The sequence below is a fragment of the Patagioenas fasciata genome, chromosome 11, assembly GCF_037038585.1.
Source record: "Patagioenas fasciata isolate bPatFas1 chromosome 11, bPatFas1.hap1, whole genome shotgun sequence".
Classification (NCBI taxonomy): Eukaryota; Metazoa; Chordata; class Aves; order Columbiformes; family Columbidae; genus Patagioenas; species Patagioenas fasciata.
In genome coordinates this window covers 24,625,017-24,746,470 of record NC_092530.1, presented here as the reverse complement: position 1 = coordinate 24,746,470, position 121,454 = coordinate 24,625,017, and the positions used below count along the sequence as shown (strand labels likewise).

The 121,454-nt window shown below is 46.8% G+C and overlaps 1 protein-coding gene across 4 annotated transcripts; it reads left to right on the top strand.

The window, feature by feature from the left end:
- The first annotated feature begins 34,811 nt into the window (after positions 1 to 34,811).
- LOC136106219 (gamma-aminobutyric acid receptor subunit beta-4) lies at positions 34,812 to 118,064 on the top strand. 4 transcript variants are annotated; one of them, XM_071813586.1, is made up of 10 exons: positions 34,812 to 35,100; positions 35,209 to 35,821; positions 39,789 to 39,877; positions 62,539 to 62,606; positions 84,575 to 84,795; positions 97,406 to 97,488; positions 101,742 to 101,879; positions 103,463 to 103,615; positions 106,291 to 106,547; positions 107,039 to 118,064. In XM_071813586.1, the coding sequence occupies exons 2-10, from the start codon at positions 35,742 to 35,744 to the stop codon at positions 107,414 to 107,416; spliced, it is 1,467 nt and encodes a 488-aa protein (XP_071669687.1). In that variant the 5' UTR covers positions 34,812 to 35,100; positions 35,209 to 35,741; the 3' UTR covers positions 107,417 to 118,064. The 4 variants fall into 4 exon arrangements, with proteins under 4 accessions (XP_071669687.1, XP_065702511.1, XP_065702510.1 ...); XM_065846439.2 differs by having other exon boundaries at positions 34,812 to 35,821; positions 106,291 to 106,535; XM_065846438.2 differs by having other exon boundaries at positions 34,812 to 35,821.
- The last annotated feature ends 3,390 nt before the right edge of the window (positions 118,065 to 121,454 follow it).

Below are 121,454 nucleotides of genomic sequence, written 5' to 3'. Positions count from 1 at the left end.
GGAAAGCTGACAGTAAGGCACACTCAAAATATATTGTCCCTGCAGAGCTTGCCTTGTTAAATAAGCACTGCAAGACTCAGCCGCAGCTGTGACTCCAAGGTACATAACCAGTCCTCCATCACTGAGGACGCGGGAGGAGATAAAGGATCATAACTGCAGGCATTACTGACCACCCCAAAATTCCTCTAAAATACTCTTGGTTTTGAATACTTAAAATAACATGCAAACATACATCAGGGCAAGTGCCCTCAAGGCATGAGTAATTAAATCCAGTTTAACTGTCAGTTCTCTGCATTTTGATATCAGAAAATGACCCAGTTCTTGCTTCCAGGACAAAGTTAGGGGCAATCACTGTTCTACCTTACCCCTATAGACCACAGCCATCCCAACTTCAGTGAGATAGGAACATTCACCATGACTTATGTATGGACAGTAGAAAGAGAACATAGGCTTTATTTCAAAGCAAAATTTCAGCTCCCTACGGTCTGTGCATGGTTCTTACTAACCAAGGTATCCAGAATTATGTCTGTTAGCAGCAGTTCAAATGCCAGTAGAGTTCTGCTTTCCTCTGATAGATAGGGGCCATGGGCAAGATCTGATGAGCCTCACAAGATCTGAAAACCAACATCTTGCACAAAAACTGAGCTTAGTCCAACACAGTGTCCCCACAATCAAATCTGACATTTCTTAGACTGCAACATCTGACTTGCTTTCAGGAACTTCGTGGCAACCATAAAGCCATACGTAATCAAGGTAAGTCTCTCCAGCACTCAACACCACATCCAGCCCTAGCCAGCGGAGATTAAATACTCACAGGACAATTTTAAAACATCAGCAACCAGGTCATCAGGTTATTATTTTCTGATCTCTGAAAGATATCTTGCCTGCATTGCAGGGGTCTTACTTTTGAGATCTCATGTGGACAGCTAAGATTTTAACTGTCCTTAGACTGCTCATACATGAATGACAGCAACCAGTACATAGCAGAGGGCTGTTCCCATTTGAAAATGTCTGGTTTTTCATTGAATTCCTCCTGCTATAATCTAAAGCATCACTCAAGAAAAGATGTGTGTGCATGCTTGCAGAGAAGTGTTTTTACTGGTCTCCACAATTGGGGTAGATCACAGGATCATAGAAGAATTTACACTGGAAGAGATTTCAGGACATCATCTAGTCCAACTTCCTACTCAAAGCACAATCAGCTAAGGAAGAGCCCCATGAGCAACACAAGTTGGCTGTACTGATTCACACTGAGTTTCTGCTTACATTTATATTTGCTCCAAGGCACATCTTCCATTCCCAGTTTGCATGCTTGTGGACACAAGAGTTTGGGCGAGGGAACATGGAAGAGCTCAGAGGGAGTCCCAAGGCTAAAAACCCCAAGGCTCTAGTCCACCATCTTCCCACTGGAAGGTGACACTCCATTGGAGAATATAATCAAGATGACCATGCCCAGAGGTGGGACCAGACTCAAGAACTCTGGTTGCCTGGAGGCTGAGAGGAGAAGCCCTAATACTTGTTCTTCCTCCTTTCCAAACTGACTCAGCTGCTGGCATGAAGTCCCTTGGATATGAGAACAGGCATGAAACAGAATCAGTGAGACAAGCATATCCGGAGATAGAAATGACTCAGGTTTTTAAATGGCTCATATTGAAGAACATTTCAAGACTTACAGATTTAAGTAGTGCTAACAATAGGCACAGGCAGTAGAAACCATGTTTCTCTTGAGGCCTGTTCATCCATGAGCAACAGTCAGACAGGCTTCCCCAGGAGCAACGTATCTCTCTCTACTCTGAAATGCCTTCTCCAAAGACTGCCACCTCTGCTCAGAGGTTGTCTCTGACACTGCCAGCAGCCTGAAATAGTTTTGGGCATGAGACCCTCTGTTGGAAAAGTTTTTCCAATAATGTAAAAATCAAATGAAATCCCCACCCTTGCAGCCACACCACACACCATGTTCTCCTCACAAAGGTGGAGAAGTGGCCCTAAGTGGGGTCAGACAGGAAAGAAAGCACAAGATAAAGAATTACAATGCTGTTGCCACATGAATAGTGAGTTGCTAAGGGCAGAGCAAAAGATACAACATGTAAAAAGCACTTTAAATGGGATCGGTGGACATGCACATTACATCCTTTCCTCCCATCCAGATGTGCTGATCCACACCATATCAACTCATGCAAATGCTTGGCAGAGCAGGCACCTATGCAAGCAAGCCCTTCTTTTAGCTGTCAAACAGCGGTAATCAAAATCTTCAGTCAGATTCCTCCTGGATTATAAATGCTGCACCAGAGACTCCAAAGCTTTGCGTGGTGTTTGCCCCTTAGGGTTTGGCTACAACAGTAAGGGCTGACTGGCTCAGCTCACCCCACGAGCTCACACTGCAGGGACACGAATGGAGGCCCTGTTAATGATGGAGGCAGTGGAAGTCCTTTTCCAGCCAGTGCCAAAAGCCAGCTGACCCCTAAGGGAGGGGAGCTCTATTATCATTCAGACAGTGCATGATGGCAGAGTTAAAGACATGAGGACTATTCAGCAGTAGCACAGGATGACTTCAAACAGGAGATGCTGTCAGGGGCAGGGAGAGGCTATGGCCAGGGAAGAACGCATTAGCTAGCTCAAGAAGTCCAGCTTTAGACAGCCTTTTCGGGATGGGTGTAGTGTCATCATTAGCTGGCATTACCTAGCTGGAATTGTCTTGATCTCTGCTCTGTTCAGAAGGAAAGGTAACCCTCCACTAAGAACACCAGTCTCTGTGGATACATTCATCAATTTAGGAGGCATAAAAACACCTTGTGAAACCTATAAGCAATTATCTTTTAACACATCACTCCATCTTAAGGCTTTTTATTTCCTTCTTAAAATACATAACACCCCTTCCCCCCGGCCCTGCTCTGCTATACCTGCTGGAACACCTACCCAAACCCTGGCACACTCCAGGAGCTGACTGCTCTGAGGCAACACCTTCCTCATGGTGATCAAGGTTAAAATATGGCTCTCACCATATTACTGAAGAGTAATCTCTCAAAATGGAAGTACAGCAGCCTGGGAATATCTTGCTAACAATTAGTTAATCCTTTCCTTCCCACCACCATGCTCAACTAGCCAGAATAAAAGTATGCTTAGCTTTAGGTCCATGCTACAGTGTCCTTGAACTGAATAGGATTAGACACTTAACCCCTGCATTACAAAGCAGATGAGTGCATACTGAAGGTGCAGGCTGGAGCAAGAGCTTTGGGATGTGCAGCACAGCGCCAGCACACTCACTTTTCTGGAGACAAGTCCATACTATGCCCATTAACCCCACCTGGCACCCATACTCATCATCCAAAGGAGCCGGCTGCAGTTATGTTGCAATGGCTGGAATGGAGGACCAAGGGAAGAGGTGACCTTCCCCAGTGCTGAAAGGCAGAAGGGCATCATGCCAAGAGAGAGATGCCCTGGGAACACACAGCTCCCCAGGACACTGAGTGGTGCAGACCTGCTCCAAGGCTGAAGGCTCATCAGCACAGGGAGAGCACTGCAATTAGAAGGGTCCTGACTGCTTGCATGCAGGCACGTGCCTTGGCATGGAGCAAGTCCTGTTTTCCACACACATAAGCTAACCCTGAGCACAGCAGAGTCCTTTGCACCAGTTCTGTGTAAGGCAGCCTCTGCAAGCTGGCATCCACATCTGCTTTGAGGCTTTTTCATGCTGCCAGGGGAAGCAGCCAGCCTACGGTCACTAAACAGACAGGTGGTTGATGCAGGCAGGAGACCAGTACAAAAGATACTCTGGCTGCATAGGGGCTCAACCCCCTCCCTGAAAGCTGCTGGTCCCACTCATCGCCAAGGAGCACCATGCTGATCCCTCTCCTCCTAAAGAGCTGGGAGAAAGGGGCTCTTGTCTCCCATCACACCATCCTCTCTCAAAACACCCAGGGCCATCTCAACAGCCCTACAGACCCAACTCCTGCTTCACTCTCCTGGTGCTTCCCTGTTCTTACTCCCCATCCTCACTAAGCCAGCTGCCCCTTCTCCCCACCCACCTCCTCCTCGCAACCATAGCAGCATCAGAGCCAGCTGCTGCCTGGTGTTTTATTAGCCCATCTCCATGACAACTCGCCTACAGCTTAACTCAGAGAGACCCCTATCTTGCCTTGGCCATAAATCAGCCACTTGCCTGCATCGTCGGTCAGAGATGAGGGTCACCACTCATCCTGTGTGCTGTTGGGAGCCTTGCTGCTGCTGTCCCAGCCTCCCTGCTGAGGGTGTCCCATGCTGTCTGCCCTCTGTGGCACCACATTTGCATCCTTCAAGCAACATCTAATAGCTGGTGGTTTTCCCAGTTTGCAGGCAAACTGAAGCCACCCATACAAACCAGCAACAGGCTGGTGCTCTTCCTCCTTTGGGCAGGGAGCAGAGTCCAGGGCCAGCCCCCAGCAAAGAGGCAAAGCACTGGATTGAGGCAGAACAGCATCATATCCTTCCCTCATGATTTGTTTGTTTGCTTTTCTGACCCAGGGTCCTTATGGGTTTGCCTCTGCATCCACAAAGCTGTGAATTCATTTTTTGTTTCAAAAGGAAGTAGAGTGTGGCATGAAGCCAAAACCTGGAACTTGAAACAGGGCCAAATATGAGGAGGTTCACACCAAAAATTGCAGGACTTGACAATATTAGCTGAAGTATTTGGAAAATGCCCTATGTTCTAGTATATGGAATATGTTACTCTGGGTTTTCCCTCCCCTCCAAATACCTTCCTCAGCTTTGTCAACTCAAAGGAAACCCAGGTCTCATCATAGCTTGATAAACAGAGTTCAGTTTACAGCTGCACACCAAACAACAGTGAACCTTCTGGTGCAAAGGTGTTGCTGAGCTTCAGGTGTAATGGCCATTAGGAGAATAAATCCCAAGGGAAGTATGAACTCTGGTGTGCTCAGGAACCTGCCACATCTGGAGACTGACTGTACTTTCATTGAAACAGCAATTTTAGGATCCTCTCCATCAAACAGGGTAGTCATGCAATATAGTTGTAGCAGGAGAGCAGAAGTTTCCTGAAGACTTCAGCTGAACATGCGACTTTAACAAGAGCTCTAAATGTCACCACATTGCCTACGCTATGGTCCCTGAAAGGATTAATATCTTGTCACATTTGGTAAACTTTACAAGGACAGCAGGAGGCTGAGGGACAGGCAACTGCCTAACACTGAGTGGGTCTCATCAGCTCTAATTAGCTGAAACAAAACAGCAGAGACCCAGGTAATAAGAGCTCTTAATGATATTAAGGTGAGTGGTGGCTGCGGGAGGCAGGACAATCCAACCCCTGGCTCCTGGAGGCACCTGTGTGGGAAGCTGAAGGGGAGCCAGGAGCTCAGTAGCTAATGAAAGGAGAAACTGCTCAGAAATAGTTCGTGTGTTAGCCTTTCCCTGGCATGTGGTGAAGCACAAGAAGAGGCACAGTTTAAAGCTCAAGGGTTGTCTCCTGGTCACTCATGCAGCTTCTCATGTATATACCATCTGCACAGCTGGCGTCAGGGATGAAAGCATGGTAGAGGACTGGCTTATCCATCAGTTCAGGTTCTGTCCTTACCTAACTTCATTAGGACTGATGGTGACCCCCCCCACTCTCAGAAACACCTTGACACACATGCATTGGAAACCACTACACCAGTTGCCTGCCAGAACGGGGCCAACGCTGATGTGGACAGGCATCAGGCTACAGGTCCCAGGGCAGGCAACTGGGACTCCTTTCTGGCATAGCGCTTTGGAGAATCCAGGTGTAGTTGTGACTACAAACACTGCCAACAGTCAGTGCTCTCCCAGAGCCTGAATCAGGAGTGGTTTTAGTTTAAACAGATCAGAACAAAGCAGCAAGAAGACTTCAGTGACAGGAAGGCACATGGCAGAGCAAAGCAGTTATGCATGAGACACAGAGACAGGCAGATGTTCTTCTGCTATTGTCACCTGTCTGGCAACAGGACACAGAGCCTCTGGAAGTGCGATCAGTCTCAGCTAAATAGGAACACACTGGTCCAGGGAGTCAAAGGGTACTCAAAATGAGAAGGAGCTGGTGTAACTGCGCCTGAACTAGGAATACTTATAACAGGCCAAGCTGCATGACCCAGAACAGCCCTGAGGCTGGCTGGACTGTGATGAGCATCACTGCTTCCACTCAGCCCCGTATCCCAAAGCACACCAACTTTTGATACTGGGAAATTTGAAACAGCAACTTTTGCTAGGTCTTCTCCTTCCAACACCACCTGAAAACAGTCAGAACAAGACAGTCCTACAATATGGCTCAGTCATATGGCCACGAATGATTTAGGGTTGTTATTTCCTTCATATGACTTCCTAGTCTCAGGTCCTGGGCTATTCAGGTGACTCCAGAGCAGCAGCCATTCTGAGCCAGGGTCCTGGCCCTGAGTCACCCAGTGCTGACACACTCCACCTGCAGGGCTGGACCATTAGGGGGCACCTGCAGCATTTGAACATTCAACTTTGCAGTGTTTACCAGAGCACACTTTGCTTTGTTCCAACTGACAAGAGGGCAGAGGAGAATAATTAGCAGGATCCATTCTGCTTCTCACAGTCCAGCCAGCCTCACCATCAGGGAGGAGAGCTCCTCCCATCTGGAAGCCACTGCACACACTACCCTCTTGATTTGTAATTAGCGGAACAGGAATGCTCAGTCAGCTGGGAAATCTGCCTGAGTAAATGACATCCTCAAGTGCTTTCTAATCCGAGGAAGGCAGACTCTCACTTCACTGCTAATGGGCTGCAGTGGGGAGCACCAAAATTTCCACAGTGGACCCACATTCATCCAGGAACACTTCTTTAGCTAATTCTCTCCAGGATCCATGTCAGAAGCCCCAGCTGGTCACCTGGGACAACCGGCTAGGTCCTGCCAAGAGTTTGTGGCAGTAATTAAACTGCCTCAGTCTCACAGCACTTGCTCCATCCACAAGGAGTCTTGAGCATCTACTGTTTAAGGAATGGTCCAGGCAGAAAGGACTTTTGGGTCGAGGGACACAGGAGCTACAGAAAGCCCAGAGGCAGGTTCAAGGACAGCTGCAGTGCTGCTTCCATGCACAGGGCTTTAGAAAAGAAAGAACAGAGGTTACAAGTTGAAGTCCAAAGCTACACAGCACCTGACAAATCACACACTGGAATATTAACTAAAATGACCCTCAGCCGCATCTCTTTTAAATTCAGATGCACAGGGGAATCCATCAGGGTAATTTATGGTGTGTAGCTGCTGATGTGCCAATCAAAGGAAGCCCAGAGTAACAAGTGTGTTAAAAGAACCTCATTGATCATTATCTCCACAAACACAGGCTTAATTCCTTCAATCTCAGTTAATCAGGCTACTTTGTTACATTTCTTATACAAAAGGGTAAGCGATCAGTGGGAAACATTAGATGTGCAGCCCCCAGATAGCTTCCCTTGTCTGGAAGGAGGTGTGGAGGTGGCATTTGGTACTTATTGCACACATTCCAGAGCAAATCTGAAATGTTCCCAACAGGGCGTTTTCTTTTCCCCTAAGTGAAAATTCTTCCACATACAAGCCTCCCAAGATTTTGATGAAAACCCGACAATTTGCAGATGTGGAGGTGATAATCAGGAAGGCAGAAAGGAAAAAGACCCTCGCTAAACTCCAGGAGCCCACAATCAGCTTTCACAGAGCTCACACACACTGTGGATTGCAGATGTGGAGCCTTCCAAGGCACCAGGAGTTGTGGCACCAAAAGTACCAGCGCAGCAGCTTCTCTTTCCACCTTCTGTTTAACAGCACTCACAGAGGTCTCTTTTCTGACATCTGATATATTTTTGTTCTTTATTTGTAAAAAATGCCATTCTGACCAGATTGGTAAGGATCTTTTAACACTGATTGATGTGCTATTGCATTACTGTAAGCTGTAACATCAGGGCAAACTTAATTGTTGAGAGAACAGGAGGTAATGCACAAATCAGGGTTAGATCTGGTCTTTTTATATTTAATAATTAGCAATCTGGAAAAGGGAACAAGCAACACAGTAAGTTTGACGGGGATCTGAAACAGAGGAACTACCAATAACAATATTGAACCAACCAAACCAAAAACCCCAACCAACGACACCACCACACATATAAAAAGGAGGGGGAAAAAGAAAAATCAGGTGAGAAGTGGAACAGATCAGCAAAGGAAAAGACACTGAAGAGAGGCTGAGTGGGCAGGAGTAGGTTCAATCCTACCTCACCCCAATAGCCCCAGAAGACCCTTGCTCACCTCTACCTTTTTGCAGGAAGCCAAAGCAGCCCAGACAAGTCCTCCCAAGTGTTTTACTTCAGAACTGTTAGGAGGGAACGATGGAAGCTTTGTCCCCAGATACAATGGGAAACTTCTGCCCACTTCAGCAAAGGACCACTCTAGGAACCTTTAAAGATTCACCCCAATTCAATGTTCTTTCTGCAGAGCATGGCAATAAAGCAGAGTGTTGCAGCCTCTAACAGACCAAAAAAAAAAATATGTGAAACTTCATCCCTTCCTAAGGATAAAAATGTCTGGCTTTGGGGTATTTTTTGTGTGTGCGTGGGTTTCTTTGAGTTCAAAAGCTACAAAAAGCTTTTAGCGAAGCGGTCTTCAGATGCCAAGGAAGCCAGGGAGCGGTGTGTGGCAGAAAAGCTGCTGTTGAGCAGCAGGACAACTGAATTAAGCCACGGTGTCTTCAGGCCAGAGATTTATGTACATATATCCACACCCTCCCATAGAGCCCAAGTGACTACCCCCAGAGAGGTACAGACACTCTCCTCTATCAACCTCCAAAACAAAAGGGCAAAATCCCTTTCCCTGCCCTGACAGTGACAGCATTTGCACTTTTGTGCTCTGGCTGTCTTAAAGTTGCCACATATTATAAATGGTTTTAATACAGATTGCTTTGTTGAAGATTGACTCTACATCCAAAGTTGATGTTTCAGCTGGCCTGCCCTGGAATTGCTAACAGAATGACATCACCACTAATTAATCAGCCTCTCTCCCAGGCATTTCTCAAATGCACAGCAATTGATCACCTATTCCAGCAGGAATTGCCACCCTCCTTTTCTCTTACATTCCTCTCCCATTTCTTGCTCACACATGTGCTCTGTAGCTGTGTTGCTCAGCCAGCGCAAGCATCTATCCATGAGGAAAATGGTCACACGTTATTGCTTGAAGTCCATATTTGCCTTGCTCATCATCATCCCTGATACAATGTCAGTCGAAATCAGTATTAACAGAAGCAGAAATGCAAAGGACAAAGAAACTAGTATTTCCCACACTGCTGCAGAGATCTGGACTCCACTCAGCCCCCAAGCAACCTTTCTGAATGCCCTTCAAAAAACAAGGGCATAAGCAAACACACTACATGCACAGTAGGAATTTGAGATTAAAAGGGACAAGAGAGATTTCAGTGGCTGACAGCTCTTGGTGTCAAGTCAGGGGTGTTGGTATTGGCTGGGGAGGTAGGACCAACAGAAACAAGGCCACATTGGTCAAACGCTGGGCCGAAGACACAGGACCCTGGACCATAAATAGCACTCCAAACTGTGCAGATTGGACCAAAGTCCATGAACACCGCTACGGTCACAAGTGTCTGCTTCTGACAGCCTGTGAAGCCTCTCCAAAAGCAATACTTACAAGGTCATAGGGTCAAACACTCGAATCAGCAGTGCCAGAACTCAGAACAGCCCTAATGCCCTTACATACAGATATAAGAGCAGCAAATTATGACACTGTTTAATTACATAATCCTATTATTTCACTACAGGACCTCCAGCTCTTTCAGCCAGCCAGATACATTCATCCCAGATTCAATTAGCACAACAAAGTAGCAGCAGTTCCTGTTTACAGGGAACTCCTATTTGTTGCAGATAATGAGGGACAAATAGCAGATAGCCACAAAGCTGCAGAAAGAAAGGATGCTCAGCTCATGAGGGCACATTGTGGGAGCAGGTGCTGCCTCTGGCTCTTATAGGGCATTAACAGAACCATTCAAACCCAAGTTTCCATAGGAGTCCCTCAGTTTGTTTCCCAGAGGTAAATGAGATCTCCTGTGTCTGCCTTACAGCTGTGCCAGGAACCCACAACTCTTACCCAGGAGCACTGCACAGAGCACCCTGGAGTTCAGTATTCTAAAATCATGGCCCTAGAGATCTTCATCTCGACAAGCAAAAGTGTTCGCTGCTTTTCTTGCTTTAAGCTTCACATGTCAATTCTCACAAATGTAAAGAGAGAGTAAAAATAACCTGTCTTCCAGTAGTGGTGTTGTGAAATTAAATTCATTAGCATGTGTGAAGCAGTCTGGTACAATAGTGATGAGTACTACCATGCAGCAAAGCAGCAGATCCTACAATAGGCAAAAGAAAAAACCTAAGAGTCACATTGAATGAAAGCACTGGGTATCCTGTGCACTCAATGAGGCAGAGGTGTTTCAGAGAAGATCCACGGGGGTCAGGTAATTGGGCTGTATTGATGCATATTCACAGCATGGGGTGGGATAAGGAAAAAGAGGTAGATTCAATTTTCTTCTTTCAGCTCCTGAACACTTCCATAACATCAGCACACATAGTACAGACAAGCTTGGTAAAGAGCAAAAGGTTAAAAATGGATGTAGGAAAAACAAAACACGCAGACACCACACACACAAAAACAAACCCGAGAACCAAACAAAACCCCCACACATTAAGAGAAAAGGTTGGGTCAAAAAGACTAATGAAATCAAAGCGGAGAATATCAGGTTTACAAAAAAGCTTGGTTGCTTACAAAGAAGCATGACTCCTTGAAAAGGCTGATCCAAGAACCATATCTGTAAAAGAAAAATATATATACAGCATAGACATCAGGGGAAAGAGAAGGCAGGCAAATAGAAAGGCTTACATCTCGGTGGGAAGGCACACATCTGGAAGCAGGACTTTCAGAGCGACTCCAGGCGTCGTAAAAGCCATGCAAAGCACGCTCAGCAAGCACTGCTATGTCCTCCTACAATTGCAACACCCATGAGGTCTCACCACAGTCTCCGGGGAGTAATTTTCAGCTGTCTGATGCTTTTGCCTGGCTTGCATTTTGCTGCTGTTGCTTGAGCCTCACAGATCAGCAGCCAGCTGTCCTTGGCCTCCAGCTCATAGCAAACATCTGGAACAGCTGCAGATGGAAGCTGCTGTTGGCCAAGAAAGGATTCATCATGTGGATTTACTTCACTGCCTTCCATGTAAAGTTTTTAATTAGAAGTGTAAGACAGTCACACTTGTGGTCACCTGTGCAGGGTGCTGGTTGGGCTCCGCTCTGGACACAGCATTTCTGTGCCTGGAGCCCCCGAGCCACAGCAACAGGTTAGGCTGGTCCACTTGTAGCTCTCAGTTTCTTCTGTGAATTTAGTCTTTCCTGTCTGAGCCTCGCACAGGCAGAATCAGATTGTTTCCATCCCCATCATTTTCCAGGTGGTTTGGTCTGGTGCAAGCTGAAGGTCTTTGACTTTATGTCCCAGCTTCAGAGGATCACACCCATGAGTCCACCTTCTTTTCCAGTATTTTTGTCTCCTGTAGAAAGTTCATCCCTTGGAAAACAAAATCAGCCTTGCGGTCAGCCACAAAAAAATGTCAGCACAAACTACAGCTGTCTCCAGCAAAAGCTCTTTGCCTTGGTCTGACCTGCTGTCCATTAGCATGAAGGAGCACAAGCTTGCACTCAGGATGCTTGTTAACACATTTAGAAATGGGATTATTGAGACCTCCTTCCTGCCTGGCATGAAGGAAGGTACAACTGACCTATTCTACCCCCTCACACTGAGTTTCTACATCAAAGCTCAGATGAGTTTTTCTTTTCAGATAGTTTTCATTTTGTATTTACTCCATCTCCAAAACACCTCCACATGGCATAGCACTGAAGTAGGAGGTCAGATCTCCTGGTGCGTTTGGGGCATGCAGACAAGGGCAGCATGCGAGGGGGCTCCAAATCCCTTTGGCAGAAGGGAATTAGGAGCATGAGACAATGCAGGGGCACAATGAGGCAGAGAAACCACTCCCAAGTCTTCACTGCACATCTGCATCAACACTGCAAGGCTGTGATGCTGGCAGCTTTTTAACTTTAAAATAGTTTATGTTGGATTTTCTGCTTCCCCTCCCATTCCCCCACCCCCCTTTATTTTGAAAAAAACAAATTTGATTTTAAAAAAGTAAACCAAAACTTTTGGAAACTTTTCCATCAAGGTTTTACATTTCCACTTCAAGCTCCCTACTAGCCAGAACAGCACTAAGAACGATGAATTTTTCAGAGGAAACAGAACAATGTCTTTCAGTTCTTTTCTCCTTTATATCTTATCTTCACCTGAGAGACAAAGATGTCAGAATATTTGAGCAAGTAGCTACTACCTTAGTCCCTTTCTTCACTCCCATTTTACCAAGTAGAAAAGTGATGAGAGGTTTCCATCACTTTGAGGAAGGTGGAAAGGCCTGAGAAGTCTTCCCATTTGAAAATAAAAAATGAAATCAAACCAAAAAAGCTTTGTCAGGTGAAAATGGATGAGAAAGTTCAAAGAAAGAGAAGGTTATTTCTCACCAAGAAACCACCCATTTGAGCCTAAGTCTTGTGCTGAGATTCCTCTAAAAATAACCAGAAGCATTTAGTACTTGCTGCTAAAGGTACTATTTTTAACCTGGACTGCTAATATCAACTAGTTTGCAAAACAAAGCCCTATGATGAGACAGTAAAGAGAACCGGTAAAGTTGTCTTCAACACAGACAAACCTCAGAGCCTCCAGAGCTGTGCACTGATTGCTGCACTGCAAGGAACAGACCCAGCCCTGGTCCTGGCCATGAGGACAGGCCCAAGAAACACCATCACAATCTGCAAGAGGTGTTTTACTGTGGGATTAAACATCCGTGAAAGTTACTTAGATATTAGGAGGTTACAGTCTGCATGAGAACAGCGGCACATTTTCTTAAAACATTGAAGGAAGAAAAGCCACGTCTGGGGTGGCACTGGGGTGTGCAGATCAGGACATCATTCCAAAAGAGACCGTTGTCCTTTGGCAGTGACTATCACCAGAATACGCTGTTTCAGGAGACCTAGAAAGAGGCATCCATAAAAACGAGGTTACTGAGGGATTCCCTCGGCTATTGACACATCTAGATACTTGGCAAGAAGCTCGGTCTGGAAACTGCAGAGATACAGATGCTGTGCAAGCTCCCTCTGGGGCTTTTAGGAAGTGTCTGACTCAAATGGAAATCAATGCAAGGCTGGAGTCAACTACTCTGCAGGAAAAAAGCTCCATCCAGAGCCAATCCCAGACCAGCCCCTGTGCCACAAGGCAGCATCCCAGGGCCCTGCCTACCTTGTGGTGAGGGAGTAGCACACTATGGGGAGCCCAGGGGATTGCAGCACATTTCTAAGGGCTTCCCTTCACCACAGCACTGAGTTCTGTCCCCCCCCCACTCACCTCCCTTTTACACTACTTTATTTTCTCAAGTTCTACTGACAGCCCTTGCTGGTCACAGATCCATCCCTATGCCAGAAGCAGGACTGTGCCCTGTCCCAGGCAACAGGTCCTAGACAAGGCTGGAAGGGGCAATTACTTGTAGAGCAAGGAAAGCTCCCTAAATGGCAGCTGTATCAGGAGTTGTGACAATAATAGATATGCTTGAGGGGCCAGCCAGGTCACAGTCCTGCTGAGGAATGACACTGCTATGAGGCCAATTCCTAACATGGGACAGAACCAGCCAAGATCCTCATGCTTTGTGTGCCTACATACCAGCAGAAGGCATATTGCAAACAGCACAGCCCTGCTCAGCAGGCACAGAGATCAGGGCAAGAGGTATTGCTGGCAGAAATAGCACCTGCCTGCAGGCTTGCTTAAGGAAGGAGCCTGGAGCAGGGCTGGATCAATCCAGTGCAGGAGCTCAACAAACAGGCAGGGTAAACCGCAACAGATATCGCCCTTTTTCGAGGCTCTGATCAGTCCTCGCCAACCTCGCTGAATAAAGTACGACCGCACCGGCCCCGGGCTGGCAGCGGGGAGGCAGCGGGGCCGGGCGCGCGGTTCGCCGCTCCGCCGCCCCGCCCGGGCCCGTTCAGGGGCTCCGCCGCCGGTTCCACGGTTTCTGCTGCCCTCTGCCAGCCACGGGAGAGAAGCGCCGCCGATGCAGCAGGACAGGGCCGGGAGAGGGGCTCTCGGGACACGTGCACGCGGTCTGCGGTCGGTCCACACAAACGGGTGTAAACGTTTCCCCGTTAAGCAAGAACAGACTCACAGCAGCGCCCGACAGGGAGGGCTCCGTCCTCCCCACCCATCCTGCAAGTGCTGGAGCTTGCAGAGAACCACATCTCAGTCAGGCCACGGAACACTCATACAGCTTTCAGACCAAAGCACCTATTAGACAGGAACCTCTGCACTCCACTGGTGACAGCAGATTGCCAGATGAGCATTGCAGAGCAGAAGCAGCAGTGATCTGAGTGTACAAAGATACAGCTTGTTTTATGTATGCATATTTATTCCTGCAGAGAAGTGATCAAACAGCAGGCAGGGAGCTCCCTGGGAGTTTCTGCACAACAGCAGTACCTGGTTCCTAAGGAAGGAGAATGATTCAAGAGCAGCTCTCTGGACTCCAGCAAAATCCAAGCTCTCTGGTTAGACGGACACTGTCCTGCCTTGTTAGAGGCGCTTTGCCCGCAGCACAGCACTCCTAGCATCCCTTAACACATGGTCTTTGCTAAGCTCACTTGCTCAGAAAAGCTATAAAGCAGTAATAGTGTCACCTGCAGACATATGCCACAGCCATTCAGGTCAATCAGTGCATTTCTGGTAAGTGGACATGTACACAGGAGACCTCTGCTTTTCCAGATGAACTTCCATTTTAAACTGAAGCTTATTCAAGCATTTACATCCCAATGGTGCATGAAAGTGTCCCTCTGCAGGTAAATTGAGACTGTAAGGTGGCATTTTTGTTTATCTGGACTTTTTTTAAAACACACTGAGCTACAGACAGTTCCATCTTCAACTTGGTGCTTCTCAGTAGAGCTCGAGTTCGAGCCACAAGCTCTGCTGCCCCAGACAGACCCCAGCAAGGTAAGGAGCAAAGCCAGGCATTAAACCCCTATTGAGCAACTGCAGATCTACAGAAGTTCCCTGCCTACACAGTTGTCCCATTTGGACATCTAAGAAATCATTGGCTTTGCTTTTGAGGGAAAAGGAAAGTCGGTCTCCCCACACCTGTGTTTAACACCCCACAGACAGCTGGTAGCATCTCTAACCCTGGTTCTGCTGGAAGAAGGAGCTTCAGCACAAACAAGCAGACATGCCACATCCTGCAGACTTACCACAGCATCCCTGCAGACTCACAAAACTCCTTCAAACTCTCACAACCAAGCAGGCAGCAGGGTCCATTGGAAAACAGGTCAGTTCACTGCCCTCAGGGTAGTGCCCTCCACTGACCCACTGTGATCCTAAGCCTGTGTAAGCTCTGCTGACATCCCATAAAACCATAGGGTTCGCTTTGTTTTTTCCCCCATTAGAACTCCTTGGCTACTCACAGTTTGTGGGCAAGCAGGTTGAAACACATTTGTTTGATCTCCAAGAGGAAGATCAGCTTTTAAGAATTGTTCAAAGTGTGACGTAACAGGGTATCTGTTTCTTCAACAGATCTGCTCCCCTGCATCTTTTTGAAGTATGACCTGATTATTCTTGCAATTGTATTTTTAATGCTCATCAGGTATCCTTAGAGAAATGGATAGTCACTTTTTTTAGATCATGCATATGCAATCAGACAAACAAAATATAGCTCACCTGCCCTGTTCTCCTCTACAGTGAAAAGCACATCCTTAGCAATTGCTTCAGTAAAAGCAGTAGATATTCAGAGGGGACAGAGTACAGGTTCCTGATCTGCCTTGGGCACAGGCACCAGCAATGTCATCTCTCTTCATTGTAGGGACAAATGCTACCCTCACACCGCAATAAACCCAACTTGTTTCCCTGCCACCCGTGCAGTAGCCCTACTCATATTACAAGTTCATGCGTACAGTGACTCCCTCTAGTATTGTTCTCACATATCTGTACAAGTTTACCTAGATTTTTAAATTGGCAATTTCAGCTCCATAGCTACTTTTATTCCTGTTTCATACAGTCTATTAGCCATTGCCTGGATAAGACAGAGGCATGGAGGATCACTTTTGGCACTTCAAACCTCACCACAATCATGCTATTAAAATGAGAGAGGCACTAATTCAGCAGATGATGCAGCATCAGTTCAGCACTTTGTGGCTGGTAAGATTCCACCCTTATTTTCTGGGTCATATCCCCCTCAGGCAACTCAACCTTAGCGCTGGGGGAAATTAAGAAAAGCTGGAAGATCTGCCAAGGAGTCAATGGCTACCAAAGCTCAACAAACCCAGCCAACAGTGTGAAACCACAGCTCCACCTTCTGAGCACATCCCAAGCCCCTCCAGTGTCTGAGGCTTTGCATGCATTACAGACCTAGGGCACACAATAAGATCCAGAGGCAGCCCCGACATCAGGAAATGCCATCTCATCCAGGTGCCTGATCATCTCAGCCCCCAGCCGTGCTGTGATCAAGGCTTCATCTCTCAGCCTTGCTGTTGAGCGGCTGCTATCATAGATTAACACATCCTCAATTCCTGCCTCAGTATTCCCACATTCTCTTCACTGCTATTAAACGTCACAGCCAGGCAGGACTGGGATCAGGGTCAGCAAGCCCAGAGTGCAGAGAAGCTCCAGACACCAGTTATATCAGTAAGACCAACAGAAACCCCCCTCCACACCCGAGGTAGAAAGTGTGAGATGCTGCAGAGTGCTGCCATAAGCAGAAACCATGGACACAGGCAGTCTCTGCACCTCATAAATCATCACGAGGGGGCAGAGAACCAACCACCATTTCATCAGTTAATTACAACTGTTAATCATATTTTCATTAACCTGAAGTGAAACTGCCAGCATTCCCCCTGTTTTTCACCCCATGCCCCAAGTCCCATTTCTCAGATAGCAATTCTCTATCAGTCAGGACACATGCTGTCCTTTCAACATGCATCTGGCCAGCTGCCTATGTACAGTGATTTCCAGACCCTGCTGTCCTGCCTCTTTCCGGCATCTGCGTACACACCCCTCCCTAGGCCTCAGCAGCACACACATCTTTCCTATACAGACGACATGTTCAACCCCCCCAAGTAACTTCCTAACCCTGCTTAGGATGGGGAAAGCCTGCAAGGTCTATACTCTTGACTGTCAGACTTGTTAACATATTGATCATGTTGCTATAATAGCATGCCTCAGTTTCCCCTATTTTTTTAGAATAGACTGGTGCTACGAGTCTGCTTCTGTAAAGAATTCTGTGCTCTTCATGTATACTTGTAAGCAGAGCTGTTCACACCAGACATCCTATGGGACAGACAGGAAGAACAGGGAAGCCTTCCCCCTCTGCAGGGCAGGACATAGCTACAAAGGCTGTTCTGTGCTCTGCCAGGGATGGAAAGCTGAGTTAATAGCTCAGCAGGAATCTTGCCACAGTCTCCTCTCCCAGGGATCGAGGAGTGGGTTGCAAAGCCCCTGTCCCACATTACTTGGTGGCCCTCACGCAGCCACAGCAGCTGCCAGCAGAGGCTCTGCACACTCCAGCTCTGCTCCTCCTCCCCTGCCAGCTCTCATGATTCTCCATGAGCAGGGTTGTTGATAAACGTTAATTGAAGACTTTAGGTGCTACCTCTTCCCCCAGCACACAGAGATAATAAGCAGCATGATATTTGGGGTCCCCTATGCCATTGTAGCAGTGTGATTGAGCTCTGCCCAAGGGAGCAACTCCACCTCTGGGGTGAGAAGGGGATTCAGGATCCCTGTGCCTTAACTTCTGTCCCTTCCCTGCTCCAGCATTCAGGCCCAGGCATGGAAAGTCCCCTCTTCCAAGCTGAGGCACCACAACCCTCATGTCTTCCTGCTCTTGGGAAAGCGGCCCCTGAACAGAGCCCAAACACTCCCTTGAAGAGCAGTGTGATCCCCAACCCTGCTGAGTACATCAGTGGAGCAGCACTTACCAGAGGATAGGGGAGAGGGAAGACATGAGAGCAACCACAGAGCTTAGAGCTTCCTGCTCAGCTTGCTCTGGCTCAGCCTTGGTCCATCAAGGTCACTCCCAGCCTGAACTAGGCGACTTGAGAGAAAGTGGTGACCACACTGACCAAAGCCAAGCCCTGCAAGGGGCAGGACAGCACTCCCTCAACCTCCACAGCTGTCCCAAACCCAGGTGAACTGTGTTGCACCTCTTCCTCCATTTGCTTAGTCACTTCACACACTCTTAATATCCCAGAGTGAGCTCAACTCTTTGCTTACTCCACTGCCTGCAGGGCTGAAAGGAGGTCAGAAAGCCAGCCAGGGAAGGGAGGAGAGCTTGATTATAAGCCAGGACCAGAGGCTCCAAGCTCTCCAGTTGCTTTTGCCTCCCTCTCCTCTCCCCCCTGCCCCGCCACCCTCCAGGAGCCTCAGATGTGCTAAGCAGCCTGCAAAGGTGTTAATGGGGAATGCATCACCTTTCTCACCATCATGATGGAACATGCATGGCACACAGTGCAAAAATGAGATATAAGGAGTGCACTTACTCCCAGTGTGAAAACTGCTGGGTTAAATATAACAGAGGCTTGCGGGCTCCAGGAAGCAGAGTGATCTCTTCATTTGATGGCAGAGCGCTTACTTTGCCAAAAAGGCCTCAGTCCCCATGTAGCAGGGAATTTCTCCTATGTTAAATATGTATATACATTACCAGGTACCACAGAGGTGCATTAATTGCCCTCAGTGTATACATTTCCATGGAAAGTGTCACAACACAATGTCTCATTAGCCAAGCCCAGCTTTTTGTTGTTGTTCAATTAAGTTTATTTGGTCCAAGTAACACTGTTTTCTGAAGATGCAGAGCTTAATGAAGGAGATGTGTTGCAAAGAGGGGCCAAGAAACCTTTGACACCTTCCTGGCAGCCTCAAGCTGAGACACAGCAAACAGAACATAGGATTGCTACTAGTCAGGACCTGCTTGGCAGCCTTGAGAATTAGCATCTGCCTTCCAGTCAAAGCTTCAGCCACATATTTCCTCTACCCTTTGTGCTTACCTGACCCATTAGGCCCCAGATGGAGTCTTGGGGTGAGGATAAGCTGCATTTGCAATATAACATCACACTGACAGCACAAACTACTCAGCATTCACACTAGGTCTTCTGCAGGATCATTTGTAATCCCTTGAACTTGAGTCTAACATAGGACATCTTTATCAGCTACCAGTGAGGAGAGCTTAAATGTCCAATAAACACTCCCATGAGTTACAGACCCACTCTTCCAGCTCTGCGGCTCCCACACCTTGCACCCATGTTAGGAGGCTGCGGGTGCTCACCATCATTAAAAACAAAGCTTCAAATGCAAAGCCCTCTAAATTCAGCAGTAAGCTGTTAGTTTAACCAAAGGACAAAGGGGGGAAGAAGCTGAGAAACAAGACCTGCATCTACTAGAAGTGACCTTCAGAATTTGAAGTTAGCCAAGAAAAAAGCCACACACTGAACATTTTTAATGGCAAAGGTAATTAAGTATTGCACTCTCTGCAACTACATTCCTTGCCAATCTGGTTGCACACGAGCTTCTGTTTACAAGAAGTCTACAAATCAAAACACAACCCTTCTAACAAGCTGGCCTTGCCAAACACCTACTCTGCCTTCAGCTAAAGTTACTGGGCTCATCAACTGAGTGTTAACCAGCTGAAAGTTCAGGACACCATAGATAGAACAAATTACCACTTCCGGCCTCAACCTCCAAGAGCTCAAGCCTTCTTGAACCCTTATCAAAAGTGGAGGTACTATAAGCCATTTCTTATATCAGACTAGCTATCTGCCAACAACATAGGAACACACCACTCACCTTAAGAAAGTCAGCATTAATATTTACTAACTGAATGCAACCTGCATAACAGCTCCTATACGTACCAGGTTTATGAGCAGCCCAATAAAAGCATGTCAGCAAGCCTATTTTTAAAAAAAAAGTGCCAAGGGATCCTGTAGTAAGTGAAGATCTTCTAGAAAAGTGAGGAGATTTCATTGCATTAAGTGCATGGTATAAAACTGGGTTAGACAGGACTGCTTTCCCCAGGGTGCTGGCTTTGCTAGTCACCTGGGGGGGAACTATCTTTTAGAGGAAAAAACCCAAACAACTGTCAGTATTACCCAATGCATTTAAGACCCTGGCCCTTTATCAACCCAGCTTTGCTCCTCAGCTGGGAGTACAGCACCCTCAGCCCCCTCTGTACATTAGCCTAGCTGGGTGAGGGTGAACCACAACAAAAGGCATAAGGCTACCACCCTCCCAGCTCCCCTGCTGCAACCCACACCTTCATAGCAGCTACAGTTTTAGCATCACCTTCCTCTGCAGAATGTCAAGCTAATCCAGGTCATTCTCCACAGAAACCCTGAAGAGTAGCTGCTAATACAACCCAGCTCATTTTCAAGGAAAGACCACATACAGGGTTTGCCAGCTTTCTTATATCCATGATCATTTTACATCACTTCATTTTATTACCTAGCACTGTGACACAGAGCAGCGCAGGCTGCCGCTGGAACACCATGCCCAAATTTGCAGCAGCATCTAAGAGACTGTAGACTTATTGCTGGGAGAACTGAAAAGCAAGGGAGGCTTATTAGCCTTGTTTCTTCAGGCTGAAAGAAGTGCTTTGAAGACACAGGCAACAAAGGGGGAAATTTTGACTCACCTGAAGCATTTTGCTAAAAATAGCTACTCTACCTCCATCACAAGCTTGTGTTAGGCTGCTATAGTATTTTAAAAGAAAGGTTATACATACAGCTTCCTTCTCTTACCTCATTAAATTTCTGATGAGCAGCTGCAGTGCATGCACACATTACAGCATGCACAGCACCCTGGCAACCATTCTGCCTTTAAGGCTCACCAAGTATTAAGTCCAGCTCAATAGGCAAAACCTAACACATTTGCTATGGGCCAGTAATTGCTAAGGTCCCCTCAACACTTTGCAGAGGACTCACAAACCTCAGCAACTCAATGCAGAAGGAGGAAGGTTAAAATAAAAGGCAGAAGCAATAAATGGTACCTAATCACAGCAGGAACAGAAAAAAACAGACTCTGCAGTGCCTTAGATCCACCTCTAAGGACATCTGGTTGCACCACTGACATTAGGTCCCTCACACTCTGGCCCACACCTCTGCTACAAGGATGAAACAAGTCCAAACTGTGAGACCTCCCACAGAAACACAGCACCTACCAATCACTAACTGTGCTGATTGTGATCTGCAGGTGATTAATTGCAGATGGTTTTGCTGCAGTCTGTGGGATGGATACAGGGGATCCCTGTGGTATCACAGGTGGGCATGGTTTGCTGCTGGAGGCTGGCACCTCCCTGTGGTTGGAGAGGAGGATGCTGGCAGCAGTGCCAAGGCTCAGATTTTGTTTCTGCTCAGGCTGGGACTGCCCTGGGTGAACACAGCACTTTGCTAAGATAATCAGTGCTTAAAATAATTCCTCAGTAAACATCCCACCTGGAGAGCAAAGTCTTCCTCTCCAATGGTCTGTTTTTGCAACAAGACATTTTTGCAGGAGGACTTTAAAGTCATTTAGTTCGCTACAGATCAGCAGTGAGAGATTATGTTTGGGCTAATGCTCAACTACATCTCCCAGGGCGAAGGCCAGGGAGAAATACTGCAGGAGAGCAGAGAGGGAGGGAGAGGAATTCCCTGAGCAGAAATTATTTTGAGCAGAGAAAGCTGCAGAGCACTGTGGAGTGAGGCAGAAGAAATGCAGGAGAGGGAGGTGACAGTGCTGTGGGAGAGGGAACAGAGGAGCATGGAAACTCAAAAGGCTCCTCCAGGGAGGATGAAGGTGGGGGGAGGTAGGATGCTGCTCACCAGGACTCAGTAGAGGATCTCTGTCAGGAGCTGGCTGGGCTCAGCTGTGCTTCCCCTGCAAGGGATTCCCTCAGCCACCCGCTATTGGTTCTGGCACAGTGACAAGCTGCCAGAATGGATTTCTCTTCCCTGCATATGTGGTAGAGGTACAGGAAAACAGCTGCATCATCCCCCCTCCAGAGAGGTGAGATTCCTTCCTCTGCCATCCCAGGCTGCTCTGCACCAGGGCTGAGCGCTCACACAGATCCACACAACCTGTCTTCAAAGAAACCCACTGGGGTTTGTGCTCAGCCTGTCTGCAAGGTGCAGGGGGAAGGTTGCAGTGCCAGCAGAGCACCGGGAAAGGGATTCAAAAGCTCAGTCCCTGGTGAGACCCAACACATCTCCACCTGCTGCCAGCACCAAGACACCTCCCCAGCCCCACAGCCATGCCAGGGTCCTGTCTGTCCACACGGAAGCAGACACCCTGACATCAACTAGTCTTGCAAAGCTGTCGTGCTCTGCCTGACCAGAAGGTGCAAGCAAGACAGCCCAGGAGATATGGGACCCGGGCTGCATGCTTCTCACTGGCCAACCCTTCTGCCTTTTCCCCACTTGTGAAGAAGGGACACAACAGTCTACCCACCTATTCATGATTGCGCTCAACACACGAGAGCATAAAATATTAGAGCCTAAAACCTTACCTTAATTTCAAGTTGTATTTCAGCGACAAAATGCTCATATCTGACATAGACATCCTGGGTGACTCTTGAACACTCCTCTTGTCCCTTTTGGCAAGGAAAAGATCCCTTATTGCCTTGAGGGCTGCTTAACAGCAGGAACATGCTACAGCATGATCCAAAGCAAGAGGTAACATCCTGATCATGAGCTTAAATAGGGTCATGACCCAATGGGTGGGTGGGTGTGAGTGGACATCCCAGGTGGGGCTGGTTGGGGCAATTGGGGCTTGATGGTGCTCTCAGGGCCCTGATGCAGCTGCAACTTCAGAAGACAAAACTCTATGGGAGTGGGTGTCCTGATGGTTGGGTGGGTTTAGGTGTCACAGGTGAGTTTTCTTCTCATCAGATCTTGCTTTATGCTGTTGTCTGTGGTATGGGAAGCAGCAGCACACAATGCGCTGGTGTAAATTAAAGTCTTGCAGAACCATTGCAGTGATGGATGCTGCTCAGAGGCTGGAGGGAAACCTCAGTGAACCCTTGCAAGAGACCTGAAGTGCAACCTGGACCAATCTGCAGTCCTGAACCAATCTGCAGTCCTGGCCAGGTAGAAGCCAGTGCCAGACTGAAACATCTCCTTGACACACCCAGACAAAAAGCAGCAGGATACTTAATCAGGCATTAACCAAAACTGTGTGAAACTGTGGTGTGTCACATTGTCCCAAGTTATCTGCATGATGGTGATGTGTGCCTGCCTGCTGCAGATACATGGGCAAAGTTCTTTGGGTTGGGAGGCCGCCTCTGGGGTGGCAACAGGGACTGCAGCTGTTGCCATTTGTGTGGGATGTCCTGGTGCCTTCTCCAGCATCCCAGAGATCCTGTGTGGAAGCAGCGGAGGTTTTGGCCATGCAGACAGACCTATTTTTTAACCCCTCTACCTCTTCACTCTATTCCTGAGAGAACACTGCGTGATTTCAAATAGTGGACAGGAATTATCTAATGCTTTAAAAGCCCAGGATCTTTGTGTTTAAAAAAAATAAAGTAATTTAGAGTCACCATCTCCATTCCATAAAGGGAGGTTAAAGCAGTCCAGAGTGGTGGTGAGATTCGTGGGATGTCACGACATAAACAGAGCCTTGGTCTCCTTTTTTGCACCCCAGATCTCTGCCCACTGCTTGGCTTTAGCTCCCCAGGGAGAGAAGTTGGGAAGAAAAAGGGGGGATACCCAGAAGAACAGCAGTTGAACGAACTCTCGCCCCTCTCCCTGACAGCCGGGTACAGATTATGATATTTCTCTCCCACCACAACAACATCGTTATTCAACTTGGCAGCACAAGGTGGAGTGAGTGAGGGAGAGTGCGTGCAGTTGGTATTTTTTAAATCTGTCACACATTTCCCCATTCTGCCGATTGCAAACTCCTGCCTGGCCGTCCCCGCTGCAGCATCCCGCGTTGCCATGTCAACAGAGGCTCTCATCCCTGTGTCGTGAGGGAACGCTCAGCTTTCCTGGGGGCTGCGGGCTGGCGATGGAGGGATGTGCATGTGCCTGGCTGGTGCTGACCCCTAACCAGGGCATTTTTTGGTAATTTTTACCCAGAACTTCCAATGCTGGGTGATGATTTACCCCTTACCAACCCTTTAAAGATGTCATCATCAGTGCTTGACTTAATCAGGACATCTTGGCATGAAAAACAGCCTTCTCCTGACCCCCGTGCTTCCACTGTGAATTAGATACGATAAAGCAAACAGCTTCTCCACTCACCGCAATGCTTTGCCATCTTCCTGCCCTCGCTGCTGCTGCAGGGGAGTGTGCAGGGCTGGAGGGAGCTCATGGATGGGCTAGAGCTGCGGGGCCCCTGCCTGCTTATTTCTGGGCTCTCCTCTCCCTCTCTGCAGGATCAGGGAGCGAAGGCACCATGGAACGAGGCCGCCCAGCCCTGTGCCAGCATGGTTTCTTTTCGAGCCTGTTTAAAGCACCGGCTTCCCAGGGAGATGTCCTGCAGAGCTGGTCAGGAAACAAAGAAGAGAAAGTTTGATGGGATTTGCTTTTTTCCACTGGGGTGAAGAGGCCCAACAGGGCTAGCTGCTGGCTTTGGAAAATCATGCCCAGCCAAATGTGTGCCCACACCATACCTGTTTTTTGGTCTAGCCTGAGGTCACCTCCCATAGCCCCCTTGTTTACAAACAAGGTCCAGAAACTCCAACGAAAGCAAAGAGAAAGGTCAAGTTTCCTGGACCTGGGAGTCTGGGGTCAAACAGCAGCCTGTGGGAGCATTGAGAGGCCAGCGAGACCCTGGTGTCAGCACCCACCACCATCTGCTGGGTCCCGGACAGGACAGCACAGCACGGAGGTTCTGCTCACCTGGGCTGCTGCTCCTCCCTGCAACCCCCTACTGCACATCCCATGAGAAGCCTGAGTGCTTGGGCCATTCCCATTTCCCTTTCATAAAGGAAACTGCCTTTCCATCACGGAGGAGGTTTGTTCCGAGCAGCATTGCAGGAATGCTTTACAACTGCCCTTCCAGTTGCTTTATTCTCCTGCAGTTTCCTTGGAAAAGTTTATTTTCCCTATGGACTTTCTTTACATGGAAATATTCCCCTGAATAGATTTTGTGGGCAAAGAAAACATCAGTTTGGAACCTGAATGGAAAGAATTTGAAACACCTTGGTGAAGAAAAAACGGGCATGCCATGAGGAACCTCGCACTTCTACATCTGTGCCTCAGTTCACAGTACATATGAGACATGACCTAAATTTATGTCAATAGCTTTCCATAAGCTCTTTCGCGAGCTTCAACTTACTTTCCGCTACCTTCTGCAACAGCTGGCACCAGCATAAAGCAAATGTAACATGCTACTAAAGTGTTATGTCTTTGCACTCACTTTAGGCTGGTGCTAGCTGCAGCAGGAGGTGTTGACGGGTGGAAAATCAGATGTTTCAGCTATTGCTTCAATTATAGATAGCTCTTCCTGAGAAAATACTTTTGTGCCCGAGAAAAAGGCAGTGGAGTTAGAGGGAGAGCAGCCCAGCATTAGGAGGGCTGAGAAAGGAGTCATAGCTCCTCTCCACCCTGCACAGGGAATGTGCCATAACCCTGCTCTCTGTCAAATTTTCTGGGTATCACCCTAAAAAATAAAAAAGCTATTTTCCTTAGGAATCCCAGGTTATGGCAAGAACAGATGTGGTTTGAAACACAGCTGACACAGGCAAACTCAGTGTGACCAGTGCACGTTCTGGTCTTGCAGCTGCTTCACCCTGTGAGCACCAGCCCCAGGGAATGCTGCCTCCCCTTGCGCTCTCAGGTGTTGTGCTGAACCTTCATTTTTAAGAATAAAGCAATAGATTAATTTTCTCAGAAAACACAACACAAGATGGGAACGTTCTATGGAGAGAGATTGATTTTTTTTCTTCAATAATCACGATAGAAGATTGTAATAGATTTGGTCTGGTAAGTGTAGCAGTCCTTAGCAGTTTAAATTTAGTATTTCCTCATATTAGAAATCACAAGAAAGGTACAGCTAAAACAAAACTTTATCTGGAACACCTCAGAAGAAACTGTACTTAGGAAAAATATTGTTGCTCATCTTTCCAAATCGGGATAAATCAACAGCTGGACCTGGGATTTCCTACCAGGTCGAAGTCCTGTTACAACACAGTTTTCAATCAGGCTGGAAAAGCATCAAGACGGAAAGGACTGAGCTGAAATGTTTATCTTAATTATTAAGACTCCAGAGCTGAGCACAGGGAAACCACAGTCTATCACAACCCTACTACTCACTCACTGTGTGAGCAGAACAAGATACCTTGTTTTATGTGTCCCAGAGGCAATGCGGATGAACGTCTCCTCCTGAGCACACTATGAGATAGCGTGGTTGCTCTAAAAAAGCAAAAGGGAAAGCCAGAGGATGGCCAAAGGGACGGCTGACATCCTTTTTGCAGTGTGCTTTATGCAAGGCCAGTCTTGTGTGGTTCAGAGGACTGATGTACACACTGACCTCTCAGCCTCCTGCCTGATTCAGTGCTTCAAACGGGCTGAAATGCAAGCAGAGGGAGGTGGGGAAACCTCATGTGTGGGACAAAACGTCACTCAAACAAGTTTCTTTGGGATGTTTGGGACAGGACTCTGCAGCCGGGACGCATGGTGCCATGCTCCAGGTAAGCAGGATTACAAGAATCCCCTGGCGGTGGGATCGGTAGTGAATGAGCGACCTACCAACAGGGATTTCCCGGTGGGAAAGGATCCAGTGTCACTTCAGTGAGCACGGTGGCCTTCCCCAGGGATGTTCCCTGAGGGCTGCGCTACCCTCTGCCTGCCATCCCTCCCACCACAGCTCAGCTCCAGGCAGGGACTCCCCTCTGGTCTGCATGTTAATGTGGGAAAAAGGATCCCCAAAACACATTGTGAATACAAATGGAAGGAAAGAGGTGCAGGGAGACCTGTGGCTTTGAGAGGGATTGTCAAGACCAAAAGCATTTAGTATGGATGGAAACCAATTGCTTTCCTTGTCTGCTTATACCCTTCCTTCCTTCCTTCCTTCCTTCCTTCCTTCCTCCCTTCCTTCCTCCCTTCCTTCCTCCCTTCCTTCCTCCCTTCCTTCCTCCCTCCCTTCCTTCCTCCCTTCCTTCCTCCCTTCCTCCCTCCCTTCCTCCCTCCCTTCCTCCCTTCCTTCCTCCCTTCCTTCCTCCCTTCCTTCCTCCCTTCCTCCCTTCCTTCCTCCCTTCCTCCCTTCCTCCCTCCCTTCCTCCCTCCCTTCCTCCCTCCCTTCCTCCCTTCCTCCCTCCCTTCCTCCCTTCCTCCCTTCCTCCTTCCCTTCCCTCCTCCCTTCCCTCCTCCCTTCCCTCCTTCCTTCCCTCCTTCCTTCCTTCCTTCCTTCCTTCCTTCCTTCCTTCCTTCCTTCCTTCCTTCCTTCCTTCCTTCCTTCCTTCCTTCCTTCCTTCCTTCCTTCCTTCCTTCCTTCCTTCCTTCCTTCCTTCCTTCCTTCCTTCCTTCCTTCCTCTCACTCTTTCTCTCTCTCTTTCTTTTCCAAGCAGCTAAAGGAAATGAAGATCAAGCTCACAGCCGCTGTGCTGACCATGCCTTATTACTGAGCCCGAGTGTGGTCCCCTTAGGACAATTAAACTGGGAGTGGGATCCTTTCCGAGATTTGTCTGAAAGGTGGAGTGATTCACAGTGTACCCTTGTGTGGATGCTCTTTGCTCAGAAGAATTCCCTTAGCCTGAATAGGTGAAATCAGCTTCAAAACTTGTTTGAAATCTCCAAGGACTGTGAGGGAAGCAGGACTATGTGAATCCCTTACAGGTGAAGAAATGCTGCTGGTGCACAGAGGAAAACTGCATTTTCCTGCAGTTCTTTGGGTCAAGCTGGGACACATCTGAAGAGAGACAGCACCTGCCCCTGGGAGGTCACAGCCAAGAGCCCCTGCAGCTCAGTGAGTGCCCAGATGTCTTCCTTGGTCTTCTCTTCCTTGTGTTTCTCTCTGACATCTCTCTTTTCCCTTACCTTCAGTTAGACTTTACTCTCTCTTTTGTTTCTTCTCATGTTGTTCTTTCTGTGCCTTTGCTCAAAGACATGTCCCTCTCTGCTGGATCATGCTCCCTTTCCTCTGCTACGTGCACGCACACACACACACACACAGGCACCATGCCTGGAGAGGCTCCTCTCCAGCACAGCTCTGGAGAAGACTTGCCCTGTGCTCCATCACTTGCAGCCTGTTGCCAGGCAACACAGCATCACATGTATTTCACTCCCAAGGTCCAAAAAAACTGTATATATAGGGGATTTTCCTCCTGTTCCTTCAAAGAGGGACCTCACAAACACCGGGACTGGTAAGTCTGAGAGGGTGGGTGGTCTCTAGCAGTCACTGTTGGCTGCTGGCTTTGCAAGGGTGGTGCCTTGCCTCGAGCAGGAAAGCTGGGACGAAGTGAAGTGATGAAGGCAGAGAGGAGACACCATTAACTACTGCTGGGACCAGCCATGGTTTCCTTGTCCCCACTGTGTGGCTTGCTCGTGCTTGACATCTACCTCCAATGCTGCAGTCACAAGGGATGAGCAGCAAGACTTCTGCCAATCTGTGGGACCAGCATTGTGTTTTCTGTTACACCGGTTCAGACCAAGGCAGTTTCTTACTGGTGTAAAAGGGAAAACAGAGCCCACCGCAGTTGTTTTATCTTCCAAGGTGGAGGGATGCTTAATGTACAACTCCTCACTTCACCTTCCCCTCTGCCTGTTTTGTGCCGGGGAAGTCCCACACTGAGTTTTGTTTGAAGGCAGTGTCTCCCTCCAGACACAGCCCCACAGCCAGACACTTGGGAGCAATAGGAAACACTTGTCTCGTACAGGGATCTGTTTAACAGGTGTCCCACATTCAGCCTGGACAGGACTGGCAGTCTGCAGGCTTTAATTTGGTACTCTGCACACTTGCACAGGAGTTTTGTTTCCACATCTGCAGAGTGAATGCTAAAATGGCTTCAGAAGTTGAGGCATGACCAGAGCTTACTTGTTGTCAGCAGGCTGATGGACTGTCAGTCCTATTTCAGGAGCAAGACACCTGTCTCACTGTCTTACATTCCACTATGTACAAATTGCATTTCATGACAGCCATATAACACTCCTGAGAGCAAATTTTGGCACAATTATCACCCTTTTCAGGTCGTAAAAGTCACTCAGCTCTCAGCCACCTATTTTAGAGCTGTCAGCCGAAGCCCCCTTGCAACTACTGCAGTGGTTTAACACCATGGGAAAGCACACATGAATATTATCTCACATAAAATGCTGAGTTAGCAAGGAGTATACACGATATTCCTTGTCAGAAAGTATGTGCAGGTGCCTCATGGTACACAGGGACAATCTCTTTTATCACATTTGCTGTGGCCCCTCAGTGCAGGTGGTGGATGCTGCGGGGCTTTGGAGGAGACAACTCCAGGTGGCACCTGCCATGGGAACACATTGTTCCTATGGCCAGTGGGGACCAGCAACTGGGTTTCTCAGCTCTTCCTGACTCCTGGCTGATGGTGTTGGGTCCTGGCCCTCCTCAGAGCAGGAGAACTGCAAGGACGGAAGGAGAAAGAGGTGAAACCATCCACACCGCCATGTGGTGGTCAGGAGTGGAATTTTTTACCTAGATCCTTGCAGTCCATTTTATTGCTGTTACTAGCACTTTTTGTTGGATATCCATGCCCCAAACCAGGAGCTTTGACTCACCAGTTTGCTTCTCTGATGACATAAATGGGAAGGAGCATCCTGAGGAGCAAGAGGTGCTACACCTTCTGAAACTCCTCATGGGAGACACTGGCTCCACAACGCCCTCCGTGTCAGAGCAGATCTTTGTTGTTAACAATAATGAGCAGGGAGGCATTTTTGGGCACTTTTTAACTGTCTGCAGGGGCTGAAGGGCCTTTTCCTTACCTTGGGCCCTTCACACTGCCAGTCATAATAGGATCAGAAATGCCTGTCCCAAAGGGCATTGCTGCTGATCCTAACCACCATCACGGCAATGTGAAGAGAAAATAAACTTGGGGCCATTTATGTGCTAAGCTCAAACCTGAGCAGGCCTTTGCCACAGGTCAGGAGTATGTGTTCACGGCCCTGAGGTGAGATGTGCAAAGGCACATACAGCCATACGTGTATTCGTGAGATGACGAAGGTTCTACATCCCTCAACACACATGCAGGAAGATGTTAAAGAGGTTGGAACACAGAGGAGATACACCAGTTCACCTATTCCGTGGTTCCTAAGAATGGAAAATACTTCTACTTACTCTGGAGAACTCTGCATTATCTTGCAAAGTAATGAAGGATCTTCAGCTTGGAAAGATGGGGAACCCCGTATGTATGCTATGCTGTTAAGACACTCAGGAATATATAACAGCTATCATGTGGTGTGTCCAAGCAGAGGTGCTCCCGGGTTAATACATTAGGGGTGATTTGTGAGTTAGAGGACAGGGACCTAATGACGCAACAGTCCCAGCTGTCCATGCAGGTGCTGGTAGCCATCAGTCCCATCAGTACATGGGGGCAGCAACTTGTGGTCTTCTCTTGCCAATGCCTGAAGGTGATTGGGTGGCCTTGGAATTGCTGAGGGAGCATTTGTCCTGAAGGATGGCTGGAGGGAAAACTTTTCCTGCCAGAACCTTGAGCTGGAGCCGCCAAGGCTTTCTGGCTTGGTGAGTTCAATCCTGGATGCAGCTGCAGTAGGAGACAGAGGCTGTGTGCTACGCCAGGTGGGAAAGCTTCCATTGCCTCTGCCCTTCTCTATTTTCACCTCATGAGGTACACTTCATTTACTTTCAGGGTGTTTTCCACCTTCAACACAGGAATGTTAGCTTCAAAGCTGAATATTTTCTCCCTTCCTGCAGGGCTTTTTATTAAACTTTTGGTTTAGTGCCCGGTTTTGCCCTCTCCTCTCTTCCTCCCTTTTCTGCTTTAGGAGAACAACCATCTTCTGCTGGGAGTTGTTGGTTTGACAGAAGAGCCAACAATCCTGCTGGTGGGGAGAGGGGACCAGGAAGAATTTCCACCTTGATGGCAAACCTTTGGGAATAGCAGTACTTACGCAATAATAATGATGGCAAGGCACAGAGCCTCTTGTTCCCTCTGGGTGTCACAGGGCCACATGACACCTCTTCGGGGCAGGAGGTAACAGAGCTAAGTGGTACTAGCGGACCTGTATTTTGGATGCTTCCTAGTGCTAGTTCTAAGTATATTTCCTAATGCTGGGTACTTTCTACTGAAATACCTACCCAGAATTCATTTGCTGAGCGCATCTGCATGCTCGGAGAGGAGGTGTGAAGCATGCCTTGGTCCTAGCAAAGCTCAGCCTCCCTCTCCATGTTTTTGCTAAAAGGTAAAGACAATCTAATTGACTGCCTTGCTGCTTTACTCCTGCAAACCCCTCAGGAGAGCACTGATCCTTCTCTCCCATGCCATGAACCCAAAGAGGTCCGGTAGCACACAGATAAAGACCCAGCAAGTGCTCAACTGTTAGACTGTGGAGAAAAAAAAAAGGGAAAAGAGAAGTAGAAAAAAAAATAAAAGAAATTGCGCTGTCTCTGGTGGCTGTGGATCATATGCCATAACCTGTAGAGGCTTTTGCCACAACGTTGTAAAACTGCAACTTTGAGTCAATAGAGGCCACATTGTAAGAAGGGAGGGCAGGGTGTGGAGCTTGCAACAGAGCAACAAGTAAGAGAGGAGTGAAAATGGATTATTTAATAGAGGAGAGCAGAAAATGGTCGCAAACACAAACCTCCATGGCCTCCTCAGAGTGGTCACGGTCACAGCACAATCTCCAGCTACCTCTTGGAACTCTTCCTGGACTCAGAATATGAACTTCAGAAAAGCCCATTGCTGGGCTCTCACAACAGAGCAGACAGACCCAGCAGGGGAGGGGGACCCAATATTTGGGATTCTGGGAAGGGCTCAAGGATGTCCATCTTCTGGAGGGCAAGAAGCAAACACCTCACTGAGCATCATCACGTGTCAATGTGCATCAGCCTTAATGAGACTCAGCGGAGATGGGTGACTAATTCCAAAGCAGTACTTTATTCATGAACATGGCTTCAGGTAGATTATTCAAGAGCACACAACAGCTTCTTTGAATGCATTCACTTCTAAGCAATTGGCTTTCCAAAGCTTCCTGTTGTGGCTGAGCGGTCAGACAATTCATGTGACACAGTTTCTGCTCCCAACTGGGTGAACTTGGAAGCACAAATGTCGCTGTTTGTGAGCATAATTTTTCCTCTTCATGTATGCCTCTGACATTTGCTTTCCACTTACCTTTTCGCCAGTAACATGCAAGGATAACTGGTAGGAGAGAGCAGTGCTAAGGGGCCAGAAAAGGGAGGAATGGAAGGACCCAGGAGGGGCTAAATAGAGCCTCTGGTGCCCAGAGCCTTGGTAGCAGCAAAAGCTTTTCATCTCCCCAAGACCTCCTCCCTGGTACCCAGCAGCTTAATTCAGAATAAGTGCTCCAGAAACACACTGCTGCCAGGAGACCTGTGCGCTGGCAGCAGAAAATGAGGTAAATACCATCCCTCTACAATGGCTGGCACCCCAGAGGTGCTGGGGCAGCTCACCCCAGGCTCAGGGCTCCAGTGGACACCGGGAGATCTCACAGGACCCTTGCCTATCTGTCCATGCCACGGCTGGCTGTGTCCTGCACTGTAGAGCCAAGCACACTGGGTGAGACACAAGTGACCACGTAGGAGACAAAGCACCCTGTGGAAATGGCGGGACCAGCTGCTTTTCAAGTTGGGGTTGAGCTTGACCAAGCACAGCCCAGATCTGCTGGGCTGGTTCCTCTTTTTCAACAGGCACATGGGGAAACCCTATTGCTTTGGCCTGTCTCCCCACAGCCCTTTAGCAAAGGTGAGTCCCTCAGCCACGGGAATCAGGCAAGCACAAACTTCTAGGGGAGCTGACAAAGCATGTATTGCTCACGTCACCGGGGAATGGTGACACTAGGGCACATCCTGAGGGCACACACCCTCAGCACAACACTCAGCCCAGCGCCGAGAGCCTCGGCAGATGGGTAGTGGTTGCTTTGGGCTATGATGCAGCTAAATGGCACCAGCCATAGCTGGATATCCTGGTTGAGTCCCTGCATCTAACTGCAGGCTGGGAGGCCACGGCGAGTGGTCTGCAGTGAACGCCCATGGGCAGCGTGCTGCATCCTGGCACCCGACTCCGCATGCGCAGACACATTTGCTGGCATGTGACAAGTGCCACTTATCTGCTTTGGCCTAAGAGAAAAAAACAGCAGGAGATCGCTGCTCCAAGCTCAACTCGTGGAGGTTTGGAGGAGCAGGGGTGGTCTGGGCTCTAAACCAAACAGAGATCATTTTCCACCAGCCTTGGCAGCAGGTGAGAAGAATTTTCCCCTCCCATTCCAGCACAACCTCACTGCCCACAGGCCTCACATGCTGGCTGCCCCCACGACTCCCTCGCTGTGACAGGAGCCACAAGGGACATGGTCTGAGCTGTGACACCAGGACAGCGCATCACACAACCCAGTTTTTCCTTGTTTTAATGTCTCTGCATCGCAACAGCGCAGTCTGGCCTGCAACAGGGAATTTCTTCAAAATCATCTCTGTTTTTGAGAGGAGTGCGGAGTGTGTGGTCTGTGGTGTGACTCAGATGAGGAAACTACAAAGAGCCATACCAGGCTTGAGGGAAAGGAGCATCATGAACTTCAGAGCCAAGGATTTGCCCAGCTGGGGCTGGGGCAGGTCTCCCTGAAGGGAAAGGCAGGATGAATCTGTGCTCTTCAAGGGCATTTTGGACCTCATTCTGCCCAGCTGCGGTGACATATCTACTTTGCCATCTTAGCCCGGGAGGGATTTATAGACCAACAATACACAAGTGTCAGCCAGCACCAGGGGAGACTTACCTGCTTGGAGGGTCAGCTCTGAGCTGCCAGGGAGGTGCACAGGAGGTGGCATTCGGGACAGCTCCGGCACAAGGGCTTGGACGTTTTCTCCTTGAGCCATGGCTTCTGCTCTGCATTCAAAGTGCTGCTGAATCTCTTTGTTTTCCTAGGAAAAAATCCTCCATGGAAATACATTACTGCATGCCTGATACAGAGATGTAGAACTCCTCAATTATGTCATGTTTTTAAGAAAAAGATCAGAAGCTGGTACACAGGAGATCATGACTCTGAAGGTTTCAATGGCTATTACCATATCAGCAGGCAAAGCCAGAGCACCAGGAGCTGATCCTCAGCAGCATTTCTGGAAGTCCAGGCTCCCTTTTCCCACAAACTGTATTGTACCCATAACACAGTAACCTCCAGGGAAAGCTGAGCAAGCCTCTTGAGCTGGGCTTCCCTGGGCTGGGGAAGTCTCCAGCCCCACCAGAGACTTCGGGTCTTCCCCAGTGCTCCAGAAGGAGGCCATCAGGCCACTCTGCCCTGTGGCGTGGGGGAATCATTGTAAATCACCTTCTTTTTTATCTCTGTGGCTGAAGGAAGCAGCTCAGGCTTTGCTGATCACACTATTTCAGAAAACTGCAGCACCCAACAGTGCTTGCAGCTGAGCCACTGTTGTCCAGGCACATCCCCCCCGCTTGCCAAAATGCCATCACCTTTCCCCTCCTCTCCCCTGCTCCCACCTCCCTGTGAAAAGAACAACCAAAAAATCTCCTCTGCAAGCCAGCAGGGGTTAATATTGTCAGCCATGACGTCAGGATCCCAATTTGTCTGGAGAGTCCCCCTCCCCATCCACAAACTCCCTCTCTCCTCCCTTCCTCCTGTGACTTTGCAATGAGCAGCAAAACTCCACAGGAGCTGCAGCAACAGCACTAGGGAGACATCCAGTCCTCCCTCGGAGAGCAGCTCTTTCCACAGACAGGGACTTATTTATTTTCTACACATGCATATATGTATTTATTTATTTACTGGATTACATTTGGCTTTGCTTTTTTTAACACTTTCAGAAAAAGCTCCAAACATTTCAAGTGACGAGCCTGAGATTTCCCTAAAATAAAACAACCGCACAGTGGGGTTGGGTTGCTTCCCCTTCCCCCTCGGAAAATAAAGAGGGAAGGGGGAGCAAGCAGGTAAAATCCAGAATAAAATCATATATCTCGATAACTCACGCCTCCCCCCTCTCTCTCTCTCACACACACACACTCTCTCTCTCTTTCTCCTCCTCCTCTTCTCTGAAGGTGGGCAGCAGGAGCCATGCAACATCTGCAGAACCGGATGGCAAAAGAGCAGGAGGAAAAATAATCCAAGTGGAGTGCTCAGGGGGACACTGAGTTCTTTTTTTTTTTTCTTTTTTTTTTCTTTTTTTTCCTTTTTTTTTTTTTTTATTTTATTTTTTTTTTTAATTCTCCTCCTCCCCTGCATACCTGTGAGATTCGATTTCACATTTTGCTGAGCCCATTTGGGGGCATTTGATTTTTCCTTCTCTTGGGATTTTATCCATTGCCAGAGGATGTCTCTTGTTGAGAGGATGCTGAAAGGAAGAAGAAACGAATTCTTTGACTGGCACTGAAGGAGGGGGGGGGATATTTTTCCCCCACATTTTAATTTTTTTTTTCATTATTCTTTTTCTCTAGGAAATCATTAACTGGGGGGGGTTGGTTTCTTTTTTCCCTCCTCCCCCCCCCCCTGTTTTTGGAGGGGGATTTCAGAAGAACCATCCTTCTTTCCCCTCCCCTCCAAAGATCTTTTTTCATCCTTCGTCTTTGTGGAAATGTGGACATTTCAGGCAGACAGATTGAGTGGAATTGTCTCTGCTTTAGCAGCTCTTTGTCTCGCCTGCTGTGCGCAAAGGTAAGAATTGCGATCTTAGCCTGCAGGGGCAGGGGGGCTGATACAGGCTTGGTTTGGTTTTGTTTGGGATTTTCTCCATTGATTTGTATGAGGGAAAGGGGAGGGTTTTTTTTCCCCCCTCCAAATTGCTTTCCGTGCTGCCTGCTGTTATTTCCCAGCCTGTGTCATTTTGGGGGGAGGAGGGATGCTCATACATGAGATGTGGAGCTGACGGAGCCCACCTCACAGCCCACTTGCAGCGCGTTCCCCCCCTCCCCATCCTCCTGCCGTACGCGACCTGGGGGAAAATGGCAAAACGAAGCGTTTTGCTGGGGAACATGGTGTCCATAGGAGCTGAGGGAGGGGATGGCACCGGGCTGCGTGCATAAGCACCCTGGCACAGGGCTGGCTTGGCTGTGCCTGTGTCTGCACACACACACACAGAGCACACACGCAGCCACACTCACATCCAAGGGTTCTGTGCCTGTACCAAAGCCCCGGCTCTGCGGTGCATGGGAGGCAAAGCCTGCGTCTGTGCCTCCACGCAGATTTATGGCGTTCAACATGATCATCTGTGGGTGCTGTCTGTTCGGATACATCGCTGCATGTGCGCATTCATCCATGCCCCTTTGGGTGCACACACGTTTGTCTCACAACACACCTACCGAGCACAGTATGCTTCACCTGCTCTGCGTGTAGTCGTGTCAATGTTTGTGCTAATACCCTGCGTGCTAAAGCTGCAGCTATTCCTGGTATGTGTCTTGAGCACCAGGAGAAAACCAAACAGCAGGAGGTTCAGGCAACCATCCAGCCTGGACAAGGTGTACGGAGCACACCTGTTTGCTCCAACACACGCATTTATCTGCTGCCTTCACACCCAGGAGTAGCGCTGCCTACGCCTCCTCACTCTCCCTTCTCACACATGCGGGCAGGTGGGTTTGTACCTCTGTGCTGACAGCGTGCACGAAGTCTGCTGGGGAGGGGGAGCTGTGGCATTTCCTTGCTCAGGCATGAACACAGAACATGCAGGTCCCTGCACAGCCTTGCAGATCTGTATATACAAAGATTTATGTTCCCATAGTTATAAACACGCACATGCGCAGATTCATGCCCACCTTACCCACACCATTCATGCATGGTTCCGCTGTGTATGGACACATACACAGGCACGTTTAGAGGCAGTGCTCAAGCAAATGTGTAAAGAGCAATGCCCATATCAAAAGCCTGTGCTCAGGGGTGTCATTGCATGTGTGTTTATATTTGCTTATGGACTGATATTCACCTATAATCTGCATGTATATCTGTGCACACCTTGGAGATAAAACGCTCTCCCATGTGCACATGCCTTCAGCTACTCCCACACAACCCAGCCAGCAGCATGGTGCACATATATGTAGAGGTTTGGCTGCAAGTATACATGCATATGCAAAGCACATGCACACCCACACAAAGTCAGGGACACAGTATTCAAAAATTCAGTTCACAGGCTGGATGTACGTGCTCCCTAAGCGGATGCAGACCCACATTTGCCAGGAATAGCACTTACATGCAGCTGCTCACCCACAGCTGGGCATATGCACAACTTGCCTGTTCAGCAGGAAGGACGTGGCTTTTTGGATCAAAAGGAGCACTGAGAGGCAAGAGACCTTGCCCTTAACCATGATGCCAGTTTATGCTCTCACTGAGCCAACTTGTAGCTGATGAGGAGGAAAGAGCCCCTATATCCCCTCCTCACTCTACCCCTCTCTGCAGGGCCCCTGGCACATTGGTTACTGTCTCTGCCTCAGTTTCCTAGCCTATATTAAGGAGGTGACACTGCTTCCTGAGTTGATGTGCTGTGTGAAGCTAAACAGAAGTGTCTAAATCCCTTGAGAAATACCTAGTGTTTATACAATGAATATGGAAATTATGAATATGGAAATCTATGTACCTAGGAATGACTGACTAGTGACTAAAAAACGCACACTATCAATCCACAGTGAGCAGATATACATAAGCATGTTGCAAACCCTGACATACCTGCACGGAAATCCACAGGTGTAAGCAGACCATACAAGCCTAGGCACAGTGTTGGGAAAATGTCCACCTGTGCACAGCTCTCTGGCCTTTTTACAGTAATAAAAGCAATGCAATCAAGAGCTGTACCCCTCTAAGGTGCATGCTCAGGAACACAGCTCAGACACCTGGCCCCCCCAACACAAGTGCTGAAAGGTTTGTCTGTGCACCAAAGCTGGGCCTGGGAAGTGTGCTGTCTCACATTTGTACGTCCCTGTTTGGCTGAGAAATCTCTGCACATAGGCAGGCTGTGCATCCACAGCCTTAACGCATGCCCAGACTCCCCAGTGGTCCCACATGCCTCCACCCACACCTGTACAGATAATCTAGGCCCTTGGGAACCCAGTCTCAGGCACCCACAAATGCCTGTTTCTGTGCTCCTGCATACATCGTGCCCACAGCCCAGTGTCTCATCATAAGGCAATGGAGCAAGTTCTGCACCCACAATCACCTCCACACAGACTTGGGTGGTTTGTGCACGTTTCACAGCTGTACCCTTAAGCTCCAGCGCTTTCATGTGTTTGTGTGTCTGTGTGTACAGGCGTGGAATCTGTACATCCCCTGTACAATCAGGAGAGTATGCATGTCTGTCTGCGTGTGTGTCTGCATACAGACATGTCAGTGCAAACCCCAGTGGCCAACGAGGCATGGGTCTGCCTGGCAGAGGTAGTGCTATGGAGCAGCTTTCCAGCTTGACTTGGATGAATGTGGGAGGCAGTGTTGACAGGGAGGCATGCTGTTGTGGTGGGTGACTGCAAAGAGCAGCAGTTGTCACTGACAGGGTCTCTATTCTCATGCAAAGCAGGGGATGAGGGAGGCACAGAGGCTGGGTATTCGGGTGGAAAACCTAGATACTCCGCAGCACTGAATAGATTCAATATTTTTAGCATTCTCTGCTTTCTGGTTTCGCACCTTCACTTTGGGCTGTTTTTAAAGGGAGCTCCTTTCTTGCTGAAATGGCTGGAGGAGCTGGATCAGTGTTAGGGAGGACGGCTGCCTGTCCTGTGTGCAAGTCAGAGGGCTGGGAGGGAAGGGATTGCTGCTCTGGCATACAGAGGGAAAGATGGGCTCTCCTTCCCCATCTCTGTGCCTTGATTCACGTTGCTAAGAAGTCGCGGTGATGCTGAGTGACAGAAAATAAATGTTCCCATGCCAAAGATCAGCTGTATGTTGAGGCCATAGGACAAAAGGAGCCTTGTTTTTTCCTTTACTTCAATAATATGAAGAAATACCTGGATGCGCTGAGAAGCTGAGATTGCATGGGAGTATGTGACAGTGCAGGGGACTTGCTGGGGGGGTTTGTGCGGTGGGGACCTCGTTGCATTACAGGTCCACATTGGGCGATGTGAGACCAGGGAAAAGTGCCCAGCGTGGTAAAGGAAGGGAAGCGAGTCCTGCAAGAGACTGCAGCCACCCTCTGCATGCCTTGATGGGACAGAAAGGACAATTCCTGCCTGTGTGTGTATGTGTGCACCCACCTACAGGCAGGGCACAGTGAGGTGTCCTGAGCGTGTGCATTGGTGGCAAGGGAGAACATGTGTGGTGAGCAGTGCGCACATTGAGGAGTGTGGGACCACTGGGATGCAAACACACATCATGCGGGATCATGGGCATATGGAGTTTGGGGTACCCACGAGTCAGGGTGAGCGACAGATGAGAAGCCAAAATACCTGCTGAGACTCCAGGGCCAACCTCCCAGGACAACTTAGGACTTCGTGGGTTTTGTGTGCAGGTCAGGTGCCAAGAGCTGTGCCAGGGACAGAAAATATGAGTGAGAAACAAAATGGGGGAGCCCTACCTATGATTAGGGTGTCTGTAGCACACGCAGGTGCTTTGGTGTAGGGATGCTGCGGTGGTGCTGCCTGGCCAGGACCCCCACCTTCATAGCCAATGGCGCACAAGATGACGAGGACTCTCTTCTTTTGTCTTTCAGCCCATCCACTGGGAATATTTCTGTGGTGAAAGAGATTGTGGACAAACTGCTGAAGGGCTATGACGTCCGCCTCAGGCCTGACTTTGGAGGTATGGTGGCGGCCGGTTGCGGGGAGCAGAGCACGGGGGCTGTTGTGTGTCCGTGCTGCTGGCTTGGCCGCCCGCAGCACGCACTGACCTTGTGAAATGCTCCCATCTGACATCTCCTGCCCTCCGCTGTTTGCTACCTCTCATCTCCTTCTTGCCTTCCCCATCACATTTCTTTCTTGCTTTCTGTTTTTTCTCCTTCTCTCACTGTCTCCCCCAGTCATCACCCATTTCTGCAGGTAGTTGGGTTGTCCATGGTGTGGTGTTTCTGGGGATGTTTTGCTGGGACAGAGACACTCTGCTTTTCCTTTGGTCCAAATGTTCCTCCATCACAGACAAAAGGTCATCCCTCCTCCACTTCTGCTCCCAGTGCCAGATATTTTAGCTCTTCACCCTGCAGAGGTTTGGGGTGATTGTTGCAGGGCTGTCGGCTGGGCTGCCCCCTCAGCAACAATACAGGATAAATATTCCCTGGGGCGCTGGTGGTGTGGCTGCTTTTCAGTAGGAGATGCAAGGATCTGCAATTCCTCTGTTGTGTCCCGTCCTGTGAGCAAAAAGGAGAATGGAAAGGGCCTTCTCTTTCTCATCCTGGTGGGTACATAATACAAAGTAATCCTTGGGTACTGTCGTGCTCCAGGGTACAGTTGAAGTCCATTTGTTGGAGAGGAGCAGGCAGTGGAGAACCACAGCTGATTGCACAGGGTGGGGGATTTGGAGGACTTCTGGCTTCAGCCTGCCAAGCTTGGCTGTTTTCAGGCTTTTCTGGGAAATGCTATTTCCTCCTCATGAGGGAGATGTGTGGGATTGGAGGATCTTCAGCTTGCAGGAGGACAGGAACCACATCAAGATGCTCCTCTGCAGATGACTGCTGGGAAGCAAATCCATGCCTGTGCTCTCGAGGGGAAGAGATGCCAGGGCCAACTCCATGGTGATGCAAGGGAGGAGTTTTCCCCAAACTGTTCCTCGAAGTTGGGAGTGGAAGAATATCCCCACTGATTTCACCTGGTTTTGAAGTCACCCCAGTGTATTCCAGTTTCCCATGAACCCATGAACAAATGTGTCTCCCCTGAAACCTCAACTTTCCCCGCATCTCACCCAAACCTGCCCCATCCACCTGCCCTTCAGATCTGCTTCGGAAGTGCTTGCAGTGCTCTACAAGGAAACAGGGTTTCCCCTCCTCTCCCTTCTCTCCTTTGAACATGGGATATGGCTGGATTTGATTTAAAGGCTTTGTCTGGGAAACACAAAATGTCCCTATTAGCTGACCAGCTCAAATCACAGGAATTGGTGCAGTCACATTTTATGAGGGGGAGAACTGCAGAGATGACATAAAAACTGCAAGAAAACCATCTTGTAAGCCATTGAGATGATTATGATACAGTAAAACAGTAGGCAATCTGGCTCCGCGGAGGCACAGAGCAGAAGGGTGGCACGAGTAACTGGGGCTGGAGGTCCAGTATCCCAGGTCCATTTCACAGCCCGTGTGCTCTGATGACAGGTCCCCAGGTCATCCAGCCACCCCCCAGGACATGGGCCTCCCCTTCCTTCAGTCTGGGCAGGGCAGCACGGGGCTCAGCGCAGGCGGTGCTGCTGACCCTGCCAGGTATGTGTGGTGCATGGGCTGGTCTCCGCAGGGACTGCGTCCTTCCTGACTGTGAAATGGATGGTTTTGGGCAACTGTTACATTTTATTTAATTTTATTCTGAATTCCCAAAATACAAACTGCATTTTCCCTCGCTCAAGCAGAGAAATAGAAAGGCTATGGTAACCCCCTTTCCTGCACTCATCTCGCTGTTGCTTTTCACCCTTCCTTGTCCTTCCCTTTGTTCACGAGTGCAAAGTCCAGGCTGGCAGCACCAGTGACCGTGCTTTTGGTGCTTAGTGTGCAGCGATGCCCTAACTCTCAGCATGTCTGACCCCCTCTCCCTGAGGATAACCTTATCTAGACAAAATCACCTCTGCAGCATTTACAGTTGAGGGAAGGGTGGATGGACAGGTGAGTTTGAAAGCTGGAGATCATTAGCATTACAAGCCCAGGGGAATGGGGTGGAAGTTTTCTTGCTCCACTGCTGTCTCTAGAGCTCACCCGTTCTCTGAGATTTTGGGCCAAATCCATTGCTAGGAGAAATCCAGTGGGATCACGTCAAGATGTGTCTAATGCTTTGTGGATTCTAGTTCATCCATAGCCTTTTTGTGATGAGGGTGAAGTTCCCCAATAAACTGTGTGTAGCTGAGAAAGGCACATTTTGGGCGAAGCCCCGGAACCTGTGTTTATACAGACCTGCTATGTCTCAAGGATGTGTGGGACTGGACTGAACCCCATGCTCCACCTGGACCATCCTGCCACCCCTCAGCTGCCTTCTGGCTGGGCAGGATGGGTGTAAGTGACCTCTACTGAGGGAGGTGAACCCTCTTCACCCACTTGTGCTCTCATCCCAGGAAGAACAGTCAGGGTGAGCTATGAATGCCCAAGACAGCATCTTGGAGGGGTGGTAGGAGCCATGTTCTCTGGAGGAAGGGCATGGGGACATCCCAGGACTGGCCCTGCAGTGACTGAGGGTTCTGGCTGGACAGGCAGCTGCCTGCACAAGGAGTGGAGAGGACAGGAGCAAAGCAGCTACCACTCAGTAGCCTGTGAGCCAGGCTGAGCTGCTCCAGTGAGCACCTCTACAAGCCAGAGCCCTTTGCCCTCTGCAGCTCAAGAATGAGGGCACCTGGGGCAGGAAGGTCAGAGCAGCCAGTGATGGGCGCTCCAGAGGTGCCGGCAGGGAAAGGTCCTTCCCAGACAGATTCCCACGTGAGAAATGCAACCCACAAAAGCAATAGACCAGGCTGCCATCCCTTCCTGTCTTCTCTGCTCTTTCCCTGCTTGCTTTCCCCATATCTTCCTCCTGCAGGAGTGTTGTTTCCTTCTTGCCATCCTCCCCCCAGATCAGTGCCTGGTGGCAATCACCCCTGCACTGTCCATTGAGGGCAAGATGCCACCTCTGTGTCCTGGGGTGCCTCCTCCACACACCCATGGTTGCTGCCCAAAGAGCAGGAGGGAGCTGGGAACCTTTGGTTGTAGAGGCACTGGAAGAGCCTGTTTCCATGTACCGTTTGTGCTCCTTGGCCTGGCGAGGCAGATCTCGCACCTCACAACATTGCTAAAAGAACCAGTACTTCCACGGCACAGCAGCCCCAGGCTGCCCTCCTTGTTCCAGCACCCCCATTGTCCCCAGGATGTGGTGCTTCAATGGCTCCAAATGCATCTCTGGGCTCCCCAGTCCTCTTTTTTGAGAGAGAGAAAGAGAACTCCGACTAATGCCAAAAGGAGGACAGGCCTGCTGGGGATTGCAGTTCACTTTTTAATTTTGAGATGCCTCGTTAGCTCTGGGCCGAGCTGAGTGGCTGAGAAGCATCAGCCACTCGCTCTCCTCCCCTCCCCCCCACCCCCTTGGAAACCCATTAGGCCGATGAGCAGGTCGGCTCTCAGGGGTGATGCTGTGGCAATGACTGTGACGTGCTCATCTGAGGAGCTGAGCTGAATGGGGGGACACACAGGAGAGAGGGGGAAAGTTGGAGCCATGTGGAGATGATGGAAAAATCTGGGAGCAACTCCTCCACAAAACCATCCTGGTTCAGTGGAGGAAGACCAAGGGGGTCAAGCACCAGGAGAGGTGAAGTAAAGGGGCTGGCATTGAAGGACCAACAAGTACATCAGTCCTTGGGGCACAGGTGGTAAACCCTTCCAGCTGGGGGAGCCCTGGGCAGTGCCCTCTTACTTCACAGCCACAGTCCTTCAAGCCCTAGAGTAGCACATCATCTTGGAGAGATGCGGGACAGTGGCAGGGTGTGACATGCAGGGATCAATTTTCGTGGGCTGAGCAAGGACATGGCCTGGAACTGAAAGGACAGGGAGCTCTTTGCAAAGCAGCTCTAAGGGGTTTGGCCAGTATTATGTTGAGGATCTGGAAGAGCCTTTGAGGAGGGATTTGGAGATACAGCCAGGGCTCTTGGTCTGCTGCAGAGGGACATCTCTGTCATGGTGGTGCAAGATCAGCAACGATGCAGAGCAAGGTCTTTTGGCAGGGTATGGTGGGGAGCCTGTTGAACTCTGGGGGAACAGGGCACCATATCTCACAGGGAAATCAAATCACAGGTAGGTGTCACCCAGCTGGCCCTGGCCTGCGGGATGGACAATACAGGAGGCAATATTCAGTGGGTATATTGCAAGTACAATAGTCACACCACAGTAAGGCAAATGGGATGCTCATGATTTAGGACTGGATGAGCAGGCGATGCTGCAGATTGGGTGTGGGAAGCATTGCAGGGCCACAGGTCAGGGAGAGAGGGAGCTTTCAGAGCAAAACCCTTGTAAGTACGTTTAGATACTCACTTGCAAAAGCATTAGTTCCAAGGAGAAAGAGGAAAAAAATAAAAGAAGGCAGACTGTATTGCCCCAGGGTAGAGAAGGCAATGAAGGAATGGCAGGAGGATCCCACTTGAGCTCAGTGACTTGGCTGCTCTCTGTTGGTGCAACATTTCCAGCCCAAAACTTTGCAAGACTTTCAAGGAGCGTATGGAAAGAGGACCCGTTATAGTTTCCCAGCATCATTTACAGATCTTGTTAGCCAAAAGCAAGGCGAGAGCATTCTCTGCTCCTTGCCCCTGGCCCACCTAGAATGCAGGGTTCTTACTGTTTCTCTTGGCTGATGTGCACAGTGTCTGAAAATGCCTGGTGAAAAAGGAATGACCAGGAAGCTCTCAGGATTACACTGTTAATCCTGTGTTTCCATGCTTGTGGATCCAGCAGCTTTCCCTGCCCCATTTTTAAGGCAGGCTTCTTGAAGGACAATTAGTGCTTAGGGGATCTTGGATTGAAACGAGCCTGTCCCCTGCTCCTTATCTGCTCTGTGGCGTGGACCAGGCTTCCCAGCTCTCATCCCCCTTGCTCAGTTTCAACCCCCTCCTTTGACATCCAAACCTGTCCTTAGCTGCAATATCTTGGCCTCCCTCCTTTCTCTCCCTCAGCCCCTCTTTGCTCCATCACTCCTGCACCATCTTTGGGACCCAGCCTGCCCCCCTGTCCTGATTGTTCCCCAGCATTTCTTCTTCAAAGGCCACTCCAAATTCAGTGGATCTGAGGGTGAAATCCTCAGCCCTTTTCTGGGTAACAGTATCACTTGAAACCCAGAATTGTAAAAATAAATGATTGCTGATGCATAAAGTGTTGCAGTGAAGCATCATCAGTAGTTCAGGGCTCCGAAACTGGCGGGGCTGGCAGGCTGAGCGGCTGCGTTGGCTGGCATGAATGCGGCAGGAGGCAGAGGGGGGCCTGAGCCCTGGTCCACCAGCCTTGTGTGGCTCAGAAACAGCTGGTCTTAGTGGTCCTGTAGTGGAAGGAATGAGAATTTGTTTTCTTACGTAGTCAAGGCTGGTGGTACTGCGTATTGTTAAGGCTTCCTGAAAATGTCCGTGTTTTCCACTGCGTATAAGGTTCAGCCACAGTGGTTGTGGTTGTGTTTTTTCCATGCAGCTAGCTTGCTTTGACTTGTCAAAGGGCAGGGGGGAATTTTCGGTAAAATGATTAGCATTAGCTGGGGGTATGTACATGCTGGATTTTTTTCCTCTCATTAAATGTTGGGGGGTGCAACTGGCTGTTCCTCCAGCAGGGCTGGCCCAGGTGCATGTGTAGTTGGTGGTTGCCCGGTGCTGCCGGTGACCCAGCTGGCAAAAGCGCTGCAGCCCCATCATCTCCTGTGTGGGTGCAGCATCCCAGAGGGGTGGTGCTGCTGCGGGACAACTGGGATGTGGGGCTGGGAAGGGGGCAGCCCAGCGGTGGGGTGGGCGCTGGTCCTGGGTTCCCTGTACTGGGGGCAGTAGGAGCTCCAAATGTGCCTTTCTGGGGCTTAGTCCTCAGCTCTCGAGATCTCTTCCCCTCCACTTCTGTGCAGAAATGTTTAAATCTCAAAGCAGCCAGATTCAATTTTCCCTATGCTTCTGAGATGCCTTGAGCCAACTCTTTTACACGCTTTTGGGGCAGGGAATTGAGACTCAGCAGGAAGGCATTCCTCTGCCAGGGCCATCTCCTTCACTGTCTGCAGCAGAAATTGCCCAAAGCTGGAGACAGGGTTAACCTGCAATGCTGCACTTCACAGAGCCTTACAGCAGTGGGAAATATCACCCCTCCTTCCCCTTATCCTGGCACGATAGAGGAGCAGCTCTGAATTTGAAAGCAGAGGGGTGAAGATGGATCAGATTGGGGAAAGAAATCAATTGAGGTGGGAGAGGCAGGAGCTGTCTGAAGAGGTCTACAAAGCCCAGTGTCACCCATGGCTGAAGAAAAGGTGGATATGCCACAGGGGCTGCCAGTAGTCCCATTTTCCTTTCTGAGAAAAGGGCGTTAAGAGGAGGATGTTCCTGGTCAGTAAAACTGGCTGCAGCTGTGCAGCCCTCACTTCCTCCCCCATTTACATGACTTCTGGCTCCAGACCATGGGTCGCATCCTCTCTAGGGCTAATCCAGAAGGAAGATGACAACCTCCTGCTGTTGTGTCTTACTTCATTAACTGAAGTGGCAGGAAATGAAAGGATCCAGTCCTTCTTGGGACATATGTGGATGTTAACACATTGCCACATGATAGAATTTCTATTTTTTTTCACTTTGCTCTTTTTATGGGAAATACATACTGTGAAAAGGACTTTGAGGCTGTAAAGTCAGATACTCAGGACTTTAGAAAGAAGAGGACTGGAGTTTCTCCCTGGATTTATATTTAGTTCCCTTTTGAGGGTGCATCAGGAGCCGAGGTCTGACAGTTGCTTCCTCCTGACCACCTCTACAGAGCACACAAGAGACACCATTTCCACACGAAGCTGATCTTTCTTTTCGCCTTCATTGAAGAGTGGGACAGGCTGGGAGCGTGACAGTGGGGACCAGCTGAGGGGGTCACGGCAGGTGATTAGGACAGACTTAGCCAGACTTGAGTGAGATGTATGTCTGATGCAAAGCCTGGGACTGAGCAGGCAAAGACAATCTTGGACTTGTGCTTTCTTGACTTCTCTATATTCAGACCTGCTCACAACATAGAATTAGTTGGTTTTATAACTGTTGTACAGCATGAAAATGTTTACACCTCTGCTTCAAGGAGTCAAAGGCATCCCCTGCTGTGGGGTGCCCAGCCAAAACACCTGCTTTACCAGAATACTTAGCAGTGTTGTAGCCAGCACACTGCACGTGCAAGGCAGAGCTCCTATTGATTTCAGCCACAGCTGTGAGCGCTCAGCCCCAATGCCCCAAGAGAGACATACGCAGAGTTCACAAAAACCTGTGACATATAGGTGACTTGTGTAGGAAGGAGCATGTAGGAACCCCCGAGACACATCCAGTCCTGGTGGACAGGGCTCAGCTACACAAACATCTTCTTTCCTTTCCTGGAGGCCTCCCCCTCACTCACTGCATGGCTATCAGCTGCTTCAGCAAATCAGGCAGGGACCTCACTGTCAGTGTTATCCTCTGATATGTAATCCTGCGTCATCCTCAGAGCAAATCCACCCTCTATCAAAAAGGAAAAGAAATGAACAAGGATCCTGTGGACAATTTAACTAAGAACTGGCTCCGTAACTTCCATTTAGCAGTGGGCTTCCTTCCACCTAACTTTCATCCATTTTGTTTTCTCATTGTTTTGTTTTGTTTTCTTTTGTTTTGTTTTTTGAGTGGAATAATATATTAGAATATTAGACCAGTCCCTTCCTTCAGCGTGACAGAGCCTGCAAACTTCTTGCTGCATGCTGAACATGTTTGTGAATCCATCTGTGGCCTTGTTATCCTCCTTCAGAGTCGGGAAGCTCTGGCATGGAGCAGTGGAGGGAGTTTTGGGTGGTGTGACAAAGACAACGACAAAGATGAGTTCCCCTGAGTCTCAGGCGAGTCAAGTTGGACTTGGGTTTTCCAGCAATCTGTGTGCCTGCCCTAGAGCTGTGCTTGGTAGTACCAAACATTGTTTTCTGGATTTGGTTTCCGCTGGAGGACGTGAAGCCTTGCTGTCATTCATTAAGCCAGGATCCATTCACAGGAACTGGAGGAAATGATCCTCCTGTTTGTGCCAAAGCCCATGTCGGATAATGCATCCAGTTGCCCTCCTGCTTCCTTTTCACCCGTGGCTGGTGCAGCCTTTCCCTGCAGCTCTGCTCAGCCCCCGGCAGACGTTTTCCAGTGCTGCTGGATCTCGTCCACAGCAGGGCACTGTGTCCAGTGCAGGGCAGTGTGCCTGGCTAGCGAGGGGCTCTGAGGTATCTCTCAAAAATAAAGATGTCATAAACATTTTAACAAAGCGTTTATTCCGTAAATTTTTCCTCTTTTCTTAGTCACAGATTTTTTTTATGGCCAAGTGCAATGCATTCAAGTCATTGATCAGTAGAATAATTCCAATGCTTCTTAATTAATTAACTGATTGAAAGTAGATTGTTGTTTATAGCCAGTCTGGAGGATGTTTGCCATCTCACCTGGATGCATCTTTCTCCTTGACTAACATCTACATAACACGATTTCTGAGATTATTCCTGCCAGTAAACTTGCCTTTGAGGGACTGCCACTGAAAGCGAAATGTAAAAACAGTGTAAAACCCATTAGTACAAGTCCTTTTGATTACTCAAAATATATTCTCACAACCCTAGAGCTGTTCATCAGAGCAGCTTTACATATCTGCATTGTTCATTTCCTAAGATTCCCAATATCCCGGTTAGGCAGAAAAATATTTTTGACCCACATAGCACAAAGTATAAAAGCCAAGGAATGTGCTGTCATTTTACTGCTACATGAAAGACAGACTGTGTGTGCATGTCACTTTTCTCACCTATGTCTTGTTCAAAGCAAAAAGAAGTTGGAGGCTACTCAAGTGTCAGGCTGAACTGATATAAGATGGTTCTTCAGCGGTCGTGACAGCATTTGGTGCAGAAGTCTGTAAGATCCATTCTTGCGGATAGCCCTTGGTGGGGTTTGTTAAGTGTCTATTTATATCTTGATATTTCATGTGAAATATCATGCACTTGTTAAAACATGACTAGAAACATGGACAAGACAAATGATGTGCTTAATGATGGCAAAAAGCCCATTAAAGGGATTCACGTCAAGTATGTGAGAAAGAGAAGTGTTGGATGGTGAAGCTCGATAGAAGGAACAGATCAGTCAAATAAACAGGTATTCTGGAGATCCAGTGGTTGATCCTGTTTCCATAAAATGGAAAGAAACAGAAGACTTTTCAGTTGATCCTTTCTCCCAGGCTGTAGGAGTATCGCAGTTTGCATTGAGCAAGGTATGAATTTCAGGCTGTTTTGGGAAACATAGATTATGCAGTTCCTATAGGCTATTCTTCTGGTTTTGGCGTTTATCCTTAGTTCTGTGTCAGAGCTAAAATGTATTTTTCTTCTCTGATCTTTCCCCCCTCCCGTTCCTGTTTCTCCTGCACTTTGCAGTCCTGCAGGAATAGTGCTGTTAAGTAATTGTGCACTTCTAGATGTCTGTGCTTCTGACAGGGGTGAGCCTCAGCCCAGCCTCCCATAGCTTGAATTTCCCTCCCCAGACCTCAGGACCTCTTAGTTCAAGTCTGGGAGGGCTCTGAGTACAGTTATAGTTGGAAAAGAGCCTCTGTAAAAATTACATCTTGTTGTTCCATATTTATTCTCCCTCAGTGGTTTCCATGTCAAATTTGCTCAGTTTACCAGTCAAAACAAGATATTTCTACCTGCCAGCACTGCCAGCTCAGCCTGGGCTCTGGAAATCAAGCTGTGCTCTCTCTGCTCCGGACATCATCACCAGCCAAAAAGGATTCTCAAATCAGGGCTGAGCTGGATGTGATTTTGATTATGCACAGATATAATTTGTTCTCAGGTAGCGTTACAGGCTCTGTGTGACAGATAGCAGCAAGGCTCCTTTGCTGTACAAACATTGACTAACAAATCTTCCCCTCTACCTGTGGTGGGATGGATCACTGCTAGGTCCATATCTAGGGAACACCAAGAGGGGACAAGTTGTTGGGGATCACACAGAAAACCTGTGGTAGTGCATGGAATAGCACTGGGAAGTTCTGCTTCCTGCTATTAATGAGAGTAGACCTGAGAATCTTCTGCTTGGTCACCACTGCTTGATCACCAAAACGTAACCTTTCCTTGGACTGTAGTAGCCTGTGAAATCCCCAAAGGGAACAGGCAGGTGGGCCCACTTCTTGCTGCAGAGAAATGGAAGGGGTATAGTCGTAGGAAAGGGATCAATTTTGTTCACAAATAGTTGCCCTTCTGGTGGATGGAGCAGGAGGGCGTTCATCACTGTCCTTTTCAGAAGAAATGAAATTTTGAAAATTTGATTCTTGACAGAATATTTCAAAAATCATACGTAGCAGATAATATATTTGCTGTGTATAATCATGTCATGTAGTAGAAAAAGCAGGAAGGGTGTCCTGGTTATTGCACGAATTCCAACCTTCACTCTTCTTATGCTTCTGTAATGAATGTCACCAGGGGCTGTCAGGAAGAATGGACACCAGAGCTTTCCCTGTCCCAGTGTGAGACTCTGCTCTCTGAGCCTGCAGGGTCATTTCAGACACTAAAAGCCATAGTCGGCTTTTATCTGCTGTGCAGACTCACCCTACCAAGAGCAATGGCCCAGAAGCAATATGCCCTACTTGGTTCCTATGGCAGTCTATCATCCCCTGCTTGCATTTGGGACCAGGGCTCGTCAGTCAGCTGAGATGTGAGAATACCAAACTGCCCCTTCCTCTTCCCTGGCTTGTAATGGCAGCTGCACAGCAGAACCAGGAGGAGTTTTCTGATCAGGAGATCTTTTCAAACACAGCTCAGCTACCAGGCAGCTTCCTGGTGTTCTTCTTGCTCTTCTCTTACACATTGTCCACAGTGAAAAAATCCATAGCAGGTGACTTCACCAGGTTGGGGGAAACTTGCGTCACTTGGTTCTGGGGCTGCACTGGACAGTTCAACATAAAGAAAGGGGCTCCTCATTCAAAGTGGCAAAGCTTGAGGCTGTCACACCAGGAGAGGAGGCCACCTTGGTTACGGGTGGGATCTTACTGGTGGGACATTGTTACCTGCTCCTCCTCCAGCTGGGGAGAAGGTCTGCAGGAAATCCCAGTCTGCTGGCCTCTGTGGAGGGGTCTCAGATTGGTAGAAAATTTTTGGAAGTGAGGGAGAGGGTAGGCTAGGAGCTGAATTTTCCCTATTATTCTCCTTTAATTGCAAAAATAGAACATCCATCACAAGCTCCCCTACATGTTTTTCTTCCCTATTGCACACGAGCTGCTTGCTAGTATTTGAAGCTAGAGAAAAAAAAATTGATGAGTACTCAAGTTAATAATGCGTGATTATTATGTTGATGAATTGCTGGAGATGAATATATATGTAAAAGCTCTGCAAGATTCGCTCATCCATGCATCCTGAGTGAAAGCAATTATTTTGGTGAACAAATGGCAGTTCTATCTCTTAATAAAAGGTGCCGGGGTAAAAGGTAACCTGTCAAATTTTGTCCTGCTGAATTTCCAGGACACTTTTGCAAATCAGTCATTACTGAAAGGATGGAAACACCAGCACAGGGGTCAATCTTTCGAAAGTGACCAACTTACAAACTTGAATTCTTTTCTTCTTCCTACAAAACTCTTGCAATTCTCTGTCATCACTGAATTTCGTAAGATTTTCTCTGTCTGGAGACTGTAAAGAAAAAGCAGAACAAACTGAACAAGGCACATCCAAGAGACTTAGAAGTGGGGAGATGAAAACATATAATCCCATGTATAACATTTGGAAAGGAGGAGGCTTGTTTGCGTGTGTGCTTTTCTTCTCATGATTTCTAACTCAGACTCCTGATTTTAATGTGAATGTCACGGTATTTTCAGGCTTGACTCACTCCTTTTTTTCAATACTTGCACTGTAAGTTGTCCTGACTGTCACTGAGCATAAGTCTCAGGCTACTTGTGACCTAAAGCTCTGTCTCCGAGCTGAGCCAAAGGGCCTTGTGCCCTTCAGAGGGTAAGGAAAGGACCAGGTGAGCAGTGTAAGGAGGTGGTGCTGGAATGCATCTGAAGTCAACGTTAACAAAAGCCCTAGTAGTGCGCTCTATTGGGAAGGATAAGGTGGGCACTGCCAAAGGGCTGAATGTCCATAGAGGACTTGACAGAAGTAGCAGAAAGGAGTGACTGTCTCTCCCTCAAACACCCCAGCCATCTACTTTGCACAGTCTTGAGAGATGAAGGGCCATGTCCAGCTCTGCAAAAATATCTTCTCATGGAATTTTTGGCATAGCATGGTTGTCCCCTGATGTCCCAGCCATGGTTCCAATATTTGTGCAGTTGAGCATGTCCTGTCCTGGCCATCTTGTTTCTTTTCTTTTTTTCCCTGCATGCTGTGCATGTCCAACTGGATTCAATCCAGGAGTTAGATGCCATGGTATCGTTTAAAGACAAGAGCCCATAAACAGCGATGAGGTGTGACTAACCCATTAAAAATTGGAAACAGGGCAGACAAAAAGAAAACACCTTCTTGTTGTCTCTTTGATGAAAATGACAAGTCCAGATATTTTGTTGTTGTTACAAATACTTCCAAAATAAAGTAATGGATTTGATATGAACAGAGAAGCTTGTGTTAACCCACTTAAATTAATTTGATTCAGCTCATTTTCAGCTAAGGGGATTAGATGGCTCAGGATTTGGTGGTGTGTGAGAGTGTTTTCCTAGACAGGTCACATATTCAAGTACAGGCCAGGCTGCAGTTGTTTGGGGGATGATATTTCCAGTGCACATAAGAGAGAGGTTCCTCTGTGTAGCGGACATTTATTGGTGATGTGCCAGAAGAGTCCAATACTGAAAAGATGGGTCAGGACCTTTGTGCCCTGGGTGGGCAGATGGGAAGTGAGATAGACTGATAGGCAACTTGGGAGAAATTTCCACAGCTGCCATTGGTATGCAGGGAAAATTGCTAAATGGCCTCAGGTGTGTGCCACTCTGGCAGCCTCACCTGATGGGTCCTGTGGAGGGAGGGAAGGAAGGAACAAGTGAGTGAGTGAGCTGGGTGGTTGGATCTTGTTTCAGTCCCCAGCGAATGCTGGGATGGGATGAAGTGAGGTGGGATGTCCCACATATAGCACCACCCCTGTCTTTATGAGCTGTTTGTTTGTGGTGGGGAGGATGGTGCTGTGATTTCTGCAGGTAGTTTGCTGCACTTTTATCTCCTGGGCTGTTGCAAGGAGCGTTATGGTGCTGTGGGGGCCCCAGCTCTAGTGATTCAGTTCTAATCCTGCTTGAAAAAAATCTATGTGCATTTGTGGGCCTTGTAGTACTGGAGTTTGTGCAGGTATCCAGTGTTTTGGATTGTAAATAATATTTTCCAGGATGTGAAAGAGCCCTGGCAGTGTGTCTGCTCTGAAGGTAACCTGGTGAGCTGGAGATGAGGCAGGACAGGGCAGCTGCCTATGCTGAGACTTATGGTGAGTGTGCTCTGGTGGAAGGTTTTAGGTACGTGATTAACTACCCTGCTCTCTTTTGCACATTTACCTATGGGTTTCAAAGTACTTAGTGTCTGTGTGCAATCCTTACTGAAGATCTACCCTCTTGAAAAGCAGGATAACAGTGGATGGGCTAGGAAACAAGGAACAGCAGGATGCCAAAGGCTTTTGAACCTGCCCGAGCTGAGGGAGTGGTGGCTCTTGGACTGTAGAAAAGTGCCCAGGCTGGCTGTGAGGAAATGGAGCAAATGGGAGCTTCAAGGGCCTGTGTAAAGGCAAAAAGGCTGAACAACTTCGGAGTGCCCACAGCTTTCCAGGCAGGTGGGCAGAGCTGTGCCCCATGGCTGCACTGGCAGGACCCTCATGGGAGACACACTTGCCTGCCAGGATCCTGACAGAGGTAGGTGGGAAGTCTTCTCAGGTAGAGAAACACGGGGGTGGCTGATCAGTGTGAGTCTGATGCTTCGTACTGCTGCTGGGGAAAAAAATGCCTGGCTTGTGTTGACCTGCTGTCAATCTACAATACACACTTGCTTGGGAAGCCTTGTTGCCCTCCTGCTACTACTCTTGGTGGAGAGCTAGCTGAAGGGATCTGGGGTGCTCAGTGTCTCTGCTTTTCCCAGGTTATCTCAGTGTAACTGCAGGGAAATGCAATGTTTCATAGTGCCCGGCTCTGCAGAGAGGGATGGATGGTACTTTGAAATTGGTGTTCTTCATGAAATTACTCTTAAGGAGTTGATTGTTTGGGACTCACTGGTGGTGCCAGGTTGATAATGATCAGGTCTGGTAAGGTGATGCAGTTGTGTATGTCTGTAAATGAGAAGAAATATGCAGTTTGACAAAGCTAGGAATGTGTTTTCCCCTCATTTTGCTGTAACTTTACCCAAGTGTGTATCACCTGGGCAAGAGATGTACATACAGAAGGTTTTGGAACACTGTCTTCATCACTGAGGATGAAACAACTTTAAAAACCTGCCTCCTGAACATCGACCTAGGTCTCTTCCAAGAACAGAAGGTATTCTGAGTAGCCAGTGATTTTTCTTAATGCTGAAAAGCCTGAGTGTGTGTACAGGTGCTTTGCTGAGCTGAGTCCACCAGTACTTCAGATGCTGTAAGGGTTGGTGTCCACTTTCTTGTTTCATTTTTAAGCCTGTACATTTGAGACCTTGTTTTTATTCAGCTTGGGTAGCTGTCTACCAACATCTTTTAAAATCAACCTTAATTTAGCTTCCTCTGTAATCCTTTGATGCCTCTGGGACAATCTTTACACTTTTTTTTTGCAGTTAGTTGATTGTTCTCTCTCACTTCTCAATTTCTATGGGATATTTGCAATATCCCACTCTAAAACCTACTAATCCATTAAAAACACCCATGAGATAGATTAGGTAATCCACTGTGCCTCACAGATTGCGCTCCTTAGCTCTCTTCTTTCCCTAGAATAGTCACAGAATGAGTGCTACATCCGTTTTGGGAAAGCATTGTTCCTCCAAAAGAATCCCTCAGCACTGGCTCACAAACAGGCACAGCCTGCGTGAGAAAACACTCTGTGTCTGTTCAGATCTACGGGGACAGCTTCATTTGACAACATGCTTGAAATGTGGCTGTCATCACCAAGGTTAACCTATGTTATATTTGCAAAGAACATCACAGGGTGGAAGGATTTGAGTGGTCAGTTTCGCCTGCTTGACAAGTGCTATGTCTCTCGGATTCTTGCTGAAGAATTTGCTTCGTTGCTTGCTTGCAGGAAAGCCTGTCTCTTACTGAAGCCTTTAATTTGTTCATTCTTTTGATACTCCAGAAGTCTGCTCAAGAGCTATGCTATGGTTATACCTTCCCTTAGGTGCTCCATCAAACATGTGTGCTGTCCTTGATATCGCTATCTTGGTGAGAACTTGCTCTAACCTTTAATTTCTCTTGGGAATTCCCTAGTATTCCCTGTTCTTTAGTGAACAGTGCGGAGTCAGTCATCTAACTGGATGAGGCAAAAAGCCAGGCTGCCAGGAGAACAGAATGGTACAGGCTGGACATCCTCATTAGCCTCCTAGCACAGGGTGATGCTGTCTGGTCGGATGGATGGATGGATGGATGGATGGATGGATGGATGGATGGAAAGCCTAGCAAGGTGAGGCACAATCTTGTTCTGTGCACAGGCTTAGTGGCTTAGAGAGAGCCAAACACTCCCTAAAGAAGTATGACAAAATGCAAGAAACTTGTCAGGCTAAAAAGAAAATGTTTTCTGCCAGACTTACCTGGAGACCAGCTGCAATCTCCATGAGAATTAGTGATGGTAGATACCCCTCCTACCCCTGCAGCACAATGGATCCATGAGGAAATATTAAAAGCAGATATTGACAGCCCCAGATATTCTGGAGACTTGAGCCCTGTCTTTCAGCTCCAAAATGTGATGCTTGTTTCACGTGGAAGAGATTCCTCAGCAACAGCAAGTCTCTCATATTTTCTCTTCATCATCATAATAAGGTGATATCATATTTGCAGACTTGCTGTGAGACCATCTCTCTTCCTGGTAACGTATAATGGTGGTCAGAAACATAAAGTCATGGTATGCTTTGCCCTTTTAAATCCAACAGATTTCATAGAGTGACCTGCTAAGAGGAGGGGAAGAGCTTAGATATCAGCCTCTGAATGTGTTTGATGTTCCTGGCTGTTGTGCTGAGCCTGACAAGCTTAGTACCAGCATCAGCTGTGGGTGGGGGAGAGGTCATGGAAAGAAGAGTAAAAAACAAATGGAAAAATGGCTGGACATTCTTTAATGGGTATTTAAACCTAGATTTAGTTGAAAAAAGTTAAGAAGTTTCTTAAGAGACCCTGCTGAAGTCAGCACTTCTAGGTATGACTAAATCAGAGATGCTGGATATAAGTGGTTTCCAAAACATTTCTGCTTTCATGAAACTTCTCACGCTGCTCAAGCAACGTTAGCACTTACTGAGTTTGTGCCTGCTGCTGTATCTAAGCTAAGAACAGGAAAGGAATAGGAAAATTAGCGTTGATTAACTGCCTCCTGGGCAATTCTCCTGTTAACTACTGTAGCAGAGCCTCCTTATTGAGATCTGTGAGTGCAGCTTACAGATCTCAAGGCTGAAATCTTGAGCTTACCTTATCATCCACTGAAGCCACACCATTTTTATGAACTCCAACCAACGCTTTGAGGAGTCTGGTTCATGCCTTGCACATGGCAACTTGTGAACTCCTCTTACAATCCTCCTCTATGGTGAAAACCCAGGAGAATTTCCATTCTCCTTGTCATGGGGTGTAGGTATAGACTCCTCCACAGTCAATCTGAGCCTCTGAATTATCTTTTGGGAGGGTTTAAAAAACTATAGCCCAGGACTAATTATTCCATCAGCTGAAAATTATTCAAGAGTATCTGTTTTGGGAGGGACAGAGTGGGATTTCTTAAGAGATTGTATGGTTGCATCCACATAGCAGCAGCTCAGCTAGTGACAAGCCTTGTGCAGAATGTGCTGCCATCTGTACCTGGGAGCTCTCGCCTCCTAAGGAACCATGTCTTTCAGTCCTTTTATAACCAACTCACTGCTACACATAGCAGTGACGTGGTTGTGGTTTTAAGCTGTAAACGTAAAGCCAGGGTGCCCTGAGGTTCAGTGCTGTGAACAAAGCAGAGGCAGCGGCTTGGGCAAACCATTTTATACATGAATAGTAAGCAGATACTGAACAGTTCTCCCCTGTTCAGGAAAGTGGGGACAACACTGAAAGAAAATGTCCTGGGAGTGGAATGACAGTCTGTGTGCTGGTCCTGCCTTTGGCAAGCTTGAGAACATTCTAACTGCTGATCCTATTTGGTGTGGGAATCATTGAAAATGCAGGTAAGGCACTGCAGTCCTGTACCTACATATATCAGCCAACTTTCCCTCCTTCACGCCTGTCTGTATCACCCTGCATTTGCAGAAACTCCTCTCTCAGCCAGCACAGGGAAACCTTGTCAGGATCTTGCTGTTTCTGGGCTCTGGTGCCACTGCTGTCCTCTGGCTTCCAGAGAGCTGGGGATGAAGAGCAGGGTTTTCCATGGATGGAGTCTTATGTCTGTGGGTATTTACCATTGCAGGGTAAGGCACAGACCTGTTCTATACGTAGGTTTAGTGGCTGAAGCCTCTACATTGTTCTCTTTGGCTTCATTTACACAGCAGGAGACCTTAAATCAGCTTTCCTGCTACTGCAGGGATCTCAGAGACTGGTGATGCCACAGGCAGGGAGGGTGCAAGCAGGGAATGCTGGGGCTCATGCACAAAGCTGTCTTGAATAATCTTTCGTCTTGTCCAAAAGAGACAGTGCTGTACTCCCTCATCCCGCATGCCTGATGCGCTCGAATGGAAAGAGCTAGACTGCCCCTTTAACATCTTTAAACTCCTACATAAAATGAGCATTCGAGTGCAGTGGGTTTGGAGAGGCTTCTGGGGTTTTATGAGAACCCTGTACATGTCATCTCTGCTTCAGTGTCTGGTTTCTGGATACCATGCTTTAAAATAGAGATGTAAATGAATTGGCAAAAGGCCAGAGGAGAGCAGCACTAATTGTCAGAGCTTTAGAATACATGACCTCTGAGGAGATGTTGAAGAAATCAGGTGCATTTAATCTAGACAGGACTGTATTGGTGGTGGAGGGAGGGGGATGTCGTGGTTTCTCAGTACATAAAAGCTGTTAGGGAAGGATGATGGATTTATTCTCTATCATTGGAGGCTAGGGTTGAAGGAGGGGGTGGAGAATGATGAGGCAATAGTACATTTACACTGAATGGAAGGTTTAGTTTAGACGTTTAGGAAAAGCCCTTAGTGCAGTGAAATGGAGGAAGAGATTGTCCAAAGGAGTTGTGGGATTTCTGATACTGGTAGTTTAAAGAAACTTCTGTCTGCTTCCATGAAAGATAGGAGCTTAGCAACCTCCCAGGATCCCTGTTGGTGCCTTTGGGCTGAAAGGTATGTTTGGGGCTGATGCCAGTCCCATAGTGACTGCAAGCCTTGGCTCTGCCAGCATTGCCAAGTTCACGTGGTCAGCAATGCATGAACCAGACTCCTCGATGCATTGGTTGCAGTTCATAAAAATGGCATGGCTTCAGTGGATGAAGAAATAAGCTCTGTTTGTCTGCACGCTGTTTTTCAGTCTTTTGTCTGTATTGCAGTTGGAGATCTGATGACATGGAAACCCAAGTTTGCTCTAGTGTAACTTTCTTGGGTAGGACTGAAGAGAAGGCAGTTTGGACCTTAGTACGGGGCAGTTGCCCAAGTAAACATCCACTGTCCAGAGACCTATTACACTGAATTTTGTGCTGTTGTCTTTGCTGGTCTCTGCAGGCTGAGATCTGGAAGGATGTTCTGATCCAGGCTGCCATCACCTCTGGCTGCAGTGCAGGCAGATACAGGCTTGGAAACATGACCTTTCCTCCTCAGTCGTGCCATAGGAATTACTTCTGTAGCAACATGACTCAAAGTTCTGGGGCTTTTAAGCATGATAAAATGTGAAAGTAATAACTGGTTGCTGGCAAAATATTGCAGATTAGCACAACTTGTTCTCTACCTTGACTGTTTTTATATGTGACAAGTATCACTTGCAGAAGAAGGACAGGGTTTTTTATAACTCTTTTGTCTGCTTCCCTTCCAACTTCCCAAGTACATTTTTCACAGGCAAACTACTTTTGGGACAAAATGCTGGTGATACCTCCAGTGGTGGTGAGAAATGAGGATGTGTGAGAGTGCTGTTCACTGGTCGAAGTGGCAGAATTTCTCACACTCCCTCCCTTGTGATCTTGCCTAAAAACCTTTCAAGGCAAAAGGTTTTTCTTCAGAGGGAAAAGGTCTAGTTTTTTGTACCCATTGGCAAGGCACGGATAAAAGCATGAATCTTTAATATTAGGTTTATTTCTTTTGCCTTGTTTCAGATCTACAAATGCGGAGTTCTGCCTTTTTGGACAAATTTACAAATGATGCTATCCCGTATTTTAAATACCCTACTTTTGTATCCCTCTTGCCGGAAGCTATTAACATTGGCAGAATTTATGTCCTTTGTTTATTTTGTGTACTACTTACAGCCTCAATTTTTGACAGCAGCTGGTCTAGTTTCTCACTGGGCTGTGGTGAGAGGTAAGGCATGCTTTCTCTGTTGACTGTGTATGTAGAATCATTTTTGTTGGAAGACACTCTCAGGATCTTCAAGTCCAACCATAACCTAACTCCAGCACTAAACCATGTCCCTAAGAGCCTTGTCTAAACACCTTTTAAACCCCTCCAGGGATGGTGACTCCATCACTTCCCTGGGCAGCCTGTTCCAGAGCTTGACAACCTTTTCCATGAAGAATTTTTTCCTAATATCCAATCTAAACCTCCCCTGGTGCAATTTGAGGCCATTTCCTCTTGTCCTATCACTTGCTACTTGGGAGAAGAGACCAACACCCTCCATGCTTCAACCTCCTTTCAGCTAGTTGTAGACAGACATGCTCTTCATTCCTGTCCTGAGGAGGCTGTGAGCCAGTCTTTACAACATGGATGGGGAAGGTGAAGCAGCTTCCCTGTGATCAAGCTAGGAATAGGTCCAGTAAAGGCAAGACTTTGCATATCTTCACCTTTGGAGTGTTTCTATGACGCTCACTTGCTTCTGCCCATGGGTTGATGGTCATACACCCCAGGGGTTGCAAGAAAGCAGTGGAGCCTCACACTTGCCTGGGATAGGTGGGATGTAGAGGTCTTGATGATGCCAAGAGCGGCCAAGAGGAACGTTCCTGACTGTGGATGAGAGCAGGGTGCAGCTGAGCCCAAGCTGATGGGGAGCAGCGTGGCAGACCTCCACCCCAGCATTCATCCTGGAGCTGGGAGTTGGGAGGTCTGGATCTTATCCATGGTTCTGACACTGAGTCACTGCATGACCTCAGGCGCTCAGATACCATGGTGATGAACGCAGCACAAATGTCTAGACAGATAGGTTGGATAGACTCTGTATTTGACAAATAACTGTGTATCACCACTGTCAGTGCTCCTGTGTTATAACCACCCATCCCGCTGGTTTCAGTGGGTTTCCTACACAGCAGTAGGGGGAAGAACCACTTTTCGTGCTGATGAAGGAGAGGATGCATAACCACAGTGGCACAAGTACTGATAGTGACAGACGGGAAGCAAAGCAGACAGTAGGACAACTCTTGGAGGGAACAGCACTGCATGACAGAAAGGCTCAGGAGTCAGGAGCTGGGTTGTCCCCAGCTCTGCTGCAGCCCTTATGCATGACCCTGTCTTTCCTCCTGTAACCAATCAGTCTGTAAGATCCTCAGGGCAGTGGTGACTTCCTCCTTTTGCTATGGCTTCTATCACAAGGCCCTAATATCAGAGGGGAAAAAAAAAGGCAAACTACCAAAGCGAGACTTCCTTAAAAGCTTTGCTGTGCCACTGTTGACCTCTGGTGCAAGGGAGGGTGCAGGCGAATTGGCTCTCCCAGGAATGATTCTTGGTTATTCTCCCACCTGTTTCCCTTCTGAAAGATGAACATAGCAGTACAGCAAAGATCTGGCTGGGAGTGTGCCTGTGTAGGGATTTTCAGAGGCTCTGCAAAGTCTCTTGAGCACCCCTGCCCCTGGTACCCTTGGCAGTGAGCCAGGGGTGCTGGAGAAGAGCGCTGCATCTTTAAGGAGATTTGCATAGCAGGGCCTAATTACAGTTGTTGATTCTAATGTTTTCAGTGTTGTTCATATTCCATTAAAGGATAATGCTGCTTAATTTGCAGTAGAGGGTCTTGGTTAACAGTACACCCAATCACAAGGCAGCCCTAATGACACTACTTCCCTGCGTCTTGTAACACATAATTAAAAAATCACTTCATTTCCAGTTGTGTGGTTCTCCCCTCTCCCCCAATCTCCTAATGACTTTATAAGCCATTTCATGATTATCTGTAAATATTTCAGGCCTTAGATCTGTTAATGAGTCCATGGAAGGGTTAATACCTTGAGTGTCATAACTGCTTGCCTTTCCCATTCTAGTATTGCATTGCAAGGAATTGTTTTCCACCTTGCATGTGTGAGAAAAGAGGCTTTGCTGGTGTTGGGTTTGGGTTTGTGCGCTGGCTGTGGGGATGGCAGGAGCGGGATAGCACTCCGAAACATGATATCAAGCTACAGGAGGTTTTTTGCTGGTTTTGGTAGCGGATATATGTATCTCTGCAAATGGTTTTGTGTGGCTTAAATCCCACTGAAAGGGGTGACCTGTCGCCTGACTGTGGGAGCTGCTAGTTGGAGGGGTTTAGGCAGAACTGGGTATGAGTCTGGATCTAGCTGGGATGACTACGCATTTGGAAGAATTGCCTGAAATGGCTGGTTTCTGCCCTGACTCCACAGGTTTGTGGGAAGTGCTAATACAGCTCTTGCTGCACTTGGGCAAGAGAAGGCGATAGGTCTGGTTGTGACTGTGTGTTTTCACAAGCTCATCTTGCATGCCACAGTGGCACTTACAGAGGCGTGAGGGTAGCTCGGTCACTGGGTAAGGGAATATCTGAGTTTCCCAGCAAACCTGTGCAGAGATATATACCACAGTTTTGTGGTGCAGGCAAGAGAATGCGGAGTGACATGTGCCCTGATGCCCATGGTAAAAAGAGGAATCTGTTCCCTAATCCAAGTGCTGCTTTGCTCTAAAAAGCCACTATGCAAATACTGCTGTCTCACGTCATAGATCTGATTCCTGTACTTGTCTGGTATCATGGGTATTAAAACTCATTTGGGGTTTTTAGGCTGAGCACTGAGAGCTGACAGAGTAATAGAGCAGTGAGCTGGAGTATCTTTCCTGCCCATGTGTTGCATGGGCTTGATTGCTATATTCTTTGTGTGGTCAATCAGTAACACCTTATGCAAGCCCACTGGGAGCCTACTGGTGGTCTCCGAAGGCATTTTTTTGGAAAAAGAAAAAACAGAAACAATTGTATAACTAGGGGGTAATTAACTTCCAGGAATTTAAGAAGCAAGATTAGGCTGCACTACTCCTCGGGGTGAGTCTGTAAGGCTGGGAGTTAGAGAAATCTGCTCTGATCAGTTGAGCATGTGTGACTTGGGAATCTTTGATACTTGGGGAATGTGAGGCTGCTTCAAATTGTATCCATACATTTCTAGGCAATTCTTTAATAGCAGATAGGGGAGGAGGGCTTGAATATGGTCCTGATTCAATTCATTTGTCTTTCAGGTAACCCTGTCACAGTGGGAATGAGCATCCATATCTCCAGCATTGACCAGATTTCTGAAGTCAACATGGTAAGTCTGGAAAGAAAAAAAAAACAAACAAACAAACCCTAATAAACTATTCTTCCATTTTCTTGTTGAGATGTACTTCTAAGACAATAAATCCTTGGAGCCACCCAAGATCTCAGGGTGCACTTCTGAAAAGCCAGGGTAGTCACACCTGTGTTTTCTTTAACTTCTACAATAGATCTCTACAGCTGGGAAGCTGTTGGAGGAAGAGTGACATTTGTCTGGTACGGAAGAAGTATTCTTTACTGCTGCTGTGGACGCAGAATGTTGAGGGCTGATGGGAACTTTTATTTAAAACAGAATTCTTCCTCACTAAAGCATAAAGAATTCAAGCTTAACTTCTCCACATGTAGTGTGGGGAAAAATAAAATCAAACAGTGGGCCACAAGAAATTAGGTTTTTGGTTTTTTTTTTTTCCAAATTTCTTTCTCGGCATACTGGTTTTAGTTTGAGCCTTGCTTCTTCCAGCTGTTCAGTGGCTTGTGCCATTGGGAATGCCTGTCACTTGTCCCCACAGCCTCAACCCTAGGCTGAAACAGTCCTGAACTCACCTAAAACAACACTTGCAAGACGGGACAGGCATGTGGGACCTCAGCGGTAGCCACCTACCCCTGCTGGTGGCACCTCTGATGCGGTTGATCACTTCCTGATGTGGAGTAAGTTCTAGTAGGGTTATTGAGCATCTATACTGACACACTGAAATATCCCTGGTGTCATCCGTGAACATGTGGATGGAGGACCTCTGCTGGTATCTCTGGAGCTAGTGGCATCTTATCCAGAGTAGAGTATCATCCCTTATATTTCTGTGCTGGTTGCACAGCCACCTCTTTGAGCCATTAAGGCTTATGCCTTAGAAAATTAGATCTGAATTGTATTTTTCAGCTGACACAAAGGCAGTGGTGGCTTTACAGTCAGCCTGTGCCTGCCAAGTTGAAAAACAGTCAGTGGTTTTTCATGTTTGCTGGTGGTAATTTGGCATTTCTTTGGAGATCTGTGCTGGAAAGGGATGCATCTAATGGATGTCTGGGTTTGGGTGGCATTGAAAAACTGGAGCTTTTTGTACCACTGAGAAGAAAAAAAATATCTGCTCAGCTAGCAATGGTTTGGGGTGAAATTTGCTAATTATGTTGGTCACATCGAGGATTGTGTGTTCTCTCTCTCAGAGGTCCTTGGCACCCAGCAGAGGGCATGGACTGTACTGATCATTGCCTATCCTTGCCTTCCTTTCTCCTACCCAGAGACTTTTCCTCCAAAATCCTCTGCTTTCCAAGAGCATGAGTGGAGTGGAAGACTGGTGGGGACCTCCTGCCAGCAGCTGTCCCGTTCCTCGCTTCCTGACCCATGCAGGAGAACCCTAGGCCAGTTTAGAGCTCTTGCTGTCCAAGTCAATTAAAACCTCGGTCTCCCTATGCTCCTGTCCTATTTTATCTGCTTCTGGACTCTTCTGCCCAGTTTCTCTGGCCCACTAGCTATTCTGTCATTTCATGAGGGAGATAAAGGAAGGTGAGACGAGACAATCTAACTTGTTTTGTTTTCCAAACTGCTTGAAAATCCTAAATGCATATGTTGATATGACCCAGGGTGAAGGACCAGCCATGAATCTTCAGCTTCTCACATGGAAGAGTTTCTTTTGTGGACTCTCTGTTATCATCCCACCATTACCATAATTATTTGCATGGCATATTACACCTCAGCCTAGTAACAGTGACACTGGACAGTGTGTACAGTCAGAAATTCAGGTAGAGACCTACATTCTCATTGCATTGGGTAGCTGTGCTTGAGGTTAGACTCAACTTAGAAGAGCCAGATGGCTTAACCTAGTTCCATCTATCTTGCCTGTCAGGGCAGAACTCAGTTTTGAGTCACCTCCTCCCCCAGTCTCAACTTGGACCTGAAATTTCCTGTGTGGTGAACCAGCTGTCACCCTTCTTGCTAGAGCCAGCATGAACAATTTGGGGACAGGACCTGGAGCATAAGACCCCAGCTTGCACAAACATAACTGGGATGGTATGAGGGATTTAGTTCTCAGTTTACCTGTAACAACTTCCCGGATCTTTCTCTGTAGACTTGAGAAGAGAGATGGGCACTGCAGAGACTGGTTCAGGATGAAACTCCTACTGGAGGTGGACTATAAAGGCTGATCAAGTGCTTTGTCATATGCCTGTTGTGAGCAGCTGTGGCCAGGCATGCTGTGTCCCTGGCTAGTGGCCATTCTCTTCGCAACACTTTTCAACCCTTGCCATGTGAATGCGATGCTATCCCCTCTCCAGTGAACACTTGCTTCCTTCTGCTGCCGTATGGCTGGGGCAAATGTGTGTGATCAGGGCTGGGGAGAAACAGCAGCAATAATATCGCTGTGGGGTGCGGGGGAGAACGCGTTTCCTGATGGACCTTCATTCACATGCTGCTCTGAATCCTGCAGAATATGGGCAAGACCATGGGTGGACATTGAGTGTTTTGATGGTTGTGGCATGGCTGTAATCAGTCTGGGCACCAAGCACTGTACATGCCATGGTCCGGTTGATATTGCCAAGACATGTCACTTCTGGGCTTTTCGTTACACCTCCTGGCTCTCTGTTTGACTTGACAAACATAATCTCCTGTCCAACCTTCCTACATACATTGGAGCAAGGGTAGGGGAAATGGGTGAGAAAGTGAGAACCTACTCAAGATCAAGATCTCTAAGCACTATGGTAACGCAACTTCAAAAAGGGTTAAAAAAATAATCAGAATCGTCTTAAAGAACAAACATTTAGGGAGCAGAAGAGTTCTCATATGATGTAAGTTTACAGGCTGAAGGTATTTTATGCGCATCATTCTGTGTGACAGATGCCTCAGGGAAAGGGTTGGGTCTTACCCCTGCTCTGGACATGCATACTGACAAGAAAAACAAGGCATTTTTGGCATCATGTGTGATTAGGAAAGGGACTGTGCAATGAATAAATTAAAGGCACACAAGTGAAGCTGGGTTGTCATGGCAACCCAATAGCTTCTATTGTTCCACAAGGAGTGTTATTACTTACTACCCCTTGTAGGATAATTAATTAATCCTCAGACATCCTTTTGGGAACAATGGCCCTGGGGCTGGGCAGGCTGAGGTGAGCCCCCAGCTCTCCCATGCGTTTACCTGGGATTCTTGGCATTTGCTGTGTGTGTGATGGTGGGGGATGAGTGCTGTCGGTGACTAGCCATTGCATGTTTCAGAAGTTGTTTACCACAGGAGTCCAGGTAGATACGGGGCTGTAAAGGATTATGGCTCCACCCATGGTCTCAGGAGTGCTCCTTGCCTTCACTCCCACAGAATCATTTGGGTTATGGGAACTGTATTCCCAGAATGATGATATGGTGACATTTCAATCCTGGAGGATATAGGGCTCTTTGCAAAGGCAACACAGTTATGTCCTAATGTTTGAAGTTCACAGACACTCTGATATACAGGATGCTTTGCAGCTGCCTATACATGTTATGTATTGCCTGGTGCCTTGCTATACAAAGTTGATGCATCTCCATCTCTTTGAGGGCCATGCTCAGATATGGTGCCATGGTACAACTCAGAAGATGGAGTCGCACAAGGATGCAGAACGTTCATAGGTACAGTGCTGGCGTTGTAATTATCTCTCAATGATGAGAGACCAGAACTACAGTCTTTATCTTAAAAAAATGGCACCTTCTTGTTGATTGCAACTGCTGCCTGTGTGTGGTCAGCTGTATTTTAAAGCTCGCTTGCTAGAGTAATGCTTTATTACTGTGCACTCCTCTTAGCCTTGCTAAGCAACGCTGAGCTGCAGCCTCTGTTCTTGTCAGTGATTAGAAGGATTATTTGCTGAGCCAAGATCAGTGACATCAATTGAAATGCCTGGGAAAGGATGCCAGGGGCCAGGCCAAATAGGTACTGGGAAGGGCACGTTTGACTGGCAGACCCTCTGGGAACTGCTGATCCATGAAGATGAAAGGCCTAGCTGGAGTCTTTTCTTATCCTGTACAAATTTGCAAGTTGGGGATTTAAAGACAGACTGAAAGGAGGAATGTTTTCGTAATTATGTTCAGTAGCTCAAATGATCTGCAAAGAATGGAAGGACAGTATCTCCTAGTTCACCTTAAGGGAAAAGGGATGGGTAAGTTATCTGGTTAATGCCGTTTTATTACAGGCGATTGAATTGCAGTAAGCATGGAACAACATGCAGGTATTTATAGCTGCTGGTTGGTGTATAGTGGTACTTGCACAGTGCTATGTTCAGACCTCTTTGAACAGTACTTGAGTTACTGAGGAGGCCAGCAGTCCTTCTGACCCAGGAGAGTGAAGAGCACTGGCAGCATGGAGCAGCACGCAGGTTTCTGTCCGTGTGGTACGTGGCCTGAATGCTGCCCAAAGCCTCTGTCAGCTGGCTGGTCTGGTTCTACCAGCCTGCTCTGGTGGGCCTGGTTCTGATGATAACCAGCACCGATGGCTTCAGAGGGAGCTGGAATACTTCCCCCATTCCTGCATGTCTTTTCAACAGACATCTGAGTACTGACCTGTTCAGGGTATGTTGTACTTACTTCGTGGTGAGACTAGAGAATAATCCTTTCAACTGTAGCCTTCTCTCTCTTTAGTTAGTCTTTGGGGGCACATTTTTCTAGTACCAGACAGTTCAGACTCCTTTCAGGCATTAATGAATTATTTCAATAAGGAAGACAAACAGAAGTTTTGTATCTCTTTGAAATAAGAGATAGTTACCCTTCATGATGCTTTAATTTTCCTGCCCTGTGATCTGTGCAGCCCTAAACCTGCTCCCTCCTGTGTATCTGCACACCGTAGACAGCTCAGAGCATCCAACCCTTAGACTTGTGATTACTTTGTGGCTCCTATAATTTATTCATCCCAAGATGCTCTCCTACATCTGCAATAACATTGTTTCAGTTTGTTATAGCACTAGCTTTAAAGTTTTATAAACCTGGTGACAAGTTGAAAAGTTACAAGAGAATTGTTGTAGAGGGCTAGTGTAAGAAACAAAGCTTCCGAATGGAAATGTTTACAGGAATCTAAGTTTTAAAGGAACAATATCTGTGGGATTGGCAATACCTTTTGCTGGGGAGGAGTCCACAGTGCAGACAGGTTGGAGTCTGGTGCAGGATCCTTGGCAAAGCTGACCTCGATGTTTCACTTTGTTGCCTCCTGCTCCCTACTCCTGTGTCACCTGTTGTCACACTGGCTTGTCAGAGTGACTGCACTTGTGCTGCATCTCTTGGGAGTTATGGAAGGAAGCATCATGTCTGCTATTTCCCAACTTCTGTCTTGTTTAGCAATTAAGTTTTCCCTGTTCAAGAGAGATGTAAAGCATGTCCCAAGACAGTGATAAGCTGCAAGGATTTTAAATTGGCTTTTAACTCAAAACAAAGTGGATCAGGTTGTGTGTAAGGGTGCTCTTGACCAGGACAGTTCATCCTACAACATGTTACGCTGTTATCAGTGGGGCATCATACTTTTCATTATGTCAAATTTTCTTAGGCATGCTTGAAATAGCCTTTGTAGTGGAATCTGTCCTAATCAGGCTTTGCAGTTCTCTTTTCACTGGAATATGAATATGCACTGACTAGTTGAGGCTCTGTTTCAGTGTAAAGCATGCACAGTAATATATGTGCTTGAATCTGCTGCATGTTTGGGGTAGTTGATGAAAGAAGGCAGTGTGGATGGCTGGGCTACATAGGAGAGGTTTGCTTTGATACAAAACAGAGCAGCCTCTTAGGCTGCAGCTTCTCCTAGTCTCAACCTTTGAGCCCTTTCAGGAAATGGGAAGAGAAAGGCAGGAAAATGTATATCCATGGGGGATCACTGATATCAATGCATGATGTCCAATCCATTCTCAAACTGTTCTGACAGTCAAATAGTGTATGCAAACCCCTGCTTTCCATGGGGCTGATGCAACTTTGGCAGGAGCCTTTGAGGATCCTCTGGATGCCTGAAATAACAGAAAGAAACAACTTTGCTACAATATGCTCCGAAAAGGATTTTCCATTGGTACAGATGTCTTCAGCTTTAACAAACCACATTTTCAAGAGTAGGTTTCTACTGTTATACTGTACCTTATACTACCACATATCCTCTTCAAATATCAGCATTTTTCATATTCTTAACTGAAAGTGTTGTGTTTGGTTGCCATCTCTTTTCAATGCAGAAATGACATACAGATATTTCCTAGTCAGTCTGTTCTATATCTCTGGGTACCCAAAGGTTTTAAAAAAACAAAGGTTAAAACGTTTAAATCCTACACTCTGAGGTTTCTGGAGTTCTATGCTATGAGATACAAGTATGACATGACACGTCAGTGCTGTAAATGTTTCACTGTAACCTAGGGTGTCTCCAGCCCTGTGACACTGTGATATCTACATTGAATGTGTGTGTATACATTACTTCTTGGTATTTAAGGCTGCTGAATGTTGAAGGCTACCAAAATATGGTAAAACTAAGAGGTAGATTTGGTGCTGAGCTAAAGGTGGTGCGCTGTAATGGTACTGCAGGGGCTGTAGCCCTGTTGGGTTGCTGTGGGCTCCTGGAATAGTAGTGTCGCAGGTAGCAGAGGATGCTCTGAGGTCTTGGTGCCAGAGAAGGGCTAGTGTGGGACAGTAAGAATGGGACAGCTCTGATTTAGTGTGAGAGATCCCCAGGCTCCATGCTGGCATGAACAGTGAGAGTTTATGCTTTTTTCACATGCTAGGGCCTTCTGTGTGCTGTGATTTAAACTAAGGTATTGCAAACATGAGGCTGAGATGGATTGTTTCTTCAGAGCTGGCAAGTGTCTGTGCCTTCCTCTGCAGATGATTGCTTCGGTACAACTTGGGTCATGCAGCTCTTGTCACTTCATGTCCTGGTGTGCAGACCTGCAATGCATTGGATGGCTGTTTGCTTGGGAGATAAAACAGTGGCGGTTCTGCACAAGAGAAACAGCATTTTCCTGGAAGGGATAGTTACCAGGGGATGCAGAGGGCACTGCTGCACAGTGGTTGTGTGCAGTGTCCCGTGCACATTGCTGTCAGTTACGGATGGTCACCTTGGTGAGTCTCACATCTCTCCTTCTCCAGTAATCGGAAGTAGCTTGTGCACAAACACGCAAGCACTTGGCTAGCTCAAGGAGACCAACAACATCTTGATGCCTTTTCCTTCTGCTAGAGGGATGTTTGGAGAAATAACAGACAATTGTAGCAGGGAGGACAATAACCTCCAAACCACTTTAGACATAGCTTTGAGCAGGTCGCTTTCAGGCAGGAGGTGCAAGTGCCTGCTCTGGGGCTCATCTTGATAGATGGTAAGAGTAGAAAACTACTGAACTCCTAGAAACATCTTGACAACAAAGATGTCAGGGACTCATCTTACCTGCTATTGCTAGATTTGAGCTTACTTTGTCTGTCCTTGAAGTGGTGAAATCCTATGACTGCTGAGGCTCAGGGTAACTTTCAACAGCACTGATACAGTCTAAAAAGTCAAGAATTAGATGTGGATATCTGTTCACACTGTGTTATGTTTTTGCTTGTTTTAAGAGAAATCCCTCTGATTGTGCTGAAATCCCCCTTGGACTAAGATAGTGCATGAAGACAAGCAAAGCATTTGGCCTTGGGCTGCTCTGCAATGTGATGGTGGTGATGGGAAGTAGTTTAAACAAACAGTGGTCCCCTTTCTGCCCGAAAGACAGGGATGGTCCTTTCACAAGAGTGTAGGGTTCTTGCACAAAATAGTTAAGAATAAAGCAAACCTGTGAAAGGCCCTGACATACTCCCATTCACCGCTTCTGAAATCAGCTGCAAAGAGATTGTCCCAGCTTAAAGACTAGAAAATAGGTCAGTGTGACTCATATGTCAATATTTACTGCATTTATGGCAATTTGTAGAAAGGAAAAACCTTGGGCGTCTTCCACAATATTTCACAGATTATCCCATTCCCATGACAAAAATTCTGCCTGTGCCCATGGTCTTGGTGTTGCTTGACTGTAGAGACAGCCCAGTAAATTCACTATATCGGAGTCGTGTTGCTAAGTAACAAACCAAAGATCACCATACAGTCTCTTCAAATGCCATGACCAGCTGAAAGGTAGGATCTGCACAAAGCACCAGGGATTCGGAGACATATGTCTCAAGGACTTAGTGCAGGTGTAGCAGAGAGCAGCCTGGTAAAGCAGCAGTCCAACCAAGTCCCTGCCACTGTCCTGTCTGGAGGTGTCATCATGTGAGAGTGGACAGCTTTATTGCTTCCCCTATAAAGACATCTACTATGCTTGTGCTGAAAGGTTCTGATGTTTTGAACATTAATGATGTTCTTGAATGAAATGTTTTTGTTTGCTCAATTGTATGATTTTTGCCATGTATGTAGATCAGTAGATGGTGAACTGTGGAAACCTTGTTGAAACAAGCTCTCAGTTGAAGAAAGACTGTGAACTGATGGACTAGAAAATGAGTCTCTACCCCTGAGGCTTTCTATTCTACCATGATTTTTGTTCCTAGAGATCTTGTAGCATTAACATGATAGCTTAATGGGAAGGTTTGCAGAAAGCTTTTTTCATAACTGAAAATCCTTGGTTATGGGAAAGCTGTTGGTGGCAATGCTTGTTGCAAATGATTCCCCCCTGTACATCTTTCCATGATGCTGTTATCCCTAAGGAGCAGCTCTGCAAACTCTCCAGTATCACAAGTTCAAGCCTCAGGAGGGCTGAGTCAACCCTGCTCCAGTACTGAGAAACAGAGTTCACATGTTTTGCACGCCAGGCAGTTTCCTAAATGAGAATGTTTCTGTGCTCTCACTGAAGAGGCTGAGTTCATGCTGTGTTTCATAGGTGACTCCATCCCATGTTGGATGAGAGTCCATGGCTACACAGTTTGCAGCATGTTTTTAGCTGAACAGTGCTATGTATTGCAGTGCTCCATCTGTTCCTGTATCAGCCAAGTTATCTTTGGATCGGAACATGTCTGTGGTGTATGGTGGTGGTATGAACCACTTCAGCTTGCACTCCGGCATTTCTGTAGTAGTTAGAATCGCTACTGAAGGAAACTTTGCACAGGATAAAAATGTCCTTTTTTTTTTTTCTTAAGTTTTTATACAGGCTTTTGCACAAGCAGAACTCCCACAGCCTTTATATATATATTTTTTCTTTTTTTTAATATATATATGTATTAAAAAGCTGTCTGTATTTGAGATCAATGTTCCAAACTGCCACCTGTTTCAAGCGCAATGCTGTAACATAGGAGAGAATTACTGCAGAATGCTAAAGTATCTTCCCACAAGTGAAAGCTTCGTCTGGTTTGATGGAAAACCAAATTAGATCTTGAGAATCTGACCTTCTGACATCCTGTCACACATATGTTTAAAATACCTAGCAGTGGAGAGTGTGTGTGCACAAAATATATCTCAGTATAGAACCTGGATCCAAATACAAGTATGTGCATGTCGTGTTGCTATTTGAATATGTAAATAAATGGTGCTATATATAGCTCAATGTTATGTACATGTTAAGTGAAGGTGACAGATACAAAAGCTGAGTAGCTTTGCTGTTTCTGAGCGCTGGTAGAGGCTCCCTATATCACTTGTACCTGCTCCTACTCCTCTCAGCCTTTCTACTATCACATATTTCAGACCTCTGGAGAAGACCATGTGCGGGGACAGGAGTTGTTAATATTCTGAGTCTGCGCTGAGTTGCTAGGCTACAGGCAAAAATGAACATTCAAGGAAAAGGGATGATAAAAGGAAAAGGATCTGCTGAGCTGTTTGTAGATCCAGAAAGATCCTCTAGTCAGACAAAAGGGATCATTTTGGGGAAGGAGTGTGTGCGTGTATGCAGGATGGAATGCAGGTAGTCCCTGCTGCTCTGATGCAGTCTCAGGCCAGCTCCAGCCAGAAAAAATGCAGAGGAGGGAGTAAAAGGGAAGATCCACCAGCCCTTCCGCATTCCTGCTTGCAAGGTGTGCACAACTGCCCTCCTGCTGTCTGTGCCATGGTGCAGTGGGCTACCAGGCTGGAGTATAACCTCTTACACATCCTTTGCCCCTTCTTTGCAGGGTGCACTGAGCTATCATCTGAGGCTCTAGTGAAGAGGGGAGCAAATACAAAACATATTCGCTGCCTACAGGTTGGGCATCATGTTCTTTTTCCACTGCAGCAACCTGCTGCCACAGTAGCTCCTTTAACTTCGCTATAATTGCAGGGGAAGGGAGCCTGTGGCTTTTGTAATATCTCCCTGTCCATCCCCTTTGATACATTCTTAGGTCATGGATACACAAAGTATTGACCTTTCTATCCAGCAAGAGTTTGCAGGTAAGGTTCAAGGAGACTTGAGGTTTTACAGTACAAAAGCTCCTGTTCGAGCCTAGTTTTTCTGAGTTCCAGTCTAGTTCCTGAACATAAATCCTCTTCCTCTTCAGCTGTTTCCCCCATAAATGGGTGTCAGGTATTCAAGTGTACAGGGTGTGAACCATCAGAGCTACCGGGTGTCTTGTGTTGCCCTCTTCTGGAAGGATAGTGTTGCCCTGTGCTTCTGTTCCTATCTGCAAGATTTCTATTCCCTCTCAATATTAGTGGCTATATCAGAACCCTCAGAAAAATTAAACAGTGCCTTTGGGTATTTTTATTATCTGGATACTTTATTTACCCAGCTCACATGGGCTCACTGCCAATAACTTTCAGCCAGCTCTGCAAATAGAGCTCCTTGGCTCCAGGACTGTTGGTCCTGGTACTGCAGAGAGCACTCACTCAGCATGGACAGAGACTGCAGCTTGTTCTCAGCCATTCAGTTGGCCGTGAAGTCGAAGGCTGCTTGCTTGTGGACCTTCACAGCCTGCTAAAACCTCTTTTTTTCTTCATGTATCCTGTAATAAGCTTGGCTTGTTCAGCAGAATCAGCAGTGTTTCATACAGCTGCATTTTTGAATGCTCTTGTCAGTTAACTGCACTGAACCCGTCCATCAGGTTTATGATCTTGCAGCCAAGACTTGGATTTGTTAAAGTGGGAGAATGATAGTATGGGCTGTATTGTGTGCGTTGCTGCTGCTGTCAGCCTGGACTGGTCCCTTTGGCACTAACCTGGCATAAACAAGGGCAGACTAACCCATTAATTGGGGTTAGAGGTAGACTACTGACTGGTCAGTACCCTTGACAGAAGAACAGAACAGATCAGTTGATGCTCCTGTACTTCTTGATTGTCCCAGCATGACTGTACAGTGCTCCGTTCACACCACAGTTGAGACAGCTGATCGCTAGCCCTTTTCTCTACCAGTAAATCACTCTTACTGAGATTGTTCCCTTAGGACCATGGACAACATCCAGATGTAGAAGCAGCCACCTCAGGTGTAGAACCAGGTCCCCGTGTGCAGGAGTCTTAGGGTTTTCAAGTGCAATATTTTGCATCCAGTTTGTTTGGGCTTGTTGAAAAGTAAGCCTTGTTATTCAAACCACAGGGCTGCCATCCTCTACCCTCAGGAGACCACCCTTGACCTAACTGAATCCTATGGCCAGAAATACATTCTACTCTTCTGCATTTCACCATCTTATCAGTGTACTCCCAATTATCCTTCCTACACAATCAAACTTTACTTTCTACAGGAAATAAACACCATTCTAACCTTTTGGTCAAGTCAACCTGTGACAGCCTAGTTGGGGTGATTGTTCTGCCCAGAACATATTAGTTGTCTTATATCATTTAAAGGATTTGTTTTCCTCTGGCTGCCTCCTGGGAAATTACATCTTTGTGGAAGTTTTCAGAACTTTGAATATCAAACCTTCCTTCTCGAAGTTAACACAGTGTCTTTAGAGCATTGTGTGTCTTGATAATGTTGCAGAGAGTGTCATGATTTCATTGCTCAGAGCTGTACATATAGCATTTTATTCTGCCGTGTAAAATAATAACATTGCTTCATTCATAACATGATTCCCCTCCTCTTCAGCCCCAAACTGCGTTAGTGGTCTAGACTGCCATAGGGAATTACAAGCTTTACTTCCCCTAGAGGGGAAAAAGTAATTTTTGTTCATTAAACACTTAGGATCCCAACATCTCTAGGCAAGTGCTAAACTGCAGCATGGAGGCAAGTTAGCAGTGTCTTCTTTTTAAAGATAAGTGGAAATGAGGCACAGGTGAAAGTGCCCAAAATCTCCTACAGAATTAGCATTGAATGAGCTGAAATTGATCCTCAGAGGTGTTTTCTAGAGTACCTAATTCCAATGGGCCTCTTTACTGCTTTAAGTCTGCATCCCTCCAGCTTTTTTTCCCCATGATCTCTACTAGACAGTGTCTACGTGGAGGGCTTCAGAACCTCTTCAGATTGGGGAAGAGTCTGACTGGACTGGTGTCCAGTAAAACTCTTGGCAAGGTGAAGAGGATGTTTCATTTAAACATAGAAAAGGTACAGAGGAGTGAAGAGTCCTGGGAATGTTTTGGAGAAATTATATCTTTCTGTTAGTAGGTTGCTCCTGCTAGACAGCCTATTGAGTTTTAACCACTTTAAGTGAGCATCTCTGAGCAAGCAAGAGGAGAGGTTAAGAGAATCAACAAAAGGGGCTAAGTTAAGATTTTGCCTTAAGTTAATATGGTAAGAGAGAGAAGGGATTTGGGAAGTTTTGATGAAGCCACCTGATGCACTAGCAGCATATAGGTGTAGGCAATAAGGCTTTAAAGATCTTCAGCAAGGGGAAGTACCCATGTTACCTGTGCTGTTTGGGATCCACGTCATTCCTGTGGTAGACTTCACTTGGCAAAACTTATCTTGTCACGGAGGCGAGGATCAGCTTGCCGCCTTCCCTACACTATCTCAAGCCAGTCACCCCTCTAACTAATCATTTTCTTCAAAGAAATTAGTCAGCTGAGCTCTGTCCCTGTTGAAGTGAGTATATTACCTTTTTTTTTAAGCTGTCCTGGTACTACCATGAGGCTTTACCAGTTCCCAGCCCATTTGTCAGTGAGAAAATAGTGCAAGCACCATCCTGAAGACTTTCTACCTGAAAACTGGTCAAATCGATACATCACCTTTTTTTGAACTGAAGGTGTGGCCTTGCTTCTCTGGCCTTGGCTGGCTATCTGGACAAAGCATGCCCTTCTGTGCTGGTTTGGGATGGGAAGGTATAGGAACCAAAAATGAGTTCAACCGTTTTTCATTAAGTGGTTCCTCTCTGGGAAAAACAATTTCACAAGTTATGATGATGTTTGGAGTGAAAGCTAGCTGATGATTCAGAAATGGGAAGGTTAAACAGTCTTACTTTTGGGGGTAGAATGGGCTCCAGGTTTGACCCAGCCGCTAGTTCATGGGGAACGGAGTGAGGACCAGACCAGCAGAAATAGTATGCAGTAGCTCACAGATTTTATGGTTTAAGAATAGAAACTGCCTGGCATTGTTTTCTAAGAGCTTGCCCGAGGAAGATGTCATGCTGCAGGTGGTGATTTTGGGATTGCTGCCTGTAACACTGAATAATTTTGCGGTTTTGCTTGTGCTGATAGAGCAGGTGCTACTTATCCCTGTGTCCATCAGTTTTGACTTTCTCCTCTTGACCTCTGCTTCCAGCATGACTGAGGCTGTTAGGCAGATGACATATGGTGCTGCCTCCCGCTTAGATAGGATGTTGATACACAGGGTCAAATGCCTGAAAGCTTTGTCCTGAGCAGATCAATGCCCTTTTGGCTTAGAACCCAGCTAGGTATGTCCTCTATCTTACACCTGCAGGACCAGCACCAATTTAGGTGCTGCAGAGATAGGTCATGGCTGGAGAGAAATAGGGCAAAAAAGTGACACTTTGCTTGCACACCCCTCATTGTTGAGGATATAGCTGGTATCTGTCCCAGTTTCTGGACATGCATTCAGCAATTAGACACATGCAAATTACTGCAAAAGTAGATCAGATTAGTGAGGGGAACATCTCCATGCAAAGTATTTCTCAGGTCCTAAAGAAAACAAGTTCAAGTGCGCAAAAGCCTGCAGCACGGAATGGCACAGAGCACATCCTAGAACCCAAACATTCCTGTCCCCTTGAATTACCGACAGAGACTGCAGGTGGAAGGTGCTTCTCCTGATCCCCAAGTTAACATCTGGTTATTCAAAAAATAAGGGAGGTGAAAAGAGATTGTGGCTTTCTCACCTGTTAAGGTGAAACCTAGGGAGAAGGGCAGTATCTAAAATAGTTGTCACTTTATATATAGCGGTTGTCATGCAGAACTTCAGACTTGTAAACTGGGCACTGGCTTGCATGAAAAGAGAGATTAAAAGCAGCATTTTGGCAGAATGCTCTCCTCATGAAGAGTACAGTAAGTACAAGAGCTGCTGCCTCCTGCCCTAAGCAAAGGTGACAGTCTGAACAGACTTTCTGCTGGTTTAGAACTGGAAAACGGGCTACCAGGTATTTACTTAGGTCTCATTAACTGGTGCTCATTAAGATCTGGGAGACATTGATTTATCTGTGTGGAAATAGACAATGCCTTACGAGGGCAAAGTAGTTTTCTTACATGAGCTTGCTAAGGAAGATCCGTGGCTGTCTTGATCTGTCTTTCATGTATTCTCCTGTCCATTTTATGTTACTTCAATTCTCTGCAACTGATTGCAGGCACATCCTGTCTCCTCCCCTTAAAAGTAATTGCTCTTATTTCCCCTGCCCCCTCCTTAAAATGAAACAAACTTGAGGACTACTTTGTCCTTTAATTTCTTTCCCAAGAATGATGGGAACAGGAGATGGTGTTTAATCATCAAAGAAGTTGAAGCCAGCAAACTGTTCATTAGTCTCTGGCAGTGGCAGCTTGGTTTTTACTAAGTCAGATGTTCCATTTTTCTCCATCTTTATGGAGCATCTTGGCTTTCCTAATGTTCTTTTGTGATCTTGGACAAGGAGACCATATGTCATTCGCTTATATGGGGAAGGGCTTTTATTTGGTCGCTTTTCCAAAAGGAGGTGCTTTGTCAAAGTCAGGATGGAGGGGTAATGGGGGAAAAAGTGGCACAGTTAGTGCTAGAGGCAAGTTGCAAAACCTCCTTTATCCCTCGTGCCCAAAGTCATGCAGCAGCAGAAGAGCAGTGTGCACTTCATCCTGCAGAAAAGTTATTGTTTCCAGTACCTTGCAAGTGCTTGGTGAGACACAACCCCCACTTAGAAGCCTGGAATAGTCACCTTCACTTTAAAAGCCCCATCGAAAGGTATCTGAGTCATTTGTCATGCGCAAAAAATGGACCAGGCACAGGAGACATCCATGTTACTAGAAATACTGTATTCTGGGCAAAGATTTGACCTTTTTGCATACATTATTCCTTCCATTTCTAATCCTGGCTTCTATGTCTAGTGTAGCTCCCAAAGAGGATGTGTGCTTCTGCCTCTGGACAAGTTTAATACTGGGGACTCTATAGGTCACAGCACAAAGGAAAATGGTCTGACCCAACCTGCCAATGATCTGCATCTTCCAGGAGCTGTGCTGAGGGATTGTGAAGCAACGTGCCTGGGATGGACACTTTTGGTGACTTTCTGTTGGCGGATGGAGCTTCTGCTTTGCATCAGGAGGCCCTGCATCCTTGGGCTATTCTTCCCTGTTAGTCCCTTCCTTTTGTGACTTGGACTGTATTTTCCACATTAATGCCTAGATCTTCCAAAATACTGTTGAGCTTCTGACCTCATGCTTTTGTAACGGCAAATTCCACAGGCTCTGTGGAAAGCTACTTCCATTACCTTGCCTTCAGTCGGTTCCTGTGCAACGACTCATTGCAGGAAGTCAGAGACAGTCATATGGCTCCATTCTGCCTTTAACCCCTGCAACAGTTCTCCACGGCATTGCTGCTTCCTGCCTCTATCAGAGCCTTTCTCCTGCTATTGAGAATGCATGTAGTTATTTGTGTTCTGATCAGTAACCCTCAAGCATCTAAAAGGGAGTGGGACCTTGTTAGCTTGAGTAGCATAGGGATATGATTATTTACTGACTTACTAAAGACTCTACGGTGAATCAGAAAAGAGTAAGCCTCATTAATATTTGTTCTAGAGTGATATAAATACAGTGAATAGCTAAACTGTGGAACTCACTACCAAAAGACTGCAGATTCCAAAGGAAAAATATTCTGAGATATAAGACAAACTTTCAGAAGAGAAATTGAGTATCTCCAGTTAAGAAGATATAAATTCTAGCTCAGGAGAATCTTAAACCTCAAATAGCTGGAGATTTAACTATCACAACAGACACCCTGTTTTGCTTGTATTCTTTCCTGCTATTCTCTTTACTGTTATTGAAGACAGGATACTAATGTAGAAAGACTTCTTGCCTGGCACAATACAGCTGTGTCTCCCAAATCACCACAAGCACACTTGTAAGAATATCACTTGGGACTTACACTGTGTTTGCGTCCTGCATGCTGACATGACACTGTGCAAGAGAAGCACAGCTCTTTCTGGGGAAGAGAGGCTGCTTAATTTTGGACTCTTTCTTTCGCTGCAGTGAGCAGAAAGGCACACATGCTGCTGTCCTCCAAAAGGCCATCCTTGAGCCTAGACACTCTCTCTGTGTGTGCAGAGGAGGACTTCCTTAGGTGGCTTTCGAGTTAAAGGCTGAAGCTGCGTTCTGCAGGGTGCTGAGTTGCTTCAACTGGTCCTGCCCTACCCCTTGCAGTTCTTTGATCTGTAGGCAAGGAAGTTCAGGTTCCCAACCTGAAGTGTTGTGTTCATTGGTGTTCTGGGTGCATCCCTGCACACTGGTCAATGTGCATGGCTGCCCTCAAGGAACTGGCCACATGCCCCTGTCCTTGCCTGGGTTGTGGTGGCTTCAGGGAGTATCTTCTACCCACAAGTGCTCCACCTTCACCCTGCCCTCTGGTTTGTCAGTGTTCCAGTGGCAACCAACCTGTGCTCACAGCACCAGCAGTGATCTGGTATTAGTCCCCTCTCCAGGACTCACATGTCCTATCACTACCTTGGCCTCCTGTAACTTTGCCTTCCTCTGCATAAGTGGGTTTGTTCCCATTGTGTTCAGGTTTGGCAGCTTTACTGTCCAGTGACAATGGTCTCATTTTTGCTCCCGGACTTCACAGAGTCAGTACAAGTGAGGAATGGTCCAGGCTGAGTCCTGGTTTGCTCTCTAAGGATGAGTGTTACATTCTAAAGGGTTTCTGTAAGATGGAGGTGCAAGGGCTTGTATGGTAGATGCTAATAAAAGCATAAAGCCCTGGAAATTCATTCTTGAATTCATACTAATGATGTCAGCTTATTTCACTTCTTGCTGTGCCTCAGCTGCTGTTCCCTTAGACTTATCTACTCTATCTTCTGAGAAACCGGAGAATCCCTGTGCATGCGTGACTGAATTTATTGCCTCTGGGGTTCTGCAGGAACCGTCCTCCATTCATACCTCTCTCCTGTCAACATTTCAGCCTTTCCCTCTGCAGTCATCTTACACCATCTTTGGTTTGGGGTCCCTGCTGAGTTTCAGGAAAGGCTGTGATTATCAGTCTTCTTCTCTTGTCTGGAGATGGATGCCGGCTGCCCTGTCCTCAGTAGCTGGTAGGATGCACTGTCATTTTGGCATGTGAGGTCCCCAACTAAGCTCTTGTGAACTGTCCATCCTCCTCGCAGGGAGGCACCTCTGCAACATGAGCGTGTGCTGGCTCCACATGTTGCTCTCACCTCTGTTTTGTGTGCGTCACACGCAGAAAGGAGGAGAGAGAAAGCAAGCAAAGCCTTTGCAGAACCTGTGAGTGGGGGAGGCAAAGGGGGCTGGGACTGACAGCTTGGAAGGAGCTGCTCGGCAGCGCAGACCGAACGGAGGCATGTGGAGGAGGAGGTCCCATGAGGATGGCTGTGCTGAGCAGCTTTCCTGCAGACTCAGATGCCATCTCGGCTTTGTGAGGGGCTGAGTGGAGTCTCGCAAGTGGCTGGACCACAGGGTCTGCTTTGCAGAGCAGGGAGCAGGAGTGCTGCAGTACAGAAAAGGGCTGGAAGCAGCGTTGGAGCTGTGCAGCTTGTGAGCTGCTGGGTACCAGACTTCTGGGACAAACCAAAGGGTCTGGCCACAGAAATGGAGGTGAGAGGGACAAGTTCTTTTGAAACACACAAGCTCTTTTGGTGTAAGGCGCATGTGTTTTGTAGGTCAGTGAGACTCAGCAGGGCTCATCTGGGGCTGAAACAGGCTTTCCACTCGCCAGCACCGTTGACTACAGTGTTTCCCAGTGGGATGCTGGTCAGGGTAGGTAGGTATAAGCTGACGTGAACACTTAAGCTACAGTAGCAAATCTCAGCTAGAGAGAGTTTGCAGCTATCTTTGGAAAGCTTGTTTTCCTGTGGGTGGAAAAGAGAGGACTAGTTGGAGGCACATAACTTCTGGTCATGACCACCCTTCAGAAGCCCCCTTCCTTTTTTCCCCACCCTTTACTTTTTGAAAACTGAAATCTAAGTTCACACTGAAGAATTTCCAAAGGTCTTTACAGTGCAACCTGTATGGAGCTTCTGATGAGGAGTGGTATTTCCCTTCCTCCAGTCTTGCCTGTCCTCCTTCAGTAGCCACCAGATGAAGCAGGAGGCTGCACAGGGTGACCTGGGACATGCGTGGGTCCTGCCTTTTCTCCCTGGTGCAGTAGGTGGACCTGGCAAGGTGAGCTGGGAGCTCTCTGCAAAGCTCCCCCATTCTTGCCAGAGCAGCGATTTGCCTTGGCCAGACCCTGTCCCCACCTTAGCATTTTATGGTCCTCCAGAAAAAGACCTAATGGAATCCAGGACAGGATATTTGGAAGCATTTTTGTTGCTATTGGAGCTGCACTGGTGCAGTGTGGAGAGGATCTATGCTGCACTGCTCACTTGTTTCTCCAGCAGCAGCAGAGACAGCTGTTACTGGGTGTGCATGCACAGAGAAATCCCACTTGTTCATCTCTAGCAGAGGGGACAGGGAAATTCAACTGTGTTGTCCCACTGAAGTGCTTCAGTGCTGAGCTGGAGGGGTGCATGGGCTTCGGGAGTGTTTGGTTTTGGAGCTCTTCATTGAGCATGGTAAATGGGCCAACTTTCTATCTGCTGGTGATGCTGGGAAACCCAGTTTGTGATGGATCTGTGGCATCAGTAGGCTTGTGAACGTCACTGGTTAGTGTGAGGTCTGGAAAACCCTTGTATTAGCCCACTGGCAGATAAAACCCTAGAACAAAGGGATTGTTTTTCAAAACTCAGTGGAATATCAGGCTCATTACTTTTGATTCCTGAACTTATCAACCACTGCATGCACTGGCTCCATCTGGCAGTTCTGCCTCTGCAGAACGATGTCACCCTTGGTCATTATTTTACACACCTCTGAAAGGAAGGCTATGATTAAGATCTCATCAGCTCTGGAGCCTGGCCAGGTGGTGATGTTAAGGTGTCACGTGGGTACTTCACAACTGCCTGACCAGGATATGGGGTATGAAGGGGAAGACAAGCTCACTGCTTTATCTCCTGAGTACTGGTCTATCTCACTTTCCATAGTGGGCCATATCAGGGCTTCTCACAATCCTCTGATCTGTATTCTGCCCTCTCCCCAGGACCTGGAGGCAGAGCATCCCTCTTCCCCATAGCTCAGTGCTGTACCCATCAGTATGTCAGTGGCACCTGTCCTCCCAGGGACAACTGAGCTCTGAGGGGTGGACACCTGTCTTGCTCTTTTTGTTATGCCCAGAAATCCTGTCCACTGTTCAACCATGCTGTGTGGGGCAGGGAGAGCAGGAGAACAAGAAGTGGAGCACAGGCATCAGCAGAGAGAGGGGCTGAGGGAAACCTCAGGCACCAGATGAACCATGATTATCAAGTGCTCCAGACTTTTGTGATGCTGCCCAAATAAATCTATTGTGCCAAGAAGCCAGGAATATTTGAGAACAGAGCTCAGCCCAAGACCGGGCTAGCTGTTCTTCCCCGGAAAGATCTCTGCATCTGAAGATCATCATCAGCCTAATGGGCTAGGGTATAAGCTTTTATTTCTGTAACCTTATAAGTTTGTTCCCGTCAATCCTGGAAATACAGAAGATGAGTTTAGAAATTGTATCTCTTGGGTGTTAATGACTGTTCACATTGTAAGCAGCTTGGAGATTGTTGCCACCTCTTGTCTGCTGCTGCTTGAGGGCTGACAGGAGCCTGCAATGCCAGCAGGGTGGCCTGGTTAGGGGTGAGGTGTTGCAGGGCTCTGTCAAGGATTAGGAAAATGCAGGTCAGTTAAGCAGCTTGCTGAGATGTGCAGGTGCAGGTCTCAAATGGGTGAGAAGAGTCTGTTACCAAGGGGTAAGAGGCTTCAGGAATTTGGGTGTTCTGCTCCTCTGTGCTCTCACTGCAATGCAGGTCCAAACACCCTAGGAGAATAACTACGGAGAGTACTTTGCTTTGCAAGGTCTTGACTAGAATGAAAATGTTTGTGCCCCTGAGAGATGGATTGTGAGGCTTCTGAGGCAGGATTTTAGCAGTCCTTTAAAAAGCAAAGCAAAACAGTTTCTTGGCCAGAAAGCTGTCACTGTGTTTTTGTTCTTTTCAGTATAACACAGAAAGTGACAGATATAGCTTTTGTATCCAGTCTACACCACAGTTTTACTCTGTGACCTTTTGGATATGCATGTGGGTCTGGATTTGTGAATCATAGCTAGATATCTGAAGGCTGGCATACCCATAATGTGAGATTATTTGTGCTTGTTTTCAGAGGTGCTAATCAAACCTGGCTTTGAGTGAAGTCAGTGGGAGAAGACAGGCAGGCAGGATGCCTCAGTGCTCAGCCCAGATGTTAGTGCATGAGAAGGGTCCTTGCCAGCCCCTTGCACAGAGCTGGAATTTGCAGATCAGAAACACCCATCATACAAAACCGTGTGGTCAGGAGGATTCCTGTGGCACTGTGGTATCTGCTTGGGAGAAGATAATTTACACACATTTGCAAAAATGCTGTTTATTTAAGGACTTGTGAAAAATCACTGACTTCTCTAAGGCCACTGTCAGCAAGAGTTGTGCCCACTTACTAATCAACATCCTGTTATTTTAATGCTATCTGTTTTACCCCCCAAAATTTTGGCTACTAGCCTATTTAAGACTTGTTGTGAGAATATTTTCTATCATTGATATGTACAAGACCCCTTCTTGTACTACTTGTTTATCTGAGAAGAGCTAATTGTTCTTCTAGTATGGTGACGCAATACCGTCTCTCTGAATAAGCTGATCTGGGGCCTCTGGATCTTCCCTGGATGTGCTGTTACTGTCCAGCAACTGGTATGGTTTCTGCAGAGGTACAGCTGTGAGCCACCAAACAGCTCTCCCTGCCCTCTATAAAATTCTTGCCTTAGCACCAGTTTTAAGTTTCAACTTTTTTACTATTGAGCAGGAGATACATATGGCATTGTGCTAGCTGGGGCTGGTTACAGAACTGCCCCTTTAGCAGTGGATCATGCTCCACTGGTGACAGATTTCCTCCACATATGTCCTTCCTGAGAATTGCAATGAACTCCCAACATAGCTCATGTAACAAGGCAAGTGCTAATAGCTTGTCACGGCTGGCCTGGGTTGACTTTGAAACCTTGGTCTTGAGGTGAGATTCTCCATGTGCCCTTGGGAATCTCCTGAGTTTCTGCTCAAAATAAAATTGACTTTTACCAACTGCATGGTAACAAGCAGTGGGTGAGCATGACTGCATTGTGTCCAGACACCTTTACATGACTTAACTGAGAAATCAATCCTTGAAGTCTTTGGCACAGTGTAGCCCACTGTTGGTTGACATCCTTCAGTGCTATGGTAGTACTAATTACTACTAGTTTTGCAGCCAAACTCTAAGCAGGTTGGGTCAACATGAGTGGGATGCAGTTTTGTTTGATTGGAGTCATGTCATTTAGTCCCCTACAAAGCTTGGGTTTGTTTCCATTTTCCTAGAACAAAGCACAGTTGCCCCCACTGGTGGAGGTGTGGACACAAACAGTTGAGTGCCAAGGAATTTGGAGACTCACCAAAGGTCTCAGCTGTGGCAGTAGTGAAGGGACTGAGCTACCTCCCTACCCTGGAGCCAGGCTGATGTTTGCATGTTTATCTCCCAGGACTACACCATCACCATGTACTTCCAGCAGAGCTGGCGGGACAAACGCCTGGCGTATAACGACCTTCCTCTCAACCTGACGCTGGACAACCGGGTGGCTGACCAGTTATGGCTGCCTGACACCTATTTCCTGAACGACAAGAAGTCCTTTCTGCATGGGGTGACAGTGAAGAATCGCATGATTAGGCTCCATCCTGATGGGACTGTTCTGTATGGCCTGAGGTAAGTCTAAATGGAATCTTTTATTGCTGTTGAGAATGACATCTCATCTAAACTTTTCGTATTTCCAGAGATATTCTGATATGCCAAGGACCCAAAAGATACTTAAGTGTTGCACGGTTTTACATATCTGTTCTTTCTCCAAACTGGAAGTTGTTGTGTTCTTCAGGCCTTCAAAGTTTCTTGTGCTGCTACAGACAAATGCTGGAGATGAGAATATAGTCTGCTCTGAGTATTTCAGGTCATTGTCATTCATGTTGCATAACACTTCCATTTGAAACACTCATTTTCAGTTACTTGTAATATTCTGCAAGTTTGGCCTATGGAGACAAGACTTTGTTACTCTTGTATCTAAGGCTGAATTTCTGTAGCATTTGAGTCAGATCACTTTAGTCACTTATGAGATAGGAGACATGTTTTTGTACAGTTAAACATCTCTCTTTACCAGAGAAATTCTGAAGATTGATACTTGAAAATTTATATCTAGTAGGGAAACGGTCCTCAGTGAGGAGGCTTTTTATGGTGTCTGGAATGAAATAACATAGGCAAGTCCACAGCCTTTGAAAGCGCTTTGTTCGCATGTGGTGCAGGTGGCAGACGTTTGGCTTTACTGTATTATCTGGATATGTGGAGATTGCCAGGATAGGTAAGAAAGTTAAATGGAGGATGCAGAGGGCTAAAAGGGGAGTTTGAAGGTATAGGTGAGAGTGCAGGTTTTGAATGCTACAGCTGAAATCTAGGCAATGATTTTTGCTAACTCTGTATTTGTCTGCTTTGAGCTTTTCTCCTAGTTTGGGTTTTTTTTTTTGACTACCAAAATTCACAGCTGGCTTTTTAGACCTGCCTCCACATTCACAAATTATTGCGACAGCAGCTCTGGGCTTACATCCCAGTACAGCAAAGGCGGAGGAAAGACCTTTCTCCTTCAAAGAGAATACACCCACCCTTCCCATTTACAGTATCAGCTCCTCTGCTGCTTCGTGTTTTGTGGCAAAGTTTGACTTCTTACGATTTTTTTTTCCCCTCCTCTTGAAGTAGCAGGTCTGTTTTGTGGAGGGTAAGGCTGGGTATAGGCACAGCAAGGTAGCAGGCTGCCCAGGGCATTGTCCTGCCAGGGCAGCAAGGTGGCTATGCCCTCTGCTTTCCCTATGGCAGAGTGCTGGGAAGCTGAAAGAGCGGTTGATGCTGGTGCTGAGGGACAGGCTTGTGGTATGTGGGGTGAGGTATGTAATATTTTTCCCTTCTAATCAGTGGATGCCTCTTGCTCCAGGCATGGACAGAGCAAAAGGTGCGACAAGCCCAACTTTGTGACTCTGTGCCAGTTCTGCTGCTCCCTTCCTGGGACAGGTGCATCCATCTCTCTACCTTGGGCCAGCGATGTTGTTTGGCTGATACTGCCAGGGAGCCCTGAGCCAGATTTACTGGCCCACCAGAAAGACTGCAGCCTTCCCACAGCTGACTGCCCCAAATTTCTTCATTATGTTACAAGAAGAGTGAAGGTCAGGCAAGAAGATGCTTTGACTTGTAGTAGATAGGAACATAAGTTCAGCCTTTTGGGAAGGAGGGTGGAAAGAGTGTTCTTAAGCTTAGGCTGCTCTTTGCTGCTGAGCCAGCCCACCCGAGCATAGAGCTGCCTCCCCCATGCTGGTGGGAATTCTTTGCACACACCTGCACAGAAAAAGAAGCAGAAATGTTAGTACATTTTTATCAGCTGCCATTTAGTCAGCTCAGATAATGAGAATGTGAAGCCTGCAGCACAGGTGACAGGCAGTAGAAGCCCTTAGAGGGTTTGTACTAGAGCTGGCTTGGGCTGGGACACTGTGCAAGCACCTCCTGCACTGTCCCTTCCCTTTCCCTCCCGCGGGGCCCAGCAGCACGAGGAAGGGAGCTCAGCTTCCCCGCATGACCTGTGTAGATGGGTGAGATGAGGAAAACTGCATCCAGGCTAAGAGAAAGAAAATGACAGCTGTTTGCCCCTGTTATTTCCAGGGCCATAGTAAGAGCTGCCTGTGTTGTTTTAACTTTTGGCTGGTTTTCCTGGAAGCTGCTCTCTTGCCCCTAGAGAAAATGGCAACTGCAAAAATGAAGCACTGAGTAACTGCAGCTCCTGTTCCTAAAATGTACCTCAGGTCAGGGTGGGTGGCTTTTTATAATCCTGAAGGTACTGGGATTTGGGGGGACAAGCCAGGTGCCCTGAATGCTTGTAGTCCCTCTAGCTTTATTTATAGTAGTATGGACAAAGATTTCTTTAGGGGTGTTTTCTGTGCTGACCTCTGCACCTGTGATGTTGCTGACCACAGAGGTACTAGGTCCATTTTTGCAGGTGCAAATAATTGCAATACTATTCAAAAATACATAGCCATGTGTACAGCAGGTGTAATAAAGTAAGAAGTCATTGAATATTCGTTCACCTGTGTTCCCTTTATCTTTGTAAAAACACATTCACGCTTGTCCTGAAAACAGGAAGTGCAGGTCTTCCCTGTACTTTGAAACCTGCTTTTGGTCTTTTCCTGCATTTTTCAGAAGGATTCGTGAAATGGAGTTGCCCTGATGGAAGAAGGCCAAAGGACGCAATTTCTATTTCTTTTCTTTTGTTTGATAGTTTGTTTTTCCCTGAGTGAGATACCACAGCTCTGGTCCTTCTCCTGCTACCTTCTTGCGAGTCGCTTCCCCCTCCTTTGAGCTGATCCTGTATCAAAATGACTCAGTCATGCTATTTGTGGCACAACAGTCATTTTTCTTTCCAGCAGTCTCTGATGTCAGAGACCAGGGACGATGACACCCTGGCAAGCCCCTGCCTGCAGCAAATGCTCAAGCGACTGACAGGATCGGGCTCAAGCGCTGGACCAGATCCCAGGGTCCCAGTTAGCTCACATGGAAGTCAATAGGTATTTTGTTTCTGACTTCAACGAGAGCAAGATCAGGCTTCAGATAACTTGTTTGTATGAGCAAATGAAGCCCTTTATTCCTCCACTCCATTGTGGAAGTTGTGTGTCAGAAAAATGTATGCTTGTGCTTTTTTTTCTGTAGAATTAGCAAATTAGTGGATGAGGGGAGTGCAGCATATGTAATACAGCTACATCTTAGGAAAGCATTTGATACAAAAGCTTGCTTCAAAATGAACTCCCACTGGACTTGGATTAAAAGCTGGTTACCAGGTCTCTAACAAAAGGCGTGCACAAGCAGCAGTGGGCTGTGCCAGGGCAGCGGTGCTGGGCTGCTGCAGGGCTGGAGGCAGGGCTGGTGCTCCCTGCTGCCTTCCCCAGAGAGTTTGCAGATGTCATAAATCCCAGAAGGCCAAATAAGGTCCTGCAGACCAGATCCCGATCCAGCCCAGAGAGCACATTTATCTCTGCAAACACAAAGTGGGATCACAGAATCACAGAATGTCAGAGGTTGGAAGGGACCCGGAAAGCTCACCCAGTGCAATCCCCCCGCCAGAGCAGGAACACCCAGCTGAGGTTCCACAGGAAGGTGTCCAGGCGGGTTTGAATGTCTGCAGAGAAGGAGACTCCACAGCCTCCCTGGGCAGCCTGGGCCAGGCTCTGCCACCCTCACCAGGAACAAGTTTCTTCTCAAATTTAAATGGAACCTCTTGTGTTCCAGTTTGTACCCATTGCCCCTTTGTCTTATCATTGGTTGTCACCATCCTCGTGACACTCATCCTTTACATATTTATAACCATTAATGAGATCACCCCCAGTCTCCTCTTCTCCAGCTCCAGAGCCCCAGCTCCCTCAGCCTTTCCTCACACGGGAGATGCTCCACTCCCTTCAGCATCTTCATGACTGCGCTGGACTCTCTCCAGCAGTTCCCTGTCCTTCTGGAACTGAGGGGCCACAACTGGACACAATATTCCAGGGGTGGTCTCCCCAGGGCAGAGCAGAGTGGGAGGAGATGCAAACAGGCAGAGCTGACAGGATTCTTGGGAGGTGTAACCTGGCATAACAGTACCTGATCTTGCCTGGCCCTCAAACACCTTGCAGGAATTAAAAGTTCCTGTGAAGCGTAGGAGAGTTGGTCACCTGTGGCACACAGCAGAAAGGTGCTAAAATGATGTGGAAAGTCTGCAATACAAAGTGAAGCTTAAAGGAGCTGCCCACAAAGACAAAGGAATTAGCTATTAGGTAGTGGATGGAGGAGGATAAAACAGGGAGGGAGAGCTGGATAGCACTGGTTGAATTCTATATATTTTTCCTCCTGATGGCTTTTGTCAGAAATTGCATTGGTGTCATCAAATTTTAAACTAAAAATTAGGGAGAAATTTTTTTTTGTTTAAGAAAAAAGAACGTTGATGTTTCACTTCTAATTTTATGTAGAGAATTTTTCACTTATGTCAATATTTCCCTCACTATTTCAAGCTGCTTTACTACCACTACTGACATCTGAGCAACACAGGGAATCATCAAAGGCTTTCTTTGGACCTCTAGAGACTGTCCAGTCCACCCCTGCCACACTACTGAATAAGCTTTACGTTATCACACCTACAAGCTATACATTGTAGTCTCAGATTTTTATATGCTTTTCTAGACCATGTAGCATCCACTTGGTAGTGAAACAAGTTGACAGTTGTCAAATGCTGATGTCACCAGTATTTTGCTATCTGTTTTCAGAGACCTAAAAATAGAAACAACTGTAACAATGCTGAAATTCTCGCATGCTAATTGGAAATCATAGTTGAAACCAGCTTTAAAATAATCCTGAAGGGAAATCTTGAAGCTATTTGATTTCATTCTAATTAGGGACAAAACCAGATTCCAGCAGAACAGGTGCTTTGGGGAGCCCAGACTGCATCCTTGAGCTGGCAGGGGGAGCAGAGGGGCTGGGGTGGGGGAAGCAGGCGTGAAGCCGGGTGGACAGCAAGCGAGAGGCGATGCCTGTCTGGCGAGGAGCCCAGGCGATGTAAACCGAGCAACCGAAAAACTGCAGAGGAATTTGAAGACGGAGACTAATTCCTGTGCAGAGAGAATGAGGGATCTCCTGCGAAGGTGGTAGTGGTGGTGGGGAGCATGTGTATTGTGGGGTTTTTTGTTTGGTTAGTTGGGTTTTTTTTGGATTTGTTTTATTTTTTTAATTTTATTCCTGTCCACAACAGTCACCGCAATGGGGTGTGTTTTAGAGATCAGGCACTTCGGATGCATGCAAAGGTGCCAAGGTATAGCACGGCTCTGAGCCCAGTGAGGGCAGCAGATCTCCACTGTCCTCATCATTGTAAATACCTGTTCAGTGCCTAAAGCAAGAGGGAGAGAATTGTCATACTTCAAACAACTCAAAATTTGCAGTTTTAGACTGAGAGAAGCTGAGCCCATCTGCTTTGGCAGCACTTAATTTTGGCTTTTATTGGGGTAACTTCCCATCCTTCAGCTGCTGCCTGTGAGGTAGCGGCTCCTGGGGGACGTCAGCCCTCACACTGCAGCAAGCTACTGCTGACCCGCTTGTGGATTTGACCTTATTTCCAAGCAAAGCAGCAGCTAGAACACCACTTCTAGCTCACCTTACATAGGGAGAGGACACACGTTAACAGACACATGTAAAGTATCCCACCCACTCACTCACCCAGCACCAGAGACCCCCATGCCAACTTGGTGTGTGGTTCCTCCAGGGCTGTCCTGCCCTCTCTCCATGGCTGTGGCTCTGCTGGAGCTCATTATGGGCATTTCACAGCTCCCACCTCCAACCTGTCTCTTGATCAGGACCCAGCCTGGTCTGTATTACATTCCCCAGGTCCCAGACTGGGGTTCTTGGGTTATCCACCTGCTAGAAAGGTTGCTCCTGTCTCACATGAAGCCTGCTGTTTGCAGCCATGTCCTTGTTCTCTTCATGAATGTTCTTTGATTTTCAGCAGTGAAGATGGTCTGATGGGTTAAAATTGAGATTTTTCTGTACTGAGACCACTGAAAAATTTTCTTCTCCTCAGAGGCAAGAAGGAAAGAAATCTGCGATTTTTGCTTCCCCTTCCCTTTCTGAGAGAGGTATCTCTGGAAATGTGAGAGATGATTCAGGCTCTACCCTGCCTCTAGGAGCTTTGCCTACTCCATCCTCAGGTTAGGTAAAGGCAATGGAAATCTCTCCTTTGACAACCTGGATGCAAAGAGTTAGGCTTATTTCCATCCATGTGGCCCCTTGGAGCTAGTTCTGCATCCCAGGACTGGGATGAAGGACCGAGCTGGAAACACTGGAAGAAAGTTTAATAATGTGGAATTTCAGAATCACCTTAGAAGCAGTGAAGAAATTGGAGTTCACTAAAACAGGATAAAGCAGCAAGCCAGAGCTGCTTCCCCATTGTTAATGTTGCAAGAAAGGAGCAAGCATGATCAGGGTCTGGCTGGAATTGCTGCCTGTGCTGCATGTCCTATAATCCTGACTGGTTTATTAGCAAAAATAGAGGTCAAGTAGCACCCACAAACAGCTGATTCCCACCATCTTCTCACAGATCACTGAAAGAGTTTGCGTGCCCTGAGCCCATGGCTCACTCTGGCAGTACCTCTTAGTGTTCCTGCTTATCCTATCCCAACCACCAGCCTGAGCCCATCCCTGCATCCTGCCTATGTTTTTTTGCTGAATCCCAGAGGTTAAAGTCAGGGGTTACTGTTTTATAATTCAACTTCCTCCCAGCCTGATGCTGTTGAAGGAAGAGACCTCCTGCTCTTTTAAGTGGAAGTCACTGTTGTCTGAAGCAACCGTAAAAATTGTTCTCTTTTTAAACATGGTTCCACTTGGGTCTCTCTTGTTTCCCAGTCCAGTTGACAACTTGCCAGGCTCATGGTGCATTTGGAATAAAGAGGCAGAAAAGCAAAGCCTTGCAGCCAAGGCAACTCTGCTTTATAATTTTCCAGGGTAGAAAAATGGTTAATTTAGATGACTAGTACCCTGAGAACTAGTTTAGAAGAACCTTTTTTTTCCCCCTTCCCTATCTGAGTGCAGTGCGCGCTGTTATTTATCAAAGGATGCCTATACAAGCACAGATGCTTTTGGAAACAGAATGACCTTAGCAGGATTGTGCCAAGGCTTATAGAGTCAGTTTTGGGCAAACAGGCACAAGGGGAAAAAATTCCATATCCTTGCCTTGCTCTTGGTTCTAACATGACCTCCAGGAGTTTGCAGAGATCAGACTGTGTTAAAAGAATGGCAAAATTCACCATGGGTTTATAAATCCCTCCAGGCCCTTCGGAGTTTGTGCTTGCTGCCAGGCAGAAGGTGACATTTGCCAGCATGGTTTTACGACTGACTTTGAAAATGTGCAGAGTAAAAATTCAATTTTGGTTTTTTTCCCCATGTTCAGCAAAACAGCAATTTTGCCTTTCCCTCTACTCTTAGTCACCAGAATTCTCTTACTAGTCTAACTTGGCCCATGGGATGAGCCTTCACAAGTCCTGCAAAACCTGAACTCTTTCCATTCATTCTTTGAACTGTTGTGAGCTTTGGGATTCTGTCTCTGTGTGGAACAGGAACATCTTCAGCTTCTTGGGAAATCTGAAATCCAAAAAGTTGCAACCAGCAACTTAAAAATATTTATCCTTTACTGTGAGAGTGTTTGTGGTAGTCCCTGCATAAGGACACTTGATCTGTAACTGCAAAATAGGGGTAAGTGCCTGAGCTACTGGCTCCGTCCCTCCTTTTCTTAGGAAGGCAACAGTGGGGGTATTTGTGCAGTACTCATCCAACTCCCATCCATACTGAATTTTAGGGAAGAAGACATTCAACTGTGGTAGTTTTTAATAGCAGGTTGGAGCTCTATGATGCTCCATGTCTGTGAACTTATATAATCATTCTAAATAAGACACAAGAAGCCATTAATAAGTAAACAGCAATGAGGAGGATCAGAGAGGGAATGAAATGGCTGGTGGTGTTCATGTCAGAGAACAGAAATATTTGTGGAGGACTGATGGCTGACAGAAATTTGAGCATTCCCTTTTGAGCTGTAGCTGTGGTGGGACAGTCCTCTGCTGCTGCTGGCTTCAGCTTGTGAGTGTAGGCAGCGGTTGAGGGTCAGGTTGTGGTACCCTTTCTGTGCCAGCATCTCCTTTGTCAATCCAAGCAGATGGGCAAAGCTTTCATTGTAATAAATAGAGACCTAGCACTCATCCTGTTTGACTCAAAGCTCTGTGGCTGCTTTCCTAGAGATGGTCTCTACCTCTCCTGGGGCTGAAGGATGCTCTTCAGAGCAAGTTATCCAGGCTACTTTGGCTTCTGCTGCCAAAGCTTCTTGACATATCTCATGGATGCATATCCTTTCTGTTTTTGAGATGTACAGTGGTTTCTCCACAGCCCTGTCTCCCCCCAGAAGAACTGTGTCCACCTGCGAGATGTGCAGCAGAATAGCAGCGCAGTGAGGACTTGGTTGCTTGATAGCACGACTGCCTGCAGATCTCAGGAGAAATTATTAGGGCAAGGGCATTGATGTCTTTTTTTTTGTAGGGAAAGAGATATAAAGGTTGTGACATGTGAGGGGGCTGACCTGGAGACCCACAGGGTGGGCAGAGATTGAGGAAGGAAAGGGGAGACAGAGGATGGTGGTGATGGCCAGGCTGGGCTGCTGGCGGGAGCGGGGCCGCTTCATTGAGCGCACCGTGCAAAGCGCAGGCAAACCTCTTCCCTTGGATGGGCAGTGTCTCTGTGAATTGCCATCAAGGCAGACGAAATTTCACACCACACAAATTTTTTGAATTTAAAAGGGGAGGGAGGTGGGCAGAGAAGCGTGAGAGGAGGAGAGGGAGGGAGAAGACACAACTTGGCCAGAGGCCAGCGCCTCATGCTAATGCCACAGGGAAGGTGGCATCCTTCCCCAGCGTTGCCTCTGGCCCCCGTGCTCCCTGCTCCCTTTCACTTTGGTTGCATCTCCTGGAGGCAGCGTGCTCTGTCTAGAGTTGTTTACAGGGTGATGGTTTGTTCTCTGTCTCCTCATCTCCTTTTTCACAGTGAGCATCCACTCCTGCTCTGCTTTCTGTCTTTTAACCTCCCATTCTTCTCCAGGTCTCTTTCCCCAGGCTGCTTCACCCCTTGCTTCCCCTGTTTCCTCTCCTCTGTTCCCTTACCCCAGTGGCCTCCTGTCCTGCACTATCTGCTCTCCTGTCTTTCATTTCCACTCCTGCCACCCCAATCAGTGCTCATGCTGTCATCAGTCTTTGCTTTTCTCCTCATTTTTCCACACCTTACTTTCCTTCCACCTTTATTGCCTGTTAACCCTGTTGAGACAGCCCTGAGCTCTTCATGGTCAACGCCCCCATCTATCTCTCCAGCCCTCCCCATGCTCTTCCATGTGCCAAGCAAACACATCTCTTCACACAACAGCTCAGAACATATCAATGTAATACATTTATGGTCATCAAAGCATGAAGCAGAGGTTGGTTCTGTGGCCTTCTGGACCAGAGGTGGCATGTGCTGTGACCCCAGAAGGCTACTTGAGGTGCCTGAGTTTTGCTCCCATTCCCCTTTGAGTGTAAGAGGTGGGTGAAGTCTCTCATCCCTTTGAACCCCACCTCCTCATAGTATACAACCACCAAAGGAAATAGAGAAATCTCGTTGGCCTCTCTAGTGGCAAGAAAACATTGAGTTAGTCGCAGGGGCCAGAGGTGGATATTTCCCCAACAGTGACAGGTGCTGTGTAAAGCAATGGCAGAGTTGTGATGCAGTGGGTCACCAGTGGACTTCAAGCAGGACATGGCAAAGAGAAGTTGGTGTCCAGGAAGCTTTTTTGAGATCTGAAGTCTAAATGATTAAACACCCCTCTCCTCTCTGGGATACCACTTGCTTTATCCTAAGTAGGGCTGGTTTATCAGGGTTTAGGAAGCCCAGAGACAGGACCTGAACTGAACCTGGTTACCCCAGGCCAGCTGCTCCTAACATCTTGTCCTTGTACAGAACGTCCTGTGGTGTTGGTGTCCCTGGGCTTGCCAGGCGCACCTCCCTATGGGTTTGACACCGGCTGAAATGCTCCAGACAAGCAGGTGGCTACAGCCCAGGACAGCCACGTGTGGTTGTGCTACCTCTGCTCTGAAAACAGAACAAAACCTTCACCTTGCGTGGTTCAAATTCTTACCTGCCCAAGCGGTGTTACAGAGGCAGATCACCAGGAGTTTGGGATCTGCAGCCAGTGGGGATATCCCTGGAGGATGCTGAACTATACATTGTGGATAAACCTGCCTTTTGATTGGAAGGAAGGAGAAATTGTCTGGCTTTTGAGGACAGATGTCCTCTTAATCTTATTTTTCTCCTTTCTGTCCTACCTGTCCTGAGGTTCTCTTCTTTTTTGAAATAACAGAGCTAAATTCTGCCCTGATGTAAATCTCTGCTGATATAAATTGGTGCGATCTTGCAAGAATCATTGGAGTGGCTCTGGATTTATGCTGGCTGTTAGTGTGAGCAGGATTTGGCGCATGGAGTGTGGTAGCCATAGCTCACTGTGTCGTGCTCTGCATTTCCAAGCAGCACTGCAGGTGATAAGCAAATCCTGTCGAGAAGCGAGAGGGTCCCTCTTGAACCAGAAAAGGCTTCCCCTGGATGTCCTTTGTGTAGCCAAGTTAGTCAGGCTGCAATTTTGGGATGGACTCTATGGAAAGGTTTTAGCCCACAGCGTCCCACAAATGGGGTGGAAAATTTTCATTTAATACATTTTTGCATCTCACACTTTAGGGAAAACAGGAAAATGCATTTGTAACTGCTATTTCCCACGGGTGCAGTATAATATATACAGTATATGCTGTGTGCGGCATAAGGGAATGAGTCATACCCATTCATGACTCTTCGGTCTCAGTGCCTGGCCAGGATGGACACTTTGGGCTTTCCTGGCAAGGTGCAGGTCCACCCAGGTGTGCTTCAGATCTGCTGTTCCATGGTGGGCTCATGTGCACAGCTGTCCTGGTCCGGGAGGATTAGGGTGGGAGAGGCATTGTGTTTCTAACAGCCCTCCTGAAAATGCTGAAGTGGGAGGCTGTAAAAGCAATACATGCAATCCCGAAGCCATGGTGATAATTTTTAAGTGGCTCCTGTCCTGTTATCCTTCTCCCCTTCTGAGGTTTCTCCCCCACCCCGACCGCATTACAGATAAAAGGGTTAAGAGCTCACTTGGGCCCCCTGCTCGGAGAAAGGGCAGCTGCAATGTTGTATCTAGACCCAGTGAGGATATATATAAATTCCCTCCGTCTCTTTGGATCTATTTATAGCATGGCAGGCAGTGGCAAAGGCTCTCCTCAAGGCTTCATCTCCTACAAACAGTCTTCACAGACAGCAGAGAGATAAATTTAGCACACGAGATTTCTTAAAGCGCCAGCAGCTCTGCGGGGGCCGCTCGCCTGCCCTGCTACAGCCCCCACCCGATACCCCCCAGGGCTGCCCTCTCTCTCTGGGGTGCTTGCTGCCTTGCTGCCCCTGCTTTTCCCCACCCTTTCTAATTTATTTTGTCCAGCTTCAGCCCTTCTCTCTCCATTTCTGGTTTCTTTTTTGATCATTGATTTTTTTTTTCCCCTCGCTTTTCTCTCTTCCAAGCCACAGGGCTCAGAAGATAAAGCTTTCTTGTTAACAGTTCACTGGTTATGCCTACATAGTAAAAATGTGTAGCTTGATTAATGCCTTCCAGATGGTTAATTGAAAAAAAAGAGGGGGGAATGCACCAATCTCTCCCCCCCTCATCAGCACTCTGCACACATATATTGCACAGAAAGAAAACTGCATTAAAGGGTGAGCAGAGCAATACATTTGAGAAACAGGGCCAGTCTTTTAACTCCAAGGCTGTGTTGCCAGGTTGGTTTGCTCTGTCCCTGCTTCATGCCCTCTTCCCTCCTTTATCCCAGCCCAAAATTCTCCATCCCAGAGAGTGATGTTCCTTCGTGTACATGAAACACACACAAACCCTCCTCACAACCTCATGTGAACCCACCACAGGCACCATGCTGCTCTGGCACCTCAAAAACAACACCAATCTTCATTCTCTTCCTGTATTTGTTTTTTGGGGGGAGATGCACACATACACAAGGTTCTTTCATGAACCTTCATTGTGCAATTGGTTGCACAAGAGTTATTCTGTTAGCAGAGCCGTGAACCCGCAGGAGCAGAAGGGTGCATCAGTGGGGTCTGGGCTTTTGGATTTGGCAGCATCGAGGTGCATATGATGGAGTGGGGATGGATGGGGGGCTGCAAGTAGGGTCATTGGGGCGGCTTGGGAGGAAAAGGGGTTGTAATGTAGCCAGCTATTCTCCTCTATAGGTCATTGCTGGACAATTTAATTAATGCATCTTCTGTTTTACAGACGTGTGTCAGCTGTCTCTCACAAACTGAGATGCCTCTCCTCTTCCCCCCCTGCCTGTAGCTCTGCCTACTCCTGGTTCCTTTGTCTCTCTCCAGAGAGAGACAGAGGAGGAACAAAAATCCCTCCCCACCCCGTTAACACAGATACTGCCTTGCTAACGTGAGTTATGAAGGATTTAGGCCATGCAGTTGAGGGTGAGCTGCATCCAGCCCCTCAGTCCCGCACACCTCTCACCATGAATCTCCCTGGTTTCCAGGGAAACAGCGGCCCCAAATGCTGCCTGACTTTCACATCTACCTTTCATTTCTCCTTTTTCTTTTAATTCAAGCAAAAAAAAACACAGCTGATTTTTTTTTTTTCCCCTTTCAGGATCACCACCACGGCTGCTTGCATGATGGACTTGCGGAGGTACCCCCTGGACCAGCAGAACTGCACGCTGGAAATTGAGAGCTGTGCGTATACCCTCTGTCTGTCCCCCACCATGCGGTGCCACCTGCCCTAGCCACAGCTTCCCGCCCATGGCGTGCCTCCCAGGGCTCTTGTGGGTCACCCCTCCTGGAAGATGTCCCCTGGGGAAAGACCAGGGTCCCTCATCCAAACTCCATCCTGAGGGGACCTTGTGGGTGAAATGCCTGGGAAAAAGGAGCTCTAGCAGCAGGCTGGGTATTAATATCACTCACACCCTCAGGGGAAGCCTCCCTTAGCCCCAAGAAAGCCCTGGGAACCTTGTGGCTGGCCTTGCTCTGTACAGGAGGTGGGACCCAAACCCTCCCACAGTTCCTCCCCACCTATGGAAAACCTCTCCTGGCCATGCCAGTGGAGGGAGTCCGGCTGTCCCTCATCAGAATGCACAGCAGTATACCCGCAGGAGCGGTCCAGAGCGGCAGATCTCACAGTAATGATGATGCAGCTTCAGTGGTGATTATCAGAGAATTGCTTCTTTCATAAAAGAGGTCCCACAGCATCCATGGTCAGGAGGCACCGTGCTGCCTTAGCAGCCCTGCCCGCGCCTGGGACCCCCCTTCCTGTTCGCTGCTCGGGTTGCCTGGGATGCGCAGCCACCGCAGCACTTGGCGTGGCGGGTAATGGGATGTAAATTAGGTCCTGCTGGAGGCACTAATGACATGTCATTTCTGGCGCTCCTTAGCATTTTGAGAATAGTTTACGGTACAACCAAGAAAACAGAAGGCAGAGAATTACCCACAGTTCCCCATGTTGCGATTTTGTTCTTAATGGGACATGTCAAGCCAATTTGTTGGTTGAAGCTACATTTCCTTACAATATTTCTAAGATCCACGTGGAGATGAAGAGATTCGATTGTTTCCTTCCTAAGACCTTTTGTCTTCTACACACTTGCACGTTCAAAATCTGCAGGGCTCCATTTTGTTTGCTTTCGAGTCCACGCAACTCTGGAATAATAGCCCTTTTATGGCTGGCTTAAAAATATATATATATATATATAAAATACCAAACAAACCACCAAAATAACCCTCTTTCAGTGCAGGGGTGCTGGGTTTTTAAAGCAGCAGCAGGCAGCTGGGTCTCCTTCCCCACGGCAGCTCAGAGCACTTACCTGCAGGAGGGAAACAGTGCTGGCACTGCCTGGTGATCCCATCTCTCCATTCCCGAAATTGCCCTCACCGCATGTATCTCTGCTGAGCTATGCGCCAGGATCTAACAAAAACCTGATGAGGCAGGCAGCAAACAGGCTGTTAATCTGACATTTTAAGACATCGTATCAATACTTTATGATATTTCAGGTTGAAATGACTAGTCTTTGTGAAAGTTCTTTTTTTTTTTAACTTTTTAAAAGTAAAATGGAAATTTGGTTTTCTTTTGAAAGCTCAGAAATCAAAGTGAAACGTTTATTTTTAGACTGAACAACCTTTTCCTTTAGAATCACTTTAAAAATGGCTTCCTGAGAAAGGTGTTTGATTTCATACTGCATAATGTGATAATAATAAAAAAATAAACCACAAAAATTGGTACCCAATACAAGCAGGTCATAGGATGAATGGAACTGAGCTAGTTAACTGTGAGATCTCCTAAAATTAGTTACTGTAATTTGACATTTTCATTGCTGATGAGGAAGTAAATTTGAAGTCACTGCTGTTAAATTTGTGGATGATGAAGATAGCAGTCTGCGTGGCTTGCTCGTTGCACATTTGAATACCTCCCAATTTGAATACATCCAGAATGCATTTGAAACTGGCTAAATGTGGAGATCTGTGCCTGGGTGTGGGAGAGCGGGCCGGGCTGAGGAACTCGTACCCGCATGAGTATCAACCAGGGGAAAGGTGGTAGGGATGGCAGCCCTGAGCACCACGGCTGGAGGTTTTGTAGCAGGGCTTTAACAAAAAGGGCTGGAGTGAGCCTGCGTTATATAAACCAGGGGAGCTGTGAGTCAGAGCAGGGAATTGATTGGCATCTGAATATGTCACTGCTGAGATGGGGAAAGGGACTCTTGTCTATATTTGGTTTCTGAAATTTAGAAAGGAAGTTGAGAGACCAGAAGAGGTTGAGAAAAGATGCTAAAAAGTGGTTCAAGGGCTGGAGCAGATGTTTTGCAGTGAGAAACCTCAATAGCTCAATCTGCTTTGTTTACTGCAAAGGAGGTGGAGAGGCGACTTGTTTACAGGCTGGGTGCACCTCTGCAGAGGGGGAGTGCTCGGTGGAAAGGGCTTGGTAACCTCCTAGAAAAATTCACAACAACCACCAGTGTCTGAACAGCTGAGCCAGATTAATTCAAATGTAAAATCACACAATGTTTTCGGCTGTGAGAGCGTTGGAGCCGCTGGAATCAGCCACCCGGAGGAGTGGGGAACTTGGCTCTTTCTTGCCACTTTCCACACTTGGTCTCAGCATTCTGGGAGAGATGTCGCAGCCAGATGCAAATATCGCTTCCTGTGCACAAAGCTGGGGTACTCGAGGCAGTGCAACAGCCTGTGACACCCCAGTGTGTGCAGCACATGAGATGATAACCTAAGGGTCCTAAGTCTCTGTGGGCTTGTGGGTGCTTTACCACTTACTGCCATGGGAGCAGGAACATGCCATGGGGGGGAGGAGGTGGAGCCATGGCTTAGCTGATTTACATCAGAAGCAGATCTGCCATGGCATTTGGAAAACAGTTATTATTTTTTAGCACCCATGAATAAGCACAGTAATGACTGAGAGTGCAGGATGTGGGTTTGGAGACTACACAGTCATCAAATAATTCAGTTTGGGAAGAGACCTCAGGGTGTCTCTAGTCCAGCCCGCAGCTCCAGGTAGGGTCAGTTATGAGATCAGACCAGGTTGCTCAGCTCTTTATTCACTCAGGAGCTGCAGGATGCTGCCGTCCTTAAAGGTTCAGCTACGATCTGGGGTAACCCTTGGCCCCTAAGGCTAGTTAGAACTTTTTCTTCATGGTACATTCAACAACCCTTTAGTCCTTTGATCCCGCTAATACACTGGTGCTGGTTTTGGTGGCAGCTCTCGCTAGTGGCTTTCAGCCTTGCTGGGTATTGCTGGCCAAGTGTCTCTGCTGTGAGGGCTTATGGAAAAGGGAGGCTGTCATGCTGCAGTGCAGCTTGTGAATAATAGTTGTCTGTGGGCATAGATGAAGTTCATGCTCCAAAGGAAGCCTTGCACCATGCTGTACTGAAACCTGCCCATACCTTACCACTTCTTTGCACGTGGAGGTGCTCCCATGCAGCTCTGCACTTTGCTTAGAATGAGAGGCCATCCCTTGTGCAACAACAGCTGCAGTGCTCCAAAACCCAACTTGCCACAAGCGGTATTAATTTTTAAGTGGAGATGAATCCTTGCCCATGAGGGCAGTGGGCAGGGCTGTGAATATCACACTGATGGAAAGGAGAGCTGCACGATTTCATCCCCTGAGCCTCATTCCTCATGAGCCCAGAGCATCTGGGAAGTCTTTCTGCTGGGACAGTGGCTTTGGGCTCCTCAGCATTTCCAGCCTGTGCAGACCTATCTGGAGTGTATTGTTTGGGGTTAAAATAAGAGGCTGTACCTTTGGCTGAGTTAACAAGTCCATTACCGTAAAATGTAAGGAATAAGTATTTGTTACCAGCCTGACTCCCTTTCCTCTCTTCTGTTGCTGCTCTTTTCAGCCAGCACTTGGTAAAAGCAACCTCTGATGTCAGAGACTTTGTCCACTTCCTGGCCTTAAATTTTGACAGAGACTGTGTGGAAGAGGGAGATGCTCTGGTGCTCAAATTTCTTTTCAACTGCTGTTGTAAATCTTTTTCTCTCTGGGAATTTTTTAATACATGTTTGGTTTGCTTAGTCCCCACCAGAATGTATTGTGTGGTCTCCCCCTTCTGGTAAAAGGAGGCAGTATTTAAAAAGCAAAATGTCACGTTTGGTTCATTTGACAGAGACTTCTGATGAGCAAGTTCCTGTCATGTCAGCCATGGAGATTATTTAGCACAAGTCAAGGCCTGATGGACCAATTCTCACCGTTTTCTCGTGAATTCTAGCCGGAAGTGGGACTTCTGACCAATTTTTTCCTCTTCTCCTGAGGACTGTAATGCCAAGTTTAGCTGAAGAAGAAAAGAATGTCAGCAGGGATGGCTTATGCTTGCTATCTGATGGTGTGGGCTTTCTTTTGGAGCCTTTTCCAGATCACCTTAGTGAAAATGGGGGTGTCATCTGCTCCAGCTTGTCAGCTTAGTTCTCTCTCTGTGCTTCTTCGTCTCTGCAGATGGTTACACAGTTGATGACATTGTCTTCTTCTGGCAAGGAAATGATTCTGCTGTCACGGGGATGGAGGTGCTAGAACTGCCTCAGTTCACCATTATTGAGCAGAGACTGGTCAGCAGGGAAGTGGTCTTCACCACCGGTGAGTGTCTGCAAAAAGGGATGTTTTGGAATGTGCAAACCTCCTACGGATCAACCTCAATGTGGTTATTCCTCTGAGTCGGATACTGAGGCACTAACTTAGGATCTAGGCTTCAACTTACGGTCCTGTTCCTTTGGAAAAGAGGCATCTTCTGTGGCCAGCAAGTGCTGTTTTCATGTCTAAGTCAAAACACCAACTGAGCTCAAAACAGAATCTCTTTAGAAGGTTCTTAGCTTGTAGCTTATTTTTATGTGGTTTGCAACTGGCTCTCAAAGTTAATGTAGGTGCAATAGTAAGCAGAAGAATGTATCAGTTGAAAAGCAAGTGGTCTATGACCTGGTGCAAACCCATCTGTGCACAGCAATAAAAAGATCTGGAGAGAATATCTTGGATGATTCAGATGCTGCCAGTTGGAAAGTTGGAGGGGTTTAGATTTTGGTTGCTGTCTTCACTTTGATCTGTCATGGAGTTCATTGCCAAAACAGCATGCCACACACCTTTTAAATGGGGCAATTTTCGAAATGCCATGAAATCACAGCCTGAGTCTATCAGAGGTGGTGGCAGATGGTGATGTTGTTACAACAGTGCCTCAGGGGCATGCTAGGAGCAGGGTCCCATTGCAATGGTAATCTAGAGACCCACAACAACAGACAGTATTCCTCCAAAAGAAGTTTGCAATCTAAACAGTTAAGACCTTCAACAAAAGACGGGTGGAATACTGTGTTCAAGCTACGCAAATGGCACATAGAGAGAACATAACCTCCCTTTTTCCCAGTCTAACTCCTTGATCATTAAAGACTGTTGTTCTCTTGTTACTTTAGCTGCCAGCCCACAATTATACCCATGTTTCAGGCTGCTATGTTGCCTAAGGGACAGAGGTAGGAAGGAGGAATGACTTGGGCTTTGTTTCACAGCATAGAGAGAGGCCATGCTCCGTCCCTGTTAAAATGACCTGGCTCCAGTGGAAGAAGAGTAGAAGTACTTATTGTCCTCACTATCCCCATTAGGTTTACTAAAAGATTAGGAGGAAGTTGCAACAACTTGGGAAAATAAAGAAAAGAAAAGAAAAAAGACCTACAGATTAACTAACAGTGCTCCATTTGCATACGAATTTGCCCAGTCTGACCATAACCCATTTTTAGAACAGCACAGGAAAAATATGATTCAGATCTTCATTGCTGTTTGGAGGAAAAGCTAGCACATGAAACACTGGAAAATCATCTCACTGCATCCAGATATAGGGTTGAAGTCTCCTGTGTAAGCATGTATCAAATTGGCACATACCCTAATAGCAATTTCAGCACTGAACAGACATTCTCCAATGATGTCTGACACAATAACGTAACTTATGTAGAGATTCCTTTCTTCTTAATATTCTGAGCCAACTGAGCAGCCTCTGAAGAGTCTCCTTCCAAAAACTGATGACTCTGCAAGAACAAATGAAGGAAAAAGGAGAGTTTTCTCATTATCTCTGCCTCTTGAGAACATTTTCCAAATAAAGTTTTGATTCCTAACCTAAGCTCTTACCATAAATGCAGCCTTGCCCTCCTCTCAAACATCTCCCTTTAATGGCTCATTGACAGGTTCGTATCTGCGCTTATCCTTGAGCTTCCGGATTAAGAGGAACATTGGTTACTTCATCCTGCAGACTTACATGCCATCTATTCTCATCACCATCCTGTCCTGGGTCTCCTTCTGGATCAATTACGATGCTTCTGCTGCACGGGTTGCACTGGGTATGTACCTTTTCACTGCATGTTGAAGGAGGTGTTTTTTTGAGGGACATCAGCTAAGATGGCTGTAAGAAAGAAAGCCACATAGCTCTGTCTTTCCTGAGAACAAATTTCAAATTTGCAGCCAGAATAGCTACTTTTTTGTTCAAAAGTACCAGTACTTCCCAAGCTTGAGTCTATGTTATTTGAATCTGTTAAAGCTCTACAGCAAAAGCATAAATGGCCACAGGTTCTCAGACATGGGAGCTTCTGACATACTATGAGCCCTTCACTCTGGTTTGTTCTAACTTTCTTACATAGAGAAATCAATGTACCTTTTGCTCACCAGATGTGCCAGGAATGCTTAGTTGGATGATAAATGCTGAGGGTGGGGGCCAAAGAGTAGTAAGAATGGTGAGTGAATCGCTAAAAGGTGGAGAAAATAAAGGAAGTGGCATTACACGTTTTTGTGATAGTTTAGGCGCCATACAGACACTTTTTGTAGATTAAGACCTTCATAACCAAGGCGAATGTGGGACAGTAGTTGAAGCCCAAGTTAATCTTAAGCACACACTTCCTTAAATAGGAATGTTTTCCTTTTAAGAGGAAAGAAAATGAGGTCTTCTAAGCAACAGAAGGGAAGTGGGGGTGGATTGCAGATGAGGATTTTGAAGAAGCAGCAGGAGAAAGGGGGGATGGCTGACATATGAGAATGGGGCTGTGTGACAGGATAGGAAGTTCAGAGGAAATAAGAGAGCCAAGGAGGCTGAAGGATTTAATCTGTGAGTGGAAAAAGGCTCAGAGAGGCAATGGAGCACAGGTAGAGGCTGGGTCTTACAGGAAAAGCTGAAGCCTTACATTAGCTCTAGGAGAAGACAGAATTTGAGAAGACTCAGAGAAGGGATGGTGTGTACAAAGATATAAAATGGATGATTTGGCTGTGCTTACTTGGAGACACTGGAGCAGGGAGACAGGGAGGGAATGAGAAGGACATAGTAAATTTAAAAGGTAAGTTGCATTGACAAGAGCACAAAGAGTGAGAGAAGAAAAAGAGACCATGGCAGACATTGCTGGCACAGAAAAAGTACAAGCAGAAGGGTGGACATGAGATGCACAGCTGCTGAAATTCTGCTGACATCTGGATTCAAAGGAGAAGACAGAACAAAAACATTGTAGATCAGAACTGGAACAGCTCTCCTTAAACTATTCCTGACAGTTCTCTGTCTAACTTGTCCTTAAAAAGCTCCAAAGGAGACTCCACAGCCTCCTCTTGGCACTTTATCTCCAGATTTACCTGCCTGTGTAGTCAAAAAGCTCTTCTTTGCTTCTGTCCTAAGTCTCCATTGTAATTTGTCCAGTTCTTAATGGAGATGTGGAGAACATTCTATTCCCCCTTCCTTTGCCCTAGATTTCTGGATATTTAGACTACTGTCTAAATACAGACAATATAATATATTGTATGTATATAAATATATCTCCCTTCTGTTTACTGTTCTGTGAATTGAAGACTATTAGTTCTTTAAATCTTTTATCAGGAATGACACTAAAGACACAATGAGGGTGAAGGGGAAAGAGGACAAGCAGAGGTCCAGGATGCACAGAGAGGTTTGAGAGCCATCACTGTAGAGGTAACACAGAAGAGCAATTTCATTCTTTTTTACCCAGAGGTAAACCAGAAGACCAAATTAAGGTGATGGAGACTAAGCTTCCAACAGGGAGGTAAGGAGCAGGGAAGCAAGAAGAAAAGGAGATCAGCAAGGTAGTAAGAAGAGCATCACAACTGGGCTAGAGAAGTGGGAAAAGAAGACTAGGTTGAAGGGAAAAAGTTACTGCCCCCAAAAAAAGAAGCATGAAGGCTCATTGCCATCTTTTTGAAGGTGGTGGAAGACTGTCAGACAGATCTGAGACCACTCTGACAGTCCAGAGAAGGGAAGAGGATGATAAGAAACCAAAGAAGAGGACTGAAGCTGTGAGAGTAATCATGGTGCATCAGGCTTTGGAGACTGAGTAGATGGGGAAAAAAGTGTTCAATGAGAACAAGAAATGTTCATCTAAGATGCAGGAAATACAAATAGGTCTAAAAAGGAGAGCATGAGAACCATGGGAGAAGTGTGTACAGATGAAGTAGCGAGTGTAGTAAAGCTGGCAAAAGGAAGGTGGGAATTGATGGGGTCAAGAATGTAGATAGAAGCCTATGAGGCAGGCAAAAAAAGATTGCCATAAAGAGGGAATCTCTTCACTCTTTTTCCTATTCATGGCATTGGAAAGACAGCAGATTGTAAATTCACATCAAGGATACTGAGGCATTCAGTAGTGTCCAGGGAAGCCTTACGAGTTCATGAAGTGGGAAAAAGGGAGGAGAAGAGTTTGGGAGACTGAGAGCAAAACTGAATGTGTCCTACCACACTGAGGGAAAGAGGATCAGGAGGACATAAAGAACCGAGGTCCAGAGGATGTTGATCTCCATCATCTTGATGATACTTAACTTTAACATTTTCTCCCACTGTTGGCAGCTGGTTTATTTTCTGCAGCGATTTGTACAGTGCAGCTGGCCTTCGAATAATGAAAATTTCTTTCCCAGTTCCACTGTTTCCATCCCTCTTGAGTTGTCCATCTGGGAGGAGGTATGGGGAAGCTGAGAGTGGCGTTTCAGGAAACCATCTCACCTGAGTAATAGAGCACCTACCCTCTCCTTACAGGGGTCACCACGGTGCTTACAATGACTACTATCAACACCCATCTGCGGGAGACTCTCCCTAAGATCCCTTACGTCAAGGCTATTGATGTTTATCTCATGGGCTGCTTTGTCTTCGTGTTCCTGGCACTCCTGGAGTATGCTTTTGTCAACTACATATTCTTCGGCCGAGGTCCCCGGCAGCAGAAGAAACAGAGTGAACGCATCAGCAAGGCCAACAACGAGCGCCACCGTTACGAGGAGAAGAGGGTGAGAGAGCAGGTTTGTCTCCTTCTTTCATTGTGGCAGGAGAATTCAGATGCTCCACTGTTCATTCAGTCCTGGGTGAGCTGTGGAGCAGACTTTCTCCTCATCATGAGAGATGAACTCCAGTTTCTCTGTCTGGTGATTACTGGGAATTTTTTCTCCTTGATCATTTTGTCATCATCCTCAAGCCAGTCTCATCAGGACCATCCTCTTGCATGGGGCAGGTGTACCCAAAAGTACCACTGTGCCTTTTGGTCCTAATGTGTTGGCAGAATCATGCTAGCCCTCTCAAAAATTTGCTGCAAGCACATGTGGCTGGTCCTTCAACTCCAGCATCGGCGAACAACATTTTCAAATGGAGAAGTCCAGGTTCAGAACTCACAAATGACCCATCCAGTGGTACTGTTACACAGAAAACTGTTCAAAATCATTCGTGATAGCGTGGCCCTGAGTCTGTCGTGCACAGGTCATCACTGCTACCTTTCTCTCTGTCTTCCCTGTTCCAGGTTGATCCTTATGGTAACATCCTCCTCAGCACTCTGGAGATGAACAATGAGCTGCTGGCCACGGACATGATGAGCAGTGTTGGCGACTCTCGAAACTCTGTCATGTCCTTTGAAGGCTCAGGAATCCAGTTCCGCAAGCAGCTGGCCTCTCGGGATGGATTTGGTCACCACCCAACCCTGGACCGCCATGTCCCGCTGACCCACCATGCCGCAGCCCGCAACCGTGCCAATTGCCGTCTCCGCCGGCGATCGTCTAAGCTGAAGCTCAAAATCCCAGACCTGACAGACGTCAGCACCATTGACAAGTGGTCACGAATCATTTTTCCCATCACCTTTGGATTCTTCAACCTTGTTTACTGGTTGTACTATGTAAATTGATGCCTGCAGCCTCCGCGAGAGATAGGGACAGACACTCAGACAATGACAACACAGGAGTGTTGTGGTCTTTTGGGTTTGGGTTTTACTCTTTACTATCATTATCGTTTATTCCTTTGATTCATTAGGTTATTCTAAGCTTACTCTTCTCTTTTCAGCACATGTAGAACCACGGAGTGTGGGGGGGGAGGGTAAGGGAGAGAAGGGCATAAGGGAGGGGTTTGGTTTCAGGGAGGGATGTGTTTGTCTTGATTTTGATTTCCTGTTGAAGGACTTAAACCATTCTTTAAAAAAAATCACCAAAAAAAAAAAGAAAGAAAAAAATACAGAAAAGAAAAAAATCACAAAAAAATGTTTCAAAAGAGGTGAGGGAGGGAGACTTGAAGAAATTGAGTCAAAAACTGGTGATGCTGGTAGGTTATCTTTGGCTGTGCTCACTAATGCACTATCGTCACTTCCATTTCACCACTGAATTTCATCTTTCTCTTCTCAGTATTATATTTTTTAAATTTCTTCTGTCACCGCTCTTAACCCCTTCATGGTTATTCTTTCATGGATTCATGAAATGGTGGGGGTTCATTCTCTTGCTATGAGATTTCTCTTTTCTTTTTTTCTCTCCTTCTCTCTTGCTTACAAGCCTAAAAGAATCTTTTAAACCAACAAATAAAAAGAATATTTATTTTGGAAGAGTGGGGTGGGGGGAGGACAAGGTAATTATTTGGGAGGGAAGGGACAACGTGGGGTTATGGGAGGGTGGGAGGAGGGAGCTTATAAAAAAAAAACAAAGGCACATTTGCAAGTTGCCTTTTTCCACCTTCAGGAGTTTGCAAGCTGTTTTTCCTGTGTGAATGTGTGTATGAATGTGTGTGCACATATACGGATGTGTGTGCGCAAGCATGTTTTCTGGGGAGGGGAGCTGGGGAGGGGGGTTTTGTAATGTCTTTTGTAGAAAGAGAACACAGATGACATTGAACCGGCAGTGTTTTGGGGGGAATAGCGGGGTTTTGTTTGCTCATTGGAACTTTGTGAGGTTGGAGGTTGGAGTCCCAGCTTGCATTAGAGACAGAGCTGGGGAGGTAGATCATGCAACTATAATACTTACTGAGGAAGGAGGGGGTTTTGGGGATCAACAATGGGACAGTGCGGCTGTTCACTGCTGGCATCTGATCTCTAAATAGACTAAACTGATTCAGTCCTGAAAGGAGGGGTTTTTCCTAATCATTCCCACCCTGCATCTTTCTTACTGAATTTGGGGAGACAAGCAATGCAGGACTCTGAAAACTCTTCCCTCTCTCTACCTGTTCCTTGTGCCAGACAGGGGACACTGCACTCTAGCCCACTAAGTGACCATAGCCTACGACAAGGTGAGGGAAAGGGGGGATGTCATTTAACTTTGTGCTTCAGGACGAAAAAATCCAGAGCTATTAACTATCCGCCTTCCTAAGAAGTTCAGAAGCAAATGGTGGGCTGGTAGCCTCTGATCTGTACTGCTTCTATCAGGCCTTGCTTTATATCTGTTAATAAATGCGGAGTGTAGACAAGAGCACCCTGTGTCCCTTCTTGCAGAAAATGCAGCTAAGGATGCAGGGGAGTTCCATGGAGCATCATCCCTCTGGAAGATGATGGTCTTCAAAGACTGGGCAGGGTGAAGGTTGCAATGAAAATGCTGAGCTTCTCAGTGCTTGTGGAAGCCCCCAAATCTATAGCAGCTTCCATTCACAGGCACTCGTTACAAAGGTACAGAAGGTTAACTTGGCCTGGGACAGCAAGGTCAACTTTTTCTAAAGGAGCCAGTGACTTTCAGGAAAATCATTGAATTGTTGGCCACTTTGGCAATCACTAATGATTGATAATCTCCCTTATAATATTAATAAAAGCCATGAAAATAATAAATTCACAAGTGCAAATCTTTAACCCTAGGGACGTTGTGCCATTTCTGGAGTTAATGATGAGAACCTTGTTCTTACCTGATGGAGGTTTTTACATGCTACACACACACACACACACTGCCTTGAATCCAGCCATCCCTTTATTTTCCTGCTAGCATTCTCTTCCTTTTCCCTTGATTCCCACTGCTTGGGAGAGCACAGTGATCCTCTGAGACCAGGGAAACTTCTGTTTTTCAGATGACAGATGCATCTAACGCACACCTTTTCATTCATTAATTTATGTCCGTACAGTGCTATGAAAATGTGAATCCCTCTAGGTCTGACCTAGTAACATATAAGTCATGAAAAGTTTTGTCTTGACTTGGATGAAGCAGGATCAGGACTCATCAGAGTAACAAGTATTGTTTTTTTTTATATCAGTACTGTGTCTTATGCATTTTCCACTAACAGAATCCTAAACATTAAAGTAGAGCATCCATCTTTGTCATTCACCCCCAATCTCTGTCTCCTGCTCTCATGATCACGCTTGTGCATTCAGTCCAGACCTCCCTGGACTCACCAAGGTTTTTGCACAATTGTTAAATCAGACTTAAATTCCCAGCTGCCCTGCAGAACAATCTCTTGCTTGTTTCCCCATTTAAAGCAATGCTGTTGAAAATGATTCTTTCCCCAATATCATTGCAGTTCATGGTCTAGATCGGTCTGTATAGGAATTAGAGTCTGAAGAGTGAATGGAGCTGGATGATGGGGCTAGGGCTGGATCGGGTAGTTTTATCTGCCCAATATGCAGGAAGTTAAAGCTTTACCAGTTGAGAAAGTTACGCTTTCTAGTGGGATTCGATTTGCAAATGGCTTTTAAATGTTTTAATGGAAGTCATAAAGTTGCATTTTATGACATCAGCAGTATAATGTAGGTGGATATATGCATGTCAGATGACTGCAGTTCCCAGATGGAGATTGCCTATCAGCAGGTTGAATTTTTAAGGGGAGTCTAACCAGCTGATTGATGATTAAATAAAATATCTACGCACTTACCCTTTATATATATAATTGCAATGTAAAGGGTGGTCAGAATGATAGAAGGGGAAAAAAAAAAAAGAGGCAGTTGTAAGAAGCCTAGCAAGAGTGGAAGGAGAACAAATGGCCATGTGGTAAGAAATTATGAAGCTGAGGGAGATGACTCAGGAGCTCCAGTAATTTGATAGTTATAGTAGAAGCCTGACAAATGTGTGATAGGAGCTAGGCACCTGAAAGCTCTCTCGGCTGGTCCCAAAGACCAGCAGGATCAGCAGCACAGAGGATGCAAAACCCATTTGTGCTCTTCGCTGCTTGCGTGCTGAGCCCCACATGGGGTGGGTCCTGCTGACCCCATCCAGCACTCTGCAAGTACAGCCCAGGGCCCCCAGCAGCTGGAGATCAGGCACAGGGGGGCTCTGTTCAATGTTGTTTAATATTTGTGGCTTCAATCAGAGATTGAGCCAGGAATTTCACAGTGACAATCCAAAAGCTTTCCAGGGAAAAAGCACTGCTCATCTGATTTCTTCACCTGCTGGGACTGCCAGCCAGGCTCCTTTGCTATTGCCTTGGTTCTCTGTTGGCTGGGTTCTCTTTCTTATCAGAAGTCATCCTAGTTTCTCTCTTCGAATGTTTCTGACCTGGTATTACCAAGTCAGTTTTACTTCATAGAGTCAGTTTTAGTATATCCAGACATCTGGACTATTTGGTCCTACACAATAATCTTTGCCAAAGAGTGTGCGGTCAGGACTTTTCACAGTTCAGGAACTGCCTTATAATTTCTGGTGATGGGGCAGAAAGCTGGAGAACAACTGAGTGTCCTGTAAGTCAGATGGGTAATAAAAAATGTGTTCTTGTACAGGGGTGAGAGAAGAACACCGAAGGCCTTTAGAAATGCCCTCCTCCAGAACTGAGGTGGCACCTCCATTTTGCTCCTCCATAGCTGTCTGTGTCCACCCCTAAGAAAGGCAACAAACCCATGTCTTGTTTTGAGGTCCAGTGATCCAGAAAGAAGATAGTGGAGAAAAATAGGTATTTTAATCATACTCAAGGATCAGAGGTTTTAAGCCATCACAAGTATGAGGAAAGGAAAAGCAGGAACATCTCATGCAGTGAGTTCAAATCTCGTATTATTGAAAAGTCAAGGGGATTTCCATGCTGCAGCTCGTGTGCTCGCTGCTGTCTGCCTTTTCTTTGTGAAGGGAGAGCAGTGGGGACAGGGGGAGGAATGAATATGAGTGCTGTTCCAAAGCCAAGCTGCTTCTGACTTCTGCTGCAGTGGTAAAGGAGGCAATTCTGATCGGGGCTTGGTTTATTTGCAGCTTAGGGCAGGATTGCTGCTTGCTGGGTTATGGTTTTTTAGCAGAGATTGTAATAGGAGCATGAAGGATGCTCCAGGCTGCCTGAGGGAGCTGGGCTGGGGGAGAATGTTTTGCACCTTTCCCATGCATAACAGCCTAAGGCAAGCATGTGGAGGAGGAGAAGGAAGAGGAGAAATAGGAATGAAATTTCTCTCAGGATATACATGGCCAACACAACTCTATCGCTTCATTTTCTGATGCTGTATAGTGCTGTCACTCAGGGACCTTTAGGAACTAGGACCTTGGGACTGTAATCCTACCTGTTCCCCTCTTATCGCCCCTTTGCCTTGAGTATTAAGAACTGAAAAGAGAATGAGAGAAAGAGCAAAAGAGGAAAATAAGAGCCCTGGTAGCAAACCCCTGCTATTCCATGGGTGAAAATAAAGCTTTGGCTACTAAGGTAAAAGGAAAATGTATACCTTTATATTCATGTCTTCAAGCATAAACCAGCTCGTAGTGTATATAGGATAAGTTCACAGTGCATGAAACAAACAGGACTGTAGGTCTTAACTGACATCCAGCTTTCTTGCATGCACATCCGACACCACGCCAGCAGCTTATGTCTTGCAAATAAGTAGGGAACCTGCCAAAGCTTGGCATTTCCACTGTCCAATGGACAGCACATCCCCTTCCCAGAAACAGCCATGTGGGGAACTGATCCGGCCAGTCTGTTTGACCAGATCTGCTCCAGGGGCTCTGGCAGGAGGAGATAAAGGGTGGGGGAGGGAATTGGCTTTGTTCTTTTCTGGGCAGGAGGAGAAAGGGGTTTTAAATCTCTGAGCTGTTACCAGGCAGATGAGAAACCTCTGGAGCTACAGACCAAAGGACAGTGGTTTTAGGGAAGGTGGTTACCAAAATCCTGATGGAGAGGATGGTATGAGGAAGATGTTGTTGGTAGGAGAGAGCTGTAACTTTGGAAGCAGAGCAAATAGGAGCGAGGTAGTGAAAATATATGTGCAATACAATAGCTTTGAAGGAACTGGAGCACTGAAAACCAGGGACCTCCACTGAGTCAGGCTGGGTGCAGCTGCAGGCAGCGCTCAAGGAAACCCAGCTGTGGCAGCAGTCCCCAGTGGGCAGAGACCGTGGTCTCTGGGAGGTGGTGAGGTCGAGAACAGGGAAAATAGAGGGAGACTGTTGGTACACCGCCATCAGTACGAGCTCAGTCCCTTTAGGCAGGGACAACTATTTGCATCTGGACAATGTTGCAGGAGCTGGGCTGGGATGTGTGGCAGAGCGACCGCTGCGCCAAGCTGAGGCAGTGGCTGAGCTCTACCCTGGTGTCAGAGATCAGCGCTAACCGGGAAGGAATGTCACGTAGATTATCTAATGCTTTCTTGGAGGCGAGGCTGGACTTACCAAGCAGGGTGGGATGTCTTTACAGTAGACATGGAAATTGGCTTGGGGGGATAGGTTGGGTGAGAGAAGCGAAACCTATGTTCTGGAAGCAGGACCTAATGCAGGTGCTGGGAAGGGAGGGAAGATATAAAGGAGGGAGGGGAGCAGAGACTGGGGAGAAGATGTATATAGTCTTGAGGCTTGGGTTTTATTTTTCATTTGGTGGGGTTTTTTGTTTGGTTGGTTGGTTTGGTTTTTTGTTTATATTTTTTTAAATGTTTGATTACAAATGTCTTGATGTAAACCAAATAAAAACGGTTCTGTACATTCAGAAGTAAAGAACAGCTGAAAGGTGACAAGTGTAATAAAGAAACACTGTCCTCCAGGCTGATACTATAACACATTTCCCCAGACTTTTCCCACAGGGGTTGAAGGGCAAATCTGCACCTGCATGGAGGCACGGGCTGCTGGGATGGTGACCTTAGGGCTGGCTCCCTGATCCACCTCCAAGCACAGTAAAGAAGAGGTGGGCAGTAGAGGTGGAAACGATGGTGTGTAAGTAATTTTACAGTGTTTGATTCCACCATTCCTAGGGCCAGTGGGAGAAGTCTGTGTATTAGACTCTAATCTCTTGGGCACATGGTCTCTTCCTGGAGAGCCACCCTGCACTATGCCTTACTCTCCCTTGGAACGTAGTGAAGGAGATGATAATAAAATCAGCTATCACTTGTATGATGACGTAATGCAGATGGAGTAAAGGCAGTACGAGCCTGAATTTTATTTTAGAAGATTTTGTTGCTGTTGCTGCTTTCCACCTTGTGACTTAGTCTAGGGTGACAAGTGTTAGGAAATGATCAGCTGCTTAGAAGAGGTACCAAGAAGCCCTCTATGTGACAAAAAAATATATTAAGACCCTTTGCAATTCAATAGAATCTTGTCGTGGGTTCCGGGTTCCTTTGTGAAGGATGGGTTTGGAAGACAGTACAAAGCCGGGACCTTGTGTTAGGCTTATTTATCTGTTTAAGTGGCCATTGGCCCTTCAGAGGCACATTCTTTAGCAGAAGTACAGAAGGTCGGAAGTACAAATGAGTGGGCTCAAGTGTAGGTCACTGATTGAATTTGAACTGAGGGACACCTGGTTTCCATGCAGCTTCCACTTAGCAGAAATGAGTGATGTGGAATATCAAGGATGATGATAATAGTGGGTCTGAGCCATATGAGTAACCCTCTGTGTTACGATCTATCTTTATCTGGCCTGGGAAGAGTGTTAAGGACAAAAAGCAGTATGAGAAATTGCTTGTCTGTCTTACATTTAGTGCTTTGGAAAAGCAGAGAGCAGTCTTGCCTCCGTGGGGCAGAAGTGTGGCTTCTTTCTACAGCTGGGCCAATGAATCTTGTATTGTTTGTGTTACTGCAGTGAGGCTATAGAAAAAAAACAGTAACAAAACTAAACACAACAAAAAAAAAGTTCTGTGAAGACAAACCAGAGGGAAGTCTCAATCCTCTTAGGAAAGGCCATCCTTCAGCAGTGAGACTTCACTGCATCTGCTACTCCAGCTAGAGCACATCAGTATGGTGCAGCCACACAGCCCTGACTCAGCCATTTCTGCTGATGTGTATGCCAAGAAGGACGGGTGGATAAGCAAGGACAGGTGTTTTGCAGAGACAAAACAAGGAGTTGTGTGGGCATGAGCTCCTGCAACCCATTGTGCTCTAGACTAGAAAACCCTGGAACAAAATGTGATCCCTTGTTACAAGGAGCTTAAGCTGTCATCATCCTCCCACTAGAGACAATGGACACAAACCATCCCAAACGTCCTGCTCTCAGCTCCATACTGGGGGCTGCCTATTCCCATCCAAGATAGCCAGAACTTGCCAGTGCCACAGGCAGAAAGCTCTTGCAGAGCGGTATTGAGTATGTGTGTGATAAAGTGGGGAGATGAGAGCTGGTAGACCCTTTTATGATACAGGGATGAACATTTTATAATTTGCATAGGTTGAGCTTGGCATTTGTGCTGGCAGACTTTTCTCCCAGAAAGAATGAGATAACACAGTGGTGAGTAACACTATTTTTTTGAAGAGGGTGATAATTTCTCTTCCAGTATGTGTTTTAAACAGTAGATCGGTATTGATTTGCCTTCTGTAAAGGTTAATGCCTCCTAGCTCTCAGTCCTATGCCAGCTGCATGACATGAGCAGCTCCAGGGTTAATTGCCATACTCAGTTCCATGCTGGGTCCAGGTCTTATTTGGGGACCTAGTTGGACACCCAGTGGGCAGTGTCTAGGCAAGGAAGGTTAAAGATCTTTTCCTTGACTTTCCCACCCCTTTCCCGTGTCTTTGACCGCAACGTGCTTCTCTGGGTATGCTGTCATGTTGCTCATGCTGCCCAGTTTTGCAGAGATAGTCCTGGTACTGCTGAGCCCAGTGAGGAGGGCTTGGGGACCAGGAAGGAAGGAAAACATGACTGCCTTTGTTGTGATGCCATTGCCTCTTGGGGACTCAAACAAGGGGCAACGGCCTGTTTTTCAGCATCAGGAACACCCTTTCTCAGGTTAGGAGAGGCATTTCTCTCTGTGGGTGATCTCAACTCTTCTCTGCAGAGAAAGGAACCAGCATTGCCTCTTTGCTGACAGATGCCCTGCCCTACACTGGGACAGACTCGCTTGGCCCTACTCTATGCTTGAGCAGGTCCTCTTTGCTTTTACCTGTAGGGAATGGTGCGTTTGGTTGGTCTCTTCTTTCTCATCACCATCCTCTGTTTGTGCCCAGGGCCATGGAGCCTGTGCCGTTGCAGCACGAAGCCTTGCTGAGGCGATGGCCATTCCCAATGAGACCAGATGGTTTCAGTGGTGAGTGCAGGAGACGCGAAGGTAACTCCTCACTGCAACAGTGGCTGTTGTGCGATATCGTGACACGTCAGGTGCAAAGCCAAAGAGGAGGCGCAACTCATGAGAGAGCTGGCGCTGGCACAGCTGGAGATGCTTAACCTTGCTTCTTCAGAGACAGTGACCCACAGGATCTGAAGTCCTGGGGACTGTTGTGCTACCTGTCTCAGGGACATCTGGGGACCCATCAGGGGTATTTTGAACAGGAATGTATCTTTTGCTAGAGCAGCTTCCAGGCTGGTCTTACATCTCACCAGCCTCATGCCCCATGAATTTGGAGGTAGAGAGAAGGGACACATGTCCCAGAATCTTCCCCTAGGCAGTGACTGGGCAGAAATCCCCATGTTTCAGCCCCTGTTAAGGCTAGGTGATGATGAAGGAAGAAGTTAACAAGGGAGGTGAGGTTGCCCCAAAACTTCCCGTCTCCCATTTCAGTTGTACTGAAGCAAGAAAGTGATGGGCAAAGCAGAGACACATGCTGAGATTAAACCTACGCAGTGCCCCAGTCCAGTAAAGCCCAATCCCTTGCTCAAGTCAGAAGCAGATCCGACACCTGCACATCTGCTTAAAATCATGCCTGGATCCCACAGCTTCATTAGGTTTGGGCCAATGGGCTTTGCAGGCCAAAAGGGAAGATTCTAGAAAGGCTCTGCAGTTGTCACAAAGAAGCGTTTCTAACATTTAGAAAGATTAATAGCTAGAAGAAAATGGAAAACCTGAGAATAAAGGAAAGCCTCAAGAGTTACCCAGAAACACCCCATCTGTTGGCAAGTACACATGACCCTGGTGGAAGGACCATTGTCCTGTCTGCAGTATTTTCTCTTTCCATTGCCTGGCATGTCATAATATTGTGTATTTGTGTGAAATCACATCCCTTTTCAGAAGAGAAACTGGTTTCTGAAGGACAAATGCTCTCTCATGATACGCTCACTACAGGGATGCTATGCCAAGAGGGATGAAAACAAACAAGATTAGACCTCTAAGGCCGGGACATCCTTTCCAGGAAAATCTAGACCATTTACGCCAACGTATCATCCTCCCATCCTCATCCATCTTCCCCTCAAAGATGAAGAAGCTGTAACGTCTTCTCTAACTGGGGACATCTTATGTGGCCTGAAATTCAGACAAACGACTAACTGAACAACAGTGACGACAGGACAGGGAGATCAATGTCAATGTATATTATCAAAGGGACTGCTGTGAACCATCTTAACATACTATGAGTGGCTGCATTGCATCCTGTACAGTGTAACAAAAAAGAAAAAAAAGAAAAAAGAAAAAAAAAAAAAACAAAAAACAGAACAAACCGACCATTTTTATGATCTTTAATTTGCATTTTCTGCATGGAATAAGACCTTGATCCTTGTCTTTTTCACAAAAGCAGATTCTGCTTTAATGTAAAAAAAAAAAAGGAAAGAAAAATAATGTTTCTAGCAAAGTGATTTAGATGTAGAAATTTTTGTAAAAAAATAAAAAAAAAAAGGGGAAGAAAAAAAAAAAAGGGGAAAACAACAAAGAAATAAAATAAAATGACCTAAAGAGCCATCTTTGTCTACTCTAGAGGTGGGAAGGTGCGACTGGTGGTGGCACTGTCTGCTCTTAGAGCCGTCCTGTGTCAGAGGTGCTGGAGGAGGCTCCGGGGAGGCCGTGCTCACCAGTTACTGCTGGCTGCTTTCAAAAACTGTCTCCTTCATCTTCTTTTGGGGAGATGGGGCAGAGGGAAGGTGGGAAGGGGCAAGGAGAGTTGTTTGATTTTATTTTGGGCTTTTCATTTGGGATATTTTTTGTTCCCGCAGTGACAGTTTTTGAAAGGTGATGATGAACAAAAGTTAAAAACAAACAAACTTAAAAATAGTTTACAATTTTGTACAAACCGTTATAAATACTAACAACAAATGTTTTTAAAAATGGTCCATGCCAGTGCCAAAATAATGTAATGTGTACATTCATTTCTTCTTTTTTTTTTTTTTTTGAAGAAAGCTGTTAAAACACAAAAAAATATTTCTTTTTTTAAGAAATGCTGTATGTGGACATAAATGTACTTGAACGCTGTTAATTATTAATTGGTTAGGAATCTTTCTTGGGCTTTTGGGTTTGCTTTTCTTTCCCTACCCAGGACAAAAGTAACACATAAAATACAGCCTTTGAAGGAGAAACAGTCAACTCTTTCTCTGCTGCTTTGAATGTTCTTACATGTTTCCACTTTCAAGGCACCATTTTTAGGCCAAATCTGTATTACTGACTTCTGAAAAGCAAATCAACCTTACCATCCAGAGGACTCAAATTTGTCCTTAACTTTAACCATAACTACAGTGATACCATTTCAAATGTGTGTCCAAAGGACTTTGCTAAGACTTAAACAAAGTTTTCTGCATGTCCAGGTGTTCTGTTGGGTTGAACAAAGAGCTGGGGTATGCACAAGCTCTATGACGCTGCCTAAAGCAGAAGGAAAAATTAGAATAAACCCCCGGTCTTATTTTTCCACCATAAGGTGAGTGACTCTAAGCGTGAAGAAAAAAGGTCAGAGATGGCATTTTCAAAGGTTCCTGAGTCCTGTTTCCACAGACAAAGTACTCAAGCACTTCTAGACTTTGCCATGCTAACAAAAAGTGGATTAAATGGGACCATTTTCAGAAATGACTGATGTACTTAGAGTAAGGCCTTGAGGTATTTCGTTTAGTAGGCTGAGTCTTGAGCTCCCAAATTTCTTTTTAAAAATTTAAAAGCCTTGGCCTTTTGAGGTCATCTAGATGACTTCGGATGTGCAAGTCAGGCTGTCCGCACAGCTGTTGCAGAGTGGGCGAATGAGTTGAGCAGCCAGGGTGGTGTGGTGTGTCAGCATCACTCAGCAAGGGGCTGTGGTGACACAGGGGGACACTGTTAGGGAGGTGGGACACACGGTCAGCTGTGATCACAGGTGAAAAGAGGGACCTAGCTTTGATGTCCACACATCCCTGTGGTGCAAAGCGATGTTTCCACCCCAAAGTCCCTCACTGCAGCCGCACTGGGTGTCCATGCTCTATCCAGGCTGCATTCTTCACAGCTTGGTCTGCTCCACTCATCTGTGGCTTTATGCTTTAAGCATGCACCTAAGGATTAAAAATACAGGGAAAGTGAGCAGTGCAGAAGCACTGGTGGGATACTGGAAGTCTCCTTGCCACAGGCAGGACCACGCTCGCACCCCTGAAGCAGAGAGATGCTGTCTCTCTCACACTCAGGCAGGAAAATATAAAAAATGTACACTGCTTAATATGCTCTTAGGGGGCATTCAGGTATCTGTACCTTTTCTCAGCTGGGATCTGTTGCTAATGGGATCTCAGGAAAACAATCGTGTTAGGAGCTGCATTCAGCGCTCAACATGTGACATGCAGTCCTTGTTTCCCTTTCCAACACCGACCAAAGCCACCACCAGTTCAGCAAACCAGCTGTATGGTGTTTGGCAGGTGATGGGGAGGAAGGTTTCATTTTTGCCTCTGGATTTTTTTCACTGAAGTTTGTATAAAACTATTATCTTGCTTTCTTCAAAGATGACAATTCAACTTTTAGGTCTCCTCACCAGTCGCTAGGACAGTTCTTGTCTTTAAAAGCCCTGAAGCCCTGCTGAGCTGAGATGCTGCCCTTTCCTGGCACAGCCACAGTGTTGGGGAGGCCCTGGAGCATTGCTGTCCTCTCTTCTTGGACTTCCTTCCCACTGACCCCATATCTACTTGAAGCTGAAGCTTTTTGAAACCTAGAATGTGAGCTAGACATCCAGTCCTCAGTCTTTGATGTCGAAACTCTTGAGAGTCTCAGCCTCACCAGAATCATAGATGAAAGCTAAAGAGGCTTCGCTTGTCTGTCCCCTTCCACCCTTCAAGAGAAACAGTAAAAGCCAATTATTTTGTAGCTTTAAAGGAGAAATAGCAAGTGGATAGTGTCTGCCATGTTTATGCTTAAATTATGGGAGAACAGAGCAGAGGAGACCAGCACAATAGAAATCTTTTCAAGCTGTGATGATGAGTTACAGTTCCTGCTAACCTACCACTCTGGAGAACTTCCGTGATTCTCTTTTTCCTCCTGCCTTCATTTTATCAAAGAGATAACTGTGTTTATGTTTAGCTGCTGGAAAAACTCCTTATCTTGTCATCTCATTTAATTTAAAGTGATACTTTAGCCCTGTTAATCTCACTTGACTTTGCTATTCTCTTCTATTTAATATATTGTCCCCTGGGTTTCCATGGCAAGATCTCATACTGCAGCAGGGAAAAAAACTTCAAGGATTTATTCTAGTCGTAGTTTCAGACAAGGTGCTAATAATTGCTTCATATCCATAGGCAGCCTTCAGGGTTCACAACTGTCCAAGATAACTCTCTTCATGAAGAATTTTTTGTCTCGATTAGAATTTCAGCAATTTTTCTATATGAATCCATATCCTTAGTAAGTGGCACCAGTATATACCCAAACACCCTGGAAGCCCAGATAGGGTAGTTCTACATTGTTTGCAGCAACATTTAAATTCGATGCCTGCCCACCTCTGTAATGGGATACTGAAAGGATTTTTTTGTTAATAACAGCAAGGATGTTGTTATCATTCATGGTGCTAGTAAACATATTGTATATTCAAATAATGATAAAGCTCCACATTTTTAAAAGCCCTTAAATTATTAAAGCATCCACGCTCCTTCGACTTTTCAATGGCTTGCATCTTCAAATTGCAGAATAGTAATATCCAACGTGATTCACAAGGTTTGTAAAAACATTAAGAACATGTTCAGATTGTTTTATCCTGGAAATTCTCTTGCTGTTGGAAAGAAGAAATCCTCACGATTGGTTTGTATAACAGAATGCAATAATATCAATATTCTCCCTCTATTTGCAGGAAATACCACTGCAGATCAACCTGCAAAGGTTTGGAAGATAGAACAAGGCGGAGTTTAGTGCATTGCTCTGCCAAATATCATACGTTAAAGTGAATACATAGCTTCTTAAATTTGATAAAAAAACAGATTTTTTTTTTTAAAGAGTTGATTTGAAAATTTCGCACTAATGTCTTAAATTCATGTGTAAACTTCAGTGTCAAAAAGGTTTGATTTTTTGTTGGCATGTCTTCAGAGCATTTTGTGTCCAAGAATAAATTATGTTTCGATCTGTAATAACACAATTGACATTGACTAATTTCAGGCAGGCAGAGGTAGAAGGAAGGAAATCTATAAAAAGAAATACTGAGAGCAAAATGGATACTAAAAAACTTAAACAAAATAAAGTTGTTTTTATTTCAAGGCAGATGAAAAGCTTTTCATTTGAATCACCGTGATTTCATTTTTTTAGCAGTTTTTGAGAAAAATGCAGAGTTTTAAAGGAAAAGAACAACAAACATTTTCCAGCCAGTTGTCTTGTGAAGTCGCATCTAATAGACCCTGTTACTCTGTGCCTGGAGAGTAGAAGGAGCCAAACCGACTCAGCTGCAACACAAATATGTGGCTTGAGGGAGGCTACACATTTTGTGCTTGCTGTTTAGATCATGCAGCTTTCCCCCAGACAATTCACTTCTCCAAATGAGGGTGACGCTCAAGC

Bases quoted from the DNA above. Each gene is read 5' to 3' on its own strand.
- LOC136106219 (XM_071813586.1), top strand. From the start codon at position 35,742: ATGTGGACATTTCAGGCAGACAGATTGAGTGGAATTGTCTCTGCTTTA. The intron at 97,489-101,741 runs GTGCGTATACCC...TCGTCTCTGCAG, and splicing joins CACGCTGGAAATTGAGAGCT to ATGGTTACACAGTTGATGAC. The intron at 103,616-106,290 runs GTATGTACCTTT...CTCTCCTTACAG, and splicing joins TGCTGCACGGGTTGCACTGG to GGGTCACCACGGTGCTTACA.